This window comes from Bidens hawaiensis, unplaced genomic scaffold (genome assembly GCF_021521415.1).
Source record: "Bidens hawaiensis isolate Kalapana, Puna unplaced genomic scaffold, B.hawaiensis_p1.1 tig00419378_1, whole genome shotgun sequence".
NCBI lineage: Eukaryota > Viridiplantae > Streptophyta > Magnoliopsida > Asterales > Asteraceae > Bidens > Bidens hawaiensis.
The window spans coordinates 1,754,441-1,898,619 of NW_027504842.1; positions in this window are offsets into that span (position 1 = coordinate 1,754,441).

The window sequence follows — 144,179 nt, forward strand, 5'->3', positions numbered from 1 at the left end:
CCTGAGCTTGCTGACCTATGAACCCTTGTTGAAGGATGGATGATCCTTGCTGGAAGATCGAGGATCATTGAGTATGCTGACCCATGAACCCTGGTTGAAGGATGATTGATCCTTGCTGAAGGATGGAGGATCCTTGAGCATGTTGAGCCACGGATCCTGGAGTAGAGAAATCCAGCACCCATGGCATCAAGGAAGTCTGATCCTTCGCTGGCCTCTTTTTTTTCTTGAGATCTTCAATTTCACGTAGGATCCTCTGGTTGGTTTTGTTCTGCTGCTCCATGTATTCCTTAACTTGTGAAAACATAGCAGAAACATCATTGTTAGAGTTAACCACTGAAGTGGCAGTGGTTTTTGAGCTCTGGAAGACTGAAATTTGTGTCTTGTTTCCTGCCACGATGGTCCTTGGAGCTGTTGCTAGCGGAGGAGGCATCGGTGGTAAGGTTCTTGATGAGTGAGAAATGGATGAGGTCATGGTTGATGAAGCAGAATATTGTTGAGAGGCCATTGAGAGTGGTATTGATAAAAAAGGTTGAAAATTGACAGGGTATTTTCTGGATTATAGCACCAATTGCCCCACGGTGGGCGCCAAATTTTTTTGGACAAAAATCTACTAAGGATAATGTATCCGAATCTGTTATGTGAGGTTTACTGCTATGATAATAATGATGATTATGTGAACGATATAAGAATGAACACCGTGATTTGTTGCGAGGAAAAACCCCTTGATCTTGATTAGATCAAAGAAAAAAAACCCTGGGTGATGACAAATTGTCTATCACCACTTTATTAATAGGAAAAATGAGGATACAAGGTTGGATATTATGATCAGTGTTTACAATAATTCTAAGTGTGTGTGTGTGTGTACATTGCTGATTTCGTAGAGACCAGAGTGTGTTTCCTAGCTTATCATAGCCTCAATATATATATAAAAGATAATAACTCAATGACTTTATGAATAATAAAGATATTAATAAGTTTCCTAAAACGTAACAGCCACTTTGACCACGTGCTCCATCACTCAGGCTGCGAAATAGGGGTAGACCAGGTCTCTTAGCCGTTACATCTGTAAAATATAATGTTATACACAGGAAACAATTGTTAGTAAATAATAAGTACTGAGGATCCTTGATCCTGATGGGATCTGACGAAGGCTAACTGATCCAAGAACATATGCCAGGATAACGTATCCACAGTGTCAAATTTCTGTGCCCTAACAAGAACATTTAAATTTTCATGAATTTTTCATTTCAAAGCTTTCAAACATGTTGATGTTGAACGTTGGACTTACATGCCACGCAATACGGAGTTACTAGCCATCCATTTAAGGTGTTTAGGACTTATAGTGATGCCCCACCTCTGTAGTTCTATAGTTAACCCTCATGTTTTCATTTTCTTTCAAAATTTGTGAACATTTCAACTTTTGGTTGATAATAAAATATTGCTCAAATATTTTCTTTGTCATATGTATAAGATGTTACATTTTTTATGACCAAATACCAACAGGCTTGTGTATGACTATGTAATCACTTTTCTACCTTTAATTCTGAGAGATTTATCTTGAAACATGCATATTCAACAATGTATCTCCACATTAAGATTAGCATTTTCATTATGTTTATATCACCTCAGTTTTTACACATCATGGAAAACAACCATACATATTAATGACTACACTAATAGTCTTTTTAGCCTATTAAATCCATATGATTATCATAAAAAATGTACTATCATTTCCCAAACGGTTTGATCAATTTCCATTTAAAAACCTTTTAAGCTTCTATAAAGCTTTTAACGGAATAATCATCATGTCTCAACACCATCAACTTGCTATGTTATGTCAAAAAGTGTGTTGTGAAAAATTTCTTGAAAAGTATTCATTTGAGCATGCATTTTTAACACAAAGATATACTTTGACACCAACAGAAAGTAACATATTCAAGAACAATCATAATATGAATGACAGGCATCAACTAAAGTAGATTCAACATAGTGTACATTCAAGAATTATTATGCAAACCCTATTCAATCTAAACACTTCATCATATCAGATTATCCATATATTCAGAAATATCAGACAAGCACACAGTTTTATTATTTCAAAACACATTCAGACACATTTATACTGAAACCACACACATTCACTGAGAACAACCAAGAATCATAGACACCTAAGTAACACAAATGTTCATTCAAAACACACATCAGTTAAACATGGACACATAATCACACATCAAGAAGAACACTCACTCATCCAGACCTTTCTAAAGATAGTCAGTTAGCACAGGAAGCACCCATCATCAATCAGACTTCATCAGAGTTGATCATTCCTAAAGCTTTCAGGAGAAAGTGGAATTTAGTTTTATCTAGTGGCTTAGTGAATAAGTCAGCCAAGATGTCACTAGTATCAACTCTTTTAATTTCAATCAGTCTTTTCTCACTACAGTCTTTAATGAAATGATGTCTGATTTCAATGTGCTTGGTCTTGGAGTGTTGAACTAGGTTCTTAACTATGAACAAAGCAGCAGTATTGTCTAGTAGTTGATTCTAAATCATAAGGACTTGAGCACAGTAGGCAGATGCACCTATGTATTCAGCTTCAGCAGTTGAGATTGCACAGTAGTTTGCTTCTTTCATTGCTACAACACCAGCCTGTCACCCAGAAATTGACATCCACCAGATGTAGATTTCCTACTCATGTTACAGACATCATAGTCACTGTCAGTGTAAGCAATTAAATCAAAGGTCTGGTTCTTCGGGTATCCCTAAATTAGGTTTTCCTTTCAAGTATCTAAAAATCCCCTTGACAGCAGTCATGTGATAGACTTTTGGACTTGATTGGAATCTTGCACAAACACAAACGCAAACACAATATCTGGCCTTGAAGTAGTTAGATACATCACTGATCCAATCTTTGCTCTGTACTCATGTTCATCAACAAGCTCCCCCTTTTCATCAGCTATCATATTCTCATGGGTGTCCATTGGAGTCGAAGCAGTCTTCAAGTCTTGACATTTGAACTTGTTCAACATGTCTTGCACATACTTTGATTGAGAAATGAAAATTCCATCCTTCTTTTGCTTACCTTGCAATCCAAGAAATAAATTCATTTCTCCCATGGAGCTTATGCAATATTTTGACCTCATTACTTCCTCAAACTCCAAACACATTTGTTCATTTGTAGAGCCAAAGATGATATCATCAACATATACTTGAAGCATGAGTAAATCTCTTCCTCTTTTCTTTTAGAAGAGCGTCTTGTCAATTTCTCCCCTTTGAAAGCCATTAACAAGCAGGTGGTTTGATAACTCATCATACCAAGCTCTTGGAGCTTGATGTTGTCCATATAGAGCTTTGTTTAACTTGTAGACTCTATTTGGAAATTGAGGATCCTCAAAGCCTGGAGGTTGAGTAAAATACACCTCCTCTTCAATTTTTCCATTTAGGAAGGCAGATTTAACATCCAGTTGAAACACTCTTATATTCTTTGAAGCATCATAAGCTAGAAAGATTCTGATAGCTTCCGGCCTTTCCACTGGTGTAAACACTTCGTCAAAATCAATTCATTCTTCTTGTAAACATCCTAATGCAACTAGTCTTGCTTTGTTCTTTATAAATATCCCTCTGTCATCCCTCTTGTTTCTGAAAACCCATTTGGTTCCAATGGCGTACTTCTTTCGTGTCTTATCTACTAGTACACACACTTGCAGATCTCTGAATTGAGCCAACTCCTCTAGCATTGCTTCCCCCCAAATATTGTCTTTTAAGGTTTGAAAAATGTTCTTGGGTTCAAGTTAGGATAGGAAGCAGGAGTACAAACAGATGTTTGCAGATTCAGAGGCACTTCTTGTAACTCTTTCATTAATGTCCCCAATGATGTTTTCAAGTGGATAATTTCTTTCAACAAAGAAAGTTTGCACAATTAGATTAATAGACATATTAGAATCAAGATTTGTATAATTGAGATCAGGTTCCTCAATGATCAAATCTGGAGTTGCATCATGAAATTCAAATGATTCTTCAACAAATTGTTGTGAAGTTGAAGCAACATTGTTTTCAATGTTCAAACTTTGAAATAAAGTTTCAAATTCTGGTTGTCTTTCATATTGTTCTTGAACAAACAAGTCATTAGGTTGCACTTCATTGTTGACAGCTTGCTCTTGATCATTTTGATCATTAGGTTGCCCATAATTCATGATAGAATCTTCTTGAACAGGTGGTTGCCCAAGATTGTCATTCTGTTCAACTTCTTCTTCATGTTCAGAAGCATTCTTGTCAAAGGAATATTCAACATTTTTGTAAACAACCTTTGACCACAACTTTTCCAAATCAATCTTCTTTTCTGACTTTTTTTTTCTTGGACACTTTTTCTATACAAAGTTTCATTAAAGTCTTCAGGATAAATCTTGAAAGACTTGATTAACTTCTCGAGATCAAATAACCAGGATTTTCCATCAACTGTATTAAACTGGTTTTCATTGAATATTATATCAGATGATTCAATCACACTTAAATTATCTTTCACATAAACTCTATAGGCCTTTGAGTATGTGGAGTATCCAACAAAGAAACAATCTAAATATTTTAATTGAAACTTGTTCAAATAGTCTTTGGTATTCAACGAAGAATACTTGCATCCAAAAGGTTTAAGAAACTTGATGTAGGGTTTCATTTTGAACAAAATCTCATAAGGAGGCTTGTCTTGACTTTTGTTGAGAAGAACCGTATTCTAAACATAACAAGCAGTGTTGATAGCCTCTGCCCAGAAAGTGACAGGAATATAAGCATATACTAACATGGTTCGTGCAGCTTCAATGAGTGTTATGTTTTTTCTTTCTGCAACTCCATGCTGTTCAGGAATCTAGGTGCACTGAATTGTTGAAGAATTCCTTTTGCAAGATAGAATTTAGTAATCGCACCATTCTTGAACTCAGTTCCATTGTCACTTCTGATGACCTTCACCATCACATCCATTTGGTTCTCAATTCTCCTAACACAACTCTTGTTCAAATCAACAGCTTCATTCTTGGAATTTAGAAAATAAACCCAAGTATATCTTGAAAAGTCATCAATAATCACTAGGCAATATCTTTTCTTCCCTATACTAGGAACACTCATAGGACCAAAAGATCCATATGAAGCATTTCTAGTACATGTTCAATTAAGTTTACCAGTTTTGCTTTGTGTGATGACTTGTGCTGCTTACCTTTCTGATATGAAATGAATTTGTCATCAAGATTGAACTCCCTTGTTGGTAAACCAATGACATGCTCTCCTTTATCAAGTTTGTTCATGTTCTTTAAATTAACATAACAAAGCTTTCTGTGCCACAATTTGGTTTCATTTTCAGTGGCCTTTGACACAAAACAAGTTCCACCCCTAGAAACTGCTTCTTTCATTTTCATTTCATATAAGTTTCCATTTCTAGGAGCCATTATCATAATCATATCCGGAGGAATCACAAATTCATGCTTGAGGATGAAACAGTGAGAATCATCAAATCCAACTTTATAACCTTTATCACACATTTGTGAGATGCTCAAAAGGTTATATTGCAATCCTTCCACATAAAATACATTGTCAAATGACACTTTGCCATTGGTTAGAATGCCTTTACCCACAATCTTCCCTCCATTCTCATCACTACCAAATGCAACAGGTCCTTCAAACTTTTCTTCATAATTCACCAGTGACCTCTTCTCACATGTCATGTGCCTGGAACATCCAATGTCTCTATATACCATACATCATTGATTAGTGTGGACTGTTCCTGCACAAATTAAAGAAAAATGATCAGTTAAGTGATGAAATACAAGCTACATAAGCTTGCAAATCATCAGTGACATGAACAAGTGTTGCATTGGGTTTGGGGTCTTGATAAACAACTTCACATGATTCATCTGAATCATCTGTGTCATAGACAATTTCATATGGTTTTTCCACATATGGAACTATGATCTTGCATTCCTTAATGACAAATTCTCTCTTCACACTTGTTTCAAGTGTTTCATATGTCAAATGTGTTTCTTTTGTCAAAGAAATTTCATTTCTTGGTTTCCAAAGAAATCCTTGGGGTTCAAACCCATGTTTGAAAAGAAATTTCTCATCACCATTTAACTCTCTTGATTTCTTTCTCTAAACATCTCCCTTTTAACCTTTTCTTCACCATTTGTTGACTTCCCTTGGTCAACAGGTTTAACTTTCTTAACAACATCATCAGGTTTTATTCTGACAGGTTGTTTGATCATTGGAGCCTTTTTCTCTTCTCCCAATTCTCTTTTCTTTCTTGTCACTCACTTCACTTTTCTTTTCACTGATTACTTCATCCGTTTTCACAGTAACATCAGGTGACTTCTTGCCTTTACCTAAATACTCGTCATATTTCATTTTATAGAACCCAAAGTCTTGTCTAAACATCGTTGAATTTGGAACATAAACAGGGTTGAAAGTAAATCTTTCATGACAAGAATCTGTGTGATGTCCATACTCATAACAATGTTTACGCCACACTCTTTCTTTGAAGCTTTCACTTGACTTCCCCTTTTTAAATCTCTTTGGGATCAACTCCAATTGTCTTTTGAGTTTTCGTACCATCATAATCAATTGAGAAAGGTACAAACTCCTCAATTTTTATGTCTTGTCTTTCCACAGAACTCTTGACGAAGACTATTCTCTCCATATTGATTGGTTCTTCATCAATGCTTCCCCTATATCTTGACTGCCTTCTCTCATACTCTTCTACACTTTCTACTTCACCAATATCAAATACTTCTTGATTTGAGAAAACCCGGTACACAAGAATAAACTGATCATTGTTTACAATATCTTCACTCTATTTCTTGTTATTAACCTTTTTCTCTTTTGGCGCTTATTTTCTTGGAGGCTTCACTGAATTACAGTGAACTAAATTATAGTTAACCTTTGAACCACCACATATGTCAAAGGACTGGTGTTCCCTTCTCATTTGCTCATGATTTTTCTTCATCTTGGGAGTTTTCATTGGTAACAAAGGAATCTTGCACTTCGAGTTTGGTTTTCCTTTTCTACCAACCTTTGAACTTTCATCACTTGAACTTTGATTACTTGAATCACTCAAGTCATCTTTGTTTGAGAAATCATCATCAAAGTCGTCTTCTGACACTTTCACACCAATAGAAATTTCAACATTCTTTTTATCAATCACTTATTCTTTCATCACAAACTCTCCCTTCTCATCAACTTCAACCCTCTTATTATTTTCAATAAATTCTTCTTTTCCTTAAATACTTCTCTTAATTGATCAAGGTAGGCATTTCTCTTTTTCTTATTAACCTTCAATGAGAAATTGCCATTAAAAGGTGGAGGAACAACCTTGTACTTGTGTTCATCCTTGATCTTGTTTAATTTCTCACAAATATTACCAATTGAAACTAAATTTTTCAAGAAATCACTTTCAAATTTAAGTGTAGTGTTCTTCAACTTTTCATCAAGAAACATCTTCTTCAATCATTCTATTTCAGTGACATATCTGGATTGAACCTTGTAACCATCCATACAATCCTGTTCCAAACTTTTAATTATTTCCTCATAAGTCAAGACACTTGACTCATATACATTGATCATACTTTGCTTTTTAAACACTCACTTTGTAACTTTCCCACTGTTATTCTTAATGAGTCATTCATTTCAAGTAATTCAAGTTTTGAGGGATTTGAATGTACCTGAGATGAAGAGTCTTAAGCTTCATTTTCAATCTTGGCCATGAATGCTACATTTGCCATTTTAATGTCATTGGCATGATTACTCCAATCAAAATCACCTTCTTGTTGTTGTGCAGCTAATGCAACATTCCCTTGGTTTCTTGGTTGATTGACATTGTTTCTATTGGGATTTGCAGGAATTTATGGAGGGTTCTAATTTTTTCTTTGAAAGTTATGTTGTTGGGGAACTACTTGCTGATGATTCTGTGGTTGTTGGTTGTTGTAATTGTTATTGAAGTTCCTCTGCTGGCCTTGATTCTGATTCTGGTACTGATAATGATTTCTTGGATTGTTTTTCTGGAATGGTCTAGGTTGATTGCATTCCCTAGCAAAGTGTCCTGACTATTGACAGTTGTAGTAGATCCTATTCTGTCATTTGGACCAGAGACAAAGGACCATCCAGTTGTATTGAACAACCTCTTTCTTCTCAAGGCTAACATAGCAGCTTGCCATTTTAGATCCATATCTTCTAGGTCATCAGCATTAATTTGTTCAAGGTTCTCTTGAACCGCACTAGTATGAATCAGATTCTTAGCCACAAAGGCATTGTAGGATTCAGTGAACACTGAAAATAGAGCTTGATATTCATTTCCCTGATTAATATTGCCACCACCATAAGGGGCATATCCAATGGCCATAGAGAATGTATCATTGTCATCAATCATTTGGACATTAAATATGGATTGTCCACCTTGACTGTGTGCATTTCCAGCAACAATCCCCCTTGGTGTGTCACCACCATATTCACTTGGCTCTTCTACGATAGGAATCTGTTGTTGATTTTTTTACACATAGAAGTTGTCACTTGAAAAATTAGATTGTTGTTTTCTATCATCTCATGTTCAGCTGCATGTAAAAAGCATATGACATCATCCAGCTTTAATTGAGGGAAATTTGCCTTCTTTTTGTTGAAATTACTAGCAGTGTACCATTCACCCGAAAGAGATGACAATAACTTCTTGGTCAAATCATAAACAGTAATTGCTAGATCAGTTGTTCTGATTTCATTCACAATTGCCAGGAATCTCTGCAACACAGTCCTTGGTTTTTCACCTTCTCTAAACTTGAATCAGTCAAGATCTGACTTCAATCTATCGTTCTTGATGTTCTTCAACTTGGTGTTGCCTTCGAACATTTTAACAATAGCATCAAACATTGCTTTGGTAGTGGTGTGATGAGCTACATTTGTCAAGATTTCCCATGACAGACCTAGCTTCAGCATTTCTAATGCTCTGTCATCTTCTTTTTCATTCGAATTTCAAGAGTTTTATTGTTTGCTGATCCATCTGGCACATAAGGCCCATTCTTAATAGTGTTCCACATCTCAACATCATTGTAACAGACAGAAGCTTCAAACAACACCTTCCATTTGATGTAGTTTTCCTGTCTATACAACCTGGGCATCTTGTTAGTAGAAACCTCTTGCTCGTCCAAGGAACCAGACATCTTTTTGGTATTTTTGAATTATTTTGAAAAATAAGAGTAAGAAATTTAACAACCTAAAAATTTAAACACTCTTTGAAAAATAATCAGATATGTGGTTAAAAACCTCAGATCTGATATATATCTGGATGGATTAGAGCAAGATCTATAACAAAGAAACAAACTTTAAAAGAGATCTGAGTAACAGAACACTTTTAAACCTCAACAATATTGTAGATCTGTGAAAAAAGAAAAACAGGGCAGCTGACGTCATAAACCAATGTAACAGTTGTCAGCTAACGTAATTCTTCATCTTCAACATCAGCAATATTCAGCTCTGATCCCACTTGTCGGTCTCTCTCCCTCTCTCTTAGGATAGCTCACTAACTCACTGTCGTAACCCACACCAAAGTGTCGACAAGAAGGTTAACAACACTACTATTTTGTAAAGAAATATAGAGTATTAAAGGCAGAATCAATAACACTCTAAATCTTGCTCCATAGACACTAAAGTAACAAACACACATAATAACTCAAAGGATTTCCATTAATATTACGAAAGATACAATGAAAATCTATTTGGGTATAAAAGTGGAATGTCAGGATCAATAGCAGATTTCCGTATAGGAGTGAGTCTGCCGTCAAATTACTATATTCGCCAGTCTTCAGTGTCTTGTGTCTGCCCTAAAATTCCTTTTATAGGCCAAATCTGACACCTGACATTCCCTTTCTAGAAACCCTAATGATTAATACAATCAAATTAAAACGTATTACAATAAATGCTAAGTGTAAAACAGGTCTTCGGGCAAGCTTTGCAGCATTTGTCTTTATCGAGTAGACCTAGTAACCATTAAGTGTGCCGGGGAACAGTTCTCCGGGCAAGCTTTACTTAGGATATTTTCCTTAGATAATATTCACCTAGCAGACTTCAATCCTCTTGACTATATCAAACTTTGCTCGATAAAGTTATACGAGCAAAATTTTTCTTTAGAGATCCCTTCAACCTTTTGTTAAGTTAACTTATTTAACAAACCTATGTGTGCTGGTAACACTGTAGCTTGCTCTGATTTGAACCTTGCTCGTCAGAAGTCCTTAAGAAATTTGTTTATCACCTTCCCTCAAGCTTGCTGGGACCTGTTTTCTTATGAATAAACCTTGCTAGATCTTTCAAAGACTTGGTTGTTAGCTTGGCTTAGTGAAGGTTACCATCTAAATCCGAGAATCTACTCCATTTGTCCTTGGTGATTATAAAGTGAACATGTGATAAACATGCCGTGATAATGTATGATAGAATAGCCCCTCTTTTCTTAGTGAGCATATCCTATGACATAAAAGAAAGTAGCATGCGCATTTTAAAGTCAACCCTTTCCTAATGTCATGCTACCACGAGATTGTCAATTTGAGTTGGCAAGTAGTTTAATAAAGTAGAAAGATTAGGTTTGCCTTCGATTTCTCAAATACCAATTCTAACAACTTTGGGTGGTTATAGTTTAGTCACAGAACCTCCCCTTGGTTGATTTAAGTAGGTTATAGTTACACATTCCGTTAACATATGATTTCTTTAACTAGCATGATAACCTAAGCAATCGTGTTAACGATGTTATTTCAGAATTACCAAAACTAGAGAAATATATCATAACTTATATATCATCATTTCTAAGTACAATATAAGGATCCATGTTTCGATAAATTATCAAAGTATTTCTATCTTTCAAGAACATGAATCGATCATGAATGATTGTCAATATAATTGTCAATCACCAACTTTGAATTGTTGATTTAAGATAGTGAAACATTTCTCATCAAAAGATAATTGCAAAATACCCATGTACTTTACTAAACTAAATCACAGGTTTTATATAATCATCAAGTAAAACAAAGCTTCTTCAAAGATTTTAGATGGTAAATGGAGTTTAGCTCATAATGAGCATGGTTAATGACATCAAAAGAGATGAAGATAACAAACACATGATCAAACTAGAATAATCTAACCAAATGTGGATGAATCCCCCATAATGATGATGATGATGATGATGATGATGATGATGATGATAATGATCTCCAAGCCTTCAAACTCTCCACAAGATCTTCAATATGAGTGTTAGTGGGTGTTTTTTTAAGTGAAAACCGTATAGAACTCTCTTCAAGACACACTTCTTAAACGCCACAAGAGCCTCTGTATATAGGATGTCTGGAGGTAAACACATGGCCTCGTGCTTTATTAAGCCCGGCCCCGTGTCCACGTGTCCCAATTACATGTTGTCAGATCGTACATTATGACTCACCACGGGGGTGTACTTTCAGAGGCACGCCCCGGTGCTTTTATTGACATGTGCTTAAATTCATTTTGTCTTTATCTGGTGGTGACCACGGGACCCGTGGTCAAAGAGGCACGGCCCCGTGCTTTTGTTGACATGTGCTTAAATTCTTTTTGTCTTTTTCTGGAGGTGACCACAGCCCCATGACCAAAGAGGCACGACCCCGTGCTTTTATTAACATGTGCTTAAATTCTTGTAGATTTTTGTCTTTTTTGTTTCCAGAAGCATGGGGGCGTTTTTCTTGAGGCATGGGGGCGTGTTTCTTGTTTTTATTGTGTTTTCTTCCATTTTTCTTCGTATTTTCGCTTGTTTCTTCGTTTGAGGCTTGGGTTTACCTGAAATTACATTTTATTAAGATAAGCAGCCTTCCATGCTATATTATTTGATACAAGTTGCAGTTTTTATAGATTATTTGATATTTAAAAGATGTATACTTTTATATACATCAAACATCCCCACACTTGAACCTTGCTTGTCCTCGAGCAAGCTACTTATAAATATTCTCTAAAAATAGCAAGTTAGGACCATAGCTTAAACATCTCCAAAAGATTTCCAAGAACATGGAAACAAAATAACCAACCTCAAATCATAAGAATATATGTAGTGATATAAAAAGATGATTTGTTTTCATGAGCTTCTGTTTATGCAAAACGTCACGTTCTCACAATGTTCACTCACACTCGATTTATATATCTGATGATACCTGTGATGTATGTGTGTGAACACTCTTAGTCAAAATGCAACATGTGAAAAATAAGCTTGTAACAATTTCAAACCTCCACCTTTGTGAAGGGTTGCATAAATTAGAAGGTAATATGGGTTGTTTTTGTAGGGATTTGGTATTTTGTGATGGTTCAAGGGTTTAGGTTAATGAAGATGGGGATGGTAAATACAACTTCTTTTGATGTCGGGAATCTTAAGATGTGTTCGGTGTTTAGCTCCTTGTTTCCCGGTTGTATATATGTATATATATATATATATATAGGCATTGGATCATTTCAGAAGTTTTTTTACAGCGAGAAGTGCGAGAAGTGAAGGTGTAACTCCATTAATACCTAATTTCACTCCCTTTCTTATGTGTAGGTGCGTTGTGTAGGTGCATATGTATGTGGGTAGGTACGTATGTTTGTATATATGTACGTATGTTTGTATATGTGTATGTATGTTTGTATGTGTGTAGGTACATAGGTTTTAATGTGGCTCGGTACATTTATATGTTTGTATGTAGGTTTGAATGTGTAACTAAAACATAAATACAACCAACCTACATATATGTATGTAACATCATATGAAAGGGAGTGAAATTAGGGATTAATGGAGTTATACATTAACTTCTCGCACTTCTCGCTGTAATATCACTTCTCGCAAGATCTATCCTCTCTCTCTATATATATATTATATATATATAGATAATATATATATATTATTTATTTATTTTTGAAACAAACCTAGTGACTCTTTTAAGGTCAGATCGTCAAGACCGGTTTTGTCGAAGATGTGGATAAGTTCTTCCTCAATCCTGTTCTGAACATAACTCCCAACTCTAATGGATCGTTCGGCTTTGAGCCTAATAGCCCCCACCCTCATTAGTTTGGTATATTCATGCTGAGACTGAGTTTGACTTTTTCTACATCTTCCTTCGTGAGACCAGTTTCCGCAACCTAAGCATCGTTCGTATCTTTTTGCTCTTCTTTTCATTGTGCTTTTGAAAACTCCACAAAATGGTGGCCTTTGTTCGTTTTGGCGCCACTTTTTCCTCACCTCATTGCTAAAGAGAAAGACCCTCTCCTTAAGTTCTGTAGGCAACCTAGGTTTTGCGAAATGAATGCAACAAAGGAAATTGAAATAGAAAGAATGCATTTCCAGTTCTTTAGGGTCTGCCGGTAAAAGACCAGTGTTGTATTTTACCGGTTTGTGAGGGGTAAAGTGGTAAGGTTTTTGTTTAGGGTTTTGTGATTTGGAGAATGGTTTAAGTGGTTTGTAGTGATATTACCTTCTTCCTTATACAACGCTTCGTGCGGTCTTGAAGTGAATAATTGCGACAAGTTCTAAATCACACGAAACATATGACTCACTCAAAGCTTCCGAATATATATATATATATATGGCATGAGGTTTATCTCACAATAACGGAGGAATTGGGTATAAACGCTATATTTTGCATAAATTTGTTCTCAGTATTACAAAACTTCTTTTAACTTTTTCACTTTTTGGTTATAATAGATTTGTAGTTGGTTATTTGCAAAAAAATTTCTTGGATTTGCTTTTGGTTTTGTTACAAAAATAGTCTTTATTTGCTACAAAAATTTGTTTTGAGAATTTTATAATTAGTTGAGCAACAATTGGTCAATTAATTCCTCTCCCCACACTTAAATCTCACATTGTCTTCAATGTGAAAAGATTCATAAACAGATTCATATGAAGTATGGTGGGTAAATTGGAAAGGAACTTCCCTAGGGCTAACGAAATTTTGACAGAGCATCCCCTGTTTTTCGTCCGTTCTCCTGTAATGTACCTAAATTATAAAAAAACTGCACACAACCAACAAACCGCCAAAGCATAATAATACTGAAAATTATTATTATTATTATTATTATAATAATTATTATTATTATCATTATTATTTTTTTATTATTATTTTATTTATTTATTATATATATTTTTTTAACCTATTTTTCATGCCTAGTTTAATCAGGGTCTTGGCCAGACCCTACTTCCAACATGTTCATTGATCTGGGTGGAGGATTAGTACCTCTGAGACGGACTCTAATGGTCTATCGATGTATGGTTTTAATCGATGTCCATTAACTTTGAACTACTGGCCTTCAGAATTTGAGATCTCATCTGTCCCATAGTCAAAAGCTGATTCAACTATTTGTGGATCTGTCCAACAAGATTTCAATTTTCCTGGGAAAAGACGTAAACGTGTGTTATATAACAGTACACGATCACCAACTTGAAAATTTTGGTTTCCTTTTAAATGGGCGTCGTGTAAACATTTAGTCTTTTCTTTGTAAGACTAGGAATTTTCATATGCTAGTGCTATTAGTTCTTTTACCTCATGAATTTGATCTTCCCGGTTTTTACCGGTGGACATTAGATCAAAGTTCACTACTCTAAGAGCCCAGTAGGCTTTGTGTTTTAGTTCTACTGTTAGATGACATGTTTTCCCATAAACAAGTTTGAAGGGTGTTGTTCCTATAGGGGTTTTGTAGGTTGTCCTGAGGGCCCATAAAGCGCCATCTAATTTCTCTGCTCAATTTTTGCGATTCATTCCTATAGTTCTTTCGAGGATCCTTTTAATTCCTCGATTCGAGACTTCTACTTGCCCACTGGTCTGAGGGTGATATGGTGTTGCCAAACGATGGTGAACTCCATATTGTGCTAAGACTTTGTCCATTAGAGCATTGTAGAAGTGAGTACCTATGTTGCTAATTAGGGCTTTAGGAGTACCAAAACGTGAAAATAACCATTTCAGAAAACGTACAACTACTCGAGCAACATTAGTGGGAAGGGCTTGTGCTTCTACCCATTTAGACACTTAGTCGACTGCTACAAGAATGTACTTATTTCCGAAAGAGTTAAGAAACGGGCCCATGAAATATATTCCCATACATCAAAAACTTCACAAATTTGAATGCCTTTTTGAGCCATCTCATTTTTTGGCTGAGATGTTTCTGGCTCTTTGACAAGCATCGCATGCTTGGATCAAAGCATGTGTGTCCATATATATGGTGGATCAGAAAAATCCTGCATCAAACACTTTCCTGACTGTGGTGGCGGTACTGTGGTGTTCACCAGTAGGTTCTTCATTGCAGTATTTGAGGATATATAAGGCTTCCTTTCCTGATACACACCTACGAACAACCTGATCGACACCTATCCTAAACATGTAAGGGTCTTCCAAGAAATAGAACTTAAGGTCGGAAAAGAATTTCTTCCGTTGTTGATGAGTTAGCACTTTTCTTATGATTCCACAGGCTAGATAGTTTGTGAAGTCGGCAAACCAAGGACTTTCATCTTCCTCTTACATTAATGCTTGGATATGCATGAGAACTTCGTGTGGAAAATTATCATCAATAATTTCCTTGTGATGATATTCTATAGCTGGGCATTCTAAGCGTGAAAGATGGCATGCGGCTACATTTTCTGCTCCTTTCTTGTCCTTAACTTCAATGTTTGATTCTTGGAGTAGTAGAATCCATCGGATAAGTCTAGGCTTTTCATCTTGCTTGTTGAAGAGGTATCGTACGGCGGCATGATCGGTGTAAACTATGGTTTTGGATAGTGTAACGCCCTGAAATTCGATTGGTAAACTAGGATCGTGAAATCATCGGAAACTATAGACTTTGGGATTCTGGACGATAAGTTCGGAACCCATATCATTGGAAAAATCTGCTTTTATCATTTAAAATGTTTATTTTATAAAACGACATTTACGCCTGAAAAATATTAATTTTTATGCTTTCGAAAAATTAAATGTTCTTATTTAAAAAGATTTCAAATAATTATTCGGAAAATGGTTTTATAAAAGTTTTGCTGAAAAAGTTTTAGTTTGTTTAAAAACTTATGAACTCGACTAGTCTTGACCCGTCGGTAGCCTAAACCCGAACCCGAGTCACCCGAGTATTTAAGCGGAAAATCAAGTATTCTTACACCATCTCTTTCATTTCCACCAACACTTCCCACCCAAACACTCTCATTCTAGAGAGAGAAACTAGAGAGAGAAAGTCTTCAAACTTCAAATCCGAGTCCACAAATCTGTTTGTTGTTATTCTTGGTAAGATCTTCTTGAAAATCATCCATTTTCATAACCATTTTCGGCCTCAAATCGAGCAAAAACACCCATTTTCGTTTCTAGAGTTTTCGGGTCAAAAACCGTCTTGTTTTGGTGTCAAAATGCAGGCTTTTGTGTTTAAAATCACTAGGAATCGATAGCCCTTTCAATCCCGAGCATTTCCATGTCAAAAACTTCGATTTTGGGTCAAAAATCTGGAAAATCTGAAAAACCCGTAGGTTTCTCCGTCGCCCAGCTTGAAGGAGTCGAATCAGACTCATTCGATCGAACCAGTCGATCGAATCAGTCCAGTCGATCGAATAGGAAAGCAACCGAATGGTCTCCAACTCATTCGACCGAATGAGTTTCGTATTCGATCGAACGAGTGTCTATTCGATCGAACAAGTTCCATGTTCGACTGAACGAGTTTTTCCAACTGGTTCGACCAAATGTGTTTCTAGTTCGATCGAGTGTGCCTCAGATTCGACCGAATGTGTGTCTATTCGATCGAACGTGTTCCTATTCGATCGAATCAAGCCAGAACCAAGCTGTTTTCGTCTTTAAAACCCAGTTTTTGCTCGAGGCCGCGTAAGCTCGTTTTCTTAGACTTATAGCACGTTGTTAACCTTATATATATGTTCAACTCTAGGCTAAGGAGATCTATTGTAGCACCATCCTAACCCGAGATCAAGGTGAGTTCATAGCCCCTATTTAAGCTTTTCAAAACTATAGGGTGGAAACATGGTAACTTTACACGTTTGGATAAAATCATTTATGCAAACACTCTTTAAACTATAAACTTTTGGATTTCAACACACGTGCGGAAATCCACAAGCTTTTTAAGAATCTATAAACTTTGGAAATCTATGAACATGGGGAAAACCCATCAACTTATGGAGATCTAAGAACATTGGAAATCAATGAGTATGGGAAATTCTATGAACATTGACATCATGGGAATGGGAATCATATTCATATCATCATAGTCATTGTGTCAGCATGGAAATCTAGAGATCAAAGCATCATGAGTTGAATTGGACGCGAGAGTCTATTCTACTCTCGGTAGAACTCGCGACCATGAGTGGCATTCTATTCTCGGTGGCACTCGTAACTCTTGGGATTTCATACTAGTCTCGGTGAAATCCATAACACTTGAGGACCTATACTAGTCTCGGTAGGGACCAAGGGAACCCAGGATTCTTTGGGGAGTCTATCCTACTCTCGGTAGAACCTAGCTGAGTCCTGGATGACAAGAACGAGGTAGTCTTGGTTTAAGTCTTGCGTGGGATCAATCAAGTCTTGTGTGATCATTGAGTTTCATCATCATTCATCATCATCATCATTTATTCACCATCATCTTGGATACTAGTAAACAGTGGGATCTTGGTGTTGGTTTATCTAGTAAACTTAGCATGCTCAAATCTATATGTCCTTATTTATGCTTAACTGCTATGTGCTACATGTACCGTTGGGAGACCACAAATCTTTGAGTAATCTTATCACAAACGACTCTAATGGGAGAATAATAAGCCCGCTGAGAGTCCAGGAGAACATTTCTTGTTTTACTTACTACAAAAACCTCTTTGGGAAAACCAAGAGACCTTTTCTTACAAACCATCTTAAAACCGGGTATTATATCCAAACATAGTAGTATAAGTTGTAGGAGTGGTGGGTTAGCCGCAGGTACACCCTATATATAAACCCCTACAACCTATACTAGTATGTTTGTGTATAAACTCTTTTTCTTTAAACCTATGAATTCACTCATCTACTTTATGTAGTTGACAGTTTGTTACATGTTTTCAGGAAATAATGCAGCAAGAAATCCCTAGCAAGTTTAGAGGCCTTAGAGAGATGAAGGCTAGTCTAGGAGTTGTTTGGAAACTTGATATTTTGTATTAAAACAATTTGTTTCATGATTACCTGGATGGTGTAATATTTGACATTTTGGTTATGTTTATGCATTTAGACTTTTATACTATTGTGCTCAACAATCACGACTTAGTCGCCGCGCCTCGATTATTCCGCCATCACGATCGGGGTGTGACAGATTGGTATCAGAGCCAGTGGTTATAGGGAATTAGGAAACCGACCTAGACTATAACCTAGGATCCTTGACTCTAGATAGCTCATGCATCACAATCACATGTCTACACTTATATACGTGCTGCGTGCTTATGTGTTGTATATTAACTGTTAATCTCTTGAGCCATGTCATTCTGTGTTCTTGGTATAATCTATGTCCTCTATTCTTAATCTTTGGCGTGTCATCGATTCTATCTAACGCTCGTTTTTTTTCGTTTCGTCAAGAATGCCTCCCAGACGTGCACCCGCCGCCTTGGACTCCGCTGATCTAGCCAACCTTATAGCCCAGCAGATCGCGGCTGTGTTACCAGGCATGGTAACAGCCATCAGCCAGGGGCTGAGGCAAGAAGGAACCTCTGGGGCCAACCAAATTCCAGCTCAGAACGCAAATGAACCAGCAAATAAGCCATACAAGGACTTCATGGCTACCAAACCCACCAGCTTCAGCGGTTCAGAAGGCGCCGTTGGTCTCCTCCAGTGGATCGAAAAGATGGAGGCTGCCTTTGTTATTAGCTCGTGCCCTGAGACACTGAAAGTCACGCACGCGGCAAGCATGTTGTCTAAACGCGCGCTGACCTGGTGGAACAACGAGATAAGAACCCGCGGGCGTGAGGCTGCCTTGGCCATGACCTGGTCGGAATTTGTAGCTTTGGTTACCCGCGAGTTCGTACCTCGCAGTGAGGTGCAGAAACTTGAAGCTGAGTTTTGGGTGCACAAAATGAAGGGCGCTGATCACCAAGGGTACACGGAGCGTTTTCACGAGCTCTCCCTTCTCGTACCACACTTGGTCACCCCTTCCTCCCGGGCTATTGAGCTTTACATCAATGGCCTACCTGACACTGTCCGTGGAATCGTTATCGGGGCTGACCCATCAACCCTACAAGCGGCCATTGAACTAGCTGCCCGACTGACCCAGGACCAGGTTAAGACTGGGGTCCTAGCCAAAGGTACGGGCAAGGCCGCTGAGGGCTCATCCAAAAAGATCAACCGCATCAAAAAGCGTAAGGCTAGCAGTTACGCGATGGTTACTCCCGCAACCCCAATCAGCTCTGTCGCTCCTGCTCCCACCCCTTCTGGAAGGCCAAAGAGGGAGTACACTGGGGTTCACCCCAAGTGAGGCACTTGCCAATTTCATCACCCTGCCGGAACCCCGTGCTGGAAATGCACGAACTGTGGACGTTTGGGGCACCTAGCGGAACGCTGCAGATATCAAGGTAATCAACTGGCAATACAGAGCAGCAGTTCCCAACCCAGCAACACTCGAAGCTGTTTCGAGTGTGGAGCCACGGACCATTTCAGGAGCAGGTGTCCTCGTCTTGCAAATCTTCCTCCGGCCCGAGGCCGAGCCTTTACTATTGGCGCTGCTGAAGCTCGCCAAAATCCTGACGTCATTACTGGTACGTTCATCCTTAACAATCTCTGGGTTTCTATTCTATTTGACACGGGTGCAGATAGGAGTTTTATTTCTAGCGAGTTGGTCCCATTGCTTAATCTAGGAACCTCTGTCTTAGACCCCGCTTTCTCTGTCGAAATGGCAAACGGAGAGTCTACCCAAGTGAACAAAATCGTTCGCAATTGCACGCTTACGTTTGATCAGACGTCTCTTAACATTGACCTCATCCCTATGCAATTAGGAAGTTTCGATGTAATTGTTGGGATGGATTGGTTGTCCATCAACCACGCGGAAGTGGTGTGTGCTGAGAAGCTCATTCGCGTTCCTTGTTCTTCTGGCGAGTCCATAATTATTCAAGGAGAAAGATCAGGCAGATGTCTGAAATTAATCTCCTGCTTTAAAGCTCGGCGATGCCTTCGAAAGAAGTGTCTCGCCTTCCTAGCTCATGTCTCCATCAAGAAATCTTTGGGGAAGAAGCTCTCTGATGTCCCCGTTGTGCGTGAATTTCCAGACGTTTTTCCTAAAGACTTACCCGGACTACCTCCTAGCCGACAAGTCGAATTCCACATCGAATTAGTTCCCGGTGCAACCCCCGTGGCAAAATCTCCGTATCGTTTGGCTCCGTCAGAAATGCAGGAATTATCGAGCCAGCTACAGGAACTACTAGACAAGGGTTTTATTCGCCCTAGTTCATCTCCATGGGGAGCTCCAGTCCTCTTCGTCAAGAAGAAGGACGGATCTTTCCGGATGTGCATAGACTATCGTGAGCTTAACAAACTCACGGTCAAGAATCGGTATCCATTACCAAGGATTGACGTTCTTTTCGACCAGCTGCAAGGAGCCACTTACTTTTCCAAGATCGACCTACGCTCAGGTTATCACCAAGTACGCGTCATGGAGGACGACATCGCGAAAACCGCTTTCAGAACTCGTTATGGACACTACGAGTTCCTAGTCATACCTTTTGGTTTGACGAATGCCCCTGCGGTGTTCATGGATCTCATGAATCGCGTTTGTCGTCCATACCTGGACCAGTTTGTTATCGTCTTCATTGACGATATTCTCGTTTATTCCCGCTCTAAAGCCGACCATGAGCTTCATCTCAGGCTTACCTTGGATCTGCTGAGGAAAGAGCAACTCTACGCCAAATTCTCCAAATGCGAATTCTGGCTAAGGGAAGTTCAATTCTTAGGTCACATCATTAACAAGGAAGGCATTCATGTCGACCCTGCCAAGATTGAAGCCATCAAAAATTGGGGAGCGCCTACAACGCCAACCGAAATTCGTTCATTTCTTGGTTTAGCTGGGTACTACCGTCGATTCATCTCGAACTTTTCAAAGATCGTATTGCCTCTCACAATGTTAACTCAAAAAGGGGAACCATTCATTTGGAACCAAGAGCAAGAAGAGGCTTTCCAAACATTGAAACATAAACTCTGTCATGCACCAATCCTGTCACTTCCTGAGGGTAACGATGATTTTGTTGTTTATTGCGACGCCTCGAGCCAAGGTCTAGGCTGCGTCTTAATGCAACGCGGTAAGGTCATCGCTTATGCCTCGCGCCAACTCAAGAGTCATGAGAGGATTTATGTCACCCACGACTTGGAATTGGGTGCTGTGGTCTTTGCCTTAAAAATATGGAGACACTACCTATACGGTACGAAATGTGTCATCTTCACCGACCACAAGAGCCTACAACACATCCTCAACCAAAGGGAGCTAAACATGCGACAACGTCGATGGGTTGAACTCCTAAGTGACTACGACTGCGAAATCCGCTACCACCCTGGAAAGGCTAACGTAGTGGCTGAAGCGTTAAGTCGCAAGGAAAGGACCCAGTTGCATGCGATCCGTATTCAGTCCAATCTTCCCTCCTTGGTTCTTGAAGCTCAAAAGCAAGCGATTGCTGGTGGTGATCTCAAAAATATGCTATCTTGCGGTGCCGAACGGAAGTTTGAAACCAAGTATGATGGTATACTTTACTACTTAAATCGCATGTGGATTCCAAACTCTGAACCACTTCGAGAACTTATCCTGAACGAAGCGCACAAATCCAGATACTCTATTCACCCGGGCAGTGATAAAATGTATCAGAATCTCAAGTCTCACTTCTGGTGGCCGGGTATGAAGAAAGTCATAGCTTTGTACGTCGGTAGGTGCCTAACATGCTCGCGGATCAAGACTGAACATCAGAGACCATCTGGCCTGTTACAAAAACCGATCATACCGCAGTGGAAGTGGGACGAAGTCGCTATGGACTTCATTACCAAACTCCCGCGGACACCCAGCGGTTATGACACGATTTGGGTTATCGTGGATTACTTGACCAAGTCTGCCCACTTTCTCCCTGTCCGCGAGGACTACACTACGGAGAAGCTGGCTTCGTGAGATCGTAACCCGTCACGGTGTGCCTAAGGGCATCACGTCTGACCGTGACCCCTCTTTTGCGTCAAGGTTCTGGAAGTCATTTCAGAAAGCCTTTGGGACAAGTGTGAAACTTAGCTCTGCCTATCATCCTGAAACGGACGGACAGAGCGAAAGGACCATACAAACCCTGGAGGATATGCTCAGAGCCTGTATCCTTGAATTCGGTAGTAGCTGGGAGACTCACCTTCCTCTTGCAGAGTTCTCATACAATAACAGCTATCATGCTACCATCAAATGCGCACCATTCGAGGCACTCTATGGCAGGAAATGTCGTTCTCCACTGTGTTGGTCCGAGACCGGAGATTCTCAAATCCTCGGCCCGGAACTAATACAGGAAACCACTGACAGTATCGCCATCATCCAGCAAAGACTTAAGGACGCCCGCTATCGACACAAGTATTACGCTGACAAACGCCGCAAACCTCTGGAGTTCCAAATAGGCGATCGCGTAATGCTCAAAGTTTCCCCCTGGAAGGGCATTGTTCGCTTCGGGAAAAAGGGAAAGTTTGCTCCAAGGTACGTAGGACCTTTCAAGATCATCGAAAAGGTCGGACCCGTAGCCTATCGCTTGGAATTGCCTCCAGAACTCAGCCGTGTTCACAACGTTTTTCATGTGTCGCAACTCAAAAAGTGCCTCGTTGACGAGACCGCTCAAATCCCGATCGACACGGTTCGCATCGACGACAAACTACACTTTGTTGAGGAACCTGTCGAGATCCTAGATCGAGAAGTCAAAAGGACTAAGCGAAGCCGGATACCCATAGTCAAGGTACGTTGGAACAACCATCGTGGACCCGAGTTCACATGGGAGCGAGAGGATAAGATGAAGGAGGAATACCCTCATCTGTTCGCATAGTCATCATCTTTGTAATTCTAGAAATCTTGGAGTCTATGTAATCGTAATCATGTAATCAGGGACCAATATCAATCAATGAAGTATCATGTTGTTCCTATTTGCTTATAAATATTCTCTTATTTGCATAACACCAAGTTTGGCTACCCATGACTCGTGCTGGAAAACACAAGTTGTGCATACTTAATCATGTAAACATTGGGGTAAACTATGTATCATTGAGCCAAAATTTGTCATCATTCTAGCATTCATGAAGCATGGTTGTGTGTGTGTGTGTGGTGTCGTGTCGATTTTTCTAGCCGCACACAATGGAGTTTATACATTGATACAAGGTGAACTCGTAATTATAGTCCGGAATATAATTACATCAAGTTCACAGGTGTATACGTGTATAAACAATATGCTATTGTGTAACTATGAGTCGTGAACTCAAGCTTCGTGTAGGGAATTAATCAATGAATGTTGAAGGAGTGGTGGGTTAGCCGCTGGTACACCCTATACATAAACCCCTTCGGCACAAGTTGATTATGTCTGAAGCGAGACTTGGAATTAGGGACTCATAGTTAGCGTGGCAGCTGTGAGGCGTTAAATTCAAGAGTTATTGAGGGAATTATTCATTGGAGATTGAAGGAGTGGTGGGTTAGCCGCTGGTACACCCTATATATAAACCCCTTCAATCCGAAATGAATATGTCTGATGTAAAGCTTGAAGGTGATGCCTTGTAGTGGAAAATAGTGTGTCGTCCTGTGTGTCATTGAACTAATAGGAGTCGAAAGAAACACCCAAGTGGAGTTGAGGGAGTGGTGGGTTAGCCGCTGGTACACCCTATATATAAACCCCTTCAACTTGATTTGGGTGGTATCCAAGACGAAAATTAGGGGTAGTGGCGCATAGTGGTCATCATGGGATCATTTGATCTAAAACATCATTGCATCAACTATACTAAGTTCTAAATTTCGGGACGAAATTCCTCTAAATTGGGGAGGATGTAACGCCCTGAAATTCGATTGGTAAACTAGGATCGTGAAATCATCGGAAACTATAGACTTTGGGATTCTGGACGATAAGTTCGGAACCCATATCATTGGAAAAATCTGCTTTTATCATTTAAAATATTTATTTTATAAAACGACATTTACGCCTGAAAAATATTAATTTTTATGCTTTCGAAAAATTAAATGTTCTTATTTAAAAAGATTTCAAATAATTATTCGGAAAATGGTTTTATAAAAGTTTTGCTGAAAAAGTTTTAGTTTGTTTAAAAACTTATGAACTCGACTAGTCTTGACCCGTCGGTAGCCTAAACCCGAACCCGAGTCACCCGAGTATTTAAGCGGAAAATCAAGTATTCTTACACCATCTCTTTCATTTCCACCAACACTTCCCACCCAAACACTCTCATTCTAGAGAGAGAAACTAGAGAGAGAAAGTCTTCAAACTTCAAATCCGAGTCCACAAATCTGTTTGTTGTTATTCTTGGTAAGATCTTCTTGAAAATCATCCATTTTCATAACCATTTTCGGCCTCAAATCGAGCAAAAACACCCATTTTCGTTTCTAGAGTTTTCGGGTCAAAAACCGTCTTGTTTTGGTGTCAAAATGCAGGCTTTTGTGTTTAAAATCACTAGGAATCGATAGCCCTTTCAATCCCGAGCATTTCCATGTCAAAAACTTCGATTTTGGGTCAAAAATCTGGAAAATCTGAAAAACCCGTAGGTTTCTCCGTCGCCCAGCTTGAAGGAGTCGAATCAGACTCATTCGATCGAACCAGTCGATCGAATCAGTCCAGTCGATCGAATAGGAAAGCAACCGAATGGTCTCCAACTCATTCGACCGAATGAGTTTCGTATTCGATCGAACGAGTGTCTATTCGATCGAACAAGTTCCATGTTCGACCGAACGAGTTTTTCCAACTGGTTCGACCAAATGTGTTTCTAGTTCGATCGAGTGTGCCTCAGATTCGACCGAATGTGTGTCTATTCGATCGAACGTGTTCCTATTCGATCGAATCAAGCCAGAACCAAGCTGTTTTCGTCTTTAAAACCCAGTTTTTGCTCGAGGCCGCGTAAGCTCGTTTTCTTAGACTTATAGTACGTTGTTAACCTTATATATATGTTCAACTCTAGGCTAAGGAGATCTATTGTAGCACCATCCTAACCCGAGATCAAGGTGAGTTCATAGCCCCTATTTAAGCTTTTCAAAACTATGGGGTGGAAACATGGTAACTTTACACGTTTGGATAAAATCATTTATGCAAACACTCTTTAAACTATAAACTTTTGGATTTCTACACACGTGCGGAAATCCACAAGCTTTTTAAGAATCTATAAACTTTGGAAATCTATGAACATGGGGAAAACCCATCAACTTATGGAGATCTAAGAACATTGGAAATCAATGAGTATGGGAAATTCTATGAACATTGACATCATGGGAATGGGAATCATATTCATATCATCATAGTCATTGTGTCAGCATGGAAATCTAGAGATCAAAGCATCATGAGTTGAATTGGACGCGAGAGTCTATTCTACTCTCGGTAGAACTCGCGACCATGAGTGGCATTCTATTCTCGGTGGCACTCGTAACTCTTGGGATTTCATACTAGTCTCGGTGAAATCCATAACACTTGAGGACCTATACTAGTCTCGGTAGGGACCAAGGGAACCCAGGATTCTTTGGGGAGTCTATCCTACTCTCGGTAGAACCTAGCTGAGTCCTGGGATGACAAGAACGAGGTAGTCTTGGTTTAAGTCTTGCGTGGGATCAATCAAGTCTTGTGTGATCATTGAGTTTCATCATCATTCATCATCATCATCATTTATTCACCATCATCTTGGATACTAGTAAACAGTGGGATCTTGGTGTTGGTTTATCTAGTAAACTTAGCATGCTCAAATCTATATGTCCTTATTTATGCTTAACTGCTATGTGCTACATGTACCGTTGGGAGACCACAAATCTTTGAGTAATCTTATCACAAACGACTCTAATGGGAGAATAATAAGCCCGCTGAGAGTCCAGGAGAACATTTCATGTTTTACTTACTACAAAAACCTCTTTGGGAAAACCAAGAGACCTTTTCTTACAAACCATCTTAAAACCGGGTATTATATCCAAACATAGTAGTATAAGTTGTAGGAGTGGTGGGTTAGCCGCAGGTACACCCTATATATAAACCCCTACAACCTATACTAGTATGTTTGTGTATAAACTCTTTTTCTTTAAACCTATGAATTCACTCATCTACTTTATGTAGTTGACAGTTTGTTACATGTTTTCAGGAAATAATGCAGCAAGAAATCCCTAGCAAGTTTAGAGGCCTTAGAGAGATGAAGGCTAGTCTAGGAGTTGTTTGGAAACTTGATATTTTGTATTAAAACAATTTGTTTCATGATTACCTGGATGGTGTAATATTTGACATTTTGGTTATGTTTATGCATTTAGACTTTTATACTATTGTGCTCAACAATCACGACTTAGTCGCCGCGCCTCGATTATTCCGCCATCACGATCGGGGTGTGACAGATAGAACTAGGCAGTATCTAAATTTTTCAAAGGCAAAAACTACTGTTAGTAACTCTTTTTCTGTTGTGGTATAATTTCTTGTGCATCGTTAACGCCCTGTTCTTGTGTTTTTTTAAAGGAGGGAAAGGAAAGGAAAACTAAAGATAGTTAAAAAATGGGTGTTCTTGAGTTTTTTTTAGGACAGAAAGGAAAGGAGTAGGAGGAGTTAGGAGGCATTAAATTAATGTTTTCCCAATAAGTTATCCTCCCAAAAATGGGATGATTACTAAGGTCAACTATATTTTAAAAAAAAATTCCTTCCCTTCCCTTTCTTATCCTTCCCTCTCCTTTCCTTTTCTTTCCTTGGTTAAAAAACTCAAGAACAAGGCGTAAGAGTTTACTAGCATAGTAAATTGGGTGAAAATGTTTTTCTTTGCATTGTCTGAGTACGGCTCCAACTGTAAAGTCACTTGCATCGCACATGATCTCGAATGGACGGGTACAATTGGGTGTAGTCATGATTGGTGCGTTGAAATTTTGTCCTTTAATATGTTGAATGATTCAACACATTCTTCAGAGAAGACGAATGGTGTGTCTTTCTCCAGAAGTTTGGTCATAGGTCTAGCAATTTTGAAAAAGTCTTTTATAAAGCGGTGAAAAAATCCTGCGTGACCTAGAAATATTCTGATGGCCCTGACTGAAGTTGGTGGCGGAAGTTTGGATATGGTTTCTATTTTGGCTCTATCAACTTCTAATCCTGGTTTGGATATCTTATGACCGAGAACAATGCCTTCTTGGACCATAAAGTGGCATTTTTCCCAGTTGAGTACTAAGTTTACTTCTTCACACCTATCCAATATTTTGTCTAGGTTTTTCGGACAATGATCGAAGGAGTCTCCAAAGACTGAGAATTCATCCATGAAAACCTCCATAGAGTGTTCGATCATTTCATAAAAGATGGCCACCATGCAACGTTTGAAGGTGGCTGGAGCATTACATAGCCTAAATGGCATTCTTCGGTATGTGAAGGTTCCACACGGACATGTAAAGGTGGTCTTCTCCTGATCTTCAGGAGCGATTGGAATTCGAAAGTATCCGGATAATCCATCAAGAAAACAGTAGAACATGTTTCAAGATAGACCGATCCAGGGAAAATGATCTTTTCTTGTGGCGTCATTAAGCTTCCGGTAGTCAATGCAAACTCGCCAGCCTGTGATGGTTCTCATCGGTATTAGCTCGTCCTTCTCGTTCATTAAAACTGTCATTCCTCCCTTCTTGGGTACTACTTGAACTGGACTAACCCAAGGTGAATATGAGATTGGGTAGATTAATCCGGCATCAAGTAGTTTGATTACTTCCTTCTTCACCACGTCTTGCATGTTGGGATTGAGACGTCTTTGATCAAGTAATTTGATTACTTCCTTCTTCTTCCATGAGGATTTTGTGAGTACAAAAGGAGGCACTGATGCCCTTGATATCCATCATCTTCCATGCGATAGCTTTCTTATGGTGTTTAAGAACCTTAAGAAGTTTGTCTTTCTCTTCTTTAGAAATGTGATATGAAATTATTACTGGAAGTTGAGAGTGTTTTTTGAGAAAGGCATATTCGAGATAGTTCGGGAGTTCTTTTAACTCTAAGGCTGGTGGTTCTTCAATTAATGGTTTCGATTTTTCATTACAATCGATGATCTCACATACTACTTCTGATGCTTCTTGATTGTTGTCATTAGCATTGAGATTTTCGTTTTCTAAAATGAGTTTAATGTCTATATCTGTTAAGATTTGTGTTTCTAAAGGTGTGTTGATGGAATATTTTCTCACATAGCAACTCACGATAGAATCGAGGATGTTGACATAGTACAATGTGTCATCGTGATGTTGCGGATGTTGCATAGATTTTCCTATGTCAAAAGTGATAGCCTCGTCATTGACCCTGAGAGTGAGTTTGCCGATGCAAACATCAATGATAGCCTTTGCATTGGCTAGAAAGGGTCTTCCTAAAATTTAGATGTACACTTTTGTCTTCTTCCATATCTAGAATTACAAAATCTACTGGCAAGAATGCCCCGAGGATATTTAACGGATCGGTCAGCTAACTGAATGCTCATGCGGGTGGGCTTTGGTTCTCCTATCCCTAGTTTAAAAAAAAAAACCGCTTAAGGCATTAAATTAATACTAGCTCCTAGGTCGGCCAGGGCATTGCTAACATATAAATTTCCTATGATACAAGGGATAGTAAAGCTCCCTGGATCGGTCATTTTTAGCGGCAGCTTGTTTTGGAGGACAGCTGAACATTCTTCACTCAGGGTGACATGTGATAGCTCCTCCATTTTCCTTTTGTTTGTCAGCGCTTCTTTGAGATACTTAGCATATTTTGGCATTTGAGCAATAGCTTCGATAAAAGGGATGTTGATGTGGAGGCAACATATGTTGTTCCGCTTCTGAGTGTAACAGCATTAGCTATCGCATTCGGGTTGGTGAGTGTGTTGCTTGGGAGAGCGCCGAGTGGTCTTTCAGATAATTGTCGAGAAATTTGTCCGATCTGAGTTTCTAGATTCTGCAATGATGCTTGTTGACTTTTGAGGTCAGCTTCATGTTTTAACAATACTCCGCTGATATCAACAGCTCTTGAGTCATAATTCATTAGATACTTTTTATGAATGTCAACTAAGTCTCGTAAGTAAATTGCTCCCGGTTGTTCAATCATTTGATAACCAGAGTCATTCTTTGATAAATGATCACTATGAGTCAGACTCAATAAAATTAGATCATGATTTGGATTAACATTTCTTCAATTTTTGAGTTGCTTGGATTTTGATGGCTACTGGAACTTTGATCTTGAAATTGTGGTTTAGGCTAGAAGGTTTGATTCGGCTTGAAGTTGTTCGAATTTCTTAGAAAGGGCTTCAAGCTATGCGGTGACAAGAGTGTTGGAATCTACGTGGTGTATTCCTTTATGGATTGGTGTAGATCTTGGTGGGTTGTAAGAGAAACTTTTCTTCAACGCTTTCTCCAGGACTTCAAATGCTTCGTTAGGTGATTTGGATCCCAGGTCTCCACCGGTGATTTGGTCGATAGCCTGTTTGTTTTGACTGGATTGTGTGTCAAAGAAAGTTTGTACATGTAACCATACACTCAGTCCATGATGTGGGCATCCTCTAAACAGACTTTTGTATCTCTCCCATGCTGCGTGTAACGATTCATCATCATCGGTCCGGAATCCGGTGATGTTGGCTCGGTATTTGGCAGTTTTATCAGGCGAAAAATATTTGAGAAGAAACTGTTCAACCATCTGGTCCCAGTTGGTGATGGAACCAGAGAAAAGAGATTCTATCCATTCTAGGTCTTGGTCCCTTAGAGAGAAAGGAAAGAGTTTGAGTTTGATATGATCTTCTGAATAGTTTTGCTTTTTAAAGGTTCCGCAGATTCGTAAGAATCGAGATATATGAAAGAGGGTCTTCGTCGAGGAGACCATGAAATTGAACTGAATTTTCCACCATATGAATGGTGCTTGATTTGTTTTCGAAATGTTTGGTGATATCGGGTGGAGCCACTCCACTGCCGCAGCCTTCGAGAGTTGGCTTGGCATACTGGCTCATGTTTGGTACATGGTTTTGTGCTTCCATCATTTCTTCTGTTTGATTTCCTCCTGATGTCATGGCGTCTACTGACTCGTCTTTGATTGTTTCGGCGGAATCATAAAATTCAAGCAAATAATCATGTTTTTGATCATAAAGTTTGAACATATTGTTTATCTTTTAACTCATCAAAGCCTTGTATAAGTTGCCTTGACCGTATAAGCTTCCGGTTATACATTGTTGAGTGTTATACGTTGCCTTTGGTCAACATATAAGTGGTTATACACTTCATTTGACATATACGCTGATACTTACACGCCACATAAAACATATACGTTAGTAGTGCTGTTTTTCTTGATTTTTGTGCAACGATGGAAGATTTGAATGCTTTTGTGACACACTCATCACCAATACATAAGAATATCAATTTGGAGAATGAAATGGGAACATCTACTAAGCCCACGAAGCTTTTAAGGATAGAAGATTATCCAAGTTGGGTGGATAAATTCGAGACCTATGTTCAAGATGTGAAGTATCCACGAAACGAGAATGGTACTAGTCACCAGCTATCTCAAATTCCGGAGGCTGACAAAGCAAGATTTATTCGTGAAAAGAAGATGGTGAATTTGTTTCAGCAATCGATCAATTCCGAGATTTTCCAATTATTACAACATAATGGATCATGCCACTCAATCTGGGAAGCGTTGCTTAATAAAGATAGAGGAAATCCCGACATGAGAAAATCTAAAATGGCTCTGTTGAAGAAAGATTTTGACATATTTACCATGGTCAAAAGAGAATCGATGCTCCAATTTATTAAGAGATATTATCATCTTGTGAATGAGATGAAGAGATTGGGAATTGATAACGAAGAGTATGAATACATTGACAAGCTTGTTGATTCTTTATCTGGTGATTAGGAAACTTTCATTGTGAGACAATAATCAAACTCAATTGCATATGCAAGATTAACTCTTGCCCATTTCATTGAAAAATATGTAGCACACAAACTTGAAATCCACAAGAAATAGAATATGAAGAATATATCAGTAACTCAAGAAATTGGGTTATTCTTTAATTCATCATAATTTGTGATTGCTCCTAGTCCGAAGATTTAAATTGCTTTTTTCATGAATAGTATTTGTTAGTGCACGGTTTTGCGTCTCGAGTCTTTGTATTTATCGTTAATGTATTTGAAGTTTATTTATGTAATAAAATACCAAACTATTAAAGTAGTTCGTTAATGTAATATCTAGTTCGCTAAGGATTTTTAGCGAACTAGATCTAAGTTAGTTTCCATCCTGATTCGTTAAGGATGTTTAACGAATCAGGGGGTGATTCGTTAAGTTATTTCTTTATTAATGTATGTAGCGAAGTGGACCCTAGTTCGTTAAGGAATGTTAACGAACTAGGTCCATCTTCTATATATAGTGACCTCTGTCACTGATAATTTAAGATTTGAGTTTAACTTTAACGAATTGTTGTCCAATTCTCTCTCAAGCTTCATCCTCATATTAATATTATTGATCACCTACATACATACAACTAATATATATATATATATATAACATACAATCAAATGTGATAATGAGCTAGATCCATATTTAGGATTAATCGTATATATCAGATCTGAGATCTGTTTACTGTTAAGTATTGATCCCGAGTTCGAACAAGTGGTATCAGAGCTTTCGGTGCTCGTTTACGCTTGATTTGGTTGTTAATTGATATTATTGAATTAATAATTGATAGTTTTGTGTTAAATTTCTGTTTAATTTGATTTTGAATCAAATTGAGGTGTAATTGGAAGATTTATGGCCTGATTAGACTGAATTTGTGATTGTTAAGGTATTGGAAAGTTATTGTGATTTGGAATTGGAAATTGGATTGTGTTTGTGTGGATTGAGGTTTGGATTTGGATTTGGCCAAAACAGTGGAATGTTTTTGGTCAAATTGGAAATGAGTTAATGTTAATCGATTACGAGATGGATTGTATTGGTTTCGAGATCTGTTTCCAAGTAATTTGATTGGTAACTTGAACTATTTGGTGTATTGACGAGTGTGTATTAAAGATTTGAGTGTTGGTTTTGGTGTTCATACTTTTCCAGATTTCTGGAAAAGAAGGTTGAAGATGTGAAGATCTTCATATACATTTGAAGATTCGTTAAACTTCAAACTAATTCGTTATCAGTATTCGCCAATTAGTTACTTGGTTCGTTACATAGTTGGTTACATTTCTGATTTGTGCACTTTAATTCGTGATACACGTGTCACTTTGTTAACTGTTATTCTAACAACTTCTTGCCACGTGGCAATAGTTTTCAGAGTTTGTTACAAACCGTTGTAACAACCTCATTCGTTATAAGTTGATTCGTTAATCAACTGTAGCAATTCGTTCTCTAATTGGCTAAGCTTTTCTTAGTGATTCGTTAAAGATAATTTTCTGATTCGCTAAGCTTATCTTAAGCGATTTGTTTAGCTAATTCGTTGATTGACTGGTTCGTTGACCGTCTAATTCGTTAATCATCGGATTCGTAAAAACCATTTCTGATTCGTTACTTGATCACACTTTACTTTGTTAAATTGTGATTCGATAATTACTGTTCACAGTTCGCTACAACTGTTCACAGTTCATTATCATTACTGTTTCCCATTCGTTAATCTTATTTTTCAACTCTAGTTCTTAGAGTTTAAAATTTATCAAACACGGCTGGTATGTATGCACTAGCTTCACAAAACATGTTAATGCAACAAATGTTGCAAATTGATACCGAAATAGGCTCACATTCGAAATGTCCAAGGTTGATGAAATTTAGCGATTTTGCTAAATGAGAACCCCGTTTTCGTGCTCATTTGGGTTCTGTTCATCCTGACTGCTCATATTGCCTAGATGAGGTATATATTGTTCCAATGATTGGAGATGACACTATTGGTTTTACTCATAAAGCTATTTCTCAATATTCACGAGAAGAGAAGAAAGCATTAGAGATTGAAACAAAAGTTTATTCTACTCTTACTATGGCTTTACCCGAACACATCTTTCATCAAGTGGGTAGCATAAAGATCTGTGCTTCCTTATTTCAACATATTCATGTGAGGAGTATGGGAAATACAGGTGAGAGTAACAAGGTAATGCTTAAGTTTCAATTTCGAAACTTTAATATGTTAAAAGGAGAAACAGTAGAAGAGATGACTACTAGGTTCAATCACTTGATTGCTGAGATGGATAAATTAGGATTGGAAACTTCTGAAGTTGACAATATTGACACGATTAAGAGTGCACTACCAAGTTCTTATTCAACATTCCTAATGGTTTTAAAAGAGAATAACTATTTTGCGAATGAAGACTTGACTGCCACTGAATTCTTGCAAAAGATTGAAGCAAGGGAATATGATCTTAAGTGTCAGAAATCCTCCAAAGATAGTCAAGATCCTGGTTTCTATGATGGTAGTATGCCTCTAAGTTCTACCATTTCCCCTATCACTTCTTTTCTCACACAGCATGCAGGTGAAAATGAAACAACAGTTTATAATGATCCCAGAGCATGTTTTTACACAGCTGGTAATTCTGGATCACCTGGTGTTTCTGTTGGATCTGGAAATTCATCTACTACTAATTCATTTACTTCACCACCTAGTGTCAATATGAAGGAAGCTGAACAAAATTTTTGCTTTTCTAACAGCTTTCATGTCCTCATATGAAAACTTGGTGAGTAGTAAGATAGCCACAAGTGATCTGAATGATGAGGATTTTGATCAAATTGATCCAGATGATTTAGAGATTATGGATTTAAAGTGGAACATGGTTATGATTGTTCGTAAGGTTAAACAATTCATGCAAAGGACTGGCAAAGATCTTCCTACTTTGAACAAGAAATTGGGGTTTGAAAAATTAAACGTGAAATCTTACAATTGTCAAGAGTTCGGGCATTTTGCAAAAGAATGTGATAAGCCGAAAAAGGAGTATACTGGTCCTTGTGGTCAAAATAAAAATTCTTCAACACCACGAGGTAATGATGCTGAAAAGAAACCGTCTACTTCTGGGTCACAAGCAATGTTAGCTAATGGAAATGATTGGTCACAACGACTACTGTGTAATGACAATCAAGCCAATTTGGCTTTCTTTGGGCTAACTAAAGACTTTCAAGATGCTAGTGGAAGTGAGCTGTCCTCTGACAATGATTCTGGATCTGATTCTGACGACTCTTATGACAAGCCTACAACTGTGTTTGCTTACATGGCTAAGATCAATGAGGTTAGTCATTCTATCTCTGCTACTTCATTTGTTAAAGTAACTTGCGTTGAATGTGAATCTAACAAACCTAAGTTAGAATCTTTAAAGAATCATAATGATAATTTAGTGCGAGAAATTGCTTCACTAAAGGATACTTATCGAAAATCTCTTGAATCTCAAATGAGATCTCGTGAGAAGACTGAAGCAATGTCGACAAGTAACCATGATCTCAAGGCTGAGTTATCTGTGAAAATGACTATTAATGACAAAAAATTTCAAGAAATCCTGAAACATAGATCAAAGATAACCGAGCTTGAGAATGAGGTTCTTGAGTTGAAGAACAAATTGGGTAAATTTTGAAATTCTTCTTTCTTGTTGAATGAAATTATTGAAGTATCTGGAAATCAAAAGGATTCAAATAAATGGATCGGTTTTGTTGAAATTCCGCCACCTTTTCACAATGACTATAAAATTAATCCTTTTGCTAAACGAGAAGAAGAGGTAATTGTGAAAGAACCTGTGATTTCTGAAAATGCTAACCCTGTTAAAACTGAAATTGTTAAAACCCAATTTGCTCCTCAAAAACCTCATGTTGAAAGCAACAAAGTCTTTGTTGAGAATGTTGACAAAGTAATTATTGAGGATGTGTTTGAATCAGAGGTTATACACAAGAACAAGAACATTCCGAGTTCTAATCATATTCTTTGCGAGTCTCATGAATTTAAGGAAGCTGTGTATGGTTCACACAAGCCTCATGTGACAAAGACAGAACAAGTGAAAGTTAAACTTGTAAGGGCAAAGAAGTTAGAAAAACCTAAAATTTCTGATAAGGACTTGATGCGTTTCATTAATCCTCCTAGTTCTAAGCCATCATCTGCTAGAGTTTTTAAGTTGAAGGGTATGGACACAATGTTTACTGAAAAAGATATTCCGATTAGTATCCTTAAACCGGAACTATTTGAGAGTGTCCTTTACAATGAAACTGACAAGTTGAAAGAGTTGGAACGTCAATATGTTTGTGCCAAAACATCAAATTCATCAGACCCAGTACATAAAGCAAAACAATTGTTAAAACAAGCTAAAAAGGTTCAGTTTGTTAAGTCAACGGGAACAGATACATTGAAAAGTTTTTCCAATTGTTTTAACCTTGATTTTTATATGAAAAAGAAGTCTGTCACTTCTGATGATTTGGCCAAATGATTCACTGAAAATATAAGTTATCAACCTTCGGTTGCATATGTTTCTACCAGACCACAACATGGTCATGTTGACATGCAAAGTTGCTTTTTGTGTGGTCAACAAGGTCATGTAGTGAGAAACTGTGGTCAACAGAGAACTCAAAATCTCCATCCTTTTGTCAAGGACCATTCAAAGTTGGTTCCTGTGATAAAGGAGATCTTGATGCGACCTTTGTCATGTGAGGATGATACACACATTATGTTTTCAAATGTGAATCCTCGAAAGGTAATTCATGTGAGTGAAACCCATGGCCAAGTGAAACCAAAATTTGTTCCAACTGCGCCCATATCTAAGAACACAAATTCAAACATTGTTAAAGCTGCTTATCTAAGACGAAAGTATAGGAAGCCGGCAACATATTCTCAAGTTGCTGAACAACAGTTGAAATTACTGTGACAAGGTGGACCATAACTTATTGAGTGTGTCGCAAATCTGCGATAAGAAGTACACCACTGTATTTACTGATAAAGAGTGTCTTATTTTGAAACCGGGATATGTGATACCCGAGGACATGGTTGTCGTGCGATCTCAAGATCAAATGATATTTATGTCTTAAACATGAGTTCTAAAGTATCAACGTCTATCGAAACTTGTTTTGTCTCCAAAGCAACTGAGAAGGGTTCTATTCTATGGCATCGTAGAATGGGTCACATACATGTTCGTAAGATGAATTATTTAATGACTAATGACTTAGTTGAGGGTGTCTCGTTGAAGAATTTTAAATTTTCTGATCACTGCATTGCATGCAAAAAGGGCAAGCAGAAGAAAAATTCTCATCCTTCTAAGTTATTGAATTCCATTAATACTCCTCTTGAACGACTTCATATGGATTTGTTTGGTCTGGTGAATCGTGCGAGTATTTCTGGGGATTGGTATTGTTTGGTTGTCACTGATGATTATTCAAGATACTCATGGGTGTTATTTATGAGTTCGAAAGATCAAACGCCTGTTTTGGTACAAAACCTTATCACTAAGATTGAATCACTATACAAACACAAAGTGAGGAAAATTCGTAGTGATAATGGTACTGAATTCAAGAACACTGTTTTGGATTTCTTTTGTATTCAGAAAGGAATTCATCGAGAATATAGTGCACCTATGTACCACAACAAAACGGTGTTGCTGAACGAAAGAATAGAACTTTGATTGAAGCTGCAAGAACTATGCTTGCTGATTCTAAGCTTCCTATCCAATTCTGGAATGAGGCTGTGAATACAGCTTGCTATACGCTTAATCGGGTTTTAACTGTTAAACGACTCAAGAAGACAAGCTATGAGCTTTTGAACAATCGAAAGCCTAACTTAAAGTATTTGGAACCTTTTGGGTGTCCTTGTACAATGTTGAAGAAGGATACAGGTAAATTTGAAGAAAAAGCTATCGAAGGTTATTTCTTGGGATATGCATATCCAAAGAAACGAGTATTTAATTTCACTTCTGGTTGTGTTTAGAAATGGTATCATGTGGACTGTCACAAGTACACTACTCCTCCTCAAGGGAAAGGTCCCGACTGGGTTTTTGACTATGATGGCTTATTTAATTCATTTACTCCTTCAACTGAGCACATTGATGAAGATTTGGTTCGAGCATATTTTGAAGATCATTTGGCTATTCCAATATTTTCAAGTTCTAATGATGTTGAAACTACAATTTCTGCTCCAACTGAAGATCAATGTAATGATAATTATATTGATAATGTATCTACTTCTTCATCCGATGACAATCAAGTTGATGAACCAGTTATTGAACTTGACAGTGATAATGTTTCATCTCCTGAACTTGGTGAACATTAAACTAACTTATTTGATAATGTTGTTGTTCCTGATAATCCTACTCTACGGATGGATTCATGTTTATCATCCACAGGAAAACATCATTGGAGAACTTGACGTGGGAGTCCAAACACGTCATCAAGTTGCTTCATCAAGTGAGAATAACGTATTATGTGCATATGCTGACTTACATTCCTCTGGAATTGTAAATATTGCAAATTCACTTGCTTTCTATCCCAAGTTGAGCCAACGACGCCACGTATGGCTCTTCAAGATCCTTCTTGGGTAGAAGATATGCAAGAATAATTACAACAATTTGCACACTTGGGTGTTTGGGATTTAATCGACAAACCTGCTAGAGTCAAGAAAGCTATTTCGACTAAGTGGGTATTTAAGTGTAAGAAAGACGATCGAGGGGTGATTGCCAAAAACAAAGCGCGTTTAGTAGTGCAAGGTTTTCATCAGTAAGAGGGTATTGATTATACTGAAGTATATGCACCAGTTGCAATATTAGAGTCGATTCGAATCTTTCTGCCGTATGCTGCTTATAAGAATATAAAGGTCTATCAAATGGATGTTAAAAGTGCTTTTCTCAATGGTGAACTATACGAGGAAGTGTTTGTTTTACAGCCTCCTGGTTTTGAAGATCCTGATTATCCGGATCGTGTTTACCGATTAAACAAGGCCCTGTATGGTCTCCATCAAGCCCCGAGAGCTTGGTATGACACACTTGCCGACCATCTGACTGATAACGGCTTCAAACGAGGGACTGTCGAATGCACTTTATTTCATAAAACTATTGGTAATGATCTTCTTCTAGTCCAGATTTATGTCGACGACATTATTTTTGGGTCTACAAACGACACGTTATGTAGGGAGTTCGTGAAGTCCATGCAAACGAAGTTCGAGATGAGCTCGATGGGAGAGATGAATTTCTTTTTAGGGTTGCAAGTTCACTAGTCTTCAAACGGAATCTTTATTCATCAGACCAAGTATGTGAACGATGTCTTGAGCCTATTCAAGATATCTGCCGGAAAAATCCCTTCTACTCCTCTTCCCGTGGGTCACAATTTATCACCGGATGAATTGGAGGATACCGTTGATCCTACCCTCTATCGTGCTATGATCTGATCCTTAATGTATCTAACGGCTTCTCGCCCCGACATTTTGTTTGTTGTTTGTCTTTGTGCTAGGTTTCAAGCTAGTCCCCGAGTGACTCACCTAGCTGCGGTTAAGCGAATACTTCAGTATCTGAGGGGAAATCCAGACATCGGGTTGTGGTACCCCAAGGACGATAACTTTGAGCTTACTGCATTCTCAGACTCGGACTATGGAGGTTGCAAGATCAACTTCAAATCAACGACGGCAGGGTGTCAATTTTTAGGAAACCGGCGTGTTTCCTGGCAGTGTAAGAAGCAGACAACGGTCTCCACTTCAACCGCCGAAGCTGAGTATGTTGCAGCCTCGATTTGCTGTTTCCAGGTTTTGTGGATACAACAACATCTTCGCAACTATGGTTTGAAGTTTCTTACTACTCCTAGTTTGATTGATAATTCTGCTGCAATTTCTATCACAAAGAATCTTGTACAACATTCAAAAACAAAACATATCGAAATTCGATATCATTTTATACAGGATTTCTTTGAGAAGAAATTAATCGACCTTTAGAAAGTACATACCGACTTTCAGAAAGCCGATCTATTTACCAAAGCTTTTGACAAAATGCGTTTTCATTTTTTGCTTGGTTTAAATGGATTGAAGACCTTCGCTGATATCCTTAAACAAGGATGACTATCTTTCTTTTCTGTTAAATTTTACTTTTAAAATTATTTCGTTTTTAGGTTTTAAGGGGTGAAAACATTAGAAAATACAAAAATATTGTGCTTTTCATTTGTAAAGATAAAACCCAAAAACTTTAAAAACATTACAAAATTTTAAAAACTCAAAAACATTAGAAAATCCTAAAAACAAAAATAAAAAATATTGTAATTTCTTTTCTTTACTGTTTTTCTTAAAATATTCTGAAAGTCCATAAACATTTAAAAATTTTGAAAAGTCAAAAAGATTGTGTTTTTCAGTTTGTACAAAAAAATCCAAAAAATTCAAAAAGATTGTGAAGTTTGTTTTGTTTATAAGAAAAGTGAAAAAGACAACAAGATTGTGTTTTTAAGGTATGTATAGAGAAAAACCAAAAAGATATTTGCATATGTTCGCTGAAAAATATGTCAATTACCCAAATTTGAAGGACATGTACTCGTATATGTTTGGTCCTGACATTTATTTGTAAATGATCGGGTTAGCCATTCACCAGATAATGGAAAGTAGTTGGGGCGTTCGTTATGTGTTTTAGATTATTTTCTCGCTGAAAATTATGTCGGTTATTTAAGTTTGTGAAGCATGCTTGCATGTTTTGGTCCTATTATTCACTTGAGAATGGATAGGATAGCCATTTATTTATAGACTTAAGTTAACTGGGGCGATTAAATTTATCTTTATTTTTTTGTTTTCTGCTCCTCAAAAATTTGAGTTTTTGAAGCAAAAAGAGAAAATGATAGTACATTGATTATCTTGATCCCAATTCCAGCAAGAAATAAGCTTAAAAGACTATGTGTTTAATTGCATTGGTGTATTGGTAGGTCTTAAAACAAACTATTAGAGTAAAGTATGTGATATAAACATAAAGAAATGCCAAATTGAAAGAGGTGTGAGTCTCTAGCAAAAGTCTCGGTGAGGATGGCAGAAATGTAATAACCTGTCATACTCAAGCCGTATACTTGTTTGATCATCCAAAAATAAAATAAAGCAAATTACAAGCTTTGAGGTTCTGGATACTGTGAGTCTTTATGCGGCTTAATCATCTGGGTATTCATATGCATGGATATTTCACTCGCTTTTAGAGCAAACCAAAAGTCATTAAACTTGATCACTGTTGTACTTCGTACAAATCCAAATTAATGACTTGATGAAAATCCGCTGTTAGTCATACTTTGTTCCTCCCTTGCGCGCGTCTCAATACAATTAAGAAACGGACCCTAGGGGATACAATGTACGTAAGCCGATAGATGGACTCGTGCATATTCACTCATAGTAACAGAAAATCAATGCATTGCTAAGATATTTTTATTAAATTCAAATTTTTGATCAACAATATAATGGTTTAAGTCAAGTTGGGGTGATATGGCAAAAATCAAATTAAGCTTGAACCGAGATTAGAGGCTGATAGTTTCTGATATTCTGTGCTTTAATTGAACCGTTAATCATATCACAAAAACACTTGAAAGTTTGTTATTAGATTTAAGTGGACAACAATACCAATGACCAACTTAACACCAGTCACAATATCGCTGAAATATAAAGCTGAGATGGACGAACATTTTGGTCAATATGATTCTCTGCTCAAACTCAACAAAAATCCAAAAAATGTACCGCTTTTGAAAATTATTCAAAACTACAAAAAAATTTTCTTGTTTATATTTTATCTTTCGGATAATTTTCTGGTAAATATTTAGTTTTATGTCGACAAATTTAAAATACAAAAAGATTTTATATTATTTAAGTAATTTAAATACCTTAATCGATGTATCAAGAGCAGCCACGCGCTCTGATATCAATTAAGATTATTTAATTCATTTTAAGTAATCGGATTCAAAACGTGAAACATTTTTTAAGTTATTCGATTATCGAGATAAAGGTTCTCGGTAATTCTTTTTAAGTTAATGTTAAATATTTAAATTTATTATTTCCTTAATTTAATTGATTTATTTATTTTATTTAAAGTTAAATTTAAATAAGGCTTAATTCGTTAAGTATGGATAACGAATTAGGTTGTTTTTAACGAACTACATTCTAGTTCGTTCACCTAATTCGCTTCCGCACTCTGTAACGAAACACGCCCAGTTCTTTATGCATATTTAACGAATCAAGACACGAATTGAATCTAATTCGTCATTAAATTAATTTTAACGAATCGGCTAATTCGTTAATTCAAATTTCTAACGAATCAGTTTGATTCGTACATTGGGAAGCGTGTAAGGACTGTGTATATAGGACGGCGTACATATGAACCGTCCTATTCTATTCACTCTTCTTCCTTACAAATAAAGTTACTCTGCTCAAATTTTTCCAAATTTTTCGATCTTCGAAATCTAGACTTTTGAGTATACCAGTGTGTTCATAAGGTAAAGATGATCACATCTTTGTTATTTTCGTCAAAAATGGCAAAGATTTGCTATTTTAGTTATGAGAATTTGATATCGGGGTTTTAAGGTTTATGAAATCTTCATTATCTGATTTAATACCCGGTTATAGTATTGTATTTTGATATCACTATAATCGGAATGGATTTCCGAGACCCTTGTTGATCTTTAATCATAGTTTGAATGATTGATTGCCAGGTTAGTGATTGATTGTTGTTTTCGGGTTGTTACGTTGTGTTCAAACCCTTACTAACCTAACTTATTTCATGATTTTGAACTTTAAATCGACACCATTTGCTTCGCATTGTGTTTCCGAGATCTTTACGACTGTCGATTCGGTTGTTCAATGATAATTATGGAATAATTTATACTGGAATCATCCTGTTGACTTTCAGTGTTCTTGATTAATTTTGACTTTGACCAGGAGAGTCAAAGATTAAGTCAGACCTTGACCATTCGTTAATCTTAGCGAATTGGAACTCATTCGTGTCCAATTTGTTAAGCATTTCAAACGAACTAGAATACGCGACTCATTTTCATAACAAATAAAATGTGGAATCATTCAATTATAACGAATTAGTTGTAATTTATAACGAAACAAAGTTTAATTCGTATATTTATAACAAATTAGAGGTTAATTCGTTATTTTTAATAGTAATTCGCTAGTTCTTCTTCGTTAAATTATTTACTTGATAGCAAATCAGTTGATTCGTTACAATCTCATAACGAATCAGACTGTATTCTTAACGAATGACATTTAAAATTTAAATATTTTAATAATGTAAATTATGATACAAACATTTCAAGAATCTAACCGCGTCGATATATCGATTACATACACGAAATCTAAAATTAAATATAAATTTTATTGATAAATTAATCAGTCTTCAAATTATATAAAACAAATAGTGTTTATAAATTTTCAATTTACTGATAGTTGACATTATTTGTTCAGACTTATGGCTGATAACATGGAACAAGATCCGTCTGTTGATGCACCACAACAAGTTCAGGATGCACAACAAGTTCAAGATGCTGATCAACCAGCTGAGGAAGTCCCTTTACTTCCATATGACCCTCGGCATAATGTGTGTGCATTCGTTGATACAAACTTTCCTGATGAGGAAGTCTATGGTGGTATGCTGGCATTTATACGCCGTTCTCGTATCCATTATGATGTTACTGCTAATCCGGATATTAGATTTAGCATCGTTCGTCAATTCTTGAACACTGCTCAATATGTAGAAGTTGAGGATCATATTGTTGTTGTGGTTAATAACAAACCAGTTGTCGTCTCAGCTGACACAGTTCGAAGAGTGTTACAATTTGATCATACCATTGATGATCCTAGCGAATATGATAAAGAACTGATCAAGGGACTGTTTAGACGATTGTTTTATGCTAGCAGTATGACTGCGTCTATGTATAACAAGGCATACTTGTGTCCCCAATACAAGTATTTACTTCATGTTCTTATTCACTGCCTTGGTGGACGTAAGGCTGGGTTTGACGAATGTCGCCCTGCATTACAATCGACATTTGTTGCACTTGTTCTGAACAAACGTTACAATTTTTTTGAAATGATCTTTGATCATATGAAAGAAAATTGTATTCCTGGAAAACGACACGTGAAGTTCTTGATGTATCCACGTTTTGTCCAATTGTTTGTCAATGATGCTATCAGGGATTTGGTGCTTGATCCGAATGATGTGAACGATAAGTTTATTCTGGACAACATGAAGGCAGACACCATGAGACGATTGAAACTGTACCGTCAATCTCCTCCTCCCGGATTCAAGAGATTGATTTGTCATCCTATAAATCCTGATTATGTATGTCCTCCCGAGGATCACTGGATCCATGATGACTTGGATTCCGAGCGTGAGGGAGGAGAAGGTGGGAACAATGATGGTGATGATGGAGGTGATGGAGGTAATGGTGGTAACGATGGTAATGGTGATGCAGCTCTTCGAGAACAACAAGCTGCAGTTGAAGCTGCGTTAGCTGCTACTATTGCTGCTCAACGAGAATGTAAACGAAAGGGTAAAGGGCTGGCAACTGAAAGTTCATAAAAGCGTCGAGTGTCGGCTGGAGCTGGTATCTCGTTTGGAGTTCAACTTCTAATGTCGTCCACTCCTCAACGACCGGCGGTGCCGCTTACTATTAGCACCCCGGAGCTTACTTTGACGACTACGCTTACGTCGGATCCACAACTTGGTATGATTCCTCATTCTGTGTTATCTCCTATACCAAGACCGACGACTGCCACTTCAGTGATTCCTACTACACCAACGATGATGCCTCCACCTGATATTTAATTTTTATGGCTTTTCTAGGATCAGTTCTAGAGTCATATGAGTGTTTGAGTGTTGGACGTATTGGTAATTACAACATTACAAAAGAGGATTATGATCAGATTGATCCTGAGGAAGTGGAGATGTTTGATATCCATTGGTTTATGGCTAGTGTTGTGAGAAGGGCTTAGAGAATCAGAGAAATCACTGGTAAGAACTGCCTTGATGGGACTACTTCAAAACTTGGATTTGACAAGTCAAAGGTCCTATGTTTTCGATGAAAAGAAAAAGGTCACTTCAAGAGGTAATGTACTAATCCAGAAGTTGGTGATGCTAGTCCTAATCCTTTTGGTAGGGACTACAACCGATAAGCCATCTATCATCAAAGTTCTCCTGTATCTGCTGAACCATCAAAGAAGAACGAAGCCTCGTCATCAAAAGCGTGTCATGCATAAATGGATGAGGGTTTCAACTTGAAACCTATTGTTCATCGAGCAAATGTTGCCGAGGTGATTTATAAAGAAGCTGGAGAACAAGTATGTGTTGAAAATACAGGTGAAGTTGAGAAATATGTGGAAACTGAAGATATTTATGCTGATATGTCTGATGCTGACATGACTAAGTTTGATGATCAAGTGGAGAACAAAACTGAGATTTCAAGCGATTTTGAGGCGAAAAAATCTCCGAAGATTTTTTATTCGGTTCCAAATGAATTTTTTAAATCATTTTTTCCACCTAATGTGTTTGAAAGTTTTGTAGGTTGGTTTAATGGCGAGGAAGTGCCTCATGGAAAGATTGACTTTGGAATTGATGATGAAGAAGATGAGATTGTAGCAACTAATGAAGTTCATTTCGCTGCAAAGATTGAAGAAATGAATGATGAAACTGTGCCAGCTGAAGGAGTTCTAGCGACAGTTGATGAAGTAAGTATTGAAGATGTTCAAAATGAGTCGATTCATCATGCTTGCATGGCTGGGCAGGTAACATTTTCTTCTCAAAAACATGTTTGTGAGTCGTGTGTTGAAAAGGATTTTATAGTTGATTCATTAAAAACCAACTACAATAATGTTTTTCTTGATTATAAGAGTATTAAAGAAGCTTATGACAAGCTTCAAAAATATGAGAAAAGCTTGTAGGTGAAAATCCTACAAGATGTGAAAACAATTTCTATGCTAACACCCAATTAAAGAAGCTTATGAAAAGCTTCAAAAATGTGAGAAAAGCTTGTGGGTGAAAATCCTGCAAGATGAGAAAACAATTTTTATGCTAACACACACAGTTAAAGAAAAACAAATTGCTATTAATAGACATGTTGATTAGAAAGCGTAACTTAAAAAGGAACTTCAACTGATTAAAATTAAAACTGAAAGAGTTGACACTAAACTTAAAAGCTATTTTGCCTCATCATATCCTTGATCACATTGTCCCAAAGCAGTCTGGTGATAGATTGAAGGACAAAAAGGATGATCCGAAGTATCATGATGTATTGCCACCCATTTGGAGATCTTATGTTTCAAAAGAACCTGAAGGGTTTCTCAAGGTGATGAATGTAGTAATTGGTTCTCCACATCATGATATTTCATCACCTCTTTCATGTAATGAGCAACCTGTTAAGTCCTTCAATAGCTCTGAATGTGAGAGCGAAATGGGTAAGAAAGTTGCTAATATGTGTTTTCTGAGATAAAATTTGAAACTTTAACAAGTGATAAATCTGGAAATTAAAATGTTAAAACCAGATTAGAAACTAAATCATGTACTAAAATTGGTAATCATAACTCTAAATTTGCTAAAACCAGTTTTTACTACAAAAGAAAAGGTATTGGGTTCAAAGAGGGTAACAAAGAGTCTATAAAACCGAATGTAGGTTTTCAAAAGATTGTTTTAGATAAAGGTGAGACCTCTAAAGAAGAAAAAGAAGACATCTTTAGAAAGCAGCCTAATGATGAGTTTTAAAGACTTAAGGCCGGGAGTGATAGAGAAGAGAATCATGTTCATTCTGTTAACAAGTTTGTTGATAGGAGGAAATGTTTCTGTTGTAATAATGAAGGACATTTGTTTTATTCATCTCCTAAACGATTTTCTCGTTCCCAAGAAAGAATGCATGTGGTGAACAAAAAACCACATGTGAAGTTCCATTTGTGAGATCTACATCTGCACCGATTAAGATTTTAAAAAGGGGTGTGGATAAGAAACTTGTCAAAAAGATTTTTCAAGTAGGTGAATCTTCAAAAGTTCAGAAAAATGATGGCTTTTATAAGAAGACAGGTTATGTCGGGCAGAACTGGGTGGTTAAGGGTAAAATCAAAGATAAACCTGTTAATTCAATCACTAAGAACGAAGTTGAGTCTTCTAAAACTGAGAAAGACAAAGGAGTTAAGTCTTTAAAATTTGAGCCTTCTAATTCGTTTAAATCATGCTCATCGGTTGAATCATTAACTGATTATGAGGATGATAGTTTTAATGATTGTTACTATGAGAAATTGAAACAACCCAAGACCAAGTAGGCTTTGGTTTCCTTGTTTCACTAATCGTATACTTTTGTAGGGTCTTTCAAGATCCAATGACTCATGTTGGATTATGGATAGTGGAGCCTCTCAACACATGACTGGAACTCTTCATTTACTAAATAATGTTAAATCAATTCGAGGAGGATATGTGGGGTTTGCGAAAATCTAGGAGGACAAACTGTGAATTACAACATTGAGTTGAAGAATAATTTGTTGAGTAACTCCCAAATTTGTGAAAGACTTTTCAACTCACTTTATAAGTCAAGATTGTTTAATTCTGAAGCCTGGATTCAAGATACCAGGTGAATGGATATTGATGAAAGCACCAAGGTAGAATGATCTTTATGTTCTTAATATGAGTGTTGCATCATCGACTCAAGGCACTGTTCAGTTCTTTGTCACCAAGGCATCTGAAAAGAAATCTGTGTTATGGTATCGTCGAATGGGTGACATCAATGTTCGCAAGATGAACTATCTTGTTCATGATCAACTGGTTGAAAGGGTAAACGTCAAGGGTTTTCATTTGAGTACCAATTGCTTGATTTGTAAGAAGGGTAAGCAAAAGAAGAAATCTCACCCGACAAAGTCTCTTAATACAATCAACTTACCTTTCGAGAGGGTACACATGGATTTGTTTGGTCATGTGAATGTCAAAAGTATCACTGGGGAACTTTATTGTTCGGTGATCATTGATGATTACTCACGTTTCTCGTGGGTGATGTTGCTTGAGTCAAAATATGAGAGCTTTAACAACTTGATGATCTTATTCAAGAAGCTTGAGATGTTATATAGTCTACCAATCCGAAGGATCAGATTTGACAATGGTACCGAGTTCAGGAACAACCGAATGCTACAATACTGTAACGAGCGTGGTATTCTTCATGAATTCAGTTCTCCTTATACTCCACAACATAATGGAGTTGTTGAACGAAAAAATAGGACTTTGATTGAAACAGCTAGGGCTATATTATCTACCTATTAGCTTTTGGTCAGAAGCAGTTGCCTCGGCTTGTTACACTCTTAACCGCATTCTAACGGTAAAGAAGTTTGGCAAAACTTGTTTCGAGCTGCTTTATTGACGAAAGCCGAACTTGAAGTGGCTTGAGCGTTTGGATCCCAATGTGCTGTTCTTGATCCAGATAGTAAATTTAGTGTTAAGTCTGTCGAAGGATTCTTTGTTGGTTATGATATTCCTTTATGACGTGTATTCTTACCTAGCATTAACCGGATTGTGCAAGTGCAGTATGTTGACTATCAAAGGTATGCTACTCCTATTCAAAGAAAGGGTGATTCATGGATGTTTGACTATGACAGCTTGTGGAGTTGTTTCTCATTTTCTGAAGTGGAAATCACTGATGAAATGGCCACTCTATTATTTCAACAATATTTGGGTGAAGTGTTTCATGAAGAAAATATAAAACAAGATGTTCCAATCTTTAATGATGATCCAACACCTGATATTGATGGATCTGTTGATGATACGCCGGCAACACCCTCCTTTGATGATGATGGTGATGATCACGATGATGTTATTGAGTCCTTGGTTCAACTAACACCTAATTTCGATGAAGTGACTTATGATGTAATGGTTAGTGAAGAGAATGTCTCAAATCTTCTAACTGATGTGGTGGTTCCTAATAAAGTTACGCCTCGAACATTATCATATCACCTGGAAGATAATATTATTGGTGATCTTAATACTGGAGTACAAACTCGAAGTCAAATTGACCAGAGTCTCAGTAATTACTATACTCAAGTTGCTCCTCCTCAAAACCGGTTCTCGTTCAGATGTTTTATTTCACAAATTGAACCGAAGACATACAAACAAGCATTGCCAGAAGAAAGTTGGGTCAATGCGAAGCAAGAAGAATTGTTAAAATTTGAAAAGCTTGGTGTTTGGAAACTTGTTTATCTACCTGATGACAAATGATGCATTTATACCAAGTGGGTTTTCAAGTGTAAAAGGGACAAAACTGGTATAATTGTCAGAAACAAATCTCGATTGGTGGTTCTTTGTTTCAATCAAAGGGAAGGAACCAATTACAACGAAGTTTATGCTCCCGTTGCTAGACTAGAAGCAATCAGAATTTTCTTAGCTTTTGCATCTTGGAAAGGATTCAAGGTCTACCAGTTAGATGTGAAGTCTGCTTTCCTTAATGGAATATTGGGTGAAGAAGTCTATGTGGGACAACTACTGGCGTTCGTCAATCCAATTCACAAAAACAAGGTGTACCTTATTGACAAAGCTCTTTACGGATTACATCAAGCCACGAGAGCTTGGTATGAAACATTGTCTCAACATTTATTTGACAATAGCTTTGTTCGTGGCACTGTCGATTGTACACTCTTCACAAAGGAAGTGGATGCTCATTTGCTGATAGTCCAGGTCTACGTGGACGACATCATTTTTGGGTCGACAAACGATGTTCTGTGCAAAGAATTTGAGGAAGTTATGAAGTCGAAGTTTGAGATGAGCGCTACTACAGAATTGAAATTTTTTCTTGGGTTTGCAAGTCGAACAGATGTCTGATGGTATCTTTATTCACAAGACAAAGTATGTAAAAGATATCCTCGAAAAGTACAATATCGCTTACTCAACGCCGATCAGCACTCCAATCCCGCTAAATCATGGAATTGGTCCTGATCCCACCGGGGAGAAGGTTAACGAAACACTCTTCCGTTCTTGGATTTCTTCCCTCATATACCTCGCTGCTTCAAGGCCATACATCATGTATCCGATGGGTTCGTGTGGATGATATCAATCTAGTCCAACGGTTTCTACTTTGGTATCGTCGAGATGATGTATTTGAGCTGAGAGCGTATTCTGATTCGGACTATGGTAACTGCAAGCTAAACGCTAAATCTACCACCTCCGGCTGTCACTACTTTGGTAGCAGGTTGGTGACATGGCAGTGGAAGAAGCAGACGATTGTGTCGCTATCTACCTGTGAGGCTGAGTATGTGGCTTCTTCCAGTTGCTACTCTGAGGTTTTATAGATACAACAACAGATGCGCTACTAAGGTTTGAAATTCTTACTACTCCTATTTTTTAGATAACATTGCTGATATATCTATAACTAAGAACCCGATATGTCACTCTAAAACTAAACATATAGATTACAATATCACTTCATCCGTGATTGCTATGAGAAGTAGTTGATTACCGTAGACAAAATTCACACCGATGAACAAAAAGCTGATCTTTTTACGAAGGCTTTCGATAAAAACAAATTTTTGTATTTATTGGGGCTTAATGGTATTAAGAAAATGGTAGGTTGGAAAGTTAGTGATCCGAGGTTATGGATTCTGACCTTTGAGTACGTTCACCAGGTCACATTTTCTTTGTAAATATATTATTTAAATGGTTTTTGATTTTATGGGGAGGAATGGTTTGGAGAAATATAAAAACATTTGAAATATCTTAAAAGTCAAAAACATTTGAAAAAGTATAAAATTACAAAAATATTTGAAAAAAATATAAAATCAAAAAACACTGATAAATGTGAAAAATACAAAAACATTAGTATATGCTCCTCAAAATGAGTTTTGAAGCATAAAAGAAAAATAATAGTACATTGATCATCTTGTTCCAAGTACCGGAAATACTAAGTATAAAAGTCTATTGCTTAATGTTCGGTGCATTGGTAGGCTTTTAAACAAACAAGTAAGGGAATAAGTGATATAAACAGATATAGCCTAATTGAAAGATGGGTTCGCATTCTAGCAAAAGTCTTGGTAATGAAGGCAGAAATGTAATAGTCTGTCATACTCAAGCCTTATGTTTCAGTAGATCACAAAATTAAGTGTTAATAAAGTATTTTAAGTGTCTAGTACACAGTCTACATTTCAACGATGTATGGTTTTATGGCCTTAAATCTTGTATTGATGGGATGCACTAGGTTTCCGCAACCATTGAGGTCTTTATATGGTTTATCATTTGGGTATTCATTTCGGTGAATATTTAAACTTTGATCACTTTGTACTTTGTACAACTTTCACGACTGAATTAATCAAAACACGTTGTTAGTCATACATTTTTCCTTCCCTTGTACGCTTCTTAATACCAAAAAAAAACAAACCCCAGGGGATACAATGTCTTCAAGGCGACAGATGAAATCGTGCATACTCATCCTTAGTAAAGGAAACTTAGGGTATTGTTTGAAAACGGGGGTATACCTTGTTGTGCAAAACTGTTGCTATGATTGCGAAATTAAAATTTTTTAAATTGTCTTTCCCTTGGATTTCACCTGGATATTAATCATTCATGTCATAACTCACACAAATTTAATCGTGTTGACAAGAGAGTTAATGCGGGTTACTAGATTTAGAAAGATATCCGTTTGTTAAAGGCGGAATCAATAACAAACATACGGTTGCAATGAATAATCAAAGATAGAAAGCACACTTAGGATTCACTCAAAAGATTTCCATTTATATAATGTTAATCATACAAAAGGGTAATCGATTTAGGGTTTTCTGGGAATCCTAAGACAGCCGTCACACAATATTCTCTTAATAAATGAGTCTGTCTTATCCGTATTGTGTGGTCTACCTCTCCGTGTTTTCGTCTTTTTGTTTTTTTTTCTGGCGGCGTGCCCTAAATATTCTATTTATAGGCCTGCCAACCTAGGACAGCTGTCATTCCTTCTAGAAACCCTATCCGATAATACATATTCAAAATAAACTAAGTGTAAAACAAGTCTTCCGGGTAGGCTTTTCATTAATCTTCAGTCTCCGAGTACGCAGTGTACTCGGCCTTCCTTTAGACTTGGTAAACATAGAAGTGTACTCGGGATCAGTTTCCGGGTAGACTTTACATAAAGAATATTTTACAAAGTAAAATATTCACCGAGTAGACTTCAGTCTTCTTGGAATTATCAGACTTTGCCCAACAAATCCTTACGAGCAACCCTGTTCTTCTATGGTCCTGTTCGGCTCATTGTCATAAATAACTTATTAGCAAAGTGTACTCGGGAGTACAGTTCCTTTCTTGTGTTGAACCTTACCCGATATAACTTAGAAATATTCCTTTAACTCATCAAGTATACTTGGACCATACTTATTAATAAATACCTTGCCCGGTCTTCCAATCACTTGGCTTCTTGGACTTGGTTAACCAAACCTTACCCGGAAGAGTAAAATACTTGGTCTTGAAGAACAAACTTTCTTGACAAAGTGAACCTTGCTCGGAGATACCAAATCAGTGATCCTTACTCGGGAATTCAATGATTAGCATACCTTGCTCGGATATCCACTTAGGAAGACTATTTGAAGTAAACCTTGCCCGGGAGGCAAAATCTCATACTCGGCTAAGTAAAAGCTTGCTCGGATCCCAAGGTGTGCTCGGATTCAATACTTAGCAGTTTCAGAGGAGGTTGAGAAGATTCCAATCTTTCATAATCTTCATTTAGGTCAAATCTCCTCATTTGGGTCAAACTATTGACCCAACAATCTCCCCCTAGATTGGAACACCTCAGCTGACCCAAAACACTTTATGGTTACATACACTTAGCAAAATACACATCAAATTAAAAGTCAAATTTCATATTCAAATTACATAAACAAAATTATATATTCAAAAGTGTCCGAAGACATTACAAAGCAAAGCCTAAGATAAAAATTCTTCAGTTTAGCCAAAGATGCTTGTTTAGGCATGGAAAATCCAACTTTTCTTGTTCTCTCAAGAATCTTAGCAATTCTGATTGCTTATCACTCGTAGGCCTTTGCCTTTCCTTACAATCAGAGAGATACAATGCTGCAATCAGCTTCAATTGCCATAGATTGAATTTTCTGAAGTCATTTTTAGAGAAGATCTTCACAATCTTTCCATTTTCCATCATAACATTCAGATGTTCAGTCCTGGAATCACAGAATATTCCACTTGGCATAACATTGTGGTTGACTGAAGGGTTTTTGGCTTTTACAGCAACCTTGTCACAGGGTTTATCCATCTTCAAGTGCATCTGCATTGGTTTTTCCTGAGTAGTTACAGACATCTTCCTTTTCTTTGTATTGTTCTGTTTTGAGAGTACGGATGTTGTCTCTTTGCAGAATTCCTCTACATTGAATTTCCCCTTCACTGTCATCCTTGATAGATCATCCACCTTTTTGGATATTCCTTTGTTCTTACCAACCAGAGACTAAGCGGCTCCCTTCTTCAAGTTCAGCTGTTGTCCTTTCATTTTCTTGAAGTTGCTCAAAATCTCTTTTCTTGTCATTACTTTTACATATTCAAAAGGAATTCCATTCTTCGTCAAAAATTTTGGTTTACCACCATATTTGCTTAAGAATTTTTGAATTTCCACTTCTTGTTCCAAATCATCTGTCAATTTAAGCCTTTTAGTTCATTGTCTTGAGTATTCTTTTCTTTACTTAAAGACTTTGAAATCTTGTCAATGACAATGTCTAGTTTCTCCTTTATCTCTTTCTCTGGTTCTTCTTGCTTAATTAGTTTGAGCAGAGAGACTACCACACCATTTGGAATTTCTTGATCATTCAAGCATTTTTCAACCAGCTCTTGAGGCACATCCTTCTAATTAACATTCTTCACTTCATCTTTTAGCCTTTTCTCATCTTCAAACATTTTCAACAAATTTCCTTGTTCTTCAAAGTCTTTATCAGACATCATTTGACTCAGAAATTCTCTGTCATGAATTTCTGTCATTCTTTGCACATAGACTCTTTTGGCTTCTGATTCAGATTCATTCATTTATGAGTCCATTGTATTCTCCTTTTGAGGGTTTAAAGTCTGAATTTCATCATCCTCCTGAGCAATCTCTTTCCCTTTCAATTTCTTTCTTTCCTCAAGATCTTTCTTTTCATCTTCTGGAGCATTGTCAGCTTCATTGTCTGAGTTGTTCTGTTCATAAATTGACAGAAGCTTCAGCGAATTCTCCCCCTGATTCAGTACTTTCTCCCCCTGTTTTGGGGCAGCTGAGATCTTCTCAACCTCAGACATTAGGGTTTGAACTCGTTGCAATGCTTTCTTCAGTTCTTCAGAAAGATGATGTTTGTAGGAATTGTAATTGCTTGGAGTTGGATCCATTGCTGATTTTCTGTTATATCAATGAACACAAAATTATCAATTAGATCAAAAAAAATATTAACGTATAAATAACATTTTAATTCAAACCGTTGTCTTGAATGATATAGAAATCTGCACAAAAACACAAATGTGAGTTACTCTTGAAATGTGAAGTTTCAAATTTTTAACAGCATATGCAGGTCTTCTTTTAATGAGAGTTAAGACAAATGTAAGGTACATGTCTGTAGCTTTATCAGAAAGGAGTTATGAATAAAGGTCTGCATATTTTGCTTTTCTTCAGCATGTCAGATAAAGTGAGAATCTTTAAAAGTGTTTTGTCTTTTATCACATAACTTTCTTATCTATTTCAAGAATGGTTTCCTTATCTATTTAAAAGTGTGTCCAGAAATGGTAAAGTATGCAAAGATAAAGTTATTCAAGAATTTCTCAATTTCAAATTAAAATTTATCTAGCACAAACCCTAAAAAGAATCATAATCAATTTTATCATATTAACTAACATATTCAAGTAACATATTCATTCAAGTATCCTTGAAAATATAGTGTGCTCGAGCAACCTTTTGATGTAAAGTATGCCCGAACTGTTAGAATTACGTATGCCCGAGACACATACTTATACTAATGTGGCTAACTGTGTTTGATCCAAGTCGGGTCATACCCAATAACAAGCTAGACGACACCAAATGTATTCTTTTAATGAGTTGGTCATTTAAATGAATACCGAACACTACGTGTTTAGAAAATTGGTTTTCTAAACAAACACAGTTGAGGATTTAAATAAATTATCTGGGTAATTTGTTTATATAAATTAATTATTTAATTGGTTAAATAATTATGTAAATGCATGTACATTTTATAAAATAAGTTTTATAAAATAATTAGGAGATGTTTTAAATGGTTAAAACAAAAACACAAAAAAAAAAAAAAAAAAAAAAAAAAGGTAAAACCGGCCACCCATGTGGGTGGTAGTTTTGTCCAAACATATTTTGTCCTTTTGTGTTGACAACCTCCATATAGACCTCCAATCAAAAGACATGCAAATGGATCCTCCTTTTGTTATTTTGAATTAAAGTGAGTTGAAAGAAAAATAACAAAAACTCTCTCTTCCTCCTCCAAAACTCACGGCCAAAGAGGGGATTTTGGGAGAGCTTGGTGAGCTTGTTTAAGTGTTCATAAATCCTAGCAATCAAATTGGTGTTGTCACAAATAGCTTGGGGTATCACTATCTTGAGGTCTTCTTCTTTGGAGGCTTGCCATTCATCCACCATCATCTTCAATATCTTACTTATTCTTCTAAAGGTAGAAGAAGGTACATTTACATTTTGTGAGCATATTGTTCTTGTAATTTTGATCCTTGTTCATTGGGTTTTGATTTTAACATAATGGTATGTTCATAACTAGATTTAAAATCTAAGCTTCCGTTGCGTTTTCATGTTAAATATGGTTAACTTGAACTTTGATAATCTTGTATAAAACCCAACAATGGCATCAAGAGCCGGTTACAAGGACTTATGCTCCTTGCATGTTCATAGATTTCGGGTTTTTCATGGGTGAAAAAGGGGTCCGAAATTTTGGTGGATTTTACCCCTCATGGTTTTGTAAGATCTTGACATGCATGCAAAGATCTTAGGAAACCATTTAACATTTGGATGTTGAAATATCAAAATTGCAAAAAATTTTGGGGGGGGGGGGGATGGGCCGTAGCCTCTTGGGGGGGGGGGGGGGGCCGATTCCTTTTGGTGATTTTGGGCATTGGTTGCTTAGGTTGCATGCTTAGAACATTTGGTATGTTTGATTGTGTCATAACCGAAACCGAGACCTTGGATGTGTTGATTGTTGTTTGTGTATGTTGATTATGTTTATTATTCAATATGGTTGTAATAATTCATAATCTTAGGCTTATGTAATTTATTTATTCATAAGTTGGTATGTAATAAATAGATTAGTTGCATTTTCTTTTTTTTTAGAAAAATATGTATTAGGATACATTTTGTAAAAATTGAAGATGCAAGAATTGGTGGATTTGGGCCTTGGACCGAAATTTTGGGCTTGTTGGGCCTCACCGGCCCATCATGGGATTCAAGCCCATTAGGCCCATAAATTTCACTCTTGGGCCCAAGAAGACTTTTGGAAGTTTGGAGCCCATTTACAAGCCCAACAAGAACACAACAACTTGGAAAGGATACTTGAAGCATTTGGATGCAAGGTCAAGTGGGAGTCAACATTCCATCCTTGTGTCATGTTTTGTCCCTTAGGTGAGACTTATGACCTATACTTGTTTCGGCTAACAAGTATGGTCAAACTTAGCGGTTCTCGGTTATGACTATATTTTGCATGTATGCTTGGTTGTTTGTTTTACTTTATGTAATGTGTGGTTGATAGATATTAGGATATCCAAACCGTCACATAGGAACGACAACTAGCATAAAACGGGTTCTAATATATATTTGGTAATATCGCGTCAATTAGTTAATAAAATGGGTTTATTAAAACTAAGCGATTACTCACATATAATAAAATTGGTTTTATTATAACTAGAACCTTGAAAATTGGTTTTCAAAATCGCCATATTACTAAATGCATGTTAGGATATGGCATAATGTTTTTCAAACTAGAATATTGGAAAACTTAAAAATCCCTTTTTCATAATTACCAAGGAAACAAGTCTAACACCATCCTTTTGTATGACACTTAACGTATTAGGGAACTTTAAATGGGATAAAGGTCACCTAACCATTTTGAGCAAACTAATATACTTAGGGTAATATTAACATATTTGTGGGATAAAGGTCACCTAACCACTTGTATGTTAATCTTACATGTTTATACAAGTAGGACGACTTGAATTGGAAACCATGTGATAAAGGTCACCTAAGCATGGGGTCCAATGGTGTTGATGGGATAAACATGCCAACACGAAATAAGGATTTCGAATGGTCCCATACCTCTAGAAGTTGCAAAGGGTTGCAATTGTCAAGATTGACTACCTTGTTAAATCAAATAACGGGATAAAGGTCACCTAACCGAAATTTGATTTATCGTTGGATTCTAGAATTTAATTATTATTTTAAAATTTGGAATAAAAGGGTATTAATAATTAAATTATTTATAATACTAAAATAAAACTTTGTTAAATTTTGTAGATGGCCGCTAACAATGCAAACACCTCTACCCATAACACCCGTAACCTATCCTTAAGAACCATCCTTGAAAAGGATCGTCTAAACCATAATAACTTTATGGATTGGTATCGCAACTTGAGAATAGTTCTCAAGCAAGAAGAGATATCATATGTCTTAGACGATCCCATTCCCGATGAGCCTAACGTGGAAGATGAGGAGGCGTATAACAATTGGGTCAAGTACACCAAAGATTCGGTGCAAGCCTCTTGCCTCATGTTGGGGACTATGATTCCCGAAATCCAAAAGGATTTCGAGCATCATGGGGCATACGACATGATAACTCAATTGAAGGAAATGTTCCTTCAACAAGCTAGAGCCGAACGTTTCGAAACGGTTCGAGCGTTTCATGCATGTCGTATGGAGGAAACCCAAAGCGTCTCATCTTATGTCCTAAAGATGAAAAGCTACATCGAAAAGCTTCGTAGGTTGAATTGTCCCGTGTCTAATGAGTTGGCTACGGATTTGATCCTCAACTCTTTGACCAAAAGGTTTGAAACCTTTGTCATGAATTATAACATGAATGGATGGGACAAAAGCATTGGTGAGCTTCACGCAATGCTAAGAACGGCCGAAGCGGGAATGGGTAAAAAGGTTTTACCCGTTCTAACAATCAATGAAGGAAAAAGGGGACATAACTCCAACCCCAAAGCAAGTGTTGCTAAGGGCAAGGGCCACGTCCAAGGAAATGGAAAGAGGAAAGCCATCACGCCCACCAAACCGAAGGAAAAGAAGCAAAAGGTTGCGGCGCAAGATCCATGCTTTGAGTGTGGAGAGATAGGTCATTGGAAAAGGAATTGTCCGACCTATCTCAATGCGTTAAAAGATAAGAGGGATGCGGGGCATACCTCAGGTATTATCTTTACTATACATATTGAACTAAATGTTATTTCTTCAAATACATGGGTACTTGATACCGGATGTGGAACTCACATTTGCAATTTGTTGCAGGGGTTCAAAAGAAGTAAACAACTCAACAAAGGGGACATTAGTCTCTTTATGGGCAATGGAGCAAGAGTTGAAGTCCAAGCCCAAGGAGACTACTTGTTAAAGCTTCCAAGTGGTTTGGAAGTAATTTTGAAGAATGTTTTGTATGCTCCTAAGTTAAGGAGAAACATTATTTCCGTGTCCCTTTTAAAACAATGTGGCTTTGATCTTAAATTTATAAATTGTGATATTCATGTTTTGATGAATGGCATGTTTTATTTTAAAGCTATACCCATGAATGGTATATATGAAATAGATCAAAGTGGTATGTCACATAGTAGTTCAATGTACAATGTCAACACCAAGAAACTCAAGAAGGACTTGGGTGATTCCTATCTTTGGCATTGTCGCCTTGGACATATAAGCAAGAATCGCATGCAAACTCTTCGCAAGAGTGGTATTCTAGAAACAAATGAGTATGATTCATTTGATGTATGTGAATCTTGTTTACAAGGCAAAATGACAAAGCAACCCTTTAATAAAACTTTTGAAAGGTCAAAAGAATTATTGGGTATCATACATTCGGATGTATGTGGTCCTTTTAGACCAATGACTAGGAATGGTGAAAGATACTTCATTACCTTTATTGACGATTATAGTCGATATGGTTATGTGTACTTAATGAAACACAAAGATGAAGCTTTTGAAATGTTCAAAGACTTCAAAACTGAAGTAGAAAGACAACTCAAGACCACAATCAAAGTACTTCGTAGTGATAGAGGAGGTGAATACCTAAGTGGTGTTTTTCAAGATCATCTTAAGAGTTGTGGAATTATTTCACAACTTACTCCACCTGGAACACCACAACATAATGGTGTGTCTGAAAGGAGAAATCGTACCCTATTAGATATGGTTCGATCGATGATGGCTAGAAGCACTTTACCTCTATCATTTTGGGGCTATGCTTTACTTTCCGCTGTTCGCATATTGAATATGGCTCCAACCAAGAAAGTGGAGAAGACACCTTTTGAAGTATGGCATGGAAAGGCTCCATCGCTATCATTCTTAAGAGTTTGGGGTTGTGAAGCTTATGTAAAGCAATACACCCCAAACAAATTAGAAGTCCGATCCACTAAGTGTATCTTTATAGGTTATCCTAAAGATGATTTAGGATATTACTTTTACGATCCTAGTGAGCAAAATGTTATTATTGCTCGAAAGGGTAAGTTCTTGGAAACTAAGTTCCTTGAGGAAGGAACTAATAGTAGAACAGTGAAATTTGATGAGGATCAAGAATCACAAGATGATACACAATTGGTTGATACTAGCACTCAACAAGAGGTTGTTGAAAGTGATCAAGTGGTTGATCAAAACACACAAAACGTTCGCAGATCTGGTAGAGTTAGCAATCCACCTGAAAGATATGGATTTTTTGTAGAAGGTTGCTACGTGGTAGATTCGGATGAACCAACCACATACCGTGATGCAATGTCCAAGAATGATTGTGACAAATGGCTTGAAGCCATGAACGTTGAGATGCAATCCATGTATGACAACCAAGTTTGGGAATTGGTTGAACTACCACTCAACTCCAAAGCTGTTGGAAGTAAGTGGGTTTTCAAAAGGAAAACTGATATGCATGGAAACTTGGATACTTATAAAGCAAGACTTGTAGCTAAAGGTTTCACTCAAACTCAAGGGGTTGATTATGATGAAACTTTTTCGCCTGTGGCAATGCTAAAGTCTATTAGGATATTATTTGCCATAGCTGCACATTATGATTATGAAATTTGGCAAATGGATGTCAAGACCGCTTTCCTAAATGGATATCTTGAGGAAGATGTCTATATGGTTCAGCCTGAAGGTTTTGTCGATCCAAAACATCCTAATAAAGTATGCAAGTTAAAGAAATCAATCTATGGATTGAAACAAGCATCTAGAACTTGGAATCATCGTTTTGATGAAGAAATCAAAAGTTTTGGGTTCATCAAAAACGCTGATGAGGCTTGTGTGTATAAAAAGGCTAGTGGGAGTATAATTACCTTCTTAGTATTGTATGTCGATGACATTCTACTATTTGGAAATGACATTCCAACCATGGAAAGCGTTAAGGCTTGGCTTGGAAGTAGATTTTCCATCAAGGATCTTGGTGAAGCTGCCTATATTTTGGGAATAAAGATCTATAGGGATAGGTCAAGGCGCTTGATAGGTTTGAACCAAAGTACATACATTGATAAGATCTTGAAAATGTTCAAGATGGAAAACTCCAAGAAAGGTTTTGTACCTATTCAAAGAGGGACCATATTGAGTTCAGCTCAATGTCCAAACTCAAAGGGTGAGCAAGAGATGATGAAACAAATCCCATATGCTTCTGCTATAGGATCCATCATGTATGCGATGATATGTACTAGACCGGATGTGTCATGCGCTTTGAGCATGACAAGCAGATATCAACAGAATCCAGGAAACAGTCATTGGATGGCTGTTAAGAACATATTGAAATACCTTAGGAGAACTAAGGATATGTTTCTGATATATGGATCTGGTGAGGAGGAACTCGCTATAAAAGGTTACACGGATGCGAGCTTCCAAACTGATCGAGATGATTCTCGATCACAGTCTGGGTATGTGTTCACTCTTAATGGAGGAGCTGTCTCTTGGAAGAGCTCAAAACAGGAAGTGGTAGCATTGTCCACTACAGAATCAGAATACATCGCCGCTTCATTGGCAGCTCAGGAAGCTGCATGGTTGAAGAAATTCATTACTGATCTAGGGGTAGTCTCTTCCATTCAAGACCCCCTAGAAATCTTTTGTGACAACGAGGGTGCGATTGCACAAATCAAGGAACCTCGTTCGCACCAAAAGACAAGGCACATAGAGCGGAGATTCAACTACATAAGGGATGAAGTTGAAAAAGGAAAGATATGTATTCGCAAAGTTGGAACTGATCAAAATCTTGCGGATCCATTCACGAAGCTCCTAGAAAGACCGAAACATGAGCGTCATGCGAGTGGCTTAGGACTCCGATATTCTAGTAATTGGATTTGATCTATTTTGTATTTACGTTTAAAAAAAAACTTTTGTAATTTAACTCTTTTATATGATTATGGAATCTTGAGTTAAATTCTAATTTTGCATGTTTAATCCATGAATAAGTTATCTTATTCTAAAAGTCCGTAGTCGATCACATTTGTGGGAACAAATATGAAGCAAGACTATTATGAACTAGGATTGGTAGATATTCATAAGGAATGAATATGGAGCATAGGATTGCTGCCAAAGTTCATAGATATTTGTGGGATACAAATATTGGACTGACCCGCTCTCAATATTACTACATGGAGTCGATTGACTTGATCATTAGTAACCTTGAGTAAAGGAGAATTTCATATTATCCTTAGACCTGAGATGTATATTGGGTCTTGATTTTCACCGAGTATTACACTTTGACTCTCCCCTTCGCTATTCGTAAAAGATGGTACATAAGGATGAGCTCAGGTGGAGTATAAAGTGATAGTGAGAGGCGTATACAGTCAAGACGGAATTTGTTCCTCTTATGTGTTGAGAGTTTAGATGTCTAAGGCCTGATAAAGTTGAATTGTAAAGAGAATGATCACCTATGTCTCTTAGATTCAACATGACATCTAGTAACAAAGGGATATAATGATAGATTCACCTAAATCATATCAAGTAAGGGACTTGAAGGGATGATGTTATTGAATGGCACTTCGTCAAACACATTAGGGGTGGTGAACTGTTGTTAGGCGGTATTCACCACTTGCATTAATTTTCTATGTATCTCGTGCAAGTGGGAGATTGTTAGAATTACGTATGCCCGAGACACATACTTATACTAATGTGGCTAACTGTGTTTGATCCAAGTCGGGTCATACCCAATAACAAGCTAGACGACACCAAATGTATTCTTTTAATGAGTTGGTCATTTAAATGAATACCGAACACTACGTGTTTAGAAAATTGGTTTTCTAAACAAACACAGTTGAGGATTTAAATAAATTATCTGGGTAATTTGTTTATATAAATTAATTATTTAATTGGTTAAATAATTATGTAAATGCATGTACATTTTATAAAATAAGTTTTATAAAATAATTAGGAGATGTTTTAAATGGTTAAAACAAAAACACAAAAAAAAAAAAAAAAAAAAAAAAAAGGTAAAACCGGCCACCCATGTGGGTGGTAGTTTTGTCCAAACATATTTTGTCCTTTTGTGTTGACAACCTCCATATAGACCTCCAATCAAAAGACATGCAAATGGATCCTCCTTTTGTTATTTTGAATTAAAGTGAGTTGAAAGAAAAATAACAAAAACTCTCTCTTCCTCCTCCAAAACTCACGGCCAAAGAGGGGATTTTGGGAGAGCTTGGTGAGCTTGTTTAAGTGTTCATAAATCCTAGCAATCAAATTGGTGTTGTCACAAATAGCTTGGGGTATCACTATCTTGAGGTCTTCTTCTTTGGAGGCTTGCCATTCATCCACCATCATCTTCAATATCTTACTTATTCTTCTAAAGGTAGAAGAAGGTACATTTACATTTTGTGAGCATATTGTTCTTGTAATTTTGATCCTTGTTCATTGGGTTTTGATTTTAACATAATGGTATGTTCATAACTAGATTTAAAATCTAAGCTTCCGTTGCGTTTTCATGTTAAATATGGTTAACTTGAACTTTGATAATCTTGTATAAAACCCAACACGAACAACAATCTTATTCAAAGTATACCCGAATAACCTTCATATAATACAAAGTGTGCCCGGAAAGAAATTCTGGCAGACAGTGTACTCGGAAAGTTAAGTCTTGAAATTACCAAGTATATTGAGGGAACAAAAGTGTACCCGGAACATAAAGTGTGCTCGGAAAACAAAGTTTGCCCGAAAACACTTGTAATTTCAAAGAAATCATACACACACATCACAGAGCATGCTCGGAATGAAATTAATCACTTAAACATTTAAGTGTGCTATAGTCTAAAATTTCATAGAGCTTGCCTGAAAATCCTATGTTAGCACAAAGCTTGCTAGGATAAACACATTCAATCATCAGGTATACCCTTGCCTAAGGGATTTCAACATATCAAACCATACCCGAAAAATGACAAACTTAAACAGTAACATCTAAGCGTGCCCGGAAAGATTAACAACCTTTCCTAACAACATATTCACACAAAGCTTACTCGGTGTACTAACGTAAGTTCACAAAGTTTTCTTGGAATCACAATCATCATATAACATGCCTAGCTTGCCCGAAACAAGAATTTCTTGTTAAAAGCTAGCTATAACAACACATAATCATCTCAAGACTTCAAGCTTGCTCGGGAAATGAGTACAACAGTGTACTCTACCCGGAAAGTGTAAACACTTCAAAGCATGCCCGAAAATCATTAAGTTAGTCAAAAATGACTAATCTTACTCGGAAAGGTTGAAAATTATCAAACCTTACCCGAAACAACATATTCACACATAATCAAGTCAAAAATGACTAATCTTACTCGGAAAGGTTGAAAATTATCAAACCTTACCCGAAACAAAATATTCACACATAATCAAGTCAAAAATGACTAATCTTACTCGGAAAAGTTGAAAATTATCAAACCTTACCCGAAACAACATATTCACACATAATCAAGTCAAAAATGACTAATCTTACTCGGAAAGGTTGAAAATTATCAAACCTTACCCGAAACAACATATTCACACATAATCAACTGTTTTGTACTCGGAAAGGTTATAGATCATTAAACCTTACCCGAAAATACATATTCAAACAGTTTGTGCTCGGGAAGGTTATAAAGCATCAAACCTTACCCGAACTTACATATTCAACCTTTTTTAGGCAAAATGCAACACTTTTTGACTTAAACAACCTGTCAAAAAATATTTTTCATTAAAGATCATAGTTAAAGAGCAAATGGTGCATTTAGAGATCAAATTTCAGTCATAATTCTCTTCAAAAAAATTTCTTCCTTTTACTGAAAAGATATCAAGAATGAGATCATATTGACTAAGTTGCTATCTCAATACTTCACTCTCAGCATTATTATGACAACATAGATAGGTTAACAGTAGGTATTACCTTAGCATGAATTTCATCTCTTTGGTGATATGATTAAGGTTCATTTAAAGCATAATGCATTAATGGTCAACACTATGCTATGATGCCTCATATCTCTTCTCAAAGCTTATTTGGCTTTCCCCAGATCACCCCAATTTGACTCCAACCTCCTGTATTTGGTCAAAAATAGTTTTTGTATGACAGAACTTATTGTATATTTGTATTTTTAGATTCAAACATATATAGAGGTTGAACGTTGGACTTACAGTTAGCAACATGCCTTTCATTCAAGATGAGACAGAATTTGCCAACATCTTTGTAGTTCTTGTTGTAACCCTCTTGTTTGATAAAATATTTAAAACACTTATCAACTTTTGGTTGATTTATTCATTCTTCCCCTTGTTTTTGATATTTTCTCAAATTTTCTAAAAACATGTTCTTTGTCATATTTAAAGATGTTTCATTTTTGGTTGACCAAATAGCAATAGGCTCGTGTATGACTGGGTAATCACTTTTCTGCCATATCATTCGGAGAGATTTATCTTGAGACATGCAAAACAACTATGCATCTCCACATAAAGATTTGCATATTCATTATGTTTATATCACCTTAGATTTTACATCATCATGGGAAAGCAACCATACTTGTTAATGACTATACTAAGGTCTTTTTAGCCTATTAATTCCATATGATCAGCTAAGTAGTCAATGTACTATCATTTCCCAATTAAACACAGTTTAATATTCAATCACCCCAATATCACTTCATTGTCAGGTTAATGGCTATCCTGTTTGACCAAAAGTGGTCAACATGACCAAACATACATGTGAATATATGTCCTTTCAAAGTCAGAGCTATTGACATAGTTTTAAGTGAAGGAATAAGAAACAAGTCACAATTGCCCCAATGCATTCAGTTTTCAGGTCAACGGCTATCCTTTGAATCTAGAGAGATTTAAGGACCAAACATACAAAAGTGCATGTCTTTCCAACTGGGCAAATGACATAGTTTTCAGCAAATACAACTACTTGAGACTTCTCTTTAAAAATCCTTCTTTTAAGCTTCTTAAAAGCTTGAACTGAATAATCTTATCATATCTCTACACCATTAAATCAACTTGCTCATGTTTTGACCAAAATAGAGTATTTATGCAAAATTCAATATAAAATTCATTTAATCACTTAATTTTGACATAAATCACATTTTGACATAAACAGTTGCATCACATAATCATATCTTAATCATTCTTAACATCATCAAGAAAAACAGACTGTTCTAACATTCAATGTCTATCCTATCTTAACAACATCAGAAGATCAAATAAATAATAAACTCAAGTAACCATAAACATGTGATTACTCATGACATCAGATAGGCATTCAGTCTCAAACATATCAAACTACCTATCATTAACATCAGACTAGTTAACTTGATAGTCAAAAATAACATCACTTGCAAACAGATTGAACAAACATTTATTTAAGCACCTATCAGTTAACTCCAAACTTGTGACTTACTCAAAACATATTCAATCAACATTCAGTTGAAACATATTCAAATCATATTCAACCAACATTCAGTTGAAACATATTCAATCAACATTCAGTTGAAACATATTCAAATCATATTCAATCAACATTCAGTTGAAGCATATTCAAAACATATTCAACCAACATTCAGTTGAAACATATTCAAAACATATTCAATCAACATTCAGTTGAAGCATATTCAAAACATATTCAACCAACATTCAATTGAAACATATTCAAAACATATTCAATCAACATTCAGTTGAAACATATTCAAATCATATTCAATCAACATTCAGTTGAAGCATATTCAAAACATATTCAACCAACATCAGTTGAAACATATTTTAACAAAACATTCAACATGTGTGACCTCTTCTAAACTTTTCAGTTAGCACATAGAGGTACACAACCAAGCACACGTCCTTAATCAGATTTCATCGGAGTTGATCATCCCCAGGGCTTTCAAAAGAAAGTTGAATCTGGTTCTGTCAAGTGGTTTGGTGAATAGGTCAGCCAAGTTATCACTTGTGTCAACTCTTTGCATTTCAATCAGACCTTTTTCACTGCAATCCTTGATGAAGTGATGTCTGATTTCAATGTGCTTAGTCTTAGAATGTTGCACAGGATTCTTAACAGTAAAATATGTAGCAGTACTATCAATCAGAATAGGGGTGTTTAGAAAATTCAAACCATAATCTAGCATCTGATTTTGAATCCAGAGAACTTGTGCACAGCAGGCAGATGCAACAACATATTCAGCTTCTGCAGTGGAGATTGATACTGTAGTTTGTTTTTTGCATTGCCATGACACTAGTCTTTCACCCAAAAACTGGCCTCCCCCTGATGTTGACTTTCTGCTCATGTTACACCCATCATAGTCACTGTCTGTATAAGCAATCAGATCAAAGGCTTGATTCTTTGGATACCAAATTCCTAAGTCTGGTCTTCCCTTCAGATATCTGAATATTCTTTTCACAGCATTCATGTGGGAGACTTTTGGATTTGACTGGAACCTTGCACATACACACACCACAAACATGATATCTTGTCTTGTTGCAGTCAGATACATCAGAGATCCAATCTTGGCTCTGTATTCATGTTCATCTACTGACTCCCCCTTTTCATCAACAATCATCTTTTCTTTGGTGTCCATTGGAGTTGAAGCAGTCTTGTAATCATGACAGTTGAACTTGTTCAAAATGTCCTGCACATATTTAGTTTGGTGAATGAAGATCCCTTCATCCTTTTGTAGAACTTGCAGTCCCAGAAACAAGTTCATTTCTCCAATGGAACTCATGCTATACTTGGATTTCATCACCCCCTTCAAACTCCAAACACATAATTTCATTTGTAGATCCAAAGATGATATCATCAACATAGACTTGTAAAAGCAACAAATCTGACCCCTTTCTTTTGTAAAAGAGTGTCTTGTCAATGGCTCCCCTTGTGAAACCATTTTCAAGTAGATGAGTTGATAGCTCATCATACCATGCTCTAGGAGCCTGATGCAGTCCATAAAGGGCTTTGTTTAACTTGTACACCCTGTTTGGATACATGGGATCCTCAAAACCTGGTGGCTGAGCTACATACACCTCTTCATTAATCTTTCCATTTAGGAATGCGGATTTAACATCAAGCTGGAATACTTTAATGTTCTTTGAGGCAGCATATGCAAGGAAAATTTTTATGGCTTCCAGTCTTGCAACTGGTGCAAACACTTCCTCAAAGTCTATCCCTTCTTCTTGAAGACATCCCAGTGCTACAAGTCTAGCTTTGTTTTTAATCACTAAACCCCTTTCATCCTTTTTGTTTCTGAAAACCCACTTGGTTCCAATTGCATATCTGTCATATGGCTTGTCTACAAGATCCCACACATGTAGATCTCTAAACTGTGCCAATTCCTATTGCATTGCCTCTACCCAACTATTGTCTTTTAAAGCTTGAGCAATGTTCTTTGGTTCTATTTGAGATAGAAAGCAAGAGTACAGACAGATGTTTGCTATCTCAGAATGACTCCTTGTAACTCTTTCATGCAAGTTACCAATGATATTTTCAGCAGGATGATTCTTTTCAACAGTAGGAGTTTGTATTATCATATTTGTAGACATATTTGTGTCAAGATTTGTTTCATTGAGTTCAGGTTCTTCAATGATCAAATCAGGTTCTGCATCATGAAACTCTGGTGCTTCCTCATTGTTTTGTCCTGAAGTAGATGCACCATTGTTTCCCAGATTCAAATTTTAGAATAAGTCTTGAAATCTTTCTGTGGTGACTGCTTCTTCATTTGATTGGTTGCTTGTGTCACTCTCATTCTGAACTTGTTCATTTTGTACATTAGGACTGTCTTGATTGTTCACAGCCTGATCCTGTTCAATGACCTTGCTTGAGGAGCTGTTCACAAAAGTGTATTCCGTTTCTTTTCTAGAAAACTTTTTCCACAATTCTTCTAAGTCCAATTCTTTCTTCTTATTCTCTTCAACTACACTGGTCTTGTAGAATGAATCATCAAAGTCTTCAGAATAAATCTTGAATGACTTTATTAACTTCTCATGATCAAACAGCCAATCTGCACCACTGACTGTGTTGAACTGGTTCTCATTAAAAATAATGTCAGAAGACTCTATCACACTCATGTGATCTTTCACATATACTCTGTATGCCTTTGAGTGAGTAGAATATCCAACAAAGAAAGAATCTAGTGACTTAGTTTGAAACTTGTTCAAATAATCTCTAGTGTTCAAAAGAAAACATTTGCAACCAAAGGGCTTGAAAAACTTGATGTAAGGCTTTCTGTTATTGAAAATTTCATATGGAGTCTTCTTATGCCTTTTGTTTACAAGCACCCTGTTTTGAACATAACATGCTGTATTGATTGCTTCAGCCCAAAAAGTGACAGGCAAATTTGCATCTGCCAACATGGTTCTGGCAGCTTCTTTCAAAGTTCTGTTTCTTCTTTCTGCCACTCTATTTTGTTCAGGAGTTCTAGGAGCTGAAAATTGTTGAAATATCCCTTTCTTTGTGCAAAATTCTTCCATAACTCCATTCTTGAACTATGTACCATTGTCACTTCTCATAATCTTGACTTTCTTATTCAGCTTGTTCTCAATCATTGTGACACAACCTTTAATCAACTCAGCAGTCTCATCTTTGGTACTTAGGAAATAAACCCAAGTGTATCTTGAATAGTCATCAATGATCACCAGACAATATCTTTTCTTCCCAATACTTGGTACACTCACTGGACCAAATAGATCCATGTGAAGTAACTCAAGTGGTTGATCAATTGAATTGATGAGCTTTGTCCTATGAGTAGACTTGTGTTGTTTTCCCTTTTGACATGAGTCACAATGATCATCTGACTTGAATTCTCTTGTAGGTAAACCAATCACATGCTCACCCTTGACCAGTCTATTCATGTTCTTCAAGTTTACATGGCACAACTTCCTATGCCACAATCTAGATTCATTTTCAGTGGCTTTTGAAACAAAACATGCACCACCTCTTGAAATAGCTTCTTTCATATTCAACTCATACAAGTTGCCATTTCTAGGTGCCATCATCATAATCATCTCAGGTGGAATTACAAACTCAGGTTTTAAGATGAAACAATGAGAATCAACAAAACTAACTTTGTAACCTTTATCACACATCTGTGATATGCTCAGCAGATTGTATTGAAGTCCCTCAACATGAAACACATTATCAAATGACACCTTTCCATTTGTCAATATTCCTTTTCCCACAATCTTTCCACCATTTTCATCACTCCCAAAAGCAACAGGTCCTTCATATTTCTCTTCATAATTCACAAGTGACCTCTTGTCACAAGTCATGTGCCTAGAACAACCACTATCCATATACCATATATCATTCAAAGGAGTGGCCTGTCCCTGCACAAAGATAAATTTGATTAGTTAAGTGATGAAGTGCAAGCTTCATCAACTAGCAACTCATCAGTGTCATTTTCAGTGACAGCTTGGGAAGTGAGTGTTGTAGGTTTAGGATCTTCATGAGTCAATTCTAAGCTATCTGAATGATCAGTTTCATAATCACACTCTCTTGGAGTTTTGACAAGTGAGGTTGAACACTGGTATTCAGCTGAGTCAGTGACATACTCCTGTGTTACATAGTCCTTCATCTCAGAGTAGTCTCTTACATCAGTAATTTGTTCAACCTTACTCTCAGTCTTAGGTTTCCAAATTAAACCATGTGTTTCATATACATGCCTTAGTAGAAACTTCTCATCACCAGTGAGTTCTGTTGGTTTAATTCTAGAATGTGCATCTTTTCTTCTTGTCTTCTCACTGCTTGATGATCCTTGAGAACCATCAGATTTGACTAATTGAGTATCTTGCTTGATTCTCACAGACTGATAGTTCTTTTTGGTCAATTTCTCATGCCTTTTAGGAGATTTGCTTTTTCTTTTTAGTTCAGTCACTTTCTTCTTAACCCTTGTCTCCTTTTCAGATTTCTTCTTTTCTTTGTTCATGGTTTCATTACCACACACCTTTCCTTTTCCCAGATATTCATCATACTTCTGTTTTTACAGGACAAAGTCTTGACCATACTTTGTTCCATCTGGTACATGAAATGGTTTGAATTTGAATCTTTCATTACATGAATCTGTGTGGTGACCATATTCATCACACCTTTTGCACCAAACCTTGCCCTTGAAGACTTCATGTTCTTTTGGTTTCTTGTAACTTTCACTTGGCTTAGGTTTCTTGACTCCTAGAGTCTTCTGATTCTTTAAACCATCAAAATCAATTGAGAAAGGAACAAATTCCTCAATCTTGATGTCTTGTCTTTCAATTTTGCTTTTGACAAAGACAATTTTCTTCATAACCATAGATTCTTCATCACTGCTATCTCTAACCCTTGACTGTCTTTTCTCATATTCTTCCATAGTTTCCACTTCTCCAACATCCAACACCTCATGACTAGAAAAAATTGGATAAACTGGGATAAAATTTTCTGTATCAACCTTTTCAGTCACCATCTTCTTGTTCTTGTTCTGTTTTATCCTTCTCAATAAAGCCTTGCTTGGTGGTTTGACTGCATTGTAGTTGATCTTCCTCCTTTCACAAATATCAAAAGAAACATGTTCTCTTTTCATTTTATCATTCTGTTTCTTCAATCTTGGTGGGACTGGTGGATACTTTGGAAGTTTATCAACAGATTCAGGTTTCTTATATTTTCTTCCTCTTTCAGCAGCTTTGATTTCTTTTTCAGTAATTTGATCACTCAAATCACTCAAATCATCTTGATCCAATTCAACTGAATCAAAGTCATCCTCGGAGACTTGAACTCCAATTGACTTATCCTCTTTTACTTCTTTCTTAATCACAAATTCTCCTTCTTCATTCACTTCTACCTTTTTGTACAAATCAACAACTTCTTCCCTGTCTTGAAAGACATCTTTGAATTGTTGCAAGTATGCATCTCTTTTCTCTTTGTCAACTTTTGGCATAAAATTGTTGTTGAATGGAGGTGGTACTGTTTTGTATTTGTCTTGTTCTTTCACCTGATTCAGTATACCACATATGTTGCCAGTTGAGACTAAATTCTTCAGAAATTCAGTTTCAACCTTTAGTCTTGTGTTTTGCACCTTTTCTTCAACCAACATCTTCTTTAATCCATCAATCTCAGTGATGTATCTGGTTTGAGTTCTGTAAATGATCATGCAATCATCTTCAAGGCTTTTAATCTTTTCATCACTGATCATCTCACTTGCCTCATACTCATTGATGATACTTTGCTTTCTAAAACACTCACTTTCCAGCTTTCCTACTTTTGCTTTCAATTCAATGATAAGTTCATTTAAATCAACTGTATAAGCAGAGTGTACCTGAGATGATGATCCCTTTTCTTTTTCAATTATAGCCATGAATGCCACATTTGCTTTCCTGATATCCTCTGCAATGTCCTCCTCATGATTGCTCCAATCAAAATTTCCTTCATGCTGTGTAGTCACTGCCACATTTCCTTGATTTCTGATCTGATTTTGATTTACTGGAACAGTGTTGTTTGGAACATTTTGAGCTGCTTGAAGGTTTTGATTGTTATTCATTTGAAAACCTTGAGTCTGTTTCATACTTTGTTGTTGATTGTTCATTTGAGGATGAAATTTGTTGAAGTTGGGATTGTAATTGTTGTTGGGATTGAAGTTGTTGTTGTTAAAATTGTTCATTTGACTGTTGTTGTTGAATCTTGGCTGATTTTGTTGGTAATGCTGCTGACCTCTTGGTTGATTTTGTTGATATTGATGTTGACCTCCTGGTTGTTGATTCTGGAGTTGATTCATTTGAATGTTTCTTGGATGATTGCATTCTCTTGCAAAAACCAGGTTGCTGACAATTGTAGCATATTGCTTTTGACTTGTCAAATTCAATCCTGTCATTAGGACCAGAAACCAGTGACCTACCAGTTCTGTTATACAGCCTTCTACTTCTCAAACCCAACATGGCAGCTTGCCACTTCAAATCCATGTCTTCCAAATCATCTGCATCAATTTGTTCCAAGTCATCTTGTACCACACTTGTGTGAATTAGGTTCTTAGCAACAAATGCATTATATGACTCAGTAGACATAGACAACAAGGCTTGTGTTTCATTGCTTTGACTATGTCCTGTTCCAGTGTTAGGAACATTTCCACTTGACATAGATGCAGAATCAGAATCATCAATCAGTTGCACATTGAACCTTTGCTGATTTCCTTGAATACTTGTGCTACCCCCAATGAAAGATTTTGGAGTGACAGCAATATTTTCAGCTGGTTCTTCAATAATGGGAATTTACTGTTGATTCTTGGTAGACAGATTTCCCATGGGTGCAATCAATGCATTGAAACATTGAAATGGTCTATCTTCTTTAATCATCTCATTTTCAATCATTTCAAGTTCAGCAGCCTGAAGAAAGCATACTACATCATCCAATTTCAATTCATTGAAATTTTGCTTCTGAATGATGAATTTGCAAGCAGTACACCATTCTTTTGGCATTGAGTTGAGTAACTTTATATTCAAATCAAAGTCAGTCATTACATAATCAGTTGTTCTCAACTCATTCACAATACTTAGAAACCGTTCTAGTATTGATTTCAACCTTTCTCCATCCCTATACTTGAACCTTTCCAACTGTTGCTTCAATCTTTGCTTCTTTATGTTCTTTAGGTCAGTATTCCCTTCATACATTTCAAGGATGGCATCATACATTTGCTTGGCTGTTGTGTGATGAGCCACCTTGGTCAGAATCTCCCAAGACAAACCTAGCTTAATCATAGCTAAGGCTTTGTCATCCACCTTTCTCATTTTTTCTCTTACAGCAACAGTTGCAGTAGCATTTGCACTTTCTTCAACAGCAGTTTGTGGACCATTCTTGATGGAGTTCCACATGTCAATATCATTGTAGCATACGGCTGCTTCAAAAAGTACCTTCCATTTAATAAAGTTTTCCTATCCATACAACCTTGGTATCTTGTTAGTAGACACTTCTTGTTCCTCATATCCAGACATTTTGAGAAATTAAAAATTTGTTTCCAAAAAAAATTTTCAAAATAATCAGATCTGAAAACAGATTTCTCAGATCTTAGGTGTCTGATGTGATTAGAACAAGATTTAGGTATAAAGATTTGAACTTTAATTGAAATAAGGAAGAGAAAACACCGGTTGATTGTAGATCTGGAAGAAAAATGAAAAACAGAGCTACTGACGTCACAAATCAATCGAACAGTGGTCTGCTGACGTCATTCTTATTCAAATCATCTTAATCAGCAACAATCTTTCTAAAGTTAGCAGTAACAAGCTCTGATACCACTTGTCTGTCCCTTGGATTTCACCTGGATCTTAATCATTCATGTCATAACTCACAAAAATTTAATCGTGTTGACAAAAGAGTTAATGACGGGTTACTGGATTTGGAAAGATATCCGTTTGTTAAAGGCGGAATCAATAACAAACATACGGTTGCAATGAATAATCAAATATAGAAAGCACACTTAGGATTCACTCAAAAGATTTTCATTTATATAATGTTAATCATACAAAAGGGTAATCGATTTAGGGTTTTCTGGGAATCCTAAGACAGCCGTCACACAATATTCTCTTAATAAATGAGTCTGTCTTATCCGTATTGTGTGGTCTACCTCTCCGTGTTTTCGTCTTTTCGTTTTTTTTTCTGGCGGCGTGCCCTAAATATTCTATTTATAGGCCTGCCAACCTAGGACAGCTGTCATTCCTTCTAGAAACCCTATCCGATAATACATATTCAAAATACATATTCAAAATAAACTAAGTGTAAAACAAGTCTTCCGGGTAGGCTTTTGATTAATCTTCAGTCTCCGAGTACGCAGTGTACTCGGCCTTCCTTCAGACTTGGTAAACATAGAAGTGTACTCGGGATCAGTTTCCGGGTAGACTTTACTTAAAGAATATTTTACAAAGTAAAATATTCACCGAGTAGACTTCAGTCTTCTTGGAATTATCAGACTTTGCCCAACAAATCCTTACGAGCAACCCTGTTCTTCTATGGTCCTGTTTGGCTCATTGTCATAAATAACTTATTAGCAAAGTGTACTCGGGAGTACAGTTCCTTGCTTGTGTTGAACCTTACTCGATATAACTTAGAGATATTCCTTTAACTCATCAAGTATACTTGGACCATACTTATTAATAAATACCTTGCCCGGTCTTCCAATCACTTGGCTTCTTGGACTTGGTTAACCAAACCTTACACGGAAGAGTAAAATACTTGGTCTTGAAGAACAAACTTGCTTGACAAAGTGAACCTTGCTCGGAGATACCAAATAAGTGATCCTTACTCGGGAATTCAATGATTAGCATACCTTGCTCGAATATCCACTTAAGAAGACTATTTAAAGTAAACCTTGCCCGGGAGGCAAAATCTCATACTCGGCTAAGTAAAAGCTTGCTCGGATCCCAAGGTGTGCTCGGATTCAATACTTCGCAGTTTCAGAGGAGGTTGAGAAGTTTCCAATCGTTCATAATCTTCATTTAGGTCAAATCTCCTCATTTGGGTCAAACTATTGACCCAACAATCTCCCCCTAGATTGGAACACCTCAGCTGACCCAAAACACTTTATGGTTACATACACTTAGCAAAATACACATCAAATTAAAAGTCAAATTTCATATTCAAATTACATAAACAAAATTATATATTCAAAAGTGTCCGAAGACATTACAAAGCAAAGCCTAAGATAAAAATTCTTCAGTTTAGCCAAAGATGCTTGTTTAGGCATGGAAAGTCCAACTTTTCTTGTTCTCTCAAGAATCTTAGGAATTCTGATTGCTTATCACTCGTAGGCCTTTGCCTTTCCTTACAATCAGAGAGATACAATGCTGCAATCAACTTCAATTTACATAGATTGAATTTTCTGAAGTCATTTTTAGAGAAGATCTTCACAATCTTTCCATTTTCCATCATAACATTCAGATGTTCAGTCCTGGAATCATAGAATATTCCACTTGGCATAACATTGTGGTTGACTGAAGGGTTTTTGGCTTTTACAGCAACCTTGTCACAGGGTTTATCCATCTTCAAGTTGATCTGCATTGGTTTTTCCTGAGTAGTTACAGACATGTTCCTTTTCTTTGTATTGTTCTGTTTTGAGAGTAAGGATGTTGTCTCTTTGCAGAATTCCTCTACATTGAATTTCTCCTTCACTGTCATCCTTGATAGATCATCCACCTTTTTGGATATTCCTTTGTTCTTACCAACCAGAGACTGAGCGGCTCCCTTCTTCAAGTTCAGCTGTTGTCCTTTCATTTTCTTGAAGTTGCTCAAAATCTCTTTTCTTGTCATTACATTTACATATTCAAAAGGAATTCCATTCTTCGTCAAAAATTTTGGTTTACCACCATATTTGCTTAAGAATTTTTGAATTTCCACTTCTTGTTCCAAATCATCTGTCAATTTAAGCCTTTTAGTTCATTGTCTTGAGTATTCTTTTCTTTACTTAAAGACTTTGAAATATTGTCAATGACAATGTCTAGTTTCTCCTTTATCCCTTTCTCTGGTTCTTCTTGCTTAATTAGTTTGAGCAGAGAGACTACCACACCATTTGGAATTTCTTGATCATTCAAGCATTTTTCAACCAGCTCTTGAGGCACATCCTTCTGATTAACATTCTTCACTTCATCTTTTAGCCTTTTCTCATCTTCAAACATTTTCAACAAATTTCCTTGTTCTTCAAAGTCTTTATCATACATCATTTGACTCAGAAATTCTCTGTCATGAATTTCTGTCATTCTTTGCACATAGACTCTTTTGGCTTCTGATTCAGATTCATTCATTTATGAGTCCATTGTATTCTCCTTTTGAGAGTTTAAAGTCTGAATTTCATCATCCTCTTGAGCAATCTCTTTCCCTTTCAATTTCTTTCTTTCCTCAAGATCTTTCTTTTCATCTTCTGGAGCATTGTCAGCTTCATCGTCTGAGTTGTTCTGTTCATAAATTGAGAGAAGCTTCAGCGAATTCTCCCCCTGATTCAGTACTTTCTCCCCCTGTTTTGGGGCAGCTGAGATCTTCTCAACCTCAGACATTAGGGTTTGAACTCGTTGCAATGCTTTCTTCAGTTCTTCGGAAAGATGATGTTTGTAGGAATTGTAATTGCTTGGAGTTGGATCCATTGCTGATTTTCTGTTATATCAATGAGCACAAAATTATCAATTAGATCAAAAAAAAATATTAAGGTATAAATAACATTTTAATTCAAACCGTTGTCTTGAATGATATAGAAATCTGCACAAAAACACAAATGTGAGTTACTCTTGAAATGTGAAGTTTCAAATTTTTAACAGCATATGCAGGTCTTCTTTTAATGAGAGTTAAGACAAATGTAAGGTACATGTCTTTAGCTTTATCAGAAAGGAGTTATGAATAAAGGTCTGCATATTTTGCTTTTCTTCAGCATGTCAGATAAAGTGAGAATCTTTAAAAGTGTTTTGTCTTTTATCACATGACTTTCTTATCTATTTCAAGAATGGTTTCCTTATCTATTTAAAAGTGTGTCCAGAAATGGTAAAGTATGCAAAGATAAAGTTATTCAAGAATTTCTCAATTTCAAATTAAAATTTATCTAGCACAAACCCTAAAAAGAATCATAATCAATTTTATCATATTAACTAACATATTCAAGTAACATATTCATTCAAGTATCCTACAAAATATAGTGTGCTCGAGCAACCTTTTGATGTAAAGTATGCCCGAACAACAATCTTATTCAAAGTATACCCGAATAACCTTCATATAATACAAAGTGTGCCCGGAAAGAAATTCTGGCAGACAGTGTACTCGGAAAGTTAAGTCTTGAAATTACCAAGTATATTGAGGGAACAAAAGTGTACCCGGAACATAAAGTGTGCTCGGAAAACAAAGTTTGCCCGAAAACACTTGTAATTTCAAAGAAATCATACACACACATCACAGAGCATGCTCGGAATGAAGATCCCTTCATCCTTTTGTAGAACTTGCAGTCCCAGAAAGAAGTTCATTTCTCCCATGGAACTCATGCTATACTTGGATTTCATCACCCCCTTCAAACTCCAAACACATAATTTCATTTGTAGATCCAAAGATGATATCATCAACATAGACTTGTAAAAGCAACAAATCTGACCCCTTTCTTTTGTAAAAGAGTGTCTTGTCAATGGCTCCCCTTGTTAAACCATTTTCAAGTAGATGAGTTGATAGCTCATCATACCATGCTCTAGGAGCCTGATGCAGTCCATAAAGGGCTTTGTTTAACTTGTACACCCTGTTTGGATACATGGGATCCTCAAAACCTGGTGGCTGAGCTACATACACCTCTTCATTAATCTTTCCATTTAGGAATGCGGATTTAACATCAAGCTGGAATACTTTAATGTTCTTTGAGGCAGCATATGCAAGGAAAATTTTTATGGCTTCCAGTCTTGCAACTGGTGCAAACACTTCCTCAAAGTCTATCCCTTCTTCTTGAAGACATCCCAGTGCTACAAGTCTAGCTTTGTTTTTAATCACTAAACCCCTTTCATCCTTTTTGTTTCTGAAAACCCACTTGGTTCCAATTGCATATCTGTCATATGGCTTGTCTACAAGATCCCACACATGTATATCTCTAAACTGTGCCAATTCCTCTTACATTGTCTCTACCCAACTATTGTCTTTTAAAGCTTGAGCAATGTTCTTTGGTTCTATTTGAGATAGAAAGCAAGAGTACAGACAGATGTTTGCTATCTCAGAATGACTCCTTGTAACTCTTTCATGCAAGTTACCAATGATATTTTCAGCAGGATGATTCTTTTCAACAGTATGAGTTTGTATTATCATATTTGTAGACATATTTGTGTCAAGATTTGTTTCATTGAGTTCTGGTTCTTCAATGATCAAATCAGGTTCTGCATCATGAAACTCTGGTGCTTCCTCATTGTTTTGTCCTGAAGTAGATGCACCATTGTTTCCCAGATTCAAATTTTGGAAAAAGTCTTGAAATCTTTCTGTGGTGACTGCTTCTTCATTTGATTGGTTGCTTGTGTCACTCTCATTCTGAACTTGATCATTTTGTACATTAGGACTGTCTTGATTGTTCACAGCCTGATCCTGTTCAATGACCTTGCTTGAGGAGCTGTTCACAAAAGTGTATTCCTTTTCTTTTCTAGCAACCTTTTTCCACAATTCTTCTAAGTCCAATTCTTTCTTCTTATTCTCTTCAAATACACAGGTCTTGTAGAATGAATCATCAAAGTCTTTAGAATAAATCTTGAATGACTTTATTAACTTCTCATGATCAAACAGCCATTCTGCACCACGGACTGTGTTGAACTGGTTCTCATTAAAAATAATGTCAGAAGACTCTATCACACTCATGTGATCTTTCACATTTACTCTGTATGCCTTTGAGTGAGTAGAATATCCAACAAAGAAAGAATCTAGTGACTTAGTTTGAAACTTGTTCAAATAATCTCTAGTGTTCAAAAGAAAACATTTGCAACCAAAGGGCTTGAAAAACTTGATGTAAGGCTTTCTGTTATTGAAAATTTCATATGGAGTCTTCTTATGCCTTTTGTTTACAAGCACCCTGTTTTGAACATAACATGCTGTATTGATTGCTTCAGCCCAAAAGGTGACAGCAAATTTGTATCTACCAACATGGTTCTGGCAGCTTCTATCAAAGTTCTGTTTTTCTTTCTGCCACTCTATTTTGTTCAGGAGTTCTAGGAGCTGAAAATTGTTGAAATATCCCTTTCTTTGTGCAAAATTCTTCCATAACTCCATTCTTGAACTCTGTACCATTGTCACTTCTCATAATCTTGACTTTCTTATTCAGCTTGTTCTCAATCATTGTGACACAACCTTTAATCAACTCAGCAGTCTCATCTTTGGTACTTAGGAAATAAACCCAAGTGTATCTTGAATAGTCATCAATGATCACCAGACAATATCTTTTCTTCCTAATACTTGGTACACTCACTGGACCAAATAGATCCATGTGAAGTAACTCAAGTGGTTGATCAATTGAATTGATGAGCTTTGTCCTATGAGTAGACTTGTGTTTTTTTCCCTTTTGACATGAGTCACAATGATCATCTAACTTGAATTCTCTTGTAGGTAAACCAATCACATGCTCACCCTTGACCAATCTATTCATGTTCTTCAAGTTTACATGGCACAACTTCCTATGCCACAATCTAGATTCATTTTCAGTGGCTTTTGAAACAAAACATGCACCACCTCTTGAAATAGCTTCTTTCATATTCAACTCATACAAGTTGCCATTTCTAGGTGCCATCATCATAATAATCTCAGGTGGAATTACAAACTCAGGTTTTAAGATGAAACAATGAGAATCATCAAAACTAACTTTGTAACCTTTATCACACATCTGTGATATGCTCAGCAGATTGTATTGAAGTCCCTCAACATGAAACACATTATCAAATGACACCTTTCAATTTGTCAATATTCCTTTTCCCACAATCTTTCCACCATTTTCATCACTCCCAAAAGCAACAGGTCCTTCATATTTCTCTTCATAATTCACAAGTGACCTCTTGTCACAAGTCATGTGCCTAGAACAACCACTATCCATATACCATATATCATTCAAAGGAGTGTCCTGTTCCTGCACAAAGATAAATTTGATTAGTTAAGTGATGAAGTGCAAGCTTCATCAACTTGCAACTCATCAGTGTCATTTTTAGTGACAGCTTGGGAAGTGAGTTTTGTAGGTTTAGGATCTTCATGAGTCAATTCTAAGCTGTCTGTGTCACACCCGGCCCTGAGCGGCGGAAACAGCCGGGCGCGCGCGAGTGGGGATTGATAATTAAGCACGGGCCATTGCAAACATTCAAAGATTTTCATTGCGCATGAAATGTTTAATACAATACATTACATTGTTTAAAAATTACATAAAAACATCCAAGTATAAAAACTGTTGAAGATTTCCACGCCATATCCCCATGCGCGGCGGGAACAACCACGCGCATCGAAGGGATAGAACTAAAATCTTCCAAAAAGCTAGTTTAGATGTTCAGCGTGAGGTGCTCTAAGTGTGACTCCATGCGCTACCTAATTATCTCCTGAAAGACACGTAAAAACATTTGAATCAGTATAAACTGAGTGAGTTCACAAGTTTTAGTAACTTGATAAATCGTATTGCATCATAATCTTGATACAAATCATTACGAAACACAATTCTGATAGTATCATTAAAACACAAGCTTGGTAAAACATAGTTATATCAACATATTCTGATAAAATCATTCCGCGGGTTACGCGCGAACATTTCTGGGAACTGTGCTTGTCTATGCAAAGTGGCGCTGCCACTACGAGCTAAAATAAGTAATACCGTCCCGCGGGTTACGCGCGAACGTTTCAGGAAAATGTGCTCGTCCATGCAAAGTGGCGCTGCCACTACGAGCTAAAATAATAATTCCGTCCCGCGGGTTACGCGCGGACGTTGTGCCGGAAAACAAGGCGCTCGTCCATGCAAAGAGGTGCGACCCCTACGAGCGGGCTCAAACCCATAGTACTGCCCCATGACCATACTAGGCACTCGTCCATGCAAAGATGTGCGACCCCTACGAGTGGGTGGATCAAACCAGCAGTCCCTACCCTTAGAGTTCCAATGGTAAAGTGATCACTTACTCGAGTTCTAGCGCACATACATCGAAAACCTTAGATAACCGTTCGCATTGCTCATCATGAAATATAATTTAAACACATAATCGCTTGCATAGCTTGTAAGTATACCATGATAAAACATTATTTAAGTACGTGTCCCTCGCCCCGAAAACAGTTTAAAAACAGTGAAAACAGCGAGAATAGGGGCTGTGAGACTCACCTGAGGTTCTTGTTAAGGGATTAATCGAGATTCGGGTTTTCTTGGTGTTGGCCTCGGAATCGTTGGTCTAGAATACGATTAAATAACAAGAAATCTATATTAAGATCAAGATATAAGGGTTGGAAAGTAGATCTCAAGGTTATAATCTCGGCTTACCTAGTAACAGGAACGGAATTGAAAATCAAATAGATGCTTGGGAGATGATTCAGAGCAGATTTGCAGTTTTAAGAGAGAAGTTTGAAGTGTGTTGAGTGATAATTTTTAGGTTACATATTTATAGGCAAACTCAATGGAACACAATCCCTTGATTTAGGGGATTGTAATCTTTTCATATCTAGGTGTGATGATGATAAAGTATGGAAAGTATTATTATTTATTCAAAAGTGGAGGAGTGGGTAAAAGATTCTGATTTTCGCAGGACATGCAGGTCTGTGGTTGGTGAGAGTAGGGTGGCTGATAGTTGACTGTTCATGCCACAGTGTGCTTTTGCCAGTGCACAGTAAAAAGTAGAAATTTTCTGAAACACGTTACTGTTTTCTTTTGGGCGGGAATAATCCCCTTTATTCTGAAAAATACTGTGTTTTGTGCGTGTAACCTTGCGCGTACAGCCTTATGCGTGTAGGATTCTGCGTGTAGAATGTTTCTTTGCTGCGGGTAGGTACGTAACCTTCTCGCAGTCAGGGACATTGAGTTTCATTTGTAGATCCTCCAAGTGGACTTGGTATTTCAACATAGTGATCAGTTATGTTGAAGTCAATTCCATCTTGGAGCTTCAGACAAACTAGCTCTCAATGTTCCCGCCATGCGGGGAGGTTAGTTCCCTTCCGCACGCGCATAAACGATTTAGGGTGCACCCGCCTTAGCATCATGCGTGACGGTCAACCCATTAGACATCATAACGTTAAGGTACATGAAATCATAAAGCCAAAACATTCGCGCATGGCGCATATAACATATGCCCACGCTGGTTCTTAACATGGTGCGCTCGCGCATGGCGCATATAACAAATGCACGCGCTGACTAACATGGCGCGCTCGCGCAAGGCGCACATAACAAATGCACGCGCTGACTAACATGGCGCGCTCGCGCAGGGCGCACATAACAAATGCACGCGCTGGCTAACATGGCGCGCTCGCGCAGGGCGCATATAACATAATTACCTAATATTTAGGTTGATTACTTGGTTTAAGGGATTGGGATTTTACCGGGTGTCACAGTCTGAATGATCAGTTTCATAATCACACTCTCTTGGAGTTTTGACAAGTGAGGTTGAACACTGGTATTCAGCTGAGTCAGTGACATACTCCTGTGTTACATAGTCCTTCATCTCAGAGTAGTCTCTTACATCAGTAATTTGTTCAACCTTACTCTCAGTCTTAGGTTTCCAAATTAAACCATGTGGTTCATATACATGCCTTAGTAGAAACTTCTCATCACCAGTGAGTTCTGTTGGTTTAATTCTAGAATGTGCATCTTTTCTTCTTGTCTTTTCACTGCTTGATGATCCTTGAGAACCATCAGATTTGACTAATCGAGTATCTTGCTTGATTCTCACAGACTGATAGTTCTTTTTGGTCAATTTCTCATGCCTTTTAGGAGACTTGTTTTTTCTTTTTAGTTCAGTCACTTTCTTCTTAACCCTTGTCTCCTTTTCAGATTTCTTCTTTTCTTTGTTCATGGTTTCATTACCACACACCTTTCCTTTTCCCAGATATTCATCATACTTCTGTTTTTACAGGACAAAGTCTTGACCATACTTTGTTCCATCTGGTACATGAAATGGTTTGAATTTGAATCTTTCATTACATGAATCTGTGTGGTGACCATATTCATCACACCTTTTGCACCAAACCTTGCCCTTGAAGACTTCATGTTCTTTTGGTTTTTGTAACTTTCACTTGGCTTAGGTTTCTTGACTCCTAGAGTCTTCTGATTCTTTAAACCATCAAAATCAATTGAGAAAGGAACAAATTCCTCAATCTTGATGTCTTGTCTTTCAATTTTGCTTTTGACAAAGACAATTTTCTTCATAACCATAGATTCTTCATCACTGCTATCTCTAACCCTTGACTGTCTTTTCTCATATTCTTCCATAGTTTCCACTTCTCCAACATCCAACACCTCATGACTAGAAAAAATTGGATAAACTGGGATAAAATTTTCTGTATCAACCTTTTCAGTCACCATCTTCTTGTTCTTGTTCTGTTTTATCCTTCTCAATAAAGCCTTGCTTGGTGGTTTGACTGCATTGTAGTTGATCTTCCTCCTTTCACAAATATCAAAAGAAACATGTTCTCTTTTCATTTTATCATTCTGTTTCTTCAATCTTGGTGGGACTGGTGGATACTTTGGAAGTTTATCAACAGATTCAGGTTTCTTATATTTTCTTCCTCTTTCAGCAGCTTTGATTTCTTTTTCAGTAATTTGATCACTCAAATCACTCAAATCATCTTGATCCAATTCAACTGAATCAAAGTCATCCTCGGAGACTTGAACTCCAATTGACTTATCCTCTTTTACTTCTTTCTTAATCACAAATTCTCCTTCTTCATTCACTTCTACCTTTTTGTACAAATCAACAACTTCTTCCCTGTCTTGAAAGACATCTTTGAATTGTTGCAAGTATGCATCTCTTTTCTCTTTGTCAACTTTTGGCATAAAATTGTTGTTGAATGGAGGTGGTACTGTTTTGTATTTGTCTTGTTCTTTCACCTGATTCAGTATACCACATATGTTGCCAGTTGAGACTAAATTCTTCAGAAATTCAGTTTCAACCTTTAGTCTTGTGTTTTGCACCTTTTCTTCAACCAACATCTTCTTTAATCCATCAATCTCAGTGATGTATCTGGTTTGAGTTCTGTAAATGATCATGCAATCATCTTCAAGGCTTTTAATCTTTTCATCACTGATCATCTCACTTGCCTCATATTCATTGATGATACTTTGCTTTCTAAAACACTCACTTTCCAGCTTTCCTACTTTTGCTTTCAATTCAATGATAAGTTCATTTAAATCAACTGTATAAGCAGAGTGTACCTGAGATGATGATCCCTTTCCTTTTTCAATTATAGCCATGAATGCCACATTTGCTTTCCTGATATCATCTGCAATGTCCTCCTCATGATTGCTCAAATCAAAATTTCCTTCATGCTGTGTAGTCACTGCCACATTTCCTTGATTTCTGATCTGATTTTGATTTACTGGAACAGTGTTGTTTGGAACATTTTGAGCTGCTTGAAGGTTTTGATTGTTATTCATTTGAAAACCTTGAGTCTGTTTCATACTTTGTTGTTGATTGTTCATTTGAGGATGAAATTTGTTGAAGTTGGGATTGTAATTGTTGTTGGGATTGAAGTTGTTGTTGTTAAAATTGTTCATTTGACTGTTGTTGTTGAATCTTGGCTGATTTTGTTGGTAATGCTGCTGACCTCTTGGTTGATTTTGTTGATATTGATGCTGACCTCCTGGTTGTTGATTCTGGAATTGATTCATTTGAATGTTTCTTGGTTGATTGCATTCTCTTGCAAAATGACCAGGTTGCTGACAATTGTAGCATATTGCTTTTGACTTGTCAAATCCAATCCTGTCATTAGGACCAGAAACCAGTGACCTACCAGTTCTGTTGTACAGCCTTCTACTTCTCAAACCCAACATGGCAGCTTGCCACTTCAAATCCATGTCTTCCAAATCATCTGCATCAATTTGTTCCAAGTCATCTTGTACCACACTTGTGTGAATTAGGTTCTTAGCAACAAATGCATTATATGAATCAGTAAACATAGACAACAAGGCTTTTGTTTCATTGCTTTGACTATGTCCTGTTCCAGTGTTAGGAACATTTCCACTTGACATAGATGCAGAATCAGAATCATCAATCAGTTGCACATTGAACCTCTGCTGATTTCCTTGAATACTTGTGCTACCCCCAATGAAAGATTTTGGAGTGACAGCAATATTTTCAGCTGGTTCTTCAATAATGGGAATTTGCTGTTGATTCTTGGTAGACAGATTTCCCATAGGTGCAATCAATGCATTGAAACATTGAAATGGTCTATCTTTTTTAATCATCTCATTTTCAATCATTTCAAGTTTAGCAGCCTGAAGAAAGCATACTACATCATCCAATTTCAATTCATTGAAATTTTGCTTCTGAATGATGAATTTGCAAGCAGTACACCATTCTTTTGGCATTGAGTTGAGTAACTTTATATTCAAATCAAAGTCAGTCATTACATAATCAGTTGTTCTCAACTCATTCACAATACTTAGAAACCGTTCTAGTATTGATTTCAACCTTTCTCCATCCCTATACTTGAACCTTTCCAACTGTTGCTTCAATCTTTGCTTCTTTATGTTCTTTAGTTCAGTATTCCCTTCATACATTTCAAGGATGGCATCATACATTTGCTTGGCTGTTGTGTGATGAGCCACCTTGGTCAGAATCTCCCAAGACAAACCTAGCTTAATCATAGCTAAGGCTTTGTCATCCACCTTTCTCATTTTTTCTCTTACAGCAACAGTTGCAGTAGCATTTGCACCTTCTTCAACAGCAGTTTGTGGACCATTCTTGATGGAGTTCCACATGTCAATATCATTGTAGCATACGGCTGCTTCAAAAAGTACCTTCCATTTAATAAAGTTTTCCTATCCATACAACCTTGGTATCTTGTTAGTGGACACTTCTTGTTCCTCATATCCAGACATTTTGAGAAATTAAAAATTTGTTTTCAAAGAAAATTTTCAAAATAATCAGATCTGAAAACAGAATTCTCAGATCTTATGTGTCTGATGTGATTAGAACAAGATTTAGGTATAAAGATTTGAACTTTAATTGAAATAAGGAAGAGAAAACACCGGTTGATTGTAGATCTGGAAGAAAAATGAAAAACAGAGCTACTGACGTCACAAATCAATCGAACAGTGGTCTGCTGACGTCATTCTTATTCAAATCATCTTAATCAGCAACAATCTTTCTAAAATTAGCAGTAACAAGCTCTGATACCACTTGTCTGTCCCTTGGATTTCACCTGGATCTTAATCATTCATGTCATAACTCACACAAATTTAATCGTGTTGACAAGAGAGTTAATGACGGGTTACTGGATTTAGAAAGATATCCGTTTGTTAAAGGCGGAATCAATAACAAACATACGGTTGCAATGAATAATCAAAGATAGAAAGCACACTTAGGATTCACTCAAAAGATTTTCATTTATATAATGTTAATCATAAAAAAGGGTAATCGATTTAGGGTTTTCTGGGAATCCTAAGACAGCCGTCACACAATATTCTCTTAATAAATGAGTCTGTCTTATCCGTATTGTGTGGTCTACCTCTCCGTGTTTTCGTCTTTTCGTTTTTTTTCTGGCGGCGTGCCCTAAATATTCTATTTATAGGCCTGCCAACCTAAGACAGCTGTCATTCCTTCTAGAAACCCATATCCGATAATACATATTCAAAATAAACTAAGTGTAAAACAAGTCTTCTGGGTAGGCTTTTCATTAATCTTCAGTCTCCGAGTACGCAGTGTACTCGGCCTTCCTTCAGACTTGGTAAACATAGAAGTGTACTCGGGATCAGTTTCCGGGTAGACTTTACTTAAAGAATATTTTACAAAGTAAAATATTCACCGAGTAGACTTCAGTCTTCTTGGAATTATCAGACTTTGCCCAACAAATCCTTACGAGCAACCCTGTTCTTCTATGGTCCTGTTCGGCTCATTGTCATAAATAACTTATTAGCAAAGTGTACTCGGGAGTACAGTTCCTTGCTTGTGTTGAACCTTACTCGATATAACTTAGAGATATTCCTTTAACTCATCAAGTATACTTGGACCATACTTATTAATAAATACCTTGCCCGGTCTTCCAATCACTTGGCTTCTTGGACTTGGTTAACCAAACCTTACTCGGAAGAGTAAAATACTTGGTCTTGAAGAACAAACTTGCTTGACAAAGTGAACCTTGCTCGGAGATACCAAATAAGTGATCCTTACTCGGGAATTCAATGATTAGCATACCTTGCTCGGATATCCACTTAAGAAGACTATTTGAAGTAAACCTTGCCCGGGAGGCAAAATCTCATACTCGGCTAAGTAAAAGCTTGCTCGGATCCCAAGGTGTGCTCGGATTCAATACTTAGCAGTTTCAGAGGAGGTTGAGAAGTTTCCAATCTTTCATAATCTTCATTTAGGTCAAATCTCCTCATTTGGGTCAAACTATTGACCCAACAATCTCCTCCTAGATTGGAACACCTCAGCTGACCCAAAACACTTTATGGTTACATACACTTAGCAAAATACACATCAAATTAAAAGTCAAATTTCATATTCAAATTACATAAACAAAATTATATATTCAAAAGTGTCCGAAGACATTACAAAGCAAAGCCTAAGATAAAAATTCTTCAGTTTAGCCAAAGATGCTTGTTTAGGCATGGAAAGTCCAAATTTTCTTGTTCTCTCAAGAATCTTAGCAATTCTGATTGCTTATCACTCGTAGGCCTTTGCCTTTCCTTACAATCAGAGAGATACAATGCTGCAATCACCTTCAATTGACATATATTGAATTTTCTGAAGTCATTTTTAGAGAAGATCTTCACAATCTTTCCATTTTCCATCATAACATTCAGATGTTCAGTCCTGGAATCACAGAATATTCCACTTGGCATAACATTGTGGTTGACTGAAGGGCTTTTGGCTTTTACAGCAACCTTGTCACAGGGTTTATCCATCTTCAAGTGCATCTGCATTGGTTTTTCCTGAGTAGTTACAGACATCTTCCTTTTCTTTGTATTTTTCTGTTTTGAGAGTAAGGATGTTGTCTCTTTACAGAATTCCTCTACATTGAATTTCCCCTTCACTGTCATCCTTGATAGATCATCCACCTTTTTGGATATTCCTTTGTTCTTACCAACCAGAGACTGAGCGGCTCCCTTCTTCAAGTTCAGCTGTTGTCCTTTCATTTTCTTGAAGTTGCTCAAAATCTCTTTTCTTGTCATTACTTTTACATATTCAAAAGGAATTCCATTCTTCGTCAAAAATTTTGGTTTACCACCATATTTGCTTAAGAATTTTTGAATTTCCACTTCTTGTTCCAAATCATCTATCAATTTCAAGCCTTTTAGTTCATTGTCTTGAGTATTCTTTTCTTTACTTAAAGACTTTGAAATCTTGTCAATGACATTGTCTAGTTTCTCCTTTATCTCTTTCTCTGGTTCTTCTTGCTTAATTAGTTTGAGCAAAGAGACTACCACACCATTTGGAATTTCTTGATCATTCAAGCATTTTTCAACCAGCTCTTGAGGCACATCCTTCTGATTAACATTCTTCACTTCATCTTTTAGCCTTTTCTCATCTTCAAACATTTTCAACAAATTTCCTTGTTCTTCAAAGTCTTTATCAGACATCATTTGACTCAGAAATTCTCTGTCATGAATTTCTGTCATTCTTTGCACATAGACTCTTTTGGCTTCTGATTCAGATTCATTCATTTATGAGTCCATTGTATTCTCCTTTTGAGAGTTTAAAGTCTGAATTTCATCATCCTTGTCACACCCCGATCGTGATGGCGGAATAATCGAGGCGCGGCGACTAAGTCGTGATTGTTGAGCACAATAGTTTAAAAGTCTAAATGCATAAACATAACCAAAATGTCAAATATTACACCATCCAGGTAACATGAAACAAATTGTTTTAATACAAAATATCAAGTTTCCAAATAACTCCTAGACTAGCCTTCATCTCTCTAAGGCCTCTAAACTTGCTAGGGATTTCTTGCTGCATTATTTCCTGAAAACATGTAACAAACTGTCAACTACTTAAAGTAGATGAGTGAATTCATAGGTTTAAAGAAAAAGAGTTTATACACAAACATACTAGTATAGGTTGTAGGGGTTTATATATAGGGTGTACCTGCGGCTAACCCACCACTCCTACAACTTATACTACTATGTTTGGATATAATACCCGGTTTTAAGATGGTTTGTAAGAAAAGGTCTCTTGGTTTTCCCAAAGAGGTTTTTGTAGTAAGTAAAACATGAAATGTTCTCCTGGACTCTCAGCGGGCTTATTATTCTCCCATTAGAGTCGTTTGTGATAAGATTACTCAAAGATTTGTGGTCTCCCAACGGTACATGTAGCACATAGCAGTTAAGCATAAATAAGGACATATAGATTTGAGCATGCTAAGTTTACTAGATAAACCAACACCAAGATCCCACTGTTTACTAGTATCCAAGATGATGGTGAATAAATGATGATGATGATGAATGATGATGGAACTCAATGATCACACAAGACTTGATTGACCCCACGCAAGACTTAAACCAAGACTACCTCGTTCTTGTCATCCAGGACTCAGCTAGGTTCCACCGAGAGTAGGATAGACTCCCCAAAGAATCCTGGGTTCCCTTGGTCCCTACCGAGACTAGTATAGGTCCTCAAGAGTTATGGATTTCACCGAGACTAGTATGAAATCCCATGAGTTACGAGTGCCACCGAGAATAGAATGCCACTCATGGTCGCGAGTTCTACCGAGAGTAGAATAGACTCTCGCGTCCAATTCAACTCATGATGCTTTGATCTCTAGATTTCCATGCTGACACAATGACTATGATGATATGAATATGATTCCCATTCCCATGATGTCAATGTTCATAGAATTTCCCATACTCATTGATTTCCAATGTTCTTAGATCTCCATAAGTTGATGGGTTTTCCCATGTTCATAGATTTCCAAAGTTTATAGATTCTTAAAGAGCTTGTGGATTTCCGCACGTGTGTAGAAATCCAAAAGTTTATAGTTTAAAGAGTGTTTGCATAAATGCATAAATGATTTTATCCAAGCGTGTAAAGTTACCATGTTTCCACCCCATAGTTTTGAAAAGCTTAAATAGGGGCTATGAACTCACCTTGATCTCGGGTTAGGATGGTGCTACAATAGATCTCCTTAGCCTAGAGTTGAACATATATATAAGGTTAACAACGTGCTATAAGTCTAAGAAAACGAGCTTACGCGGCCTCGAGCAAAAACTGGGTTTTAACGACGAAACAGCTTGGTTCTGGCTTGATTCGATCGAATAGGAACACGTTCGATCGAATAGACACACATTCGATCGAATCTGTGGCACGCTCGATCGAACTAGAAACACATTTGGTCGAACCAGTTGGAAAAACTCGTTCGGTCGAACATGGAACTTGTTCGATCGAATAGACACTCGTTCGATCGAATACGAAACTCATTCGGTCGAATGAGTTGGAGACCATTCGGTTGCTTTCCTATTCGATCGACTGGACTGATTCGATCGACTGGTTCGATCGAATGAGTCTGATTCGACTCCTTCAAGCTGGGCGACGGAGAAACCTACGGGTTTTTCAGATTTTCCAGATTTTTGACCCAAAATCGAAGTTTTTGACATGGAAATGCTCGGGATTGAAAGGGCTATCGATTCCTAGTGATTTTAAACACAAAAGCCTGCATTTTGACACCAAAACAAGACGGTTTTTGACCCGAAAACTCTAGAAACGAAAATGGGTGTTTTTGCTCGATTTGAGGCCGAAAATGGTTATGAAAATGGATGATTTTCAAGAAGATCTTACCAAGAATAACAACAAACAGATTTGTGGACTCGGATTTGAAGTTTGAAGACTTTCTCTCTCTAGTTTCTCTCTCTAGAATGAGAGTGTTTGGGTGGGAAGTGTTGGTGGAAATGAAAGAGATGGTGTAAGAATACTTGATTTTCCGCTTAAATACTCGGGTGACTCGGGTTCGGGTTTAGGCTACCGACGGGTCAAGACTAGTCGAGTTCATAAGTTTTTAAACAAACTAAAACTTTTTCAGCAGAACTTTTATAAAACCAGTTTCCGAATAATTATTTGAAATCTTTTTAAATAAGAACATTTAATTTTTTGAAAGCATAAAAATTAATATTTTTCAGGCGTAAATGTCGTTTTATAAAATAAACATTTTAAATGATAAAAGCAGATTTTTCCAATGATATGGGTTCCGAACTTATCGTCCAGAATCCCAAAGTCTATAGTTTCCGATGATTTCACGATCCTAGTTTACCAATCGAATTTCAGGGCGTTACAATCCTCTTGAGCAATCTCTTTCCCTTTCAATTTCTTTCTTTCCTCAAGATCTTTCTTTTCATCTTCTGGAGCATTGTCAGCTTCATCGTCTGAGTTATTCTGTTCATAAATTGAGAGAAGCTTCAGCGAATTCTCCCCCTGATTCAGTACTTTCTCCCCCTGTTTTGGGGCAGCTGAGATCTTCTCAACCTCAGACATTAGGGTTTGAACTCGTTGCAATGCTTTCTTCAGTTCTTCAGAAAGATGATGTTTGTAGGAATTGTAATTGCTTGGAGTTGGATCCATTGCTGATTTTCTGTTATATCAATGAACACAAAATTATCAATTAGATCAAAAAAAATATTAAGGTATAAATAACATTTTAATTCAAACCGTTGTCTTGAATGATATAGAAATCTGCACAAAAACACAAATGTGAGTTACTCTTGAAATGTGAAGTTTCAAATTTTTAACAGCATATGCAGGTCTTCTTTTAATGAGAGTTAAGACAAATGTAAGGTACATGTCTGTAGCTTTATCAGAAAGGAGTTATGAATAAAGGTCTGCATATTTTGCTTTTCTTCAGCATGTCAGATAAAGTGAGAATCTTTAAAAGTGTTTTGTCTTTTATCACATAACTTTCTTATCTATTTCAAGAATGGTTTCCTTATCTATTTAAAAGTGTGTCCAGAAATGGTAAAGTATGCAAAGATAAAGTTATTGAAGAATTTCTCAATTTCAAATTAAAATTTATCTAGCACAAACCCTAAGAAGAATCATAATCAATTTTATCATATTAACTAACATATTCAAGTAACATATTCATTCAAGTATCCTTCAAAATATAGTGTGCTCGAGCAACCTTTTGATGTAAAGTATGCCCGAACAACAATCTTATTCAAAGTATACCCGAATAACCTTCATATAATACAAAGTGTGCCCGGAAAGGAATTCTGGCAGACAGTGTACTCGGAAAGTTAAGTCTTGAAATTACCAAGTATATTGAGGGAACAAAAGTGTACCCGGAACATAAAGTGTGCTCGGAAAACAAAGTTTGCCCGAAAACACTTGTAATTTCAAAGAAATCATACACACACATCACAGAGCATGCTCGGAATGAAATTAAACACTTAAACATTTAAGTGTGCTATAGTCTAAAATTTCATAGAGCTTGCCTGAAAATCCTATGTTAGCACAAAGCTTGCTAGGATAAACACATTCAATCATCAGGTATACCCTTGCCTAAGGGATTTCAACATATCAAACAATACCCGAAAAATGACAAACTTAAACAGTAACATATAAGCGTGCCTGGAAAGATTAACAACCTTTCCTAACAACATATTCACACAAAGCTTACTCGGTGTACTAACGTAAGTTCACAAAGTTTTCTTGGAATCACAATCATCATATAACATGCCTAGCTTGCCCGAAACAAGAATTTCTTGTTAAAAGCTAGCTATAACAACACATAATCATCTCAAGACTTCAAGCTTGCTCGGGAAATGAGTACAACAGTGTACTCTACCCGGAAAGTGTAAACACTTCAAAGCATGACCGAAAATCATTAAGTTAGTCAAAAATGACTAATCTTACTCGGAAAGTTTGAAAATTATCAAACCTTACCCGAAACAACATATTCACACATAATCAAGTCAAAAATGACTAATCTTACTCGGAAAGGTTGAAAATTATCAAACCTTACCCGAAACAACATATTCACACATAATCAAGTCAAAAATGACTAATCTTACTCGGAAAGGTTGAAAATTATCAAACCTTACCCGAAACAACATATTCACACATAATCAACTGTTTTGTACTCGGAAAGGTTATATATCATTAAACCTTACCCGAAAATACATATTCAAACAGTTTGTGCTCGGGAAGGTTATAAAGCATCAAACCTTACCCGAACTTACATATTCAACCTTTTTTTAGGCAAAATGCAACACTTTTTGACTTAAACAACCTGTCAAAATATATTTTTCATTAAAGATCATAGTTTAAGAGCAAATGGTGCATTTAGAGATCAAATTTCAGTCATAATTCTCTTCAAAACAATTTCTTCCTTTTACTGAAAAGATCTCAAGAATGAGATCATATTGACTAAGTTGCTATCTCAATACTTCACTCTCAGCATTATTATGACAACATAGATAGGTTAACAGTAGGTATTAACTTAGCATGAATTTTATCTCTTTGGTGATATGATTAAGGTTCATTTAAAGCATAATGCATTAATGGTCAACACTGTGCTATGATGCCTCATATCTCTTCTCAAAGCTTATTTGGCTTTCCCCAGATCACCCCAATTTGACTCCAACCTCCTGTATTTGGTCAAAAATAGTTTTTGTATGACAGAACTTATTGTATATTTGTATTTTTAGATTCAAAAATATATAGAAGTTGAACGTTGGACTTACAGTTAGCAACATGCCTTTCATTCAAGATGAGACAGAATTTGCCAACATTATTGTAGTTCTTGTTGTAACCCTCTTGTTTGATAAAATATTTAAAACACTTATCAACTTTTGGTTGATTTATTCATTCTTCCCCTTGTTTTTGATATTTTCTCAAATTTTCTAAAAACATGTTCTTTGTCATATTTAAAGATGTTTCATTTTTGGTTGACCAAATAGCAATAGGCTCGTGTATGACTGGGTAATCACTTTTCTGCCATATCATTCGGAGAGATTTATCTTGAGACAACTATGCATCTCCACATAAAGATTTGCATATTCATTATGTTTATATCACCTTAGATTTTACATCATCATTGGAAAGCAACCATACTTGTTAATGACTATACTAAGGTCTTTTTAGCCTATTAATTCCATATGATCAGCTAAGTAGTCAATGTACTATCATTTCCCAATTAAACACAGTTTAATATTCAATCACCCCAATATCACTTCATTGTCAGGTTAATGGCTATCCTGTTTGACCAAAAGTGGTCTACAGGACCAAACATACATGTGAATATATGTCCTTTCAAAGTCAGAGCTATTGGCATAGTTTTAAGTGAAGGAATAAGAAACAAGTCATAATTGCCCCAAATGCATTCAGTTTTCAGGTCAATGGCTATCCTTTGAATCTAGAGAGATTTAAGGACCAAACATACACAAGTGCATGTCCTTCCAACTGGGCAAATGACATAGTTTTCAGCAAATACAACTACTTGAGACTTCTCTTTAAAAATCCTTCTTTTAAGCTTCTTAAAAGCTTGAACTGAATAATCTTATCATATCTCTACACCATTAAATCAACTTGCTCATGTTTTGACCAAAATAGAGTATTTATGCAAAATTCAATATAAAATTCATTTAATCACTTAATTTTGACATAAATCACATTTTGACATAAACAGTTGCATCACATAATCATATCTTAATCATTCTTAACATCATCAAGAAAAACAGACTGTTCTAACATTCAATGTCTATCCTATCTTAACAACATCAGAAGATCAGATAAATAAAAAACTCAAGTAACCATAAACATGTGATTACTCATGACATCAGATAGGCATTCAATCTCAAACATATCAAACGACCTATCATTAACATCAGATTAGTTAACTTGATAGTCAAAAATAACATCACTTGCAAACAGATTGCACAAACATTTATTTAAGCACCTATCAGTTAACTCCAAACTTGTGACATACTCAAAACATATTCAATCAACATTCAGTTGAAACATATTCAAATCATATTCAACCAACATTCAGTTGAAACATATTCAATCAACATTCAGTTGAAACATATTCAAATCATATTCAATCAACATTCAGTTGAAGCATATTCAAAACATATTCAACCAACATTCAGTTGAAACATATTCAAAACATATTCAATCAACATTCAGTTGAAGCATATTCAAAACATATTCAACCAACATTCAATTGAAACATATTCAAAACATATTCAATCAACATTCAGTTGAAACATATTCAAATCATATTCAATCAACATTCAGTTGAAGCATATTCAAAACATATTCAACCAACATTCAGTTGAAACATATTTTAGCAAAACATTCAACATGTGTGACCTCTTCTAAACTTTTCAGTTAGCACATAGAGGTACACAACCAAGCACACGTCCTTAATCAGATTTCATCGGAGTTGATCATCCCCAGGGCTTTCAAAAGAAAGTTGAATCTGGTTCTGTCAAGTGGTTTGGTGAATAGGTCAGCCAAGTTATCACTTGTGTCAACTCTTTGCATTTCAATCAGACCTTTTTCACTGCAATCTCTGATGAAGTGATGTCTGATTTCAATGTGCTTAGTCTTAGAATGTTGCACAGGATTCTTAACAGTAAAATATGTAGCAGTATTATCAATCAGAATAGGGGTGTTTAGAAAATTCAAACCATAATCCAGCATCTGATTTTGAATCCAGAGAACTTGTGCACAGCAGGCAGATGCAACAACATATTCAGCTTCTGCAGTGGAGATTGATACTGTAGTTTGTTTTTTGCATTGCCATGACACTGGTCTTTCACCCAAAAACTGGCCTCCTCCTGATGTTGACTTTCTGCTCATGTTACACCCATCATAGTCACTGTCTGTATAAGCAATCAGATCAAAGGCTTGATTCTTTGGATACCAAATTCCTAAGTCTGGTCTTCCCTTCAGATATCTGAATATTATTTTCACAGCATTCATGTGGGAGACTTTTGGATTTGACTGGAACCTTGCACATACACACACAGCAAACATGATATCTGGTCTTGTTGCAGTCAGATACATCAGAGATCCAATCTTGGCTCTGTATTCATGTTCATCTACTGACTCCCCCTTTTCATCAGCAATCATCTTTTCTTTGGTGTCCATTGGAGTTGAAGCAGTCTTGTAATCATTACAGTTGAACTTGTTCAAAATGTCCTGCACATATTTAGTTTGGTGAATGAAGACCCCTTCATCCTTTTGTAGAACTTGCAGTCCCAGAAAGAAGTTCATTTCACCCATGGAACTCATGCTATACTTGGATTTCATCACCCCCTTCAAACTCCAAACACATAATTTCATTTGTAGATCCAAAGATGATATCATCAACATAGACTTGTAAAAGCAACAAATCTGACCCCTTTCTTTTGTAAAAGAGTGTCTTGTCAATGGCTCCCCTTGTGAAACCATTTTCAAGTAGATGAGTTGATAGCTCATCATACCATGCTCTAGGAGCCTGATGCAGTCCATAAAGGGCTTTGTTTAACTTGTACACCCTGTTTGGATACATGGGATCCTCAAAACCTGGTGGCTGAGCTACATACACCTCTTCATTAATCTTTCCATTTAGGAATGCGGATTTAACATCAAGCTGGAATACTTTAATGTTCTTTGAGGCAGCATATGCAAGGAAAATTTTTATGGCTTCCAGTCTTGCAACTGGTGCAAACACTTCCTCAAAGTCTATCCCTTCTTCTTAAAGACATCCCAGTGCTACAAGTCTAGCTTTGTTTTTAATCACTAAACCCCTTTCATCCTTTTTGTTTCTGAAAACCCACTTGGTTCCAATTGCATATCTGTCATATGGCTTGTCTACAAGATCCCACACATGTAGATCTCTAAACTGTGCCAATTCCTCTTGCATTGCCTCTACCCAACTATTGTCTTTTAAAGCTTGAGCAATGTTCTTTGGTTCTATTTGAGATAGAAAGCAAGAGTACAGACAGATGTTTGCTATCTCAGAATGACTCCTTGTAACTCTTTCATGCAAGTTACCAATGATATTTTCAGCAGGATGATTCTTTTCAACAGTAGGAGTTTGTATTATCATATTTGTAGACATATTTGTGTCAAGATTTGTTTCATTGAGTTCAGGTTCTTCAATGATCAAATCAGGTTCTGCATCATGAAACTCTGGTGCTTCCTCATTGTTTTGTCCTGAAGTAGATGCACCATTGTTTCCCAGATTCAAATTTTAGAATAAGTCTTGAAATCTTTCTGTGGTGACTGCTTCTTCATTTGATTGGTTGCTTGTGTCACTCTCATTCTGAACTTGTTCATTTTGTACATTAGGACTGTCTTGATTGTTCACAGCCTGATCCTGTTCAATGACCTTGCTTGAGGAGCTGTTCACAAAAGTGTATTCCGTTTCTTTTCTAGAAAACTTTTTCCACAATTCTTCTAAGTCCAATTCTTTCTTCTTATTCTCTTCAACTACACTGGTCTTGTAGAATGAATCATCAAAGTCTTCAGAATAAATCTTGAATGACTTTATTAACTTCTCATGATCAAACAGCCAATCTGCACCACTGACTGTGTTGAACTGGTTCTCATTAAAAATAATGTCAGAAGACTCTATCACACTCATGTGATCTTTCACATATACTCTGTATGCCTTTGAGTGAGTAGAATATCCAACAAAGAAAGAATCTAGTGACTTAGTTTGAAACTTGTTCAAATAATCTCTAGTGTTCAAAAGAAAACATTTGCAACCAAAGGGCTTGAAAAACTTGATGTAAGGCTTTCTGTTATTGAAAATTTCATATGGAGTCTTCTTATGCCTTTTGTTTACAAGCACCCTGTTTTGAACATAACATGCTGTATTGATTGCTTCAGCCCAAAAAGTGACAGGCAAATTTGCATCTGCCAACATGGTTCTGGCAGCTTCTTTCAAAGTTCTGTTTCTTCTTTCTGCCACTCTATTTTGTTCAGGAGTTCTAGGAGCTGAAAATTGTTGAAATATCCCTTTCTTTGTGCAAAATTCTTCCATAACTCCATTCTTGAACTATGTACCATTGTCACTTCTCATAATCTTGACTTTCTTATTCAGCTTGTTCTCAATCATTGTGACACAACCTTTAATCAACTCAGCAGTCTCATCTTTGGTACTTAGGAAATAAACCCAAGTGTATCTTGAATAGTCATCAATGATCACCAGACAATATCTTTTCTTCCCAATACTTGGTACACTCACTGGACCAAATAGATCCATGTGAAGTAACTCAAGTGGTTGATCAATTGAATTGATGAGCTTTGTCCTATGAGTAGACTTGTGTTGTTTTCCCTTTTGACATGAGTCACAATGATCATCTAACTTGAATTCTCTTGTAGGTAAACCAATCACATGCTCACCCTTGACCAGTCTCCTTTTCTTGTTACAAAAGTTCTCGTTAAAAAAAAAGATTACAAACAGTTTACAAGAGTTAACTAAACTATTAATTATTTCTAATGCCTTTGGATCTTGAACATTCAGTTGGCGTACTCTTGTCTACTTTTATTCTTAATTGTCGGATGCATCTTGTATGTTTAACATATTTATCTTAGCCTTCCCTTTCTTAGCAACGCTTCCACTTGCGTTGTTTGTCTTATTCAGACATTCTGAGCTGAAGTGTCCATTTTCTACACAACTAAAACATACTAAAACATACAACTGTTTTCCTTTTGCAATCGTCTTCCGAATGAACGAATTTCTTGCAAAAGTTGCATGTAATCAATGGAATATTTTTGGGAAATTTGGTTGGTCTTAAACATTTCCTGTGATGTCTTCTGCCACAGCTTTGGCAGATTGGTCTTGTAAATTTAAAGGACCCTTCCTTATTTTCTTTGTTTTTCTTTGTTTTATTTTTCTCGGTTTCTTCTTTCTTTCCTTTGCCATTCTTATCTTCTTCTTGGTTTCTAATAAGACCATTCATAAGATAACCGGCTAATTCCATGGCTGAATCAGCGGTTTGAGGAAAATGAGATCTCACCATATCTCTAATTTCCCGAAGTAAACCCCAAATGTAGCGGGTTACTTTATTGGATTCGTGTGTTACAAAGTGTGGTACCAATCTACAATACTCATGAAACTTAGTATTGTATTTCTTGAGATTAGTTCCTTCCATCATATGGTTCAAAAACTTAGTTTGAATAAGATCAGTTTCATGCATGGTATAGAACTTTCGTAACACTAGTTCTTTGCATTCTTCCCACTTCAATTGGTACATAGTTTCTCTACCCTTTGACATGATCAAGGTATTCCACCATTCCAAAGCTTCGCATTTAAAGTATTGAGAGGAGTATTGAATCTCAGTACATTGACTGATGATAACAATGGACTCGATTTCTTCAAGCCATCGTAGAGTTGATATGGCACCTTTCTCTCCATAGAATTCTTTTGGCCCATAGGCTTTGAAGTTCTTGAAAATACAACCTTGGATTACTAATTGTTTCTTGAATTTACGATTGAATTTGCTCTCAACATTGGAGCTATGAACACATTCTTCATGATGAGAAGGATTTCGGTATGGATGAGTTCTAGCAGAATTATTTGAATGTCGAATTTTACTGTTGTGTGACGCTTCTTTCATTGCATCGATGAGTCAGTGCACTATCAATCATTTCTTGTATTTTGACAAGATACTGCTCAAGAATCTCCTGTGCAGGTTTTGTGATATCCTTGTTGCTTCTTTGAATTGAAGCCTTCATCATTATTCCTTTGATTGTTTGGGTTCGACATTCTGTAAACAGAATTTAATTTAGTATGAACGAAATTTCTTATTTTTATACTAATGATAGAATGTTTGCAACAGATGTGTGACACTGAACAATTGATACAAGCACAAATAATTGATTTGTTTTTAAAATGTTTAATTATTTTTTGTCGCATTTCAAGAGGATTCTTTCTAATCTTTCTTGAGGTTGTTCGTCTCGTACATGGCATAATTCAATCGTCTATTGCGGGGCATCAATACTTTCTTGTTGTATATTCTTGAAATGGTTAGTACATACCTTGTGTACAAATAGACCACGAGAATTTCTATAATTCTTTTTCTAGGTTTGTTTCATTTAATCTTTGCTACTTATTTCATGTAGCGTTGACTTGAGATTAGTCATGTTTTTAGACTTTGTCCACCTCTGTAACCTCCTGAATTTTATAATAATAAATAAAGGAAAATTATGTTGAGAAACGTGTGTTAATATTAAGTATGATTAAATACAATAAGGAGCATGGACTTGGGTGGGAAAAAATGGAATAAGGGATGGGATGGGCCTTAGGTCCATGGGCTTAAGAGAGTATAAATACTCCCTTAAACCTCCCTAAAACCCTAAATCCCTCATTCTTATCCATCTTATTCTCTACACACTCCAAAATCACACACATAAACTCTCTCTTGAGGCCGTGAAGGAGAAGAAGAAGATCCAAGGCCAAACGAAAAAAGATTCTTGATAGATCTTGAATTATAATCAAGATACAAGATTTGTTGTTCATAACCAAGATAACCGTGACCTAACAAACACATAAAGGTACGCTCTTTACCTTTAAAGGTTATGTTTTTATGAACGGTTTGCTATAAAACTTGACCTTAGAGTAGATCGGGTATAAACGAACCATAAAGTTGTAAACTTGATGCTAAAATGGAGATAACGAACATTTGGATAAGTATGGTTCATAAAAGAAACCCTAGATCTAGCCGTAGACCTATCTAGCCATAAAGTTTCAAGCTTTATGGTCACTCGGGTCAAGTTTTGGCCGAAAACGGTTAAGGAAAATATGTAATGGTTGATACCGAGCCATAATAAGGTGTTAGGGTTAAAAACGAGTAAAAATAATGATATTAAAGGACCATTCCATGGCCAAATAATCAGCTCGTTCGATTACTTTTTATGGAATTCGCTTACATTGTAATTCGATTACTTTTATGGAATTCGCTTACTTTTGATAACTCGATTACTTTTAACAAATCGATTACTTTTACTTACATATGAACTCGATTACTTTAAAGGACTCGATTACTTTATATGAACTCGATTACTTAAAGGACTTGATTACTTTAAAGAACTCTATTACCGTTACTTATATATGAACTCGATTACTTTAAAGGACTCGATTACTTTATATGAACTCGATTACTTAAAGGACTTGATTACTTTTAAGAACTCGATTAGTTTAAAGAACTCGATTACTTTTACTTACATATGAACTCGATTACTTAAAGAACTCGATTACTTTAAAGGACTCAATTACTTTTAAAGGACCCGATTACAATTTCCAAATTGGCGTACAAAGGCAATAATCTATTACAATGTATACTCGCTTACAAAGACCAGACTCGCTTACATTGCCTATACTCGCTTACAAAGTTAAACTCGCTTACAATGTTCATTAGCTTACAATGTTCGTTAGCTTACAATGATCATTACTTACAATGTTCATTAGCTTACAATGTTCATTAGCTTACAATGTGGTCATTAGCTTACAATGTGGTCATCAGCTTACAATGTGATCATTAGCTTACAATGTGACCATTAGAATACAAATGTATTCTAATACCATTCAAATACAAGGAATAAAATATTCTAAGTAATTATAATCTAAAACAAGGCCATTAGATTAGACCAAACTTAGCCATTTTGGCTTATATACAATTAGGAAAAGTATTAATACATGTAACTTATATACAGTTAGCAGAGCTCAATTAAAGAAAAGGATAACGATTAATGGAGAGCGAAACAGGATCCAGGTGAGTTTCTAGCCCCATTTCCTTGTTATGTTTTCGGGGCTGTGTGCGTACTCGATGTGATAGTTAATACACTTACCTTAAATGATAAGTGTATGCCATGTATGATTTGTATGTTATTTATGTATATCTTAAATGTGAATGAAAGCTTGTCGGTACGTGAACGATCTTCGGATATTGCACGTGCTGACAAGGGAGGTATATATAATGGGATGGGCCTTAGGTCCATAGGTTTAAGAGAGTATAAATACTCCCTTAAACCTCCCTAAACATATAAATCCCTCATTCTTATTCTCTACGCATTCCAAAAACACACACACAAACTCTCTCTTTAGGCCGTGAAGGAGAAGAAGATCCAAGGCCAAACGAAAAAGGATTCTTAATAGATCTTGAATATATAATCAAGATACAAGATTTTTTGTTCATAACTAAGATAACCGTGACCTAACGAAATATAAACGTACGTTCTTTACCTTTAAAGGTTATGCTTTTATGAACGATTTGCTATAAAACTTGACCCTAGAGTAGATCGGGTATAAACGAACCATAAAGTTGTAAACTTGATGTTAAAATAGAGATAACAAACTATTGGATAAGTATGGTTCATAAAAGAAACCCTAGATCTAGCCTTAGACGTTTCTAGTCATAAGGGTTCAAGCTTTATGGTCACTCGGGTCAAGTTTTGGCCGAAAACGGTTAAGGAAAATATGTAAGGGCTGATACCGAACCATAATAAGGTGTTAGGGTTAAAAATGAGTAAAAATCATGATATTAAAGGAACAATCCATGGCCAAATATTCAGCTCGTTTGATTACTTTTATGGAATTCGCTTACTTTGTAATTCGATTACTTTTATGGAATTCACTTACTTTTGATAACTCGATTACTTTTAACATATCGATTACTTTTACTTACATATGAACCCGATTACTTTAAAGGACTCTATTACTTTATATGAACTCGATTACTTAAAGGACTCGATTAATTTAAAGAACTCGATTACTTTTACTTACATGTGAACTCGATTACTTTAAAGGACTTGATTACTTTATATGAACTCGATTACTTAAAGGACTCGATTACTTTAAAGAACTCGATTACTTTTACTTACATATGAACTTTATTACTTAAAGGACTCGATTACTTTTAAAAGACTCGATTACAATTTCCAAATTCGCTTACAAAGGTAATAATTGATTACAATATATACTCGCTTACAAAGACCAAACTCGCTTACATTGCCTATACTCGCTTAAAAAGTTTAACTCGCTTACAATGTTCATTAGCTTACAATGTGGTCATTAGCTTACAATGTGGTCATTAGCCTACAATGTGATCATTAGCTTACAATGTGACCATTAGAATACAAATGTATTCTAATACCATTCAAATACAAGGAATAAAATATTCTAAGTAATTGTAATCTAAAACAAGGCCATTAGATTAGACCAGACTTAGCCATTTTGGCCGATATACAATTAGGACAAGTATTGATACATGTAATTTATGTACAGTTAGCAGAGCTCAACTAAAGAAAGGGATAACGATTAACGGTGAGGGAAACAGGATCCAAGTGAGTTTCTAGCCCCATTTCCTTGTTATGTTTTCGGGGCTGTGTGCATACTCGATGTGATAGTTAATAAACTTACCTTAAATGGTAAGTGTATGCCATGTATGATTTGTATGTTATTTATGTATATCTTAAATGTGAATGAAAGCTTGTCGGTACGTGAACGATCTTCGGATATTGCACGTGCTGACAAGGGAGGTATGTATTAGATAGCTGAATGTGCATGATAGACATATGTACAATATATGAGTATGAATAAATGATTAAAGAAAGTATATGTATGTTATTGGTATGTAAAGATAGTATGTATGAAGATGAAGAAGTAAGGGATAAGACCCTAATAATATCTGAGATAGAGAAAGAAAAAGGGATCATGCCCTAATAATATCTGAGATAGACAAGAAAGGGATCAGACCCTAATAATATCTGTGATAGACAAGGAAAGACGGATTATACCCTAATAATATATGAGATAGAACGGACAGTAATTATATAGTATGAAAGTAATAAAGTATGAACGCATGTATGAAATTATGTAATAAAAGTAAATTAGTAAAGTAATTATTATGTATCTTTGGATGCATAATTGAAGGTAAGTGTATGTAATATATGATGTGTGATTAACTAGAACTCACTCAACGTAGCTAACTTTTAGTATGCACGCAGGTGAGTAGGATTAGGAAGCTGGCTTGAGCGGGGACACATGGCAGAAGAATAAGAGTCTGGCATCTGAAGACGCATGATGTTCTATATTTAATGTTTAAATTTTGAAAGATAAGAGTGTTTTAAGACATGTTATGAAATATTATTGTAATGTTATGGAAGTTATATATTCCGCGTAAAGTTTTAATTAACTCTGATATTTAGAACTGTGTTTCTGAGTAAATCCAACATCCAAAGTAGGGCACCGGGATTGAGGCCTTACAACTTGGACCTTTCCTTTATTTTCTAGCTATTACTCTCTCACTTCCAGATGTACTGAAGAATTATCTTGAGAGTTTGTGCAATCTTTTCTTGCCATGATTTTTTAAAAGGTACATTACTAATTTCGAGGAAATTTAAATATATCTCTTATTTTTGTTGTTACAAGATTACACGACATTTATTGCAATTGCATTGTTTACAACTACTAAGAATTTTATTTCGTCCATCGAATAATCAGCTTCCTGATCTTGTTGTCGTTGTTGGTGTTTTCTCCTTTCTTCTTTTATTTTCGCCTTTCCTCAGCATCCATTTCTTCCTTGAGTATTGCTTGATTTAGTTTGGTGACATTGATTTCATAATGAGTTGAATCATCTTCAATGTCATACATTTCCATGTTCCGATGTTCACCTTTAGTGTGAGCAAAGTAAAGATCTTGCATTGTTGAATAATATTCCTGAACCTGAGGATTTTCTTCTGGATAAGTTATTACTTCCTTTCCTCTTGACATCATCGGTTTCTTGGATCTACTTGATTCGACTCCATACGTGTTTTGTCTTGGAATAATTTGAGCTAGCGGGATGTCGGAATCAAACGAATCTGAATCTTTCTCCATTGCAGTTTGGTATGAACTTTCATCACTAGATATAAGAATTGGGAGAAAAGATGTTCCCATATAGCCTTTACCCTTACCGTATTGAGGTTGAACTGATTCTTGGCTAGATTGACAATCAGAAATCTGTACAGGGTTATATTAAGGATAGGTGTATGTTTACCTATCTTATCCGTACTTGTTTATATTTTATCCGTAACGATTTTTTTTAATCATTCAATTATTTTTTTGATATCCTCACTTGGATACTAATGATTATTATAAACTTAAAATATGATCAAAGCCTAGGTATAATTAAATACCTAATTCGCTAAGATCGTTGGCTCTGATACCAACCTGTCACACCCCGACTTAGGGCCTAGGCGTGTGACCAGTAGTTGGTACCTGTTTTGTATATATATCAGAGTTTAGCGGAAGTCTTTAATTTATAATAAAATATTAATATACTTTTGAAATAACAATTTAATTAAAAAACTTTATTTATAATAATAAAATATTTAATTTATTTGGAAAGCTTCTCAGATAATAAATACTCGAGTATTTAATTTATAAACTTTGGTTGAATTTTATAAATCATATTTAAATATTGTTTATAATATTTTAATGATTTAAAACTAAGCCATCTCTACCTTGCGAGCGTCTACCTTCTTGAATGGCTCTAATCCCTTGCTACATGTACTAACTTTATTTCTTGAAATGTTTGGAAAAATACGTCAGTGATGTGCTGGTGAATCGTTGACTCCAAAAATATTTGATAAATATTCCTTTGACTAACAAGATTGTTTTTCTTGAACACACTCAGCAGAAACGTCTCTTATTTATGGGATTGTGCCACTGCCATACACACACAATTACGGTTCTCTGGGAACTGACGTCCATTGGAGAACTTTTATTATGATCTCTAGTCTGCGGCCACATAGCCTTGATTGATAAACTAGATTAATTATGTTTGGATCCAGACACATGTGTACTCGGTCTGAGTTACTTTTATTTTCTATCTTGTATAAAATTAGGGATCACGTAATCCCTTAAATCTTTGGTTAGAGATCACTTAATCTCTTAAAAATATATGTCTGACTTTCTTTAAGGTAAACAACGTTTAACTTGACTGATTGAAAAAGGTTTAACGTATTCATCTGTGATTGTCTGTTCTGAAAGATGTGGTGATCTCGTTTGAAAACCTTTGTGAATGAATGAATGATTAACCTATAATAAAATAGGTTTATATAAATAACCAGATCGTCTCTTAATCCGGCTGCAGACCTTTAGTCTAGTTTTGATAGTGTGACAATCGTCAATTCCAGGTTAACTCCGTTAACTCAACTCCGTCAATTCAAACTTTAAGATCGTTGAATCTATAACGCACACTTCATTACATTTAAACTAGGGTTTAAATGACGCTTAACACTCACTACATGGGTAGTCTTTCGGGATTTGCACCGAAACGCAAACGAGTTGACGCAAACGATTGATAAATAAACGACAAACGTAAAAACAATAATTATATGATTATTATGTGTTAGGATTATGTGCTATGTGATAATACTATGGTCATGTTAACTTATTGTCCAAGTATGATGGAATGTTCTAGAAAAACAACACTTGAAAGTAGAAGGACTAGAGTGTAACTTGTTTGCTTATAAATATATCCTAAACTAAACCCTAACCTATTATTATTATTCCTTCCAAATCCCGATCGGAGCTCTCACCTCCCCTCTCCAAGGCTGCCGTCACTTTCATACACACATACAAACCCTAATCAAGTGTTTAATCCAAGAACTAGGTGCTAGGAAGGTATAATTGATCATCCTTTACCTTCTTGTTGTTTAATTTTGATGTTTAATGGGTTAATTAAGAACCCTAGGCAGCCGATTTTGATAAGTATGTATGAGTTAACATGATGGTTGTTGAATTCATGATGATTGATAAACTAGATTGATATTGATACATGATTGATTGTTGTTCTTGATTTAAATTAAAACACAAACCCTAATCTTGTATGTATGGTGTGATTGATATGCATGGATAGTAGTTATAGTGTCTAGAGGGTTATATGGATGCATAATAGTTCATAGATTGTTATTTTGTTGAGTTTTGATGTGAACAGATTCTGGACAGAATGTATATACGATGTTTAACTGACTGTAACGAAGTGTAAACGTGAAAATTGATTGAGATTGTGGGTACTGCAGTAAACTAGGTTGAGTCTAGTTTCTATAAAGTATAAATTCGTAATTTTTGGATAAGTGGAAGTATACTTTTATGATTTTACAAAAACGTGATGCAAAGCTGAGCTGTTAGACCTGCGGTTAGGTTATATTGTAAATTCTATATCTCATGAACTACGAGGCCAATTGGGTTGGTTCCACTTCTGGAAGTTGACTCACTGAGTTAGGAACCAAACCCAAGTGGTCTTGCATTTATTGGATTTTTCGTTTACCGGGAATTGCAAATAACATTCTGTTGTGCATGAATCTGACTGATATGAGTTTACTGTAGTGTTTTGATCATTATGAGAAATCTATATGGAATAAAAATAATATAAAATATGTTCTGGAAACCTAAGACATGTATGTTTCAGTGGTGATTTTTGGTGAATTAATTGAGATGATATGATCGGTGAAATAGTACAATCTTTCAAGTAGAAATTCTGTCACAATGAAACTAGCTGCTGAGTTGTGTAGGAATGCATGAAATATGATAGTTTTTATATAATTGTTGTATTTTGACCAAAATACCCTTGCGGGGAATAGTTGCTAGTTTGATTGCCATGAATTGACCAAATTGCCCTTATGGGGAATAATGGTTAGTTAGTCTTTGTTTGTTGACCAAAATGCCCTTACGGGAATAATTGCTTGTAAGTACGTTATTAATACATGACACGAAAGTAATTGCTCACTCGTGTATCGTATCACAATTGTACTTGTTTAAATCACACACGGTTCACAAACGAAACACGAAACATGATACGTGCATAGGTATTATGTGCCGAGTCTAGAGACTCGTTAAACGTTCCGATACTTAGAAAATCTCTTTGTTATTTTAGAACGCTAGAGAGTTTTCTACGACGCGCATCACTCGGTGATCTAATTTGGAATATTCTTCGCAAACAGTGAGTTCACTTACCCCGCTCTTTGAACTGTTTTCAAACGTTTTTCACTTGGGGGAGATAACATACTCCGATAAACGCATTTTTGAGATAAACACATATTTAAGATTTTGTTATAAATTATATATATCACTTGTAGAGGCTAAGCGGCACGTAACCCTTGAAGTCCCACGCATCGAACCGGTTAATATTTGGATAATAGCGAGTCACTGTTGAGTAGTACTACTGGGTTTGACAAACCCCACCCGACGCTAAGCTCAACTGGAGGTTGAGTGGGTGTAATTTTGGCTAACACTTACCATGGTCTGGGTTGACCTGGTGACGGGCACTTGATAAACAGTCAGCTTCGGTCTCGAACCACTTAGTAATACTTGTTGTATAGATTAGCTACCTATCGATATATAATTTGACATAACATTATCTGGTAACACTTAAACGCTGTAACGTGGTTACACACTTAAACGCTGTAACGTGGTTACACACTTAAACGCCGTAACGTGGTTACGCAAAACATTTAAACGCCGTAACGTGGTTACGCAAAACTTTTAAACGCCGTAACGTGGTTACGCAAAACACTTAACGAAAACGCTGAACTCAAACGCTAAACGATTTATCTTATATAACTTGTGAACTCACCAACCTCGTGTTGACCCCTTTTAGTATGTTATTCTCAGGTAGCCGAGGCGGGCGCGCGGTTTAGGAGCATGCATTAATTGTTAAACATCTTACTCTGCAAACTTAATTTTAACATTTACATTTGGTTTTAAGTCGTCCTGCGTGACGCAACTTTTGAATTAAGGTTTTACGCTTCCGCACTTATTTTTCATTTAAACGTTTTCTTGGGTTTGGTTATAACTAATGATTCCGATCCTGCCAGTTCACACCCTCTGACGGTAAAACTCCGTTAGTGGATTTTGAGGGTGTGACAGATTGGTATCAGAGCCATTGGTTATAGCGAACTAGAAGCTGCATGCATACTAGACTATAACCGCGACGACCCATTAGTTATAATGATACGCACTGCATAGGTTTGTGTAGTCTTGAAATCTTATTTCCTTATCTCCTTCACTCATACGCGCGCATATACCCGGCTTACCTGTAGGAATGTCGACACCACCCTCATCATCATCCGATTCGATGATGCATGCTCACGGGAAGGAACCGCAGTTACCTACTGCCTCGCCACCCCGTGTAGTCCCGGAACTCGAAGCTCCTGCACCAAAGAGGTACCGCCTATCCGGAGGCTTGTATGACAACAACGTTAGCTGGGAATAGTACCCCAACATGATCAGACGTATGGTCTACCATGAACAAGTTCCCCCATTGCCTCACCCGAACCACCCTGCTTACCCTAACACTCTACCACCTATAACCGAACCTGTAGAGCGAGTTCTCGCAGCTGTCGTTTCTTGTTTGGAGCGTGATGTGGGTTACATGCGCTACACTAGAGAAAATGTTGCCAGACTGTTTAAAGATGGAACCGAGACTCAGGAGGAGATTGCCCGCATGGCAGCGGCAATGAAAGAAATGCAAGAGACTAGTGAGCAACAAACCAAGGTTATGATGAAGATGCAAGCCGAGATGATAGACTTGCAAGAGCAACTCCAAGAAGCAAGGACCCGAACCGAAATAGCCTTAGAACGTTGCGATATCCTACAAATGCAGATTGCTCAGAACGCAGCCGACCCTGAGGCAGAGCCTGAGGCCGAGCCTGGGGCAGAGCCTGAAGTAGAACCTGAAGAAGATCCCGAAGAGGAGCCTGATGTAGAACCTGAAGAAGATCCCGAAGAGGAGCCTGAGGAGGATCCCGAGGAAGATCCCGAAGAGGAGCCCGAGGAGGAACCTGAAGAAGAACCGGAGGAGGAACCAGCTGAGGAGGAGGCACATTCAGAGGTGTCCTCAGATGACGACATCTAGTGAGGATGACACTTAGATGGAGGGGTTGTCTCCATCCGAACTATTATTTTTCTATAATTTTAAGGATTGATTGGAAATACTTTGTAGCGAATACAATGGTTTTAATCATGAATTTTTAATTAGACTAATAAGTGGCAGTGATGTGTCCGCGGATGGTGGATCCGCCGAGCAAGAGAATAGAGATGTACATTGATGGGTTAGCACCACAGATTCAGGGTATGGTGACGTCTTCCAGACCAGCCACGATCCAACAAGCGATCCGTTTGGCTCACAAACTGACGGATCAGGCTGTGACCCAGGGTGCGTTACCACCGAGGGGTTCGACTGTTAAAGCCCGTGACAACCCGAGTAATGACCACGTCAGCAACAGTAACAACAACAGCAACCCGAACAGCGGGAAGAGAAAGTTCGACAACACCAGATCTTCATCCTCGAACCTCCCACCGCAACAACACTACCGTAAACCCGAGTTCACCCGGAGCTTTAACACTCAGAATCACAACAACAACAACTCCAACAACAACGGTAGCGGGCAGGTTTCGAGCGGATATGCTGGGAAGTATCCAAAGTGCAACAGGTGCAACTATCATCATGTTGGCCAGTGTGACCGTGTCAAGTGTCAAAGATGCGGAAAGATAGGTCACCAAGCGAAAGAATGTAGAGGAGACCTTGCGGCAAAGGGTGCTCCTAAGCAACCGATGACGACTAAGGGATGTTTTGAATGTGGACAGGAAGGTCATTTCCGGAAGGATTGCCCCAAGCTGAAACATAATGACAACAATGGGGGCAATGGAAGTGGCAGTAACGGTGGAGGAAATGGCAAAGGAAGAGCGTTTGTGATTGGATCGGGTCAAGCCCGCAATGATCCGCATGTGGTGTCCGGTAAGTTCCCTGTAAACGATTATTTTGCTTCTATTTTGTTTGACACTGGAGCTGATAGGAGTTTTGTGTCGAAAGCCTTTAGCCAACTTTTAGACCTTACTCCAACCCCGTTAGACGCTAAGTTTCCTGTTGAATTAGCTAATGGTAAAACTGTAGTAACAACTCATATGGTCTACCATGAACAAGTTCCCCCATTGCCTCACCCGAACCACCCTGCTTACCCTAACACTCTACCACCTATAACCGAACCTGTAGAGCGAGTTCTCGCAGCTGTCGTTTCTTGTTTGGAGCGTGATGTGGGTTACATGCGCTACACTAGAGAAAATGTTGCCAGACTGTTTAAAGATGGAACCGAGACTCAGGAGGAGATTGCCCGCATGGCAGCGGCAATGAAAGAAATGCAAGAGACTAGTGAGCAACAAACCAAGGTTATGATGAAGATGCAAGCCGAGATGATAGACTTGCAAGAGCAACTCCAAGAAGCAAGGACCCGAACCGAAATAGCCTTAGAACGTTGCGATATCCTACAAATGCAGATTGCTCAGAACGCAGCCGACCCTGAGGCAGAGCCTGAGGCCGAGCCTGGGGCAGAGCCTGAAGTAGAACCTGAAGAAGATCCCGAAGAGGAGCCTGATGTAGAACCTGAAGAAGATCCCGAAGAGGAGCCTGAGGAGGATCCCGAGGAAGATCCCGAAGAGGAGCCCGAGGAGGAACCTGAAGAAGAACCGGAGGAGGAACCAGCTGAGGAGGAGGCACATTCAGAGGTGTCCTCAGATGACGACATCTAGTGAGGATGACACTTAGATGGAGGGGTTGTCTCCATCCGAACTATTATTTTTCTATAATTTTAAGGATTGATTGGAAATACTTTGTAGCGAATACAATGGTTTTAATCATGAATTTTTAATTAGACTAATAAGTGGCAGTGATGTGTCCGCGGATGGTGGATCCGCCGAGCAAGAGAATAGAGATGTACATTGATGGGTTAGCACCACAGATTCAGGGTATGGTGACGTCTTCCAGACCAGCCACGATCCAACAAGCGATCCGTTTGGCTCACAAACTGACGGATCAGGCTGTGACCCAGGGTGCGTTACCACCGAGGGGTTCGACTGTTAAAGCCCGTGACAACCCGAGTAATGACCACGTCAGCAACAGTAACAACAACAGCAACCCGAACAGCGGGAAGAGAAAGTTCGACAACACCAGATCTTCATCCTCGAACCTCCCACCGCAACAACACTACCGTAAACCCGAGTTCACCCGGAGCTTTAACACTCAGAATCACAACAACAACAACTCCAACAACAACGGTAGCGGGCAGGTTTCGAGCGGATATGCTGGGAAGTATCCAAAGTGCAACAGGTGCAACTATCATCATGTTGGCCAGTGTGACCGTGTCAAGTGTCAAAGATGCGGAAAGATAGGTCACCAAGCGAAAGAATGTAGAGGAGACCTTGCGGCAAAGGGTGCTCCTAAGCAACCGATGACGACTAAGGGATGTTTTGAATGTGGACAGGAAGGTCATTTCCGGAAGGATTGCCCCAAGCTGAAACATAATGACAACAATGGGGGCAATGGAAGTGGCAGTAACGGTGGAGGAAATGGCAAAGGAAGAGCGTTTGTGATTGGATCGGGTCAAGCCCGCAATGATCCGCATGTGGTGTCCGGTAAGTTCCCTGTAAACGATTATTTTGCTTCTATTTTGTTTGACACTGGAGCTGATAGGAGTTTTGTGTCGAAAGCCTTTAGCCAACTTTTAGACCTTACTCCAACCCCGTTAGACGCTAAGTTTCCTGTTGAATTAGCTAATGGTAAAACTGTAGTAACAACTCATATACTTGCGGGATGTAAGTTGAAACTGTCAGGTCATGTTTTTGACATCGACCTTATTCCTTTTACGCTTAGTAGTTTCGATGTCGTTGTCGGCATGGACTGGTTATCCGAGAACCGAGCGGAGATTATATGCCATGATAAAATAGTCCATATTACCACCCCTTCCGGCGAGATCATTTCGGTCCGAGGCGAGAGAAGCGGCATGACCAACAGCATCATCACCCTTATGAAAGCACAGAAGTATCTACGAAAGGGTCATCCGGCAATTTTGGCGCAGATTGTTGAGAAACCCGCGGAGGAGAAACGAATTGAAGACATACCGGTTGTGCGAGACTTTCCGGAAGTTTTCCCGGAGGATTTGCCCGGACTCCCTCCTATTCGTCAAGTCGAATTCCAAATCGAGTTGACACCCGGTGCAGCACCCATAGCACGAGCCCCGTATCGGCTCGCACCGGCGGAACTTCAGGAGTTGTCCACCCAGTTGCAAGATTTGTTGGATAAAGGTTTTATCCGACCTAGCTCATCGCCATGGGGAGCCCCTGTCTTGTTTGTCCGAAAGAAAGACGGGACTTTCCGAATGTGCATCGACTACCGGGAATTGAACAAGGTGACGGTCAAGAACCGTTATCCTTTACCCCGAATTGATGATTTATTTGACCAGCTTCAGGGATCGAGTTACTACTCGAAGATCGATCTACGATCCGGTTACCACCAGTTGAGAGTGCGCGAAGAAGATATTTCAAAGACGGCTTTCAGAACACGGTATGGTCACTACGAGTTCTCGGTTATGCCTTTTGGCCTAACCAACGCGCCAGCCGTATTTATGGATCTCATGAATCGAGTATGCAAGGCGTACCTCGACAAGTTCGTGATTGTTTTCATCGATGATATTCTTGTCTACTCCAAGAACGAGACTGACCACGAAGAGCACTTAAGGATAATTCTGGAACTACTGAAGAAGGAACAACTGTATGCTAAAGTCTCGAAATGTGAATTTTGGCTTCGCGAGGTTCACTTTTTAGGACATGTGATCAACGAGAATGGTATCCATGTCGATCCCGGTAAGGTAGAGGCCATCAAAAACTGGGAAGCACCTAAGACTCCGACTGAAGTGCGACAATTCCTAGGACTGGCCGGCTACTATCGGCGTTTCATCGAGGGATTTTCAAAGATTGCTCAACCCCTCACCGCTTTGACTCACAAGGGCACTAAGTACAACTGGGGTGACGCGCAAGAATCCGCTTTCCAACTGTTGAAAACCAAGCTTTGTAGCGCCCCTATTTTAGCCCTCCCCGAGGGAACAGAAAATTTTGAGGTACACTGTGACGCATCTATACAAGGTCTCGGTTGTGTGCTGATGCAACTCGAGAAGGTTATAGCCTACGCCTCTAGACAACTACGGGTTCACGAGAAGAACTACACGACCCATGATTTGGAACTCGGAGCTGTGGTGTTTGCTCTTAAGATATGGAGGCATTACTTGTACGGTACCAAGTTTACCATTTACACCGACCACAAGAGTCTCCAACATATCTACGATCAGAAGGAGCTGAACATGCGACAGCGTCGTTGGGTCGAGCTGCTCAAAGATTATGATTGTGCCATCAAGTACCACCCGGGCAAGGCCAATGTGGTGGCCGACGCCCTCAGCAGAAAAGAAACAGATAAACCCAGACGAGTAAGAGCATTGCAACTTACGATTCATGCCAGCTTACCCGATCAGATTCGCGATGCGCAACTGGAAGCTTGGAAAGATGAAAATCTTCCATCGGAACTCATGCGGGGCATGAACAAGCAACTTGAAACCAGATCGGACGGGGTCCGATATTTTGAGAACCGGATTTGGGTCCCACGATACGGAGAGTTGAGAACTCTAGTGATGGACGAAGCTCACAAGTCCCGATATTCTATCCACCCTGGCTCAGATAAAATGTATCATGATTTAAAGGCACTTTACTGGTGGCCGAACATGAAAGCCGACATTGCCACCTACGTGAGCAAATGCTTGACTTGTGCCAGAGTCAAGATTGAATACCAGAAACCATCTGGTCTACTGCAACAACCGGAACTCCCAATGTGGAAATGGGAGCACATCTCAATGGATTTTATTACGGGTTTGCCTAAGACACCGACGGGATGCGATACCATCTGGGTGATCGTTGACCGGTTGACTAAATCGGCGCACTTCCTAGCGATTAAGGAAACAAACAAAATGGAAAGACTGACTCGTGTCTACATGAAGGAAGTAGTGTCGAGACACGGAGGCCTGTCTCGATCATTTCCGATCGAGATTCTCGTTTTACCTCACACTTTTGGAAGTCGCTGCAAAGCGCACTGGGCACACGTCTCGATATGAGTACCGCATACCATCCTCAGACGGATGGGCAAAGTGAACGGACTATTCAGACCCTGGAGGATATGTTGCGTGCATGCGTCTTAGATTTCGGAAAAAGTTGGGAACCCCACTTACCCTTGGTAGAGTTTTCGTATAATAACAGCTACCACGCAAGTATTAAGGCAGCGCCGTTTGAAGCGCTGTACGGACGGAAGTGTCGATCACCACTCTGCTGGGCAGAGGTGGGTGATAGCCAAATCACTGGTCCGGAACTGGTACTCGAAACCTCGGAAAAGATTGTTCAAATCCGAAACCGCATGGCAGCAGCACGAGATCGCCAAAAGAGTTACGCCGACAAGCGCCGAAAACCTCTCGAATTTCAAGTAAACGATCGGGTGTTACTCAAAGTCTCACCTTGGAAAGGTGTAGTTCGCTTTGGTAAGCGAAACAAACTCAACCCACGGTATGTTGGTCCGTACCGGATAACTGAGCGCATTGGTCCGGTGGCGTACCGACTGGACCTACCAACAGAACTCAGTGGCGTACACGATGTATTCCACGTTTCAAATTTGAAGAAATGCCTATCTGATGAAACCCAAGTAGTCCCTTTGGAGGAACTACAAGTCGATGAACAGTTACGGTTCATTGAGGAACCAGTTGAGGTTTTGGATTGGGAAACCAAAACGCTCAAACACAGCAAAATTCCAATCGTTAAAGTTCGTTGGAACTCGAGACGTGGACCGGAGTTCACGTGGGAACGCGAGGATCAAATGATGAAAAAGTATCCCCACCTTTTTGAAGGGCTAACCAAACACCGAAAACCGCGAAACCCGGCAAACCGTCAAACATCACCGGAGGTATGAATTAAATTTCGGGACGAAATTTCTTTTTACTAGGGGATGATATGACAAACTGAAATTTTTCTTCTTACTCTTTCAGACTCTCATCACGACTTGACTCAAATTTTCGGGACGAAAATTCTTTAACAAGGGAATGATGTGACAATCGTCAATTCCAGGTTAACTCCGTTAACTCAACTCCGTCAATTCAAACTTTAAGATCGTTGAATCTATAACGCACACTTCATTACATTTAAACTAGGGTTTAAATGACGCTTAACACTCACTACATGGGTAGTCTTTCGGGATTTGCACCGAAACGCAAACGAGTTGACGCAAACGATTGATAAATAAACGACAAACGTAAAAACAATAATTATATGATTATTATGTGTTAGGATTATGTGCTATGTGATAATACTATGGTCATGTTAACTTATTGTCCAAGTATGATGGAATGTTCTAGAAAAACAACACTTGAAAGTAGAAGGACTAGAGTGTAACTTGTTTGCTTATAAATATATCCTAAACTAAACCCTAACCTATTATTATTATTCCTTCCAAATCCCGATCGGAGCTCTCACCTCCCCTCTCCAAGGCTGCCGTCACTTTCATACACACATACAAACCCTAATCAAGTGTTTAATCCAAGAACTAGGTGCTAGGAAGGTATAATTGATCATCCTTTACCTTCTTGTTGTTTAATTTTGATGTTTAATGGGTTAATTAAGAACCCTAGGCAGCCGATTTTGATAAGTATGTATGAGTTAACATGATGGTTGTTGAATTCATGATGATTGATAAACTAGATTGATATTGATACATGATTGATTGTTGTTCTTGATTTAAATTAAAACACAAACCCTAATCTTGTATGTATGGTGTGATTGATATGCATGGATAGTAGTTATAGTGTCTAGAGGGTTATATGGATGCATAATAGTTCATAGATTGTTATTTTGTTGAGTTTTGATGTGAACAGATTCTGGACAGAATGTATATACGATGTTTAACTGACTGTAACGAAGTGTAAACGTGAAAATTGATTGAGATTGTGGGTACTGCAGTAAACTAGGTTGAGTCTAGTTTCTATAAAGTATAAATTCGTAATTTTTGGATAAGTGGAAGTATACTTTTATGATTTTACAAAAACGTGATGCAAAGCTGAGCTGTTAGACCTGCGGTTAGGTTATATTGTAAATTCTATATCTCATGAACTACGAGGCCAATTGGGTTGGTTCCACTTCTGGAAGTTGACTCACTGAGTTAGGAACCAAACCCAAGTGGTCTTGCATTTATTGGATTTTTCGTTTACCGGGAATTGCAAATAACATTCTGTTGTGCATGAATCTGACTGATATGAGTTTACTGTAGTGTTTTGATCATTATGAGAAATCTATATGGAATAAAAATAATATAAAATATGTTCTGGAAACCTAAGACATGTATGTTTCAGTGGTGATTTTTGGTGAATTAATTGAGATGATATGATCGGTGAAATAGTACAATCTTTCAAGTAGAAATTCTGTCACAATGAAACTAGCTGCTGAGTTGTGTAGGAATGCATGAAATATGATAGTTTTTATATAATTGTTGTATTTTGACCAAAATACCCTTGCGGGGAATAGTTGCTAGTTTGATTGCCATGAATTGACCAAATTGCCCTTATGGGGAATAATGGTTAGTTAGTCTTTGTTTGTTGACCAAAATGCCCTTACGGGAATAATTGCTTGTAAGTACGTTATTAATACATGACACGAAAGTAATTGCTCACTCGTGTATCGTATCACAATTGTACTTGTTTAAATCACACACGGTTCACAAACGAAACACGAAACATGATACGTGCATAGGTATTATGTGCCGAGTCTAGAGACTCGTTAAACGTTCCGATACTTAGAAAATCTCTTTGTTATTTTAGAACGCTAGAGAGTTTTCTACGACGCGCATCACTCGGTGATCTAATTTGGAATATTCTTCGCAAACAGTGAGTTCACTTACCCCGCTCTTTGAACTGTTTTCAAACGTTTTTCACTTGGGGGAGATAACATACTCCGATAAACGCATTTTTGAGATAAACACATATTTAAGATTTTGTTATAAATTATATATATCACTTGTAGAGGCTAAGCGGCACGTAACCCTTGAAGTCCCACGCATCGAACCGGTTAATATTTGGATAATAGCGAGTCACTGTTGAGTAGTACTACTGGGTTTGACAAACCCCACCCGACGCTAAGCTCAACTGGAGGTTGAGTGGGTGTAATTTTGGCTAACACTTACCATGGTCTGGGTTGACCTGGTGACGGGCACTTGATAAACAGTCAGCTTCGGTCTCGAACCACTTAGTAATACTTGTTGTATAGATTAGCTACCTATCGATATATAATTTGACATAACATTATCTGGTAACACTTAAACGCTGTAACGTGGTTACACACTTAAACGCTGTAACGTGGTTACACACTTAAACGCCGTAACGTGGTTACGCAAAACATTTAAACGCCGTAACGTGGTTACGCAAAACTTTTAAACGCCGTAACGTGGTTACGCAAAACACTTAACGAAAACGCTGAACTCAAACGCTAAACGATTTATCTTATATAACTTGTGAACTCACCAACCTCGTGTTGACCCCTTTTAGTATGTTATTCTCAGGTAGCCGAGGCGGGCGCGCGGTTTAGGAGCATGCATTAATTGTTAAACATCTTACTCTGCAAACTTAATTTTAACATTTACATTTGGTTTTAAGTCGTCCTGCGTGACGCAACTTTTGAATTAAGGTTTTACGCTTCCGCACTTATTTTTCATTTAAACGTTTTCTTGGGTTTGGTTATAACTAATGATTCCGATCCTGCCAGTTCACACCCTCTGACGATAAAACTCCGTTAGTGGATTTTGAGGGTGTGACAGATAGCTTTAAACCTAGATTGATCTTTTGTTTGAATAAAATATTTAGATCTGAAATCTTTCCTTTTATTTGCTAACCATGTGCTATGTTTCTTCTTCAAGAAGAAACGTTATTTGTCTATAAACTTGATATATATATAAAATCTTATGTTTCTTATTTTGACCATACCCTCATGTATATTATATTTCGTAGTTTAAAGAAACATTATTTTATATTAACTTTTGTATTTATTTTGATCAAGGTCTAGGCTATACCCCGACTAGGGTCTTAGCCATATAATAATAAAATAATAACTTAGGCAGAACTCCTACCTTATGCGGGTATACGGAGTTTATATGCCTAACTTTTACAAGCAACACTTTTAATCTATGTCGTGTACCAAGACTTTAAATTGGCGGAACTTCGAAGCTTGGGCATGCATTATGAGGTCGACACACATTAGGAGGTTGGCACGCAAAACGAGGTATATTCTGTCGTCAGAATTTTTTGGTACGAACTTCGAGGCATCGTCGGTATTTGCACAGTTTACGAGGTGCTGATTATCGGGTTGAGGCACAAAAATCATGGTAGAGAGAGAAAGATTATAGAGAGGGGGGATTTTGGTGTGAGGGAGTGAATGCCATGACTCTGCCTATCGCAAAGTGCAAAGTACGCCATTAAAGTGCCACATTGCGCCCATCGCCCTCGCCATCGTCCTCGTCCGAGCCCGTGCGCGTCGGGTGCTCCGCACCCTCCGCTAGGAACACTTGGTGCATGCTAAGCATAAAATAATATAACTATGGAAACTCCATCTCTTATAAAGAGCTTCAATTTCTTTCCCACTTTATATGTGGGATGGGTTTTATCTTTATAATTTATATCCATGTGGAATGCTTCCATTTTCTTCCATCTTTCCGTGTGTGATGGATTCTTTGTCCCGTTTTCTTTACATGGGATGGATTTCTTTATGGAATGTTTTATTTCCTTATTTCTTTAACATGAAATAATTCTATCACCTTATTTAAATTTTTATATCTTTGAGTTCATTTTTGATCATTCAATTTTTCTAAATTGTCATATTTGGGTCGAAATTTTGGGAATGTTACATTAAAGATGGTTTCGAATTATGAATGAGGAATAAGTGTATATATATATACAAAACAATGAATTTCATAATTAAAAGGAAAGAGCAATAAAAGGGTAAAATTATGGTGACACTATAATAGGATATTTGATACGGTCAAAGATTATAAATGTTAAAGAAATTACCAAAACATAGGGCTTGTTTAGAAATTAATCTTAATTAATATGATTGGAATAATTAATATGATTGGAATATAAATTCGAATTAACATAAATGATGAAGATCTAATGCATTTAATATTTTATTTTTATGTTGAATAAAATAAATTGTGAATATGTGGAAAAGATTTAAATGAAAAAATGATGATATGAATGTATAGATGGACACCCTAGTTGAAGGGCAGGTGGACCATTGTATTGTTTTAATAGTATTCTAAGATGTTTATAATTCGTAAATGCAATTAGAGACTAAATAATACTTTTCTAATTTTCTTATTTATTTAAGAATCCAATTATTATATCCAATATACTTAAAAATATTTGTATTTAATAAAATGTGCGTGTTAAGAAAATTTATGAAGTGATGGGCTTAAGAGAAATATTGGGCTAGTAGTGAGAGAAGCATGAGCCGGCCAACATATTAGCAGCTTTAATATATATATTTTTTATTATGATCACCAGAAAAATCAAGTTATCACAACTAAACTAACTTAATATGATCTCATTTTCCACAATTAGATGTATAATATTTTTTAAAGAAGTAGATATATACTAGTAAGTAGATCCCCCACATTGTGGCGGGTGGCGTGTAGTTAGGAAAAAGATACAATTTCATGTAGAATTTTGTATCATGTTAGAAGTTGATCGCATCTGCAACAGCACTCAATGTCAGCAAATATGACTGAAACTAAACACCAAATTGTTAAGAAAACATAGTAGTTTGCACAACCAAACCACCACACTACACCGCTTAAGACAGAACGGCCACATCTAATGACAGCCACACCTGTTACCATTGAAGGGGCTTGTAAAAATCATAGTGTCATAATTTCCAGTTTCAATTGTTTGGCTTGTACAAATCATAGTGTCATAATTTTCAGTTTCAACTGTTAGCAAGTTGCAAGTTATGTTGCAAATCAATTATTGAAGGAGATTGTGCTTGTTTGAAACATCTCAAATTGTATGCCTCGAGCAGGTTATAATTGTTCTTACAAATTGGCTCCATGATTGAGATGATGAGAGCTGATACATTAAAATAGCTAAAAAAATTAGTAAATCAGAAAAGTAAAAATCATTAAATGAGATCCAAGTTGGAAATGAGAAGTATACAACCAAACTATAGACAAACTCGAAATGTAATTTGTAGCTCAGATCACCGTAATGGTTGCAACATAGGTTGTCATTCCAAATAATGGCGTGCCACATAAAATTCAAGCGACAAACGAAGAACATACGATTGAGGGCAGGTGAGGAACCATGAAAGTGAGCACTGCTGAACATCCACCAAAATCGGTTACTAAAATGTCATTACACAACAAATTCAATCATAATCAATGTGTAATTACCCAATGCTCAGATCTCCGCCATGGTTGCAACATAGGCTGCCATGCCAAATAGAGGAGCGTCATCATAGCTTATATTAAAGAATTAAGCGAACGCAACAACCCGACAATAACATAACGCATCAGTTGTTTTGGTCAAACATCGATTAAGGATAATGTAACCAAATTTGTAAAGTGAGGTATAGTGCTTGTATATCAATAATGATTATAAAACAAATGCAAACAATAACACGTAGATTTGTCGGATTATTTGAATTGGAATAATAGATATTATAATTTTAATTATTGCATGATAGTACCTTGAGAGCTGTGAGAAATCAACTCACGCCTGGCATTCCCGCCTTAGGTTGGGGTGTGACAACTTTCTGGTCAGTAGCTTAGTCGAGTTTTAAAGAGTCTAGAGTATTACTTAGTGTCTAGTTTAGCGTAATTTAGTTAATAATTATTTGACTACTTTTAGCACATAAACCACCAAACCGAAGTTTTTCAGTGTAAGGCCCCAGTCTGGTGCCCTAAATTGGTGTTAGATTTACTCATAAACATAGTTCTAAATATCATAGTGAATTAAAACTTTTCGCGGAATATAAAAACATCAAACATTCATTACAAAAATTAAAAATCTTGTCTTTAAACATTCAAATTGTCGTAACATAAAACATCATAACTTTTCTTCACTAGATGCCTGTCAGCTCAGTCCATGCCATGTGTCCCCTCAAGCCAGCTCCTTTATCCTATTCGCATGCGTGCATACTAAAAGTCAGCTACGTTGAGTGATTTCTAGTTAATCAGGCAACATACATTAAATTCAAATACATACTTACACGTATATGAAGACACATATTAATACCTTAACCTGCTTATACATACATACATACATACATACATACATACATACATACATACGTACGTACATACGTACATACGTACATACGTACATACATACTTTCATACTTTCATACTTTCTTGTTTTAGTCTACTAATACATACATAATTATCTTTATGTTTTAAAGAGCATTTCGCCCTACATACCTCGGATATTATTAGGGTCTTGCACCCTTCATCCTCGGATATTATTAGGGTCCGATGCCCTTCATCCTCGGATATTATTAGGGTCTGGTTCCTTTCATCCCTGGATATTACTAGGTCCGGTTCCCTTCATCCTCGAATATTATTAGGGTTCAGTGCCCTTCCTTTCGTACCATACTATCGCATACCTCGGATATTATTAGGGTCTGGTTCCCTTCTTTCCATACAACCATACATTCCTTGCCATACAACCATACATTCTTTGCCATACATATATTAGATATAAATACACCCACCCCCACACACACATATATATATATATATGTGTGTGTGTGTATATATATATATAAACATTTATATACTCCTAACATTTTCTACATTCGTTCATCATTTCAATATCATTCATATATCTTTCAAAAGTCATTCATATAGCATACACTTACCACTTAAGGTAAGTGTATTAACAAACACATAGGAGTATGCACACAACCTTGAAAAACATAACAGAGAAAATGGGCTAGAAACTCACCTGAGTCCTGTTCTTCTCCGAGTTACAGTAATACCCTTCCTTAGCTGTGCACGGCTAACTGTGTAATAATTATAAGTATCAATTAACTACCTCTAACTATATCATCTAATCGAATCATCATTCTAATCGAGTCACAATTCTAATCGAATGAGATTCCTAATCGAATGATCATTCTAATCGAATGACAATTCTAATCGAATGACCATTCTAATCGAATGACAGTTCTAATCGAATGACAGTTCTAATCGAATGATAGTTCTAATATAATGGCCATTCGATTCGATTACTTTGTTCATTCGATTATATTACTTTTCTATTCGATTCGAATATTTTTCTAGTCGATTACTTTTCTATTAGATTCAAGTTTCTTAAGGGCTCGATTCATATATGGTTTCCATTCTTATCACTTTCCAGCATTCCTTTCGACTCGTTTTGCACGTCTTGCATAAGAAACAAGTCTTAGTCTATAACCACATCATTTCCTTGCATTAACTCGGTCCAAACGTTACCCTTTTGTCCCGTTTCATTCCAAACAACTTGTTTACATTCAAGTTTACATTTTCCTTACATAATAAGGTCCGATTTATTATCCTACCAAGTTTCATGCAAAACTGACTTCGTTTACCCGTCCTTTTCACAAACTGAACACTACTCGTTTTAACCGAAACCAACCAACTAACCTGTTTACTTGCATGTTCTTTTCAACTCGTTTTGCCCACCTTGCATAATAAATGAGCCTTGGACTTTAACTATATTGTTTCCTTGCACTAACTTGGTTCAAACGTTACCCGTTTGTCCCGTTTCATTTCAAACAACTTGTTTATGTTCACTTTTACATTTTTCTCACATAATAAGGTCCGATTTACTATCCTACCAAGTTTCATGCAAAACCGACTTCGTTTACCCATCATTTTCACGAACCGAACACTACTCGTTTTACCCGAAACGAACCAACTAACCCATTTACTCACAAGTTCATTACTTTATCAATAATCGTGAACCTTTCTATCATCCTACCAATTTTCATGCAAATTCGTACACAAAAAGTAAACCTTTTTAACAAAAACGTACATTTGAGGTTTATGCTCGAAATCACTCGAATAGACTAAAACCATATCAAACGAACACGGAATTGAGTGACTCAAGCGGCCACGGAACCACCACACCCATACCTACAAACCCATAACCTCGTCGCGCCGGAAATCGCTGATACAGTTTCTGGGAAACCAAAAAAGTTGCCGGAATCTTCAATTTTAGCTGTTACGGTTTTTCTGTTAAAAACCAGACTTCGCGACCTCTGATCGAAGTAATCGGTGGAAATCTTCATTTATATGCCATGAACACTCAGTTAAAATTTGAGGCCGATCTGACGGTTAGATCTCCGGGAATCGTTGTGTCTTTGTGGGTGGTTTTCTCAAAAACGGGGATTTTGATAAAGCTGGAGTTTGGAGGCTAGGATGGTTAAGAATGAGATGGTGGCTACATTTATAGGAATAGGGTAGGGTTTCATGTTTAACTTTTCATCTAATGACATTTATTCCCCTCATACTTTAGATAATTACATTTATCTTCTATAATTTAATTAAACTCAAATTATTTAAAAACCAATGAAACTTGAGATGTTATATTCGGTACCGGAACCGAAAATGTTGCCTAAATATATCCAATCATAACTTTAACTAAAACTTTGAACAACCAAATGCAGAAAGCCCGGTACCAAAGCACCAAACGAACTTACTCGTTAAACCGAACTTTTTCGGTATACAACCCTCAAAATAGACCTAAAGTGCAATAAAAATTTACACAACATCTACAATCATAAGACCGGAAAGCCCGGTTCGGAACCACCAAACCGAACTTTTTCGGTTTCGAAACGGGAAAACCAAATATACAAACCTCAAAATAGACCTCAATTATAACAAAAACACAACATCTATAATCATAAAAAGTTAAACAACATTAAGCTATTAAACATGAACCATAAAGCCAGAAAAATCCCTTAGACATTAAGTACCTGACAACACATGAAGCGAATGATAGGAGTATACATGCAGTGAAAATGAAAGTAAAAAAACCAGATGAAATAAGACCAAGGAGCTAGGTTGCAAAGACACGTGTAACAAAACTATCTACAACAGCTGTGCCACTAACAAAACTTGATAGATAAATAAAAAAATAATCAAAACAGGTTTTGAACTATCGCATGTGAAAACATTGATTTGATACTTAAAACTAACAGCAAAGACCACGTGAACAACACCTATTGTTTCTAAACTCAACAAACAAATCTTATATAAAATACAACAAAACATATCACCTTTTGTGGAAATTATATATATAACTAGTTAATTGCCCTGCGCATTGCGCATGACAGTTTTCTTTTTCATGTGTTGGGCTTAATATGGACATGTACACAAGGTTCATTCATTTAAGGTTATATCATTAAAAGCGTAGTTAATTATATAGTTGTCCGACACTCAAAATAAACACGTATGTATTAAATGAGCGGCTATTGTTCAAATAAAAGGTTGTGGTCACCCTTTGACTGTAGGCTACAGTAGCTGAAGCTACCTGTGACCAAAAGATCCATGATGCCAACTATTTGGAACCAGAAGTAGATGCCCTTCATAATCGGAAAAATGACTTGTCACCCTATCTATTGACAGCAACAGTCAGTTTAGAAACATTATACCTCTGCAGCAACCTATTAAAAACTATCAGTATTTGAAAACTTAATATATATATATGTGTGTGTGTATTTCTTAAAACCATACCTAACTTCTGATGTAACAAAATAAATAAATGAATACATGATCATGATTTAAGGTGACGATTTCCGATTTAACCCAAAACTAATACGAACCCTTTAAATAAACAGGTGTGTCCAAGTTGGCCCATCAATCCGTTTACAATGAGTTAAACAGTTGGCCCATCAATAAATAATGTTTTTGGAAAAAGATAAAACTCTTTCTAGTCAAACCGACCCATTTTGACGAGTTACCCTAACCCACCCATTTTAAGTTTTAACACCTCAAAAGATAGAAAAAACAGAGCTTAATTAACCTTTGCACATAGACATACATAAACATGTGTTGAGCCTTCTTTGCACAATATCCTACCAAATGCAAAAGGGTCTTGTGATCTAAAAATACAAACACAAGAAAAAATTAAATGAAGAAACTAACACTTTAGAAGAGAACTCTTTTTGACTCCTAAAAGTCGAAGTAAGGATTCTTAAAAATTGAACCTCTTTTGTCATACCATGGCCTTTTAATGGAAGCTAGTTGTATGAATCTTCATTCCTTTCCAAGACTGCAATCCCCTTTGTCAAGCTGGAATGAAAAGTAATTGCTTGTATCAAAATGTTGATCCCATATCTCTACATAACCCAAAATTAACTATATTCTAAATGCTTGTGAACACTGAGAAGCGGACTATTATAGCCACACATTCTGTTTACATATTAAGGCACTTAGATTCTCTTCAACATGATTCAAACACTAATACCTACAGCAACCACAAATCAAACATTCCTACTTGACTTATGCTAACCAATAATCAATCAAATATGAAGCTAACAATTATAGCACCTAATAAACTAATATAACCAAAAATACCATTCAATAAATCTGAAAACTCACTAACAGAAATGTAGTAGTACTGTATATAAGAATTAATCTACAAAGCTTATCCAAAAAACATACAACATAAACTCACAAGTAGAAACTACAAACTCAATATTTCACTTATCCACTATTACATCTGGTATTATCTAAAACTTAATTCATTACCACCTCCACAAAAATAACATTGACATTTAAAATTATGGGAGAACCTACAGTGTTGAATTATGGTATGATATGCACAATTTGATTGCATATTTGTTATCTATTTATGTAGGTGAATTCCATCACAATGAGAAACAATTGGCATTTGTGGTTTATTATCAGCTGCACTCATGCTTAAATTCGAAACGCTAACCAATGCCTTAGGGCATGATAGCTACACCAAAGCTACGTAAATTGACCTCATAATTCAGAGCTTAATGAATTAGTGAAATCTGTGAGCATACAAAAGCAATTACTATGATATTAAAGCTATATCAAGTTTCAGATTCACATTCCATACACCAATTAAATTTTCTAAGCTACGTACACAAACAAAGGACAAACCAACGAATTTAATTTCAACTTCTATATAAATGATTCAATGAAGCCCTAAATCGAACATAATTATAGTTATGATACCCTAATTTCAAATTCATAGAATAAAACAACAGATGATATGGACTTACTCACTTACCCAGAATCATCAAGAAGGATTCTCGACATCTCGATCCATTTCGTTCTACAAACCTGATCAACAATTACTTACAGACCCTAAAAAAATAAAAACCCACTTCCTCAAACATCAAAACCCGACAGAGAAGACAACAGGATATATACAAAAGAAATCAAATGGAAGATTAAGACCGATGCTAACATGAACAGCAATCTGTACTCCTTTTACTTGTGCAACATCCACCTATAAACAGGCAACAACGGTAAAACGGAATTAAAAAAAAGTACACAATGGTTGCACCATGAGATACTCGAACTCTGGTTACAAACCAGCTACAACGCTAAACCTAACGAAACAACCATCAGACGAACACGAAATTTACTTGTTGAAGACAAAACAAAAGGCCAAAAGGAGGGCAGTAAAATGCTTTGTGGTACCGACAAGGCAATATTTATCTATACTAGGTAAACTTTCCAATGTTACCTGATCGATCGATCAACCGGCTTAACTTCATCGGCCTCCATCTTAATCGGTAAAATTTCCAAGCAACTCTTTTTACGATTGTAGTACTTTCTCGGAAGTTGTATGAATTCATCTGATTTGGTCCCGATTTATGCTGAATTAGAATTCTTATTTGTGTGTTGAATGTCTGAGTGAGAAGAAGCTATTTGAATTTATTTCGTAGCAAAAGGAGTTCGATTCCTAACAAAACTCATATTAGGATTTGTGTTTTTAAATTATCATTTAATATTGGGCAGGCAACCTTTAAAATTCAATAAAGTATCAATTATGGGTTTGCTTGGTATCTTCTTCCCGCCAATCTTAATCCATGCTAATTCCTAACTATGTACATGTAGTTTTATAATTTCATTTTCTTTTTGTTAATCTTTATAGTTGAAAACTGATTTTCTTTTCGCAAACTTGCAATGAGAAGAACGCAAATCTGTTGAAGAAAAGCTGGAAATTAAGTCAAGGTTAAGGCTTTCAAACAATATTTTCTTCACAATAGACAAAATTGATTTATATTTATTACAAATTTGCTCATTCTTGTTGAAAGCTTGGCAAATGTTTCTGGAATTTTCAAGATCATGAAGAACATGATATCGAAGGACTACGGCGATCACAGAATCAGAACATATATGTGATTTTATTTTTACATATATGTAGGTGATTACAAATATGTAATTCGCCCTGGTTTCCCATTAAGACCGACTTTAATTCATGGACGGACACTAAAAATAAGAAGTGAATTGTTAGATATCAAGATTAATATATATGTAGCATATATATTTACATATATCAAGATTAACATATATGTATAGATAAGCGAATCAACAATTTAAATATATGTAGCATGTCAATTTGCAATTGATACATATATGTAATCTGTTAGCTTATATACATACAGTATCTTTATCTTTTAGGATATTCATAAATTTATTTTCAAGTGTTGAATTTCCCCAATGATACCAGTTAACCACCATGGCTCTGATACCATTTTTAAGAGTTTTACAGATGCATTTTTAAGAGTTATTTACAGATGTTATAACATTTTTAAGAGTTTTACAGATGCATTTTTAAGAGTTATTTACAGATGTTATAAAGTTTATCATGTAAAAAGTAAAAAGTAACTTGTAAAGAATCGTGTATGAAACTTTAGGTACTATGGTTTCTTTACCCATATTTCAACTGGCTAATAGTATTAACATAGTGTCAGTACAGGCCACGCCCTAGAAACGCCTTTAATCACGGCAACAAACGGGCTACCATAATTCGACCACGATATTAATATTATGCCTGTTTTAATATAGAACCAACCTAAAAATTTTTCATCCATGACTCTTTTTTTTTTTTTTTTTTTTTTGAGTCATGGTTTATGACTTATATCATCTGGGTTAATTCAACACTTTTGGGATTTAGCTTGTCATTAAGCTAAATAATAATAAAGAAAAGTTAAGTATACTAACCTTTAAAGGGATTCTGTGCAGATTAAGTTGTCTTCACAAACTTCAGACTTTTTATTTAATAGAGAGAATTTTTACAATAGCTAAGATATTATAGATACTAGATAAGGAAGTGGTGTCTTCCTGAATTAATCTGAGCTCCTTTTATAATGAGAGTCTCAGTATACAAACAAACTACAATAATTTACAATAATTCTGCTTTTTGAAAATTTTCAAAAGTCTTCATAATTGTGTCTGCTATAATTGAGTAAAGCAGCCTGCTTTATTAAAGCAGATTCTCCTTTATTAAAGTGGTCAGCTTTATTAAAGTAGATTCTTCTTTATCCAGTATTATTTGACCATCTTTTTCTTGTCTTTTTGTGTTGTCAGGGATTCCTTTAACGATGCTAATTCAGCTTCCAGAAGTTCTTCATCAAGCTCTTCATCTTCATAAACATTTTGAGCATCTTCAGCTGCTTCATTATTTTCTGAAGATGTTATAGACATATCAGACCTTTTTTCTGGTTGAAGGTTTTTAATTAGGTCCTTCTTGACTTCTTCTAAGTACTTCTGAATAATTTCATCTTTTGATAATTGATCATTTGATAGTTGAATCTTCTTGACAATTTGTCTGAATGGACTAGGAGCCTCTTTCTGTTGTTTCAAACGTATTTGTTCTTCATATTCTTCAATTGTAGACTTTATTAAGTCTATCGTTTCTTGGCCTTCAATATTACCTTGATCATCCATTTTATTCATTTTCTTCCAGAACTTTGTATAAAAAGTCCTTCTTAAGCATGGGATATTTTGTTGGGTATAACCAACTTCTGGAGACCACTTCCAGATCCAAGGGATTCCAAACTGAGTGAAATAATGCAATGAAGATATTCCTTCAATATTTATATTATTATACTCCATTTCTATTAGAGTTAGAGAAACTTCAGACCATTTCTGAAAAAATCCTTTATAAGGTTCAGGTAGAATTTTTATAGCTGGACCATATGACATCCACCATTTATTAAACCAATTTGGAATATCCAAGTTATAAACTTGTGGACATATCTTGAAAAACCAAGAATGCTTCTTCTTTGAATTTTCATATAAAAAGGCTTTATTAAATGCCTCTATATAATCCCAATAATTAAATTTTAATGGTGCCCTAGATTCAGGGTGATAAACTTCTCTTTCTTTAAGAGGAGATGTTCCCCATGTCTCAACAGATATTATCTGTTTAATTATTACTTTGCTGAAATTGTAAATCTGGGTATTACCCGAATTATAATGTGTAATTTCACAAGATTCTGTGGATCGTAGAATCGTCTCGTAATATAATCTGGGTTTATAAGATCCTGCAGGATATGATCCTGTATCCATATATTTTTGGATTAAAATCCACGGTTGATCTTTATATTTAAGATCTTTAAATTCTAGGAGCAATATTATCTCCTTGTATGGAGTCTGATTATATGCTCCATCATCTGGGTCTTCTGTAGTAATATTCACATATGAGGGTTTATTAGCCTCGTTTCTGGAGTTTTTCCATGAAAGGAATTCTTCTAATAAAGAATCCTGGTTTTCATTACTTCCAGTATTACTAGAAGTGGTTGCAATATTTGCGATATTAGCAGCTATTAGCCTTTGTTGCCCAATCTGCGCAATTACTCTGCTATTATTTTGACTAGCTCTTCCTCTTCCTCTATTAGAGGAATGAAAATAATTTCCTCTTCCACGAGGATACATACCTGAAATAAAATATAAGTTATCCACAAGAAATTATTTTCTTGTTTTCCTTTAGAATCTCAATTCGATCCTTGTAGCAGTTATATTGCTGCCATTCGTAATTTAAAAGAAATTGTTTTTGGTAAAATGATAATGAAAAATCCATGTTTAAATTATGGATATGAAAAGCATGCATTCTGCTCATTTGATTATAAAAATTGATTCTTCTATCTATTGATGAAATAATTATTCTCAGGGGTCCCTTATACACCATTATTCCTGCAGAATAGAGTTAAGATATTCTCTTGTTAAATAATCAGGTAAACTATTATCAGTACCTTTTTTATATATTATATCGAAATCAAATGGTGCTAAATTAGATTGCCATCTTGCAAACATTTGTTTGGAGACATCATGTTTAAAATCTTTACTAAACATATATTTAGCAGCTTGACAATCAGTTTTTATAATAAATTTTTGATTATATAAATCGTCTTGGAATTTCAAAACGCATTTGACTATAGCTAAGATTTCTTTAGCAATAGTAGCATAATTCCTCTGACTTTTATTCCATTTTCCTGAATGGAATCTAACAAGAAATTCTTTCTTATCAATTGGAGATATTTGTTTTAATATGCCACCGTAACCTATTTCACTGGCATCTGTTTCAACAACTTTTTCCCATTCTGGGTTAGCTAACATTAAACATGGTAGGTTTTTTACTTGATGTTTAATTTTTTGGACTGCCTTGGTATGATATTTGGTCCAAGGAGGAGGATTATTTTTTAATCTATCATATAAGATAGCAGTATCATCTGCTAGACCCTGATAATAAGGAGAAATGTAATTTAAGCTTCCTAAAAATCTTTGTAATTGGGTTTTATCAATTATTTCATCTGGAAATTTTGAAGCAAATTCTATACTTCTGTTAATAGGAATTATATTTCCCTTTTCAATATTGTGTCCTAAAAACCTTATATTAGTTTGAAATAAAACCATCTTGGGTCTACTTATAACCAAACCATTTTTGATTATTATATTCTTAAATATTTCTAAATGTTTAAAATGTGTTTCAATATTTGTTGAAAATACTAAGATATCATCAATATATACGATGATAAAATCACTATAAGGAATGAATATATCATTCATAATATTTTGAAATTCACTGGGAGCATTTTTTAATCCAAATGGCATTACATTCCATTCATAATGTCCTATTGGAACTGTGAAAGCAGTTTTATACCTGTCCTTTTCTTCTATTTGGATTTGCCAGTATCCTGATTTTAAATCAAATTTTGAAAAGATTACAGCATTATGTAATCTATCTAATAAATCTTTTTTATTTGGAATAGGGTATCTAATCCATTTTAAAACTTTATTCAACGGTTTATAATTTATTACTAACCTTGGAATTCCTCTTTCCTGTTCAGAATGTTTATTTACATAAAAAGCTGTGCAGGACCAAGGAGATTTAGATGGTCTAATAAGACTTTTCTCAATTAAGGTTTTTATTTCTTTTTTGCATAATTGTAAATATTCAGAATTCATTTGACATGGTCTCGCTTTCGTAGGTATTTGGCTTTCCTTGAAGTCTTCTTCATAAGGAAGAGAAACAATATGTTTCTTTCTATCCCAAAAAGCATTAGGATGGTCATTACATATTTGTAAAGAGAATTGATGTTGGACTAAATTTATTTTTTCCTGTAATTTAGGATTTTTTAGCTTTTCTTCTATTGTAATATAATTTACTTCTTGTTTAAGAAAGTTTATTTGATTCTCTTTTGCTTGTAACAAAGATTCTTTTACATTATTTATGAACCTTGTGATTGGTTCAGAAACAAAATTAAAAATTACCTGTTTCCCCTCATATGTTCCAACAATTGAATTTTTATCCACCCTTTGTAGAGGAAGAATTTGATTTAAAAAAGGTGTTCCAAGTATAATCTGATTAGTAAGGTTTTTGACTAAAATAAAGCTATTAGCTATACACATCTTATTATTGCAAATATAAGCTTTAGGCAGTTTATAATTAATTTGTAAAGGTTCACCATTAGCTGAACTAAGTCTATGAGTTGTTTTCTGAAAATATTTTGTTGGTATAATACCTTCTTGGATACAATTCAAATCTGCTCCGCTATCAACTAGAGCAATCAAATCTTTTGTGAAGTCATTGTTTATTAACAGTTTAATTTTTATATGCCATTTTTGTGACGTTATCCTTTCAATTACAGACAAGAAATTTTCTTCTTCTTCAATACTATTGTCAATGGACTTTCCTTTTTCTAATCTTGTTAATCTTTCTTCAAGATATTCATCATTCTTTTTTAAATTTTTTATCTCAAATTTTAAATTATCAATTTCAATTCTTAATTCTTCAATACTAACTGGTTTATTAACCTTATATTTTTGATTTAGTTGATTCTTAACTTCCATTAAAGTATATGGTTGAAAATCTTGAGAAATTTTCTCATCAGATGTTTCTCCCTGATTTTCTTTTATCATTTGAGAAATTATTCTCTCTCTTATTTCAGAATCTTTTATGACTTTAAGAAGATCCAGTATATTATTAGAAATAACATTTATTTCCATATCTTGAAATTGAGCAATAAGTTGATAGAGATTTTCTTCTTCTTTATCAGAAGAGTTTAAACATTGTTCACCATTTCTGCAAGGAATACATTCCTCATCTGATGATGTTAAACTTTCATTTTCTAAAATATGAACATTATTCATTTCAATAGATGAAAATTCTTGAGATTCAGAATCAGATTCAGAATTTATCAAAATATTTGATAAAGTTTCTTTTAACTTTTCATCTGTTAAATTATTAATTTTTCTTTTTACCCAGCAAGTTTTTTCGTTGTGTCCAGGACGACCACATTTTTTACATATAATAAAAGGTCTATTAGGTTTAAAATCTCTTTTCCTCTTAAATTTTCTATCTTCTTTTCTTCGTTCTTTCTTTTGTTTTCTTTTGTAAACTTTATTAGCTCTTTGTGATTTGAAAACCTTTTTATTCTTAGGATCATGGATTTCTTCCATTCCAAATTGTGAACAAAATTGTCCTAACTGTCTCTTTTCATTAAGAGAGTGTTTCTTAATTTGTTGATTTAATTTTATTTCATTACATAAAGATAATCCTTCCTGGATACAAGTACCTATTAACTTGCCATAAGTATAATTTTCATAATTTATGTTAACTTCCCCTTTTCTAAGAGCCTTTCTAATTCTCTCAGCAAATAAAGGAGGCAAACCATCTATGAATTTGGATTTCCAATGAGTACTATTGGACTCTGGGAGTTCCATAACTCTGCTTAAAAAAGTATCTTTATACCACCTAAAAGATGTAAGAGTTCTACATCTAAGGTTTTGTAAAAGAGTTCTGATATTTTCTGAATTATCAGACCATCTTCCTGTGAAATGTTCAATTATATTAATTACTAATGTGTAGACAGCTGTGACAATCGTCAATTTCAGGTTAACCTCGTTAACTCAACTCCGTCAATTCAAACTTTAAGATTGTTGAATCTTTAACGCACACTTCATTACATTTAAACTAGGGTTTAAATGACGCTTAACACTTACTACATGTGTAGTCTTTCGGGATTTGCACCGAAACGCAAACGAGTTAACGCAAACGATTGACAAATAAACGACAAACGTCAAGACACTAATTATATGATTATTATGTGTTAGGATTATGTGCTATGTGATAATAGTATGGTCATGTTAACTTATTGTTCAAGTATGATGGAATGTTCTAGAGAAAAACAACAATTGGAAGTTTAGGGACTAGAATGTAACTTGTTGGCCTATAAATATAACATAAACTCTAAACCCTAACTATTATTATTATTATTAAAAACCCGATCGGCCCCTTGCTCCTCCCTACTCACGGCTGCCGTCCACAATCTTCCACACACACACATCAAATCAAGAGTTTAATCCAAGAACTAGGTGCTAGGAAGGTATACTTGATCATCCCTTACCTCCTTGTTGTGTAATTTTGATGTTTAATGAGTTGTATACAAACCCTAACTCAGCCGATTCTAGGTGTTATATGATTAATATGATTCTTGATAGTTGGATGATAGATTAATATGATTCTTGATGTTGTTACATGATTCATTGATTGTCTTTGATTTGAATTAGAACACAAACCCTAATCTTGTATGTATGGTATGATTGATATGCATGGATAGTAGTTATAGTATCTAGAAGGTTATATGGATGCATGATAGTTCATAGGTTATGGTTATGTTGAGTTTTGATGTGAACAGATTCTGGACAGAATGTATATACGATGTTTAACTGACTGTAACGAAGTGTAAACGTGAAAATTGATTGAGATTGTGGGTACTGCAGTAAACTAGGTTGAGTCTAGTTTCTATAAAGTATAAATTCGTAATTTTTGGATAAGTAGAAGTATACTTTTATGATTTTACAAAAACGTGATGCAAAGCTGAGCTGTTAGACCTGCTGTTAGGTTATATTGTAAATATTATATCTCATGAACCACGAGACCAATTGGGTTGGTTCCACTTCTGGAAGTTGACTCACTGAGTTAGGAACCAAACCCAAGTGGTCTTGCATTTATTGGATTTTTCGTTTAACGGGAATTGCAAATAACATTCTGATGTGCATGAATCTGGCTGATATAAGTTAGCTGTAATGTTTTGATCATTGTGAGCAATCTATATGGAATAAAAATAAGATAAAATATGTTCTGGAAACCTAAGACATGTATGTTTCTGTGGTAATTTTTGGTGAATTAATTGAGACATTATAATCGGTGAACTAGTACAATCTTTCAAGTAGAAATTCTGTCATAACGAAACTAGCTGCTGAGTTGTATAGGAATGCATGAAATATGGTAGTTTCTATATAATTGTTGTAATTTTGACCAAAATACCCTTGCGGGGAAATATTTGCTAGTTGATTGCCATGAATTGACCAAATTACCCTTGCGGGAAATATTGGTTAGTTAGTCTTTGTTTGTTGACCAAATTGCCCTTACGGGAATTATTGCTAGTAAGTAGGTTATTAACACATGACACGGAAGTAATTGCTCACTCATATGTCGTATCACGATTGTACTTGTAGAGTCACACACAATACACAAACGAAACATGTTACGTGCATAGGTATTATGTGCCGAGTCTAGAGACTCGTTAAACGTTCCGATACTTAGAAAATCTCCTTGTTGTTTTAGAACGCTAGAGAGTTTTCTACGACGCGCATCACTCGGTGATCTAGATCGGATATTCTTCGCAAACAGTGAGTTCACTTACCCCACTCTTAAACTGCTTTCAAACGTTTTCACTTGGGGGAGATAACATACTCCGATAAACATATTTTCTGAGATAAACGCATATGAAAGATTTTGTTATAAATTATATATCACTTGTAAAGGCTAAGCGGCATTTGTAACAACTTGAAGTCCCACACATCGGACCGGTTAATATTTGGAATAGCGAGTCACTTTTGGGTAGTACTACTGGGTTTGACAAACCCCACCCGACGTTATAGCTCAACTGGAGGTTGAGTGGGTGTAAATTTGGGCTAACACATACCATGGTCTGGAGGACCTGGTGACGGGCACTTGATAAACAGTCAGCTTCGGTCGCGAACCACTTAGCAATACTTGTTGTATAGATTAGCTACCTATCGATATATAATTTGACATAACACTATCTGGTAATGCAACACTTAAACGTTGTAACATGGTTACACACTCAAACGCCGTAACGAGGTTACGCAACATTTAAACGTCGTAACGAGGTTACGCAAAACGCTAAACAATTTATCTTATCTTACTTGTGAACTCACCAACCTTGTGTTGACACTTTTAGTATGTTATTCTCAGGTAGCCGAGGCGGGCGCGCGGTTTAGGAGCATGCATTATTGAAAACACTTTTATTCTGCAAATTTAAACTTAAACAGTTACTTTTGGTTTTTAAGTCGTCCTGCGTGACGCAACTTTTGAATTAAGGTTTTACGCTTCCGCATTTACTTTCATTTAAACGTTTTTCTTTGGTTTGGTTATAACTAATGATTCCGATCCTGCCAGTTCACACCCTCTGACGGTAAAACTCCGTTAGTGGATTTTGAGGGTGTGACAGATTGGTATCAGAGCCATTGGTTATAGCGAACTAGAAGCCGCATGCATACTAGACTATAACCGCGACGACCCATTAGTTATAATAATACGCACTGCATAGGTTTGTGTAGTCTTGAGATCTTATTTCTTTACCTCCTTTACTCATACGCGCGCATATACACGGCATACCTGTAGAAATGTCGACGCCACCCTCATCATCATCCGATTCGATGACACATTCTCACGGGAAGGAACCGCAGTTACCTACTGCCTCGCCACCCCACGTAGTCCCGGAACTCGAAGCTCCTGCACCGAAGAGGTACCGCCTATCCGGAGGCTTGTATGACAACAACGTTAGCTGGGAATGGTACCCCAACATGATCAGACGTATGGTCTACCGTGAACAAGTTCCCCCATTGCCTCACCCGAACCACCCTGCTTACCCTAACACTCTACCACCTATACCCGAACCTGTGGAGCGAGTCCTCGCAGCTGTCGTTTCTTGTTTGGAGCGTGATGTGGGTTACATGCGCTACACTAGAGAAAATGTTGCTAGACTGTTTAAAGATGGAACCGAGACTCAAGAGGAGATTGCCCGCATGACAACGGCAATGAAAGAAATGCAAGAGACTAGTGAACAACGAACCAAGGTTATGATGAAGATGCAAGCCGAGATGATAGACTTGCAAGAACAACTCCAAGAAGCAAGGACCCGAACGGAAATAGCGTTAGAACGTTGCGATATCCTACAAACGCAACTCGATCAGAACGCAGCAGAACCTGAGGCCGAGCCCGAGGCAGAGCCTGAAGTAGAACCCGAAGTAGAACCTGAAGAAGATCCCGAAGAGGAGCCTGAGGAAGATCCCGAGGAAGATCCCGAGGAGGAACCCGAAGAAGAACCGGAGGAGGAACCGGCTGAGGAGGAGGCACATTCAGAGGTGTCCTCAGATGACGACATCTAGTGATGATGACACTTAGATGGAGGGGTTGTCTCCATCCAAACTATTATTTTTCTACGATTTTAAGGATTGATTGGAAATACTTTGTAGCGAATACAATGGTTTTAATCAAAAATTTTTATTTAGACTAATATGTGGTTGTGATGTGATTTTTTTTTTTTTTCTTACCTACCTTTTATTACACGTATGGTGTGTTGTATATGAAAGAAAAATTCATGTTTAACATTTTATACTGTGATTCTAGGAAATGGCCGGAAGAAACGCTGGACGAGGACGAGGTAACATCAGCATGACTGCAGCTGAACTCCAAACCTTGCTGAATGACCATGTTGCTGCCGCTTTGGCTGCACACAATCAGAATCAAACAGGAGGTCCAAACGGAACGTGTACCTTCAAGAACTACTTAGACTGCAAGCCCAGTACGTTTAAGGGCACTGAGGGAGCTATAGGCTTCCTGCGTTGGGCTGAGAAGGCCGAGTCGGCCTTTGAGATGTGTAACTGTCCCCATGCCAATAGGGTCAAGTTTGCTGCTGGGACACTCGAGGATTCCGCCCTCACTTGGTGGAATTCGAACGTCCAGATCCTTGGCTTGGAACTGGCAAACGCGATGAACTGGGAGGAGTTCAAAAACATGATGCGAGAGGAATACTGTCCGAGGGAAGAAATTTCGAAGTTAGAGTCGGAGTTTTGGTCATTGAAAATGGTGGGTTCAGAGATTGAAGCCTACACCACTCGTTCGCACGAGTTGGCAGTGATGTGTCCGCGGATGGTGGATCCGCCGAGCAAAAGAATAGAGATGTACATTGATGGGTTGGCACCACAGATTCAGGGTATGGTGACGTCTTCCAGACCAGCCACGATCCAACAAGCGATCCGTTTGGCTCACAAACTAACGGATCAGGCTGTGACCCAGGGTGCGTTACCACCAAGGGGTTCGACTGTAAAAGCCCGTGACAACCCGAATAATGACCATGCCAGCAACAGCAACAACAGCAACCCGAACAGCGGGAAAAGAAAGTTTGACAACACCAGGTCTTCATCCTCAAACCTCCCACCGCAACACTACCGGAAGCCCGAATTTACTCGGAGTTTCAACACTCAGAATCACAACAACAACAACAACAACAACAACGGTAACGGGCAGGTTTCGAGCGGGTATGCTGGGAAACATCCAAAGTGCAATAGGTGCAACTTTCACCATGTTGGGCAGTGTGACCGTGTCAAGTGTCAAAGATGCGGAAAGATAGGTCACCAAGCGAAGGATTGTAGAGTTGACCTTGTGGCGAAGGGTGCTCCTAAGCCACCGATGATGACTAAGGGATGTTATGAATGTGGACAGGAAGGTCATTTCCGGAAGGACTGCCCCAAGCTGAAACAGAACGACAATAACGGGGGTAATGGGAGTGGCAGTAACGGTGGAGGAAATGGCAAAGGAAGAGCGTTTGTGATTGGATCAGGTCAAGCCCGCAGAGATCCGCATGTGGTGTCTGGTAAGTTCCCTGTAAACGATTGTTTTGCTTCTGTTTTGTTTGACACTGGAGCTGATAGGAGTTTTGTGTCAAAGGCCTTTAGCCAACTTTTAAACCTTACTCCAACCCCGTTAGACGCTAAGTTTCCTGTTGAATTAGCCAACGGTAAAACTGTAATAACAACTCATATACTTGCGGGATGTAAGTTGAAATTGTCAGGTCATGTCTTTGACATCGACCTTATTCCTTTTACGCTTAGTAGTTTCGATGTCGTAGTCGGCATGGACTGGTTATCGGAGAACCGAGCGGAGATTATATGTCATGATAAGATCGTCCATATTACCACCCCTTCAGGCGAGATCATTTCGGTCCGAGGCGAGAGAAGCGGCATGACCACCAGCATCATTACCATTATGAAGGCACAGAAGTATTTAAGAAAGGGTCATCCGGCAATTCTGGCGCAGATTGTTGAGAAACTTGTGGAGGAGAAACGAATTGAAGACATTCCGGTTGTGCGAGATTTTCCAGAAGTCTTCCCGGAGGACTTGCCCGGACTCCCTCCCATTCGTCAAGTCGAATTTCAAATCGAGTTGACACCCGGTGCAGCACCCATAGCACGAGCCCCGTATCGGCTCGCACCGGCGGAACTTCAGGAGTTGTCCACCCAGTTGGAGGATTTGTTGGATAAAGGTTTTATCCGACCTAGCTCATCGCCTTGGGGAGCCCCTGTCTTGTTTGTTCGAAAGAAAGACGGGACTTTCCGGATGTGCATCGACTACCGGGAATTGAACAAGGTGACGGTCAAGAACCGTTATCCTTTACCCCGAATTGATGATTTGTTCGACCAGCTTCAGGGATCGAGTTACTACTCGAAGATCGATTTACGATCCGGTTATCACCAGCTGAGAGTGCGCGAAGAAGATATTTCAAAGACGGCTTTCAGAACACGGTATGGTCACTACGAGTTTTCGGTTATGCCTTTTGGCCTAACCAACGCACCAGCCGTATTTATGGATCTCATGAATCGAGTATGCAAGGCGTACCTCGACAAGTTCGTGATTGTTTTCATCGATGATATTCTCGTCTACTCCAAGAACGAGACTGACCACGACGAACACTTAAGGATAATTCTGGAACTGCTGAAGAAGGAACAACTGTATGCTAAACTCTCGAAATGTGAATTTTGGCTTCGAGAGGTTCACTTTTTAGGACATGTGATAAACGAGAATGGTATCCATGTCGATCCCGGTAAGGTAGAGGCCATCAAAAACTGGGAAGCACCTAAGACTCCGACTGAGGTGCGACAATTCCTAGGACTGGCCGGCTACTACCGGCGTTTCATCGAGGGATTTTCAAAGATTGCTCAACCCCTAACCGCTTTGACTCACAAGGGCACTAAGTACAACTGGGGTGACGCGCAAGAATCCGCTTTTCAACTGTTGAAAACCAAGCTTTGTAGCGCCCCTATTTTAGCCCTCCCCGAGGGAACGGAAAATTTTGAGGTACACTGTGACGCATCTATACAAGGTCTCGGTTGTGTGCTGATGCAACTTGAGAAAGTTATAGCCTACGCCTCTAGACAACTACGGGTTCACGAGAAGAACTACACGACCCATGATTTGGAACTCGGAGCTGTAGTGTTTGCTCTTAAGATATGGAGGCATTACTTGTACGGTACCAAGTTTACCATTTACACCGACCACAAGAGTCTCCAACATATCTACGATCAGAAAGAGCTGAACATGCGACAGCGTCGTTGGGTCGAGCTGCTTAAAGACTATGATTGTGCCATCAAGTACCACCCTGGCAAGGCCAATGTGGTGGCCGACGCCCTTAGCAGAAAAGAATCAGATAAACCCAGACGGGTGAGAGCATTGCAACTCACGATTCATGCCAGTTTACCCGATCAGATTCGCGATGCGCAACTGGAAGCTTTGAAAGATGATAATCTTCCATCGGAACTCATGCGGGGCATGAGCAAGCAACTTGAAACCAGGTCGGACGGGGTCCGATATTTTGAGAACAGGATTTGGGTTCCACGATACGGAGAGTTGAGAACCCTAGTGATGGACGAAGCTCATAAGTCCCGATATTCTATCCACCCTGGCTCAGATAAAATGTATCATGATTTAAAGGAACTTTACTGGTGGCCGAACATGAAAGCCGACATTGCAACCTACGTGAGCAAATGTTTGACTTGTGCCAGAGTCAAGATAGAATACCAGAAACCATCTGGTCTACTGCAACAGCCGGAACTCCCAATGTGGAAATGGGAACAAATCTCAATGGACTTTATTACGGGTTTGCCTAAGACACCGACGGGATGCGATACCATCTGGGTGATCGTTGACCGATTGACTAAATCGGCACACTTCTTAGCGATTAAAGAAACAGACAAAATGGAAAGACTGACTCGTGTCTACATGAAGGAAGTAGTGTCGAGACACGGAGTGCCTGTCTCGATCATTTCCGATCGAGATTCTCGTTTTACCTCACACTTTTGGAAGTCGCTGCAAAGCGCACTGGGCACACGTCTTGATATGAGTACCGCATACCATCCTCAGACGGATGGGCAAAGTGAACGGACTATTCAGACCCTGGAGGATATGTTGAGTGCATGCGTCTTAGATTTCGGAAAAAGTTGGGAACCCCATTTACCCTTGGTAGAGTTTTCGTATAATAACAGCTACCACGCAAGCATTAAGGCAGCGCCGTTTGAAGCGCTGTACGGACGGAAGTGTCGATCACCACTCTGCTGGGCAGAGGTGGGTGATAGCCAAATCACTGGTCCGGAACTGGTACTCGAAACTTCGGAAAAGATTGTTCAAATCCGAAATCGCATGGCAGCAGCACGAGATCGACAAAAGAGTTACGCCGACAAGCGCCGAAAACCTCTCGAATTTCAAGTAAACGATCGAGTGTTACTCAAAGTCTCACCTTGGAAAGGTGTGGTTCGCTTTGGTAAGCGAAACAAACTTAACCCGCGATATGTTGGTCCGTACCGGATAACTGAGCGCATTGGTCCGGTGGCGTACCGACTGGATCTACCAACAGAACTCGGTGGCGTACACGATGTATTCCACGTATCAAATTTGAAGAAATGCCTATCTGATGAAACCCAAGTAGTCCCTTTGGAGGAACTACAAGTTGATGAACAGTTACGGTTCATTGAGGAACCAGTCGAGGTTTTGGATTGGGAAACCAAAACGCTCAAACACAGCAAAATTCCAATCGTTAAGGTTCGTTGGAACTCGAGACGTGGACCGGAGTTCACGTGGGAACGCGAGGATCAAATGATGAAAAAGTATCCTCACCTTTTTGAAGGGCTAACCAAACACCGGAAACCGCGAAACCCGGCAAACCGTCAAACATCACCGGAGGTATGAACTAAATTTCGGGACGAAATTTCTTTCTACTAGGGGATGATATGACAAACTGAAAATTTTTCTTACTTTTTCAGGCTCTCATCACGACTTGACTCAATTTTCGGGACGAAAATTCTTTAACATGGGAATGATGTGACAATCGTCAATTTCAGGTTAACCTCGTTAACTCAACTCCGTCAATTCAAACTTTAAGATTGTTGAATCTTTAACGCACACTTCATTACATTTAAACTAGGGTTTAAATGACGCTTAACACTTACTACATGTGTAGTCTTTCGGGATTTGCACCGAAACGCAAACGAGTTAACGCAAACGATTGACAAATAAACGACAAACGTCAAGACACTAATTATATGATTATTATGTGTTAGGATTATGTGCTATGTGATAATAGTATGGTCATGTTAACTTATTGTTCAAGTATGATGGAATGTTCTAGAGAAAAACAACAATTGGAAGTTTAGGGACTAGAATGTAACTTGTTGGCCTATAAATATAACATAAACTCTAAACCCTAACTATTATTATTATTATTAAAAACCCGATCGGCCCCTTGCTCCTCCCTACTCACGGCTGCCGTCCACAATCTTCCACACACACACATCAAATCAAGAGTTTAATCCAAGAACTAGGTGCTAGGAAGGTATACTTGATCATCCCTTACCTCCTTGTTGTGTAATTTTGATGTTTAATGAGTTGTATACAAACCCTAACTCAGCCGATTCTAGGTGTTATATGATTAATATGATTCTTGATAGTTGGATGATAGATTAATATGATTCTTGATGTTGTTACATGATTCATTGATTGTCTTTGATTTGAATTAGAACACAAACCCTAATCTTGTATGTATGGTATGATTGATATGCATGGATAGTAGTTATAGTATCTAGAAGGTTATATGGATGCATGATAGTTCATAGGTTATGGTTATGTTGAGTTTTGATGTGAACAGATTCTGGACAGAATGTATATACGATGTTTAACTGACTGTAACGAAGTGTAAACGTGAAAATTGATTGAGATTGTGGGTACTGCAGTAAACTAGGTTGAGTCTAGTTTCTATAAAGTATAAATTCGTAATTTTTGGATAAGTAGAAGTATACTTTTATGATTTTACAAAAACGTGATGCAAAGCTGAGCTGTTAGACCTGCTGTTAGGTTATATTGTAAATATTATATCTCATGAACCACGAGACCAATTGGGTTGGTTCCACTTCTGGAAGTTGACTCACTGAGTTAGGAACCAAACCCAAGTGGTCTTGCATTTATTGGATTTTTCGTTTAACGGGAATTGCAAATAACATTCTGATGTGCATGAATCTGGCTGATATAAGTTAGCTGTAATGTTTTGATCATTGTGAGCAATCTATATGGAATAAAAATAAGATAAAATATGTTCTGGAAACCTAAGACATGTATGTTTCTGTGGTAATTTTTGGTGAATTAATTGAGACATTATAATCGGTGAACTAGTACAATCTTTCAAGTAGAAATTCTGTCATAACGAAACTAGCTGCTGAGTTGTATAGGAATGCATGAAATATGGTAGTTTCTATATAATTGTTGTAATTTTGACCAAAATACCCTTGCGGGGAAATATTTGCTAGTTGATTGCCATGAATTGACCAAATTACCCTTGCGGGAAATATTGGTTAGTTAGTCTTTGTTTGTTGACCAAATTGCCCTTACGGGAATTATTGCTAGTAAGTAGGTTATTAACACATGACACGGAAGTAATTGCTCACTCATATGTCGTATCACGATTGTACTTGTAGAGTCACACACAATACACAAACGAAACATGTTACGTGCATAGGTATTATGTGCCGAGTCTAGAGACTCGTTAAACGTTCCGATACTTAGAAAATCTCCTTGTTGTTTTAGAACGCTAGAGAGTTTTCTACGACGCGCATCACTCGGTGATCTAGATCGGATATTCTTCGCAAACAGTGAGTTCACTTACCCCACTCTTAAACTGCTTTCAAACGTTTTCACTTGGGGGAGATAACATACTCCGATAAACATATTTTCTGAGATAAACGCATATGAAAGATTTTGTTATAAATTATATATCACTTGTAAAGGCTAAGCGGCATTTGTAACAACTTGAAGTCCCACACATCGGACCGGTTAATATTTGGAATAGCGAGTCACTTTTGGGTAGTACTACTGGGTTTGACAAACCCCACCCGACGTTATAGCTCAACTGGAGGTTGAGTGGGTGTAAATTTGGGCTAACACATACCATGGTCTG